The 138982-nt window shown below is 55.6% G+C and overlaps 3 protein-coding genes across 7 annotated transcripts; 1 reads left to right on the forward strand and 2 right to left on the reverse strand.

Moving 5' to 3' along the window:
* Window positions 1-11736: 11736 nt before the first annotated feature.
* Window positions 11737-75583, reverse strand: CLIP2 (CAP-Gly domain containing linker protein 2). 2 transcript variants are annotated; one of them, XM_039255208.1, is made up of 18 exons: window positions 75346-75583; window positions 65053-65152; window positions 57713-57909; window positions 42128-42681; window positions 36299-36423; window positions 35044-35257; window positions 33893-34090; window positions 32985-33088; window positions 31307-31367; window positions 25219-25323; window positions 22592-23536; window positions 20500-20557; window positions 19147-19230; window positions 18178-18334; window positions 16507-16666; window positions 14890-15072; window positions 14552-14614; window positions 11737-13679 (listed from the first exon to the last, which is right to left on the reverse strand). In XM_039255208.1, exons 3-18 carry the CDS (start codon window positions 57840-57842, stop codon window positions 13668-13670), a joined length of 3153 nt encoding a protein of 1050 aa, XP_039111139.1. In that variant the 5' UTR covers window positions 57843-57909; window positions 65053-65152; window positions 75346-75583; the 3' UTR covers window positions 11737-13667. The 2 variants fall into 2 exon arrangements, with proteins under 2 accessions (XP_039111139.1, XP_039111140.1); XM_039255209.1 differs by lacking the exon at window positions 25219-25323 and having other exon boundaries at window positions 75346-75582.
* A 22586-nt stretch (window positions 75584-98169) lies between these two features.
* Window positions 98170-116711, forward strand: RFC2 (replication factor C subunit 2). The gene is made up of 11 exons (XM_039255229.1): window positions 98170-98619; window positions 102133-102202; window positions 105193-105234; window positions 105507-105613; window positions 109261-109362; window positions 110072-110172; window positions 111463-111620; window positions 111821-111886; window positions 113087-113167; window positions 114601-114714; window positions 116263-116711. Exons 1-11 carry the CDS (start codon window positions 98465-98467, stop codon window positions 116371-116373), a joined length of 1107 nt encoding a protein of 368 aa, XP_039111160.1. The 5' UTR covers window positions 98170-98464; the 3' UTR covers window positions 116374-116711.
* A 2365-nt stretch (window positions 116712-119076) lies between these two features.
* LAT2 (linker for activation of T cells family member 2) lies at window positions 119077-133857 on the reverse strand. 4 transcript variants are annotated; one of them, XM_039255221.1, is made up of 13 exons: window positions 133635-133855; window positions 129821-129943; window positions 129368-129407; window positions 127070-127113; window positions 126843-126903; window positions 126575-126612; window positions 126210-126248; window positions 126096-126126; window positions 125561-125616; window positions 124405-124467; window positions 123972-124067; window positions 123471-123579; window positions 119077-119915 (listed from the first exon to the last, which is right to left on the reverse strand). In XM_039255221.1, the coding sequence occupies exons 1-12, from the start codon at window positions 133777-133779 to the stop codon at window positions 123485-123487; spliced, it is 831 nt and encodes a 276-aa protein (XP_039111152.1). In that variant the 5' UTR covers window positions 133780-133855; the 3' UTR covers window positions 119077-119915; window positions 123471-123484. The 4 variants fall into 4 exon arrangements, with proteins under 4 accessions (XP_039111152.1, XP_039111153.1, XP_039111155.1 ...); XM_039255222.1 differs by having other exon boundaries at window positions 123972-124043; window positions 133635-133852; XM_039255224.1 differs by lacking the exon at window positions 123972-124067 and having other exon boundaries at window positions 133635-133857.
* Between the last annotated feature and the right edge of the window lie 5125 nt (window positions 133858-138982).

Consider the following 138982-nt stretch of genomic DNA (forward strand, 5'->3'; position numbering starts at 1 on the left):
GGAGGGCACTTGGGGGGTTCGGTCGGTTTGCTTCTTCTCTGCAAAAGGGGTGTGGTGGGGTGTGGCCATGAGCCTGATCTCTGGCCAATGAAATGGGAATGAAAATGTTCTGTGGGACTCATGGGACATTTCTCTTCCTCACCTTCCTCATTCCTCATTCTGCCATCCAGAAGCTAAATGGGGGGCACCCGGCTGGTTCGGAACATGAGACTCGATCTCAGGGTCTTGAGTTCAAGCCCCACATTGAGTGTGGAGCCTACTTAATTAAAAAAAAAAATATATATATATATATATATATAGTTTCAGAAGGCAAATGTAATGGCTGGGGCTCCAGCAGTCATCTTGGATATTGAGGTAATCTCAATATGGAAGCACCATGCTGAGGATGGCAGGGCATACAGTCAGTTATTTTTTTAACGTTCATTTATTTATTTTGAAAGAGAGCAAAAATCAGGGGCAGAGAAAAAAGGAGAGAGAGAAGCCCAGGCAGGCTCTGTGCTGTGAGTGCAGAGCTAGATGCAGGGCTCAAACCCACGTGGGGCACCTGGTTGGCTCAGTTGGTTAAGTATCCAACTTTGGCTCAGGTCACGATCTCAGAGTTCGTGGGCTCGAACCCCGCATCAGGCTCTGGGCTGACAGCTCAGAGCCTGGAGCCTGCTTCAGATTCTGTGTCTCCCTCTCTCTCTGTCCCTTCCCCAACCGTCTCAAAAATAAGCATTAAAAAAAAAAAAATCAAACCCACAAAGCATGAGATCATGACCTGAGCTGAAACCAAGAGTCGGATGCTTAACCGACTGAGCCACCCAGGTGCTCTGGGCATACAATTTGAAACCTAATTCTTGATATCACTCAACAGCATTTCTGGTTTTATTTTAGTTTGTTTTGTTGCTTACCTCTAACATGATTGTACCTAGAATGATCATAAAGGAGAGAGTTTGCTGAAGCCACTATTGCTTTGGGTTTTTCCAGTCGAATACACTTCCCTATCCTACATTTTCTTTTGAAAGTTTACAAGTTTGCTTTTTGCACGTACTTCTTTAATCCATCTGGAGTCACTTGAAGCAACTGGGCCACTGAGTCAGTTGCTTACGTGGGAGGTGGCAATCTAATTTTATTCTTTTCCGTATGGACAGCTAATTGTCCTCGCATCATTTATTAAACAGTCCAAAACAAAACATCAGGTGCAAGTGCCTCCAAACCTTTATAGACAACATTGTAACATTAATGCCGCGATATAAAATTTAAAAGCATGTCGATAAATGGAAAGATATACCATGCTCTTGGAGGGGAAGATAATTCCCTCCTGAATTCATCTGTAAAGCCAAAGCCATCCAAATCAACAAATCGTGATGTGGGTTTTGCAAGTTATATAGGCAAAGATGAAGTAAAACAAAAACGAGTTAGGAAATGAAGGGATATAAGGCAGGAAAATAAAATCAGGCCAGAGGGCTCATGAATTTGTTAGACGCGGCCACACATTTCCCTTGGAAATTTTTGGCAGCCAATACACAGGGAAACACAATCCATTTTTATCTTAAGGATTAAAAAAAAAAAAAAAACACATCATTACCAGGTAAACACTACTGTTCCTGGGAGCAGTGGGAAGGCAGGGGAGGTGACAGCTAAGGGGCCCAGGGCTACTTTCTGTGATAATAAAATGTCCCCAAACATAGTAAGGATGGTAGCACAACTCTGAATCTCCAGAAAACCATCGAATCACGCACTTTAAGTGGGTGAGTTGTACAGGATGTGAATTATAGCTCAAGAAAGCTTTTTTAAAAAAGTGAAAGAGGAGCACCTGGGTGGCTCAATCAGTTGAGCGTCCGACTTTGGCTCAGGGCAGGATCTCATGGGTTGTGGGTTCGAGCCCTGCGTCGGGCTCTGTGCTGACAGCTCAGAGCCTGGAGCCTCCTTCTGGTTCTGTCTCTCTCTCTCTCTCTCTCTCTCTCTCTTTCTCTTTCTTTCTCTGACCTTCTCCCACTCTCATGATCTCTCTCTCAAAAAAAAAAAATAATAAAACATAAAAAAAAAGTAAAAGAGGAACAAGGAAAGACACATAGTAAGTCATCATAGATGTGTGGGTGTGAGCCATGTGGCCCCCTGGCAAGCCCCCCTGGGGTCAACTAGCTCTAAATCAGGCCCCAGGAACTGGAGGGTGGGAGGAGGTTTGCTGAAATGAGTTCTTACCTAAAGGTCTGTAAAAGCTTGGAGCATTTCCAAGAGTTGTGACCCAGGATGGGGTGGAGGGGGGCAGGCTGATGGAGATAATTAATGGGCAGGTCAGATCTGGTTCAGGCTCCGAGAAAGCCACATCCTTTGCCTGGAGGAGAAGACTTCCTTTTTTGTTTAAAAACATTTTTTTTTTTTAATTGAGGTACTGCAACAGGAAAGTGTATAAATCATACGTGGACAGCATGTTGGATTTCATAAACAGAACGCTTCCACCTGAGCAACACCCAGGTGCGTAAATAGAAGATGCCAGACCCCCCTGGAGTCTCCTGCTTCCTGCTGGTCATTACCCTAGAGGAAAACCACCCTGACTTCCACCAGCATCCATTACCCTTGCCTGTTTTATTCTTCCTCCCAAGCAGCCCCCCAGCATGTACTGTTTTGTCTGGCAGCTTTCATTTCAACGATCTACAGTACTTAACAAACAAACAAATAAACAAACAAACAAACAACTGAGCGCCTGGGCGGCTCAGTCGCTTAAGCGTCTGACTCTTGATTTCGGCTCAGGTCATGATCTCACGGTCCGTGGGTTCAAGCCCCACGATGCACTCTGCGCTGACAGCACAGAGCCTGTTTGGGATTCTGTCTCCCTCTCTCTCTGCCCCTGCTCCGGCTGGCTCTCTGTGTCTGTCTCCCAAAATAAATAAATAAACATTAAAAAAAAAAACCTATTACTTTCTGTCCTTTGTAGCTGAGGGGGAGGGGTGGGGAAGGAGGTGAGAATACCCAGAGGATGGACATTCTACGGGAGCCTGGTGACCAGCGTCGGTCATGGCAGAAAGTGCTGGGTTGGGGTAGCTAACTGGCCCGCCTGAGTCGAGCCCACATGTGAACCAATGTAGGTGACCTCAGAGGAGATCACCTCTACAGGTGTCCCGTGCTCCTTGACCCTCAGCCCTTTAGGACCATCCCTGCAAGGTATCTCTGCACGTTGCTATGGGAATAGCGCCCCCTGGAGTCGTGCGGCATGGTGGCCCAAGTGTCACACTGCCTTCTGGAGAAGGGGACTGGATTGTCCAGGAAATCGGTGTCAGGGCAGCCGGGCCGAAAGCTGGCCCAGGGCCCCGTGTAGACCCTTTCCTATCCTCCGTCATGCCAGCTGTGAGGGCGCCAGCATCAGGTCCCATTGGGTCCCGCCAGAGGGTGGGGACACGGGCGGAATGTCCTGCCGAGCATCCCCTCCAGGTTGGTGGCATGTTAAGTGACCCCGAAGGCGTAGGTGTCAGAGACCACAGACCTGAGACATGCAGGTCCTTAGACAAGCCCGGGGGTGTGAGATTCTAGGCCACCATGTGCTTTGGAAAATCAAGGGTGCCATTTGCACAGAGGGGCTAAGGAGCCTCTCAAATCTCCTGGAATGAGGTTTCTCAGGAAAAACGGTTGTGAAAGGCCAGGAGGTCCACGGGGCAGCCTGAGGGGCCCCTGCATAGACAACCAGGGGGACCCGGACCCCTGGAGGACCCTGTGGGCGCCTGGGGAGGAGTAGGGGGCGGGGCCTGGACCAGCCACGCCCCACCGCCGCTCAGGAGCAAATGCTTCCCCTTCTTGGCCCTCATTTGCTCAGCTGTTAAAAGGGATTGAGGATAGTGCTAGAAGCCGGGTTGCACCCGGGGTGTGAGAACCGAATGCCTGGGCGATTAAGGAGAAGGAATCACAGAGAAGAGTGAGGATTTTAAACCGAGAAAATCGGGGACGCCTGGGTGGCTCAGTCGGTTAAGTGTCCCAACTCTTGATTTTGACTCAGGTCCTGATCCCAGACTTGTGGGATCGAATCTTGTGTCACATTCTGCCCTGAGCGTGGAGCCTGCTTAAGATTCTGTCCGCCTCTGCCCCTCTTCCTCACTCATGTGCACGCTCTCTCTCTCTCTCTCAAAAAAATTAAAAATATAAATAAATAAGCTGAAAAAATCAAAAGCCATCATCAAAGTTAAAATCCACAAGCACAAACTTAAAAGTTTAAAACTGGGAAGTCGGGCTGAAAAGTCACCCGGAGGAAGAGACAGAAGTTAAGAGGTTTAAAATAACGGTAAAATAAAGTGACGAAATGAAAGTGATTTAAGGTAGAAGATCAAAGCCTGGAGTCTGAGATTAAAAGATTAAACATGTGAATCTTAAGATGTAAAGACTTAAGAAGATCCAGACGGCCACCCACGAGACAGATTTCCCAGAGGACAGATCATGGACGAACTAACATGGAGAACAAAGACACGGGTCATCTTCTGAACATGAAGATGTTCGTCTAATTTTATTATATATATTTTTTTATTTTTTAAAGTTTATTAATTTTGAAAGAGAGAGAGAGAACAAGCAGGGAAGGGGCAGAGAAAGAGGGGGACAGAGGATCTGAAGCAGACTCTGGGGTTGGCTATACATGTGTGCACATATTGTTTTATACTGCCTCTTATTATTATTTTTTATTATTAAAAAAGTTAATGTTTATTTAATTTTGAGAGACAGAGACAGAGGACAGAGGTGGAGCAGAGAGAGAGGGAGACACAGAATCCAAAGCAGGCTCCAGGCTCTGAGCTGTCAGCACAGAGCCCAACATGAGGCTTGAACCCACGAACCATGAGATTAAGACCTGAGCTGAAGTCGGACACTTAACCGACTGAGCCACCCAGGTGCCCTTTTATTATTTTTTTAAAGTTTTTTTATTCTGAGAGAGAGAGTGGGTGAGTGAGCACGAGCTGGAGGAGGGGCAGATAGAGAGGGAGAGAGAGAATCCCAAGCAGGTTCCGCATTGTCAGCACAGAGCCTGCCCGACGTGGGGCTCGAACCCACGAACCCTGAGATCATGACCTGAGCTGAAATCAAGAGTCAGATGCTCAACTGAATGTGCCACCTAGGTGCCCCCAAATTTTTTAAATGGATGCTGAGCCTGCCAATATTTGGAGCTCGGGGGAGTCAGAAAAGAGGAGGGCATCACTGAAGATTTAGGGGTGGGGGGGGGAGTTGATCCATCAGACAACTATTTATTGAGGACCTACGATGTTCCAGGCACTGGGCTAGAAGTTAGGGATATGAGGGCGCCCACCGCAGGGCCTGCCCCTGGAGAGACACAGGTGTTAAACAGGTTCCCGACAAGGATGCCCCTGCAGACAGAGAGGAGTGCCATGAGGGGGCGGGGGAAGGCAGAGGAGGAGAGGGTGTGGATGTGCGGTCGCTGAAGTCTTCTCTGAGGGTGTGGGGTCTGAGCCGGGATCTTAGGGGGGGCAGCGCCTGGAGTCAGGAGGGCAAATCAGCCAGAAATCCTGCAGCGTCGGGGCGGGAGTGGGGGCAGGGGGACCTCTGTGATGGGAGCGGGGAGATTTCAAGTCTGGCCTCTTGGGATCCTGGTGATAGAAGGAACATCCACCCCCTACTGTCCCAGATGGACACTCACAGAGGCCAAAATCACATCTGGAAGGCCACATCTGCCTCGAGGCAGAGAACTCTAGGGCCAGGAGCTGAGACTTCTGGGTCCCCAGTCGATCTGGCTCATGAACTTGGCCCTGTGTCTTCTGCGCTCTGGGCTTCAGTCGCCCCTCCCATCCACGGATGGGGATTGAGAGAGCCGAGGGCGACACCTGGTGGTAATCTGGGAGCATTACAGGGAAGAGGGCCGGATGCGTCCCCGTGGAGCCAGGGGTCGCAAAGAGGCGAAGTGGAGAGAGGCCACCCCCTAGCATGTGACAGGCCCTAGGCTGGGAGGAAGGGATGTGGCACTTGATTGTCCTAACAACCCCGTGCAATGTATTTCTTTGTCCTGATTTTACCGGAGATGGGAAAGCAGGGGCTCAGGGAGTTTAGGGGCTCTGGCAAAGGTCCTAAACCAGGTAAGCGGTTGAGCTGGAATTCAAACCCAGGTGGCCTCATTTTGTAAAAATCTTTATTTTTGAGAGAGAAAGAGAGAGAGAGCGAGTGGGGAAGGAACGAGAGAGAGAGAGAGAGAGAGAGAGAGAGGAAGACACAGCATGCAAAGTAGGCTCCAGTTTCCTAGCTGTCAGCATAGAGTCCGATGCAGGGCTGGAACTCACGAAACGTGAGACAGGACCAGAGCCAAAGTCAGACACTTACCAAATGAGCCACCCAGGTGCCCCCAGACCATCTCATTCTTAATCCTTTTCAGGTTCCTTTCCTGTCTCAGGGGGCCAATGCTGTGAGCATCGGATGGAGGTGGAGGGGGGACCCCTGGCCCCCACTGCCATCCACAGTGGCTCAACCCCAGCACCTGAACACTGCTGCTACAAGTTCTACTGAATCTTCCCAAAGTGTGACCTAGGGCCTCACCTTATCCCATCCCAGGAGGAGTGATCCAGGGAAGGATGACCACCACCCCCCCCCCCGCACCCCTGCCTAACTCAAAATTGCTGACATTTCCCTCTGCGATCCCCCACGCCTGGGGATTACACTCCCCACTTTACAGATGAGGAAGCTGAGGCTGGGGGCTGCTCAAGGTCACAGGCAGGTTAGTGCCCAAGTCAGGGTCTCAGCCACAATAGGGTGCTGCCTCTTGGTGACAAATGCAGAGTTCTGTGAGCTCTAAGGCACTGATAGGCAATTCATGCCCATCAGGAACATCAAAGTGAACCCTAATCTGGGTGATAAGAAAGTCAGGAGGATTGCTATGAATAATTCTTTGGGAGGGGGCGCTGTCCGGAAGGGAATTTTCAAAATGTCTATTTTTGAGAGAGAGTGAGAGAGAGAGAGAGAAAGAGACAGAACGCAAGCAGGGAAGGGGCAGAGAGAGAGGGAGACACAGAATCTGAAGCAGGCTCCAGCCTCTGAGCTGTCAGCACAGAGCCCCACGCAGGGCTTGAACTCACGAATCGTGAGATCATGACCCGAGCCAAAGTCGGACACTTCACCGACTGAGCCACCCAGGCGCCCTCCCCCCACCCCCCACCCCCCACCGCCTCCCGAAGGTGATTTAGTAGCAACGCTGGCCTCTACCAGTAGCACCATCTCCCACATGATGAACATTTTTGTGACCACCAAAAATGTCTTGAAACATTGCTAAATGTCCCCTTAGGGGAAAACTTACACTAGGTTGAGAACCACTGTGTTGAACAAATCAGGTTGCTGTTAGGATCATATCCAAGTCCTGCTTGGCTCTTTGTCTCCGGCATTCTGCAAATTCAATATAATGGGCCTCGGTGTGGATTTCTTTTTATTTATACTACTTGGGATTCTTTGAATTTCACATCCATATCTTTCACCAGGCCCAGAAATTTCTCAGCTGTGTCTTTTAAAAATAATGCCCCTCCACAGGGTGCCTGGCTGGCTCAGTTGGGAGAGCATGCAACTCTTGGTCTGGGAGTCCTGAGTTCGAGCCTCATGTTGGGTGTAGAGATCACTAAAAAAATTAAATAAATAATGCCTCTCCCCAATTCAATTTTCTTTTGGAATCCAGTTAGATATGTATTCACCTTTCCTTTTATTTCTGTTGTCTCTTATTTATTTAGCAAATATTAACTGAGAACAATGGCGTGCTTTGTGGCATTTGGCATATTTAAACTCCCCGTGGTCTTTTATTTTGGGGGAGGATGCCTGGGTGTTTCTGTCGGTTAAGCGGCCGACTTCAGCTCAGGTCATAATCCCGTGGTTTGTGAGTTTGAGCCCCATGTTGGGCTCTGTGCTGACAGCTCAGAGTCTGGAGCCTGCTTTGGATTCTGTGTCCCCCTCTCTCTCTGCTGCTCCCCTGCTTGTGCTCTCTCTCTCAAAAATAAGCATTAAAAAAGTTAAAAAATATATTTTTGGGTGCCTAGCTGGCTCAGTCAGTGAAGTGTGTGATTCTTGATCTCTGGGTTATAGGTTTGAGTCCCACATTGGGTGGGACTTCCTTCCTTCCTTTGTCCTTCCTTCCTTCCCTCCTCTCTTCCTCCCTTCTTCCCTTCCTCCTTTCCTTCCTTCCTCCCTCCCTTCTTTTTTTAAGTTTACTTATTTATTTTGAGAGGGGAGTGAGGGACACACAGAGAGGGAGAGAGAGAATCCCAAGCTGTGAGCATGAAGCCCGATACAGGGCTTGATCTCATGCACAGTGAGATCATGACCGGAGCCAAAATCAGTAGTCAGGCACTTGACTGACTGAGCCACCCAGGTGCCCCTAGTCCTTATCTCTAAGGAAGTTGTAGCTTGGTCATTTTTGACTTTTGGCAGGCATCTTGGTTCCAATTTTCCACCTTGCAAAGCTTTGTCCGCTGAGCCCCACGTGGCCATAAAATCCCAAGCGGCTGGGTTTCCGGCACTGGCAAATGTCCTGGGGCAGCTGCAGCTTACAAGGGGCTCACCACTCTCGGTTCCAGATATCTGTTTTGGGCCCTAGAGGATTTCCCGTACTTTCCTGCTAGCTCAGCTATATGCTCAGAAGCATGTGGGTTTTATTTCATCCGGCACATTCCATCAGGAGAAATTATATCAAGAGGATTAAAAAACAAAACAAAACAAAACAAAAAAAACAAAAAAACCTTTAGCCGACTATTCGGCCCAAAACAGAACTCACCATGTCTTCAGGCACACGTTTGTGATTCTTCTGGATTCTGTGAGCAGATTGTGTTCAGAGGTTTGTTGTTCTGCTCTGACTCTCCCCAGCAGCTGCTCCCTTGCCTTTGCTCTATGCTGGTGAGTTTTTCTCTTTCTCTTTCCTGCCTCACCAGTCTGGTAAGTGCACGCAGACAGAAGGAGGGCTCTGTGTGCGCACTGGTGTGGTCCAGGCTGAGATTCCCAGCTGGAGTGTGGGTGGGGGGCCTCATCCTCTGTGGGACCCTCAGCGTGTGCTTCTGCTCCGCCTCCTGGGGAGGTGTCTGTCAGCACAGAGCCCACCGAGGGGCTGGAACTCACGAGCCAGGAGATCATGACCTCAGCCGAAGTCGGACGCTGACCCAACTGAGTCACCCAGGCGCCCTTACTCTTGGGCTTTTGAAAGCAAACACAGACGCTCACATTCTAGTCTAGACTCACTGAATCAGAGCCTCCTGGGATAGGTCCCGGGCTATAAAGACTGGGTGTGTTTGCCATCTGGATGCATTTCATCAAAGCTTTTTTTTTTTCATCAAAGCTTTTTTTTTTTTGCACTGGGTTTTCCCTCATCTGAAAAAACACCCAGAAAGATTGTGAGAATCCGTAACTTAATGTTTTAAGATATTTTGCAGGTCTCTGTCCTTCAAGTTCTGTGATATCTTCACTGCTAAACCCTTAAATCTTGTCAAAAAATCGTGTTACTAAATAGGGATTCTTTGCATGAATCGTGGGCATAGAACTGTCTCTCATTTTTGGAATGGGGAGAATCATGGTAACCCACCTTTGGGAGGTGAGATCATAGACTCAAGGCAGTGAGCACAGATCAGCCACGGCGTGAAGCCGGCAGTAGAGTATTACAGGTTTTGATTTCCCTCCGTTCTGAATACTGTTCGGTTGAAGTCACCGAGTATCTCGCACCCGTGGATCAGGATGGTTCCTGCCGCCCTAGGTTACAGCTGTAAAAGCCCCAACTGCACATGAAGAAAGTCGGTTCGCCTCCCAGGACTCCTGCCGTTCTGTTGCTTCTGTTGCATTCTGTTCCCTCCTTCGTTTCAGAGCCCTCCCGGGGACAGTCATGATGTGAACAGTGCAGACGGCTGTTGGGAGGATTCAGCGTGGCTCGCTCCCCACAGTGCCTGGCACACGGCACGTGTTGAAGACAGGTGGTTATTACCAGCGCTGTCCCAGTACTGTCATTGTCAGTGTCGTGACCATCATCGCGGACTTGTGCTGTCGCTCCTACCGCCCTCAGTTAGAAGTCTCCTGATGGGACATTCTGGGTTTATGCTGACGCATTCCACTGGATTCGGCAGGTGTTTTCCAGCACTTCCTGTGATCGCTGACTCTTGCCACTACCCATCTCCCCTTTGTCTCCCCCAGCCTGCCATGCCCACGAAGGCAGTTCCCTCTGTTATTTACCCCTGTCACCCTCTCCCCAGAGCCTCCCTGTGTCTCCTGGGAAATTCCTACTCCTTAATTAGCCTCTTCTCTTTCCTCAGCCTCTCCTGAGCCATTTCTTCCCTCTTTGCTTTGACCCTGGTCCTTGCCTGGGGATAGCCTTCCTTGACGGCCTCTCTGATGGAGCCTCTGTTTTCTCATACCCTGCCTGTTTCAGGATCGTGTCCTTGTTCTTTACCCCCCATTTCTTAGACATCCATGGTCCCCAGGTGTAGAACCGTCTCCTCATTACTGTCTTCCACTCCTGGCTATTCACCTAATTCGTGGACGACTTGGGTGCCTGGCGCACAGCCCTCCTGTCTGTTTCGATTCTTGCCATCAGCCTGGCTGGCTTCGTGATGCGTGTGGAGGACCCCGGCTGCACACAGGACACTCATTTTCTGGAGCGCGTCGTCTGGAGGGATCACCCGTCCTCATCTGCGTCCGTCACCGTTGCTGCGTCCATCACTGTCACCGCGGTGGCCCCCTGCGTTTCCGCCCTGGGGCCGCGCCCCCTCCCGCGTGAGCAGCGCAGCTGACCCGAGCTCTGCTCTCCACCTTGCTTGCCGGTTACTTCCGCTGTGCCCTCGGCATGTTTTTGCTTAGGACCTGAGGTTTTTCCTCTGAAACTTCCTGTGATTTTCTCAGAAATCACAGAGGTGTTTGAGCAGCCTGGAGAGGAGAGAATCCTGTTTGCAGGAGCTCTTCCAATCTCCAAACGCTGGGCTGGTAAGGTTGGTTCTGCGCGCCCAGGCGCTGGCCTCTCGCCCTCCGACAGGCTGCCTTGCCCGGGCTCCAGGTTGGGCTCATTACCACCAGCTCCTGCCCGCCTGGATCGCACCGCTTCGGGTGGGGGCCCCTCCATGGCTGCAGTTTTGGGCTCCATTTGCAGCTTCTTTGCTCCGCCCCTTTGGGGGTAGCGATGGTCCCCTGTGGGTTCCCTGAGCCCTGGCCACACCTGTGCACACAGCCCCCTTCCAACTCTTCCCCTGAGGACTTCCTCCCTCTGTGCTGATGCAGCGCCCAGGACCACACGAATCTTCCAGACTCAACTGTTAACCTCGAGGGCCTCATTTGGTCTCCCAGGGAGGCACCATCTCCCGCGAAGCCTGTAAAATGACCACAGAGCTTGCAAAACCTTGACTATTCCTTTGATCCCTAGAAAGCAGGCTGCAGGAGGTAGAATTTGTTCACTGAGGTTACGTGTTCTCACCAAACTCACGGAACTCACATTTCGTCATTTTGGACATCAAGGATTTTTCAGTTTTTTCCTTCTGGGCCCAGTCACCCTTCCAGCAGATTCAAATTCAACCCCCCTCCCGCCGCCCGGCCTTCCTGCAGCCTTGCTAGACCACCCTTCCCGCTGGCCTCTTGCTGGTGCTCAGCCCGTCCCTGCTGGGCTCCTGCTCTTTGGACAAGGCCAGGTCCAGTCTCCCGGACTTCTTAATGCCAGGCCCTCTGAGGCCCTCATCAGCCATTCACAACTGAGTAGGAATTAGTTGGCAGCTAACAGATCTGGTATCAACTCCTGGCACACGCTGGGGCGCCCACAGAGAGAAGCAGACAACGAAGGCCCTTAGACCTCAGTCACAAGCTTTATTGTCTCGAGCACAGACTCGCCACACTTCAACAATTCCACTTTGGGGAGGGCAGGGGTGCGGGAGGGTGTGGGGATGGGGCACGGCTGAGCCCACACTGGATAGGCGGAGATGCTTGCACGCAAATGGCCTGTGTGCCACCTGCCAGCCGCCTTGGGGGCTCAGCCCCCGCTGGTGTGGGCTTTTGGCTGTTAGTAGACTAGTCAGTGCCTCCTGTAGGCGGGGGGAGCTGCCAGATTTTGCTCCAAAGAGTAGTATTCGACTCTGGGTTAGGTCACTAAAGCATCGCTTCTAGACTGCTGTTAATGAAACCGCATGCGAGAGCTACTGGAAGCCAGTGGGGGATGGATGGGGGGCAGATGGGACGAACCGGCTGCCCCCCCTCCCCCAGGATGGGCTGCATCTGGGCAAGGATGGGAACCACACGCATCTGGGCCTGGGAGCACCCAGGGGCCACTGAGGTGGTCCCCAGGCCACAGTCTGCATACCCATCCTGGTGCATTTCGGGGCATCAGGCTGACCCCGTGAGCCTCCTGCAGGGGAGGACCCTGAATGAAAACTCCCCCCGAGCTGGGGGAGGTGGAGGCAGGTGCAAGGCAGTAGCCTGAGGGCCCTCCAGACGTAGAGGCTTTCTAGACTGGCTTTTCCCGCTACACAGGGGTCCGGAGTAGCTCCGCCGGACTCGAGGGGCACAGGCGAGAGGCGGTTAGATTTTTTTTCTCGTCGTCAACATCCCTCGGGCTCTTTCCTTGGCTACAGGAGACAGGCTTACAAAGCTCTGGGCAGGTGCCTGGTTAAGAAAGGGGGCTGTCGGTGCATGTGCGTGGCACACGCGCCCCTGCACGCTCCCCCACACGTGCCCGGGTGTGTATGTGCACGGCCAAGTTGCAGGAACGTCTGCGGCGCACGTGGGAGCGGGGCTGCCGGGCATGGGGCTCAGTCCTAGGAGTGTGAATGCGCATGCGTACGCGCCGTCCCTCTGTGCGTGTGCCAAGGGTCGGTGGCTGTATGAGCCTGCAGGGCACAGGCCCCGCTCTGGAATATCTCGTCAGCCCAGGAGACACGTTACTGACCAGTCAAAACGTGGAGCCCTGGCTCTGGGTACCCCTGCAGCCACCCTGCCCCCGCTCCAAGCCAGGTCCGTGGTGGGGAGGGGGAGGAGGCTTCCAAACTTTCCTAATACTGTGGCTCCTGGCCTTGGTGGCTACCCTCTGGCCAGCAGCTTGGAGCTGTGTATGTGAGATGGTGTTGGGGGGTCGGGGGAGAAGGACCTTGCCCCCCAACACCTTGAACCCGGGCCTCACCGGGCAGACCAGCTGATGGGCGGGTCTTGTACCACTGTTTGAAGGAGGCTCAGCATGTGGGGACAAGAAGCCGGGGGACTGGCTAGGCCTGGAAGTAGCTGAAAAAAAGGGGGTCCCCACCCAGCTCCTGAGGCCTGGCCTGCCTTCCTTGGTGCCCAGCTGGGCCCCCTCTGACCTTTTCCCGGGACAATGGCTCTCTGGGGTCTCAGGGGAACCCGGGAGAAGGAGGAGAAGAAAGGGAGGAGGGGTCACGCTCGGGGTGCCAAGACGGTCCTCGGGGCAGCTTGAGAGGGGCCTGGCTGGATTGCCTCGGCCTCCCCAAACTCCAGAAACTGCCGGGGCGTCCCAGGAGTCCAGGCTGAAGGTCCTAGGGTCCAGGCCAGGACTGTACCGTTGCTATGGAAGGTGGTGCTTGAGGAAGCCTCCAGGTCCGGCAGGGGGTCGGGGTGGGGGACTGTCTGCTGCAGTGGGTACGTTACTGTTACAAACACTGTTCTTGTCTCTGAAGTGACAGTCCTGGCCCCTGCCTGGAGGGGGCGCTCCTGGGGCAGGCCGGAGGGGCTCTGCTGTGGACTCGGCTGCTCCACGGTGTCCCTCAGGGTCAGTGCTTCTCCTGGGGAGAGCAAGGCCTCAATCAGCAAGTGTCTCTCGGAACGCAGAGGGAGTGGCATGGGCTGTTAGAGAGCCCACTTGTGCCAAGTAGTGGGGACAGCACGTGCAAAGGCCCGGGGGCAGGAAAAGCCACTCTGCAGTGCCTAGGGTGTGATGAGACGGGAGGTAGGATGGGAGCAGCTTAGGGGAAGGGTGAGAGCAGAGGCGTTTCACAAAGAGCACTGGGTGCCTGTGTGCACAGAAATGCAACCAACATGGCACAAAATAGACTGTGGAAAGGACACTTGTAGACTTCTGAGAGCGGGAACAGGGCGGCAGAGCGTCGCCCTGCTGGACCTCGGCTGGGAATGTGCACGTCAGGTGACTCGACTTTTTCTCCACTCTGCACACGTCCATCAGTCACCACCTATGTGCCCTGAGTATTAATTCTGGGGTCACAAATTTAATCGAGGAGATATAGGTTTGCAAATAAGGAATCTGTGAATAACAAGAACTGACAGGGCATGTACGTGTGCACACACACACACACAGGAATGTTCAAGAAAGATATCACTGGTCATTTCTGGGTAGGAGGGTTACTCCAAAGTTTCCCAACAGACATGTATGTAACCTTTATTATAAAAGTTAAAAAAAAAAACAACAAAAAAAAAAGAAACAAAACCAGAGATACGAGGTGGAAAAGGCAGATGATGGCCAAGCCAAGTATGATGGCAGTGGCCGCAGCCTGTGAGCCACCCGACTGTGTAGCCTCTGCCACGAATGCACCTTTGTGATTCTGGTGGCTTTTCGGGGGGTTTTGTCCAGAGAAGTCGGCCACGAAAGAAGGGCCGGGGCTGTGGCAGGAGGTCTCCCCCGGGCCAGGGCGCCCCTTACCTCTTGCTTGTGAGCCTTGTCTTGCTGGTGGATGCCGTTTGCAGATCCGGAATTGAGGCCCGCCTGTTAAGAGTCGACCGCATGTACTGAGGCGCACCAGGCAGCAGTTCCTGGTTTGGCCACTAGGTGGCGAGGTCTTCCCCATAGGGCCCTCAGAGGCTCTCCAGAACAAGGGGATTCCAGGACACCAAGGAGGACCAAGGCTCTCGGGCAAGGCTGCATCCCCAGCTTGGTCTGAGCTCCCCAAGATCAAGCCATGTACCTTTGGGGCTGGGGCTCCCAGAGGACAGGGCCATGCTTCCCGAGGACAGAGCCCCATGGCTGGCCCCATGGCTCACCTGGGACTTGTCGGGGCCCCTCATGGCCTCCATGAGCTTCTCCACCTGCTGAGCCTGGTCCAGCGCGTCCCGCAGCGCGTCTTCTGTGCTCATGAGCTGGTGCTGCAGCCTCAGGAGCTCAGGAGCCGAGGACGGGTCAATGAGCGAGTAGCGCCTCTGGTCCGACAGGGACTTCTCTTTGTCCTGGTAGCAGCAGGGGCGGAGGGAGAGTGCGCGCGTGGCCGTGTGGGTGTGCGCATGCGCACACACGTGCTGGGGAGGGTGGCCCCTCCTCCAGGCTGGAAACTCTCCTGGCCCGCTGGACCTCTGGGTCAGGGCTTTGAGGGTCCCCAGTGAACTATGCTTTGTCCCCTGCCCTGAACTCCCAGGCTGTCGGACGCGTCACATTCACCAAGACCTGAATTGCAGAGCCCCCTCCCTTCTAGTGGCCCCCACTTCCCCCACCACGTCCACTGTCTTCATGTGTGGGTCCCTTCCCTTTACCCCCAGACCCACAGCATCATCACCTCTTACCCTCCTCCCCTCCCCCAACAGGACATTTGTCATGTTCACCTCCCAAGTCTTTCACAACCGACACCTGCCCACCTCCTTGCTCCCACACAAACTGCCCCTGGGCCGCGTGCTTCCAGATCCTTCTGCTCCACTCTGATTCTCCGCCTAGAACTCCCTCACTCTGGGGGTCTTCTGGCCACGGAGCCCTTCCCTAGTTCTCCTGTGGCACGGGCGACAGCTCAGGGAGACACAGGAGAGGCTGCCCCGAGGGAAGGGGAACTTCCCACATCCATGTGAACTCGACCCACCTGTTCCCCACGGAGAGGAGCCAGAACAGCACTGCCCCCTCCTGGAGGCTCAGGGAAAGTCTCAGAGAATCACAACTTTGAAGTCTGTGCCCCAGGGCCTTGTCTGGTCCGGAGTTATGCCCAGACTCACACAGCCACAAGGCCCGCAAGGGCCCTGAAATCCTGCCTGCTGGCTAGACCCGCCAGGATTGGACGGGGGAGTGTGAGTGACCTTACCCCTTGGCCCTACGGGCCCCCACAGCTGTGGGCGGGTCCTGTTCCTCCCTCCTGCCCTTGAGGCCTTCCTTCCTCTGTCTCCTCCAATGGCCAAACCCACGCGCGGCTGAGTGGGAGGGCAGTGAGGGGCTTCCGGGCAACTTCCCATGACAGCAGCCTGTCTTCCCAGACAGGATCCTGTCCACACCCTGGAACTGACTGGGCCCAGCAACTAGGGTTAGAAGGTGCTTCGATGTACTCACCTATCTCCCTCCTTAGACCAATGCGTGAATCCCCACTGCAGAACCCTGAGCAAGGAGCTAGTTTCTGGCTTAATTCCTTCCCTGGACAGGGAGCTCACTCTGCATCGTCCATCGTAGTTCTGGACAAGCTCAAGTTCTCCAGAAGTCTTCCCGTGCCCTGAGTCACCCAGACGACCACACGGCCGCCCACGATGTCTGCAAACGGGTCGCCCCTGGCCCTTCCACCAGCTACGTCGCTGACCTTGTCTGCGATTCTAGGGCATTTCGAACCCTCCCTGAGACTTGGCCCAAGGAGGCTGCCAGTCGCCACGGCCCCCCCTGCCATGCCCCTACCCCCGGGCCATCCCGTGGTCACACACCAGCCCGGTCAGCTTCTCTCGCAGGCCCCGGATGTCATCCTTGAGTTTCTGCTCCTTGATCCGCCACTCAGCCTTGTGCACCTCGCGGCTCAGGTCCCTCTCGGGCCCCGGCGAGTGGCGGTTGGCCTCCAGCAGCAGCACTCGAAGTTCGTTCAGGCTCCTGGTGGGGGCCGGTGGGGGGCACAGAAAAGCTAGTGAGGCCTGGCCCTCTGTCCCCACGATTGGAAGATTTGCCAGGTGTGCCCACCGGCACCCTGACAGGGACACCCTGATGGGCCACCCTGACAGGGACAGGGCACCCACCTGTGCTAGGAGGCACCACAGTGGAAACATGAAGCATGAAACCAAGGGGCCAGATTTGGGGATGGGATGGTCAAGAGCACTGGGACTTTTCTAGAACGTTTTTCAAGTTTAAAAAAAGTGAGAACAGGGACGCCTGGGTGGCTCACTTGCTTAAGCGTCTGACTCTTGATTTTGACTCAGGTCATGATCTCATGGTTTGTGGGCTCGAGCCCCACATCTGGCTCTGTGCTGACAGCGCGGAGCCTGCTTGGGATTCTCTCTCCCTCTCACTCTGCCCCTTTCCTGCTCATATACACACATGTACTCTCTCTCTAAATAAATATATAAACTTAAGATAAAGAGAGAACAGAATGTTTAATTAAAAAATAAAACAAGGGATGCCTGTGTGGCTCAATTGGTTAAGTGCCCGACTTCGGCTCAGGTCATGATCTCACGGTTCATGGGTTAGAGCCCCGCGTTGGGCTGTGTGCTGACAGCTCAGAGCCTGGTGCCTGCTACAGATCCTGTGTCTCCCTCTCAAACATAAATAAAACATTAAAAAAAAATTAAAAAACAAACAAAACATTCATTGAAGAGAGCTCACGTAAGACATTCTATTTGTTTTTTACTTTTTAAGATTTTATATCTTTTAATTATTATTTTTAATTTTTTAATCTTTATTTTTGAGACAGAGAAAGATAGAGAGAGACAGAGCATGAGTTGGGGGAAAGGCAGAGAGAGAGGGAGACACAGAATCTAAAGCAGGCTCCAGGCTCTGAGCTGTCAGCACAGAGCCCGATGTGGGACTTGAACTCACAAACTGTGAGATCATGCGCCAAAGTTGGATGCTTAACCGACTGAGCCACCCAGGTGCCCCCTGCTTGTGACAATTTTTTAAGTTTATTTATTTTAAGAGACACAGAGACAGCACAAGTGGGGGAAGGGCAGAGAGAGAATGGGAGAGAGAGAGAGAATCCCAAGCAGGCTCCATGCTGCCAGCGTAGAGATTGCCGTGGGGCTCGAGCTCACGACCGTGAGATCATGACCTGAGCCGAAACCAAGAGTCAGATGTTTAATCTCCCCAGGAGCCCCAGCTTGTGATAATTTTTAAACAGATTAAGAAATGCTTCCAAGTTTCTGTTTTCACTGCTAATATGGCAAATATAAACTAAATTAGCAGACGCTGTTTAGGAACTCTCTTCACTGTTAAGTGTTTAAAGGGGTCCCGGAGGCCAAGGAGTTTGGGAACCACTAATCTTTCCTACAGGCTCTGCCCGGAGATCCGTGTTGAGGATTCTGAGGCTTCAGCTGAGCTTAGTGGAGGACTAGGCAGCCACTGCCCCACCCGCCCCACCCCTGCCCTGCCTCTCTGTCGGTGGGATGCCTCACCGCTCCTTCCTGAGCAGCTCCTGGCTGATGAGGACCAGCTGGCCTGAGGCGTCGTGGGTCTTGCGGGACACAGCGTCCAGCTCGGCCTCCAGGCGCCGCTTCTCCTTCTGGAGGGTGTCCACCTTCTTCTCTCCAGCCTTGCACTTGGCCTCCAGTGCTGAGGGTCAGCCGGCAGGGAGAGCAGAGAGAGGGGCAGGGTGGCCGTGGGAACGTGTCCCGCCTGGGGTCGTGTGGGGGAGGGGGGTGACAGCCCGGGCGGGGAGCCGGCTCTGCCCAGCCGGCCGGGCGGGTCTCCCTCGTCCCGCACAGCCAGGCAGCGAGGGTCACACAGAGCAGGCCGCAGCCCCAAGCACAGCGGCGCAGGCACCTGGGGGGCTGGGGCAGCGGTCCCCCTTCCTGGGCATTTACACCGCGTCCCAGACGCAGGAGTGCAAAGCTGTCACCTAAGCCTCGGAGGGCTCTGAGGTCAACTGACCTTTGCCAGGACCAGTTGGGCCACGTGAGCATGCTGGGACCTGGACAGAAGTGGGGGTGGGAACCATTTCCCCGGAGGGGGGACAGTTCACGGAATGACAAATCCCAGACCCCGGCCCCGCCACTGGCTCCCCCTCGGTCCTCGTGTCGTCTGTGTGCGGCCGGCATCCTTTCCCCCAGAATCTGAGATGCTGGCATTTCATCTAGAAAGGCCCTGGGGGGCGGCGGCTACATTGTAGCTTTGGGACCAGCCTATGAAAAGGCCCTCAAGGCCGGAGAGAAACCTGGGGAGATACAGACAGCGACTCTCGGGAAGAAGGGGGCCGGGTCCTTGCTTATCTTACGGACAATGTGGGGCTACACCCGCCCACTCACCACTGCTCAGGTGCAAGTGTGGGGGGACCGGGCCACGGTGCCTCCTCGCCCGGTCCGTGGCCGACCGGCTGAAGCCCCGGTGAGAGCCCCCCGTGTCTGCCCTGCGGGAAGGAGACTTACCACTTACTTGGGCCCTGAGCATCTCGGTCTGCGACAGCAAGGCTGCTACCTCTTTGTCCCTCTTGTTCAGCTTGTCCTGAAGGCCTGGGGAGAAGGGAGAGACAAGGGGCCAACAGTGCGCCAGGTGCAGTGGGTGACGGGGAGGCCTTCCTGCACGAACCGTAGAACAAGGCCACATTCACCCTGCAGGGCCCGGGTGCTTCCCCACAGCGGCCCTCTCTCCGGGTGACCCGCTCTGATAAGAGACTCCCACACTGTGCGGTCTCGGGCCGCTTAACTCTCGGAGCCTTAGTTTCCTTGAGTGGAAAACTGGGATACTGGTACCCAAGGCACTCAGCCATGTGCGTTCAAATACGGGATAGCCTCAGAGTGGTGCTAAAAATCACTCTATGGAAAATGCAAGAAACATTACATTTCTGTACGTTACTTTATAAATGAAACGTAACACCAATAAAAATACCAATCTGGTTTTAGTTCTTATGGAACTAAATTAGCCAATTCTATACACACACACACACACACACACACATATATATATATATATATATTTTTTTTTTTTCCCTAGGAGAGAGAGAGAGACAGTGTGAGCAGGGGAGGGTCAGAGAGAGAGGGAGACACAGAATCTGAAACAGGCTCCAGGCTCCGAGCTGGCAGTCAGCACAGAGCGCGACGCGGGGCTCGAACCCACGAACCGCGAGATCATGACCTAAGCGAAAGTCAGACACTTAACCGACTAAGCCACCCAGGCGCCCCTAGCCGATTCTATTTTTAAGTTTATTCATTTTGAGAGTTAGCAAGAGAGAGCACACACAGGTGCTCACACACACGAGCGGGGAAGGGGCAGAATGAGGAGACAAGAGAATCCCAAGCAGGCTCCGCGCGGTCAGCACAGAGCTTGGCGTGGGGCTTTATGTCACGAACCATGAGATCGTGACCTGAGCTGAAACCAAGACTCAGACGCTTAACCGACCGAGCCTTCCAGGCGCCGCTCCAAGATGCATCATTAAATGGAAAGGAGAAAGGGCCGAACAGTGGGGAGGTTCCATCTGCTGCCTACAGGTTTGGATGTGCATAAACGTGTCTGCAAAGTAAACCTAAGCCGGCCAACGCGGTGCCTTCAGGGGGAGAACTCAGGCAACGGGGGGATCCTTTGCGGGACACTACCCTTTGGGCCATTTGAGGCTTACACCGATTTCAGAAATAAAGTGAAAACTCAAGGAGTCACAAGGCGGCTTTAGCACAATGCCTGGCACTTAATAACCTGACTCATCGCCTCTCACCTGGCGAGCAGCAGGTGCGCAGCCCGTGGGAAACCAAAAGCCCAGGGTCCCACCCAGCCCAGCGGCCACTCACCCTCCACAGTCTCCTTCATCCTGACCTTCTCCTCTGAAATGTCGTTGGACTCGATCATCTGAAAGAAGAGCCTGGTAAGGGGGACGCACGGCCCCTGCCCCTGCTGGCCCGCCTCACCCCTGTACAGGGTGGCTCTCAGGGACTTGGTACAGTGGCAAGAAGCAGAGATGTTCTCGATCCTGCCTCCCTGACCACCCAGAACCCCCGCCTGCCCCCAGCGCCCCTGAAGGCTGTTTGTGTAGCTTCCATGGGAATGCCTCCCACCCCTTCCTTTGTTGAAAACATCTATTATATCAAACAGATGTCTCCCTCCCTGGGATGCCCACTGAGATTAGTCCCAGAAAATCTGTTTCCATCATCATCCAGAGGCAAAATCCCAGCCTTGGTTTCCATCCATAAGAGAAGCATCAGGTGCCCCGGGGCAGCTTCAATAAATTCTACTACTTTTTAATAATAAGCCCAAAAGGCAAAGAAGAAATGATCAATTGAGAAAAAAAGAAAAAAAAATCTGAATGGGCAACATTAACAGACTCCCCACGGCTTCTTGGGAAAAAGTTTTCAGCCTCCTGCCTGAGTGGGCCATCCTCTGGGCCTGTGGTTTGCCAGTCTAAAGCTGCGGATTGGGGCAGCCCCGAGCTGAGCAGGCAGTCACCTCCACCAACCTGCCGCTCATACTTCTGCTCATACATCCCGAGCCCCCTTTTTTAAGCCTCAGCTGGTTGTCTCTACACTGAAATCCCTGCATCTGGGAGTCACGTGGGTCCCAGCCAAGGCCCCACGTGTGTAGAATCGAGAGACGGGGGCTTCCTGAGGTCACCGCCCACTCCTCGGCCTAAGATCTGTGACTGGAGGTACAGGGGGGCTGTCCTCTGGAACCACAGCAATCCAAAACCTCCTCTGCTAAGGGAGTCCAGGTCCTGGGGTCCCAGGCCTGGCTGCCCCTGCTCTGAGAAGACACTGAGGCCATTTGCACACAGGCTACTCTGACTCTGCCCAGGGTCCTGGGGCAGCACTTGCTAAAAAAATCGTCCCTCCCCGAGAGAAAGGGGGCAGAAAGGCTGCTACCCTGGGAGGGCAAGCCATGATGCAGGCAGCGCTCCCTTTAGAAAAAGGTATCTTGTTCCTTGAAACTTTCAAACACTTCCTTAATGCTGGGATGCGAACTTAATGCCCAAGGGGAATCAGGAGCTCACGAAGGCCCAGGGCCCGTATAAAGGAAATGCTCATGCTGCTAGCGGTCCTTCAACGTAGGGTTTGACTTCTGTCATCCCAGCAGTGGGGCTGGACTTGACCTCTGCCTCTGGTGGGCAGGAAACCCCGGGAGAGCTTCTGTCTCAGCCTCGGTTTGCTCATCTGTGAAACAGAGCCGACACTGACCTTGCAAGAGCTAAGGTGAGACTGGGCAATGTCAGTCCCGATTTGGTGCCCAGAGCCACTCAAAAGGCCCTTCCTGGCTGGAGTGGACACAGCCTGCGCTACCCCGGCCCTCGGCCTCCCCAGCATGCTGAGCTGAAGACGTGCTAGGCGTCTCAAGGCCTTGGAGGTCTGGAGCAGAAGTGATGCCAGTAGCGGCAGCCTCTCTGAGGCTACGCCCCTCTACCTTGCAGCGCCCACTCTGGAACCCCCCCGCTGTGGCTGCTGGACAGCCTGCTCAGGCTCATGAGGGCTGGTGAGAGGGTCGGTGCTCGGGGTGGAGATGGGACACCCTTTGGGGACTGGCAGAGCTCGCCCTACACGCCGCACGAGCCCCACAGACCTCCTGCTGGTGCCTGGGGGAGGCCCGGGAGCCTGCATTGGAGGACGCACCTGGGAGAACCAGGGGCCTGCCTGGGGATCGGGAGGGGCCCTGTGCTCTGTGCCCAGGTACACAGCCCTCCTCAGGCCTGGGCTGTGGGGACCCAGCCAGGCCAGCTCTGGCCACCTCGGTTCCCCACGGCCACCCTGCGCTACGGACGGAGCCATGAAGGGGTGCCCTCTGTTCTCGCCTGGACCTGGCTGGGAAGAAGGGGTCGGCCAACAGCGGGGGGGGGCACCCCATGCCCGTGGGCCCCATCCCTGCCCCCGAAGCCCGGCAGTAGAGGCGGCCGCCTACATTGCTATGCTGGGATGAACGCAAGGCCTCGACAGCCTGCAGTCTGTTTTCGGCGACCAGAAGCCTCTCCCGCAGCCTCTCGGCCTCCTGCTTGCTCTGGGCTTCCGACCGCTGGAGCAGCTCGTGGTCCAGCATCTTCTTCTCAGCCAGGGAGATCTGCTCCTTGAGGAACTCGATGGCCTGCGCTTGGCCCCGGTACTCCACGTCCAGCTTCTCCAGCTCGTGCAGCCGCAGCTCGGCGTCCCGGCGCTGGTCCTGGGCCTCCTGCAGCTGCAGCCGGTGCTGGCTGGCCTGCACCTCCAGCTGGGCCCGCCAGTGCTGCCGCAGCCCCGCCAGCTCCTCCTGGGCCTCCCACAGCTTCTGCCGCAGCCCCTCCTTCTCCTTGACGTGCATGGCGGTCTCGATGTCGTGCTTGGCTCGCAGGTTGCCCAGCTCCAGCTGATGCTCCAGCTGGTGCTCCAGCTGGCCTTCCATCACGGCCTTCAGCTCCCCGAGCTCCTTCTGCTGGGCCCCCGGGGCCGAGTTCAGCGTGGCCTTGAGGTCCTCCAGGGACTTCTGGTGGTCCGAGGCCAGCGAGTCCAGCTTGGACTTCCAGTTGTCCATGAGCCCCATGTTCTCGCTGGTGGCCTGCTGCACCTTGGCCTTGAGGTCCACCACCTCCTGCGCGTACTTCTCATTGGCTGCCCGGAGCTTCTCCACCTCCGCCTGGTAGGCCCGCAGGGCCTTCTCGTATTTGTCCCGCAACATGCTGCTCTCCCTCGGGTGCTCCTTGCTGGCCGACAGCAGCCGCTCCCGCAGCCGCAGGGTCTCGGCGGCCTCGGGGTGGTCGGCGGGCGGCGGGCCCGAGTGCAGCAGGCAGTGCTGTAGCTCCTCGATCTCGCCGCGCCGAAGGCTCAGCTCCTCCTCCAGCTGCAGCACGCGCGACTTCTCAGCCACTGTGGTCAGCTACCCGGGAGAGAGGGAGACAGAGGTCAGCGGGCTGGCGGGCGGGGCGGACCCCAGCCCCGTGGGGGACGTTCGTGGACGGGAAGGGCACCCACCCCCGCCTGGGTGCCCCCCAGCCTCCAGGAAGACTCCCTGGGCTTGCGGTCCAGGGATTCGGGGACTGGACTGTCCCTGCCGCCCTCGGTGGCTTGGGACAAATCAGTGGTTAAAAGAAACCACTCATTTGAGGTTCTGGCTTTCTTCAAGAGGGAATTTTGCATTATGTGGCTCTAGGAGGGTCCCCCAACCAGATAGGGTCGATTCACAGAGGGGCTGGCCAGAGACGGGTCTGGTTTAATGCCTGAGGCAGGACAAAATTAACGCTCCCAGACCCACCTCCTGATGGAAACCTGAGATCAGAGGCTCCAATGCCACGTGGATCATGACAATGGTCGTGGACTTGGAAACGATACATTGGCATGTTTTAAACCTTTTGCTAACTGAAAAAAAGTTGCTTCTGAGGGCGACCTTTAGTTCAATAAAATCTGTTTTTATTTTTAGGACCAGGTTGAACCCTAGATCAAGGTGCTGCAGCATGGAGGACTCCAGCCTGCCCACCACGGCTGGGTGGGGGTTTCTGCAAGCAGCCTCTCAGCACACACGTGTGCCTGCACGTACGGACGCCCAACAACGGCCAGGGTGCACAAAGGGACCCCGTGTGTCCTCAGACCCCCTCCCCCAACACACACACACTCGTGTGCTGAGGCCGACCTGCAGAAACTGACCATGGCTCACCCCGCGGCCCACCCTGCTCAGATGCTTTGAGCGGATCACTGCTAGCTGGCTGTTTAGTTCTTCTGCCAGAACCACGCTGGGCTGGGCTGGGCCCAGAACCCGGACCTGGGACTTGGCAGGCCCTCCCCCCACCCCAGCAAAGATTTCCCTGGTTCACTGTATCTCAACAGCCCCTCCGTGGGTCTGATGCAGAACCTCAGGCCCTAGGGACACTCCCACTCCCCAAGAGCCCCAGGTCCTTCTGGCTGGCCCCTCCTGCCACCACAATTAAGATCCCCTAGGGGGCGCCTGGGTGGCTCTGTTGGTTAAGCAGTTAAGCATCCAATGCCTCAGGTGATGATCAAGGTTCCTGAGTTTGAGCCCTGCGTGGGGTTCACTGCTGTCAGTACAGAGCCTGCTTCGGATCCTCTCTCTCCCTCTCAAAAATAAATAAATGTTAAAAAAAAAAAAAAAAAAAGACCCCCTAGGCTTGAGAAACTTGGATCTGCAGCCCCCTGACCTCCTGCCTTCCTCCCCAGCTCGGGGAGAAGGGAGGCATGGATAGATTCTCACCGTACCTGTCCGTATAAGGGGCAGGACGCTCCCAAGATGCACCCCATTTCTGAACATGACAAAGCCTTGTGGTGGCAGTGCCTGGGGAGGGAGGGGTCTCACAGGACAGTTGCAGCCTGTGGGACCCTGAGCTGGGGCACAAAGTCCCGGAGAGTCAAGGGCCCCCTCCTTCCCAGCAGGCGTCACGTGGCAATGGGGTGGAAGCGTCCCTAAGCCTCGGCTTCCCTCCTAGAAGGGGTTCAAAAGGCAAAACAACAACGAGGAAAGCAGCCAAAGACAGAGGAAAAACCAAAACAGAGAAGCCGAAGGAGGTATGACGGGGCGGAGGCGCTGGCGGGGCCGGCGGGCGGCGTTACCCTGTTGTCGGCCAATTCCCGGAGCAGCCGCTCGGCCTGCGCCTTCTCCAGTAGCAGGCTCTGCTCCAGCTCCCCAATGCGCGCGTGCTCCAGCTGCGTCTGGGTCTGGTCCACCCCGGGCAGGCGGGGAGGTGGGGAGGCAGGCCAGGGGAGAGGAGTACAGGGCAGAGGAAGCCGGAGGAAGAGGGAGAGACAGAGAGAGAGAGAGAGAGAGAGAGAGAGGCGGCGTCATCTTCCGTGAACAAGACAGGAGAGCAAGTCACGGAGAGGAGGTGGCTGGGGACAGAGGAGGTCTGGGGTGGGTGGGGGACAGGGCTGGGCTGGTTTAATGGCAGAGGAGGGGCTGCCACAACCTCGCCTGAGCCACCCCGCCCTGGAGAGGGTGGGCGAGAGGGCATCCGGCCCCTGCTAGCCTCCCCAGGTGGTCAGTCCTTCCCCCTGCGGCTCTGGGGACAGGCCCCAGCCTCCTCGTGCTCCCCTTGGGGCTCTTGCTCATTTTAGGCACAGGATCCTACACACAGGAGGCCCTGGTAAGGACAGACGGGTCAGCAAGTGAACCCAGGACTCCTGGTCCCCAGGGCCTAAACTGAAATTGCAAGAACTAATCTAACGGGAAGGTTTTAAAACCCCCCACCCCCACCCCGCTGTGAGGTTCTGCTTCCAGTTGCCCTGACCGAGCGCAGAGGGTCAATGCCCACCCCCGGGGCCCCCTGCAGAGGAGGCCTGGTCTCCCAAAAGCACAAGAATGCTTTTGTCCTAGCTTCACGCACCAAGAAAGCCCAATGTGCTCAGGGCACCCAGCCTGGCATTTGGGTTTCCTGTCACAGATTGGCGGGGGTGGCCAGGGACCAGGGGTGCCGGCTCCAGGGCCCCCAGGACGACGTGGAGACCAAGTTCATCACAGGGAGGAGCCAGAGAGTCCTCCTCTGCCTCTAGCATCCAGGAGAAGCAGTTTAAGGCAAATCTGCGTGGCCGTTCTGACGAGGGGGGGCTTAGGCACACGGCACGTCCGTGTAGAAACGAGGACACATACCTGTCACTAGCAAGGGTGACACGGACAGTGTAAACTCATCTGAGAAACACTCCTGCAATTCATACTGAGCTAGGGAGAGGTTTATGCCCTCTGGCCTGTGATCTTATCTCTACGACAGAGTAAAGAGGTTCTCTGTCTCTCAAAGAGGGCAGCATCCCACAGCACTAACAAGCAACCACGCTCAGTCTCTGACAGAAAATTACAGGCTGGTAACGGTGTCTGCGGGGCCTCATCCTCACCCTCCCCTCCCACAGAGGGTGGGCACCGCGGCTCTGCCCAGGACCCACACTAGGTGGCGCACGACTGGTGACTCTAAGGGAGAGAAAGAGCCCCCAGCTCAATTTCAAGGCAGCTTTATTTGGTGCTCCCAAAAGGACTCCCCATCCCCCACCCACCCCGTCAACCACTTTCCCAACTTCTAGACTCCTGGCCTGTGGGTTGGGGTCTCCATGGGCACACAAAGGAATCCAGTGTAATTGCTTCAGATGCTTGTTCGAGATAAATGCAACCACGGGACCGGTGGGGGGGAAGAGGGGGGTGGAAAAAAGCCTTGCCTCCGCCCTGTAACTGCAGTTCTCAGACCCTGTGTCCCCACCTTTGCAAGGCATGGAGCCACCGCTCTGGGATTCCCCTCAGGTAACTGAGGGCTGGAAACATTCTTTAATGGGGGGAACGGATTCCCCACCTGTCCTGAAGGTCAAGGCACACGTCACTGCTCTTAACCTTCTCTGAGGTCTCACACAGCACAAATCAACACCGAAAGGATTCTGAGTTCATAAGCCCGGCCCTCCGTGTCACTGTGCGCATTCTCATGCAAGTGAAAAGTAACCCCGAGGCGCTATTTAATTAGCAAAATCATAACACGAACCCCCCGGATGATTAAACCACCACCACCGCACCCCAAGAAGGTCAAGTCTAAGGCAGCTACCTGATGTCCCCACTCGGGAGGCAGCAGGGAGTGGCACATACACTTCGCTGGTGGCAAAGATCCATTCCAGGGCCATAAAACATGTCCCCCGACTGGGGCCTGGGGTTCCCACCCTGGGAGAATCACTTACCCCCACACTCCTGACCTGTTCTGGCCGCGGGGACATAAAGGGGAATGAGATAGACGGGGTCCCGGCCCCCACAGGGCGTACATCACAGAGAGAGACGCCAACAATGTATCAGTACTGAAGAGGACTCTGAGTTGGGCTTGGACCTGGGAGCGGAGCACCGGGCGGGGGGCGGGGGGTGCAGGAGATGGAAGTGAGAGCAAAGAGGCAGAGGTGGCCTCTCTGAGAAATACAGTTAAAGGTGAGGCCTGAAGAAGCAGGAATCAGTGCACAGAGGCGCTCAGAGGCAGAGCGAGCTTGGGGCATCCTGGAACAGAGAAGTTCCGAGTGCCCGGGGCACAGGTGTGCAGGGTGGCTCCAAGGTCTTCTCTGGGCCACCTTGAAAGAGCTCAGATGTGTGACCAGGGAAGGGGCAGGCTCTGGTTTACCTTTTTAAGAGATTTGGACACATGATGTGGTTTGCTTTAAAATAACACGAGAGATGACTGTGCATGGGCGGGGAGAGCAGCTAGCATAAGACTGGCCATGAGTTGATAATCACTGAAGCCTGCTGATGGGCAATGTGGGTACATTATGAATTCTTCCCTACGTACGTATGTGTTAGGTCCAAACTTCCCAACTGTTAAAAATTACAAGGCCGTAGGGGCGCCTGGGCGGCTCGGCTGGCTGAGCGTCAGGCTCTCAATTTTGGCAGGTCATGATCTCACAGTTTGTGGGTTGGAGCCCCACGCTGGGCTCTGTGCTGACAGTGCGGAGCCTCCTTGGGGTTCTCTGTCTCCCTCTCTCTGCCCCTCCCCACTCATGCTCTCTCTCAAAATAAATAAACGAACATTAAAAAGTTTTAAACAGCTAGGGCTATCCGGCTTCAGTGTGAAGAATGGATGGTGGGAGAGCAGGGGAGGAAACAGAGGCACCAAGTCGGGGCTGGTGCAGTTGTCAAAGGCAAGGTGCTGGGGCCTGGCCCAAGAAGGTGGCCTTGGGGAAGATAATTTTGGAGTCAGGTCAAGAGGATTTCTGATGGAGAGATGAGGGAGAGAGAAGACTCAAGGCGAATCAGCTGTGGCATCGAGGAGCCACCTGCGTGGCTAGGGCGCCAACTTCTGAGATGGGTATCGGAGGGGTGGGGCAGGCACAAACGGAGAGGTCTGTTTTGCACACGGTGCATCTGGGATGCTGTGCTGGGCTGAGCGGTGTCCCCCCACATCTCACATTCAGGAACCTCAGGTAGGACTTTTGTTTGCAAGATGGTCTTCCCACAGGTGCTTAGTGAAGGTGAGGATGAAGTCACAGTGGATTAAGGCGGGCCCCAAACCCAGTGACTGGCATCCTTATAAGGGTCATGCCAGAGACACAGGAACAGGCAGGGATGAGGGCCACATGGCAACAGAGGCAGCGATGCAGTCATGGCCGAGGGATGTCGAGGGTTCCCAGCGACCCAGACCTGGGAGCGAGGCACGGAGCGGATTCTCCCTCAGAGCCTCAGCGAGAGAGTAAGTTTGTGTTGTTTTCAGCCACCAAACAGTGGTCATAGGTTACGACGGCCCCAGGAAAATGCTGCAGGTGGCTGTCACCCCCTGGCCCTGGCGGAGATGTCCAGTAGGCACGCTGGCATGGAGCTCGGGGAGCGGGGGGGGGAGGACTCATGGAGGACACAGAGTGATATGGACTGGAAGGTCTCAGGGACAGTGCAGACCGAGGGGCGAATGGGCCCCTGAGGACAGGCCACCACTTAGAGATCAGGAAAGAGGCTGAGAGGCTGGAACTGGGGAGTGAAACCAGGAGGGGGACAGGCAGAGAAGTGGGGTGACAGCTGGAGGGAGACCAGGAGTTCACAGGAATGTTCTGGGTTTTATTTTTGACTCTTAAGATGGGTGGGGAGGAGCGGAACTTTGGGACCATTTGTGTCATGGTCGTCAGAACAGAAGCAAGGGGCCTCCAGTGCCCTTGACTGACTGTCGCCGTCTATCACGGTCTCTCCCTCCATCTCCAGTTGGAGCTGGAGGATCGGCTGTGGGGTGGGGGGCCAGGAGGGAGGCAAGTGTGCCGAGAGAGACACACGATGAGAGAGAGACATACAGACGTGCAGCCTGAGCACGAGTCAAGAGAAGATGCAAGCTCCTGAACAGAGAAGGAATGGGCTTGGCTCCTGAGACTATTCTTGCTCTGCATCCTTGAACTGCGGGGGACACTTCCCTGTAGCCTTTGAAGGGATCAGGAGGGGTCGCGGTCCCTCGCAAGCACAGCTGCTCTTCCCAGAAGCCCACCCCAACGCCTGCAAGGGGGCAGCCGCCGGCAGGAAAGCCAGCCACGCGCAACCCCGTGACCTGTCTCCTTCGCTAAGATGGAAACATACAATGACTGTCCTAACACCGGGCTGGGGCTCCTACATCTGGGTTGTACCCCGACATCCATCCGGTCAAAAGGCTCAGGCAGCAAAATCTGCTCCCAGTGATCCTATACAGATCACACACGTCCCTCCGTCAGTCAGGGCCCTCCAGGGACACACGTGCACTTCTGCTGGGCCATGGAAGCCACGGGCTCTCAAGGCAGCTCTTCTGCAAAACCAGAAACCATGATTTCCCATCTGAGCTCAGCACAAGGGCACCGGGTGCCGGCTCAGTCGGTGGACCACCCGACTCTTGATCTCTGGGTGGTGAGTCTGAGTCACCCATGCAGGGTGCAGAGCTTACTTAAAAATAAAATCTAAAAAAAAAAAAAAAAAAAAAAAAAAAAAAAGATCGGGGCGCCTGGGTGGCTCAGTCAGTTCAGCGTCCAACTTTAGCTCAGGTCATGATCTCATAGTCCATGGGTTCGAGCCCCGCGTCGGGCTCTGTGCTGAAAGCCAGCTCAGAGCCTGGAGCCTGCTTCAGATTCTGTGTCTCCCTCTCTCCCTGCCCCTCCCCTGCTCATGCTGTCTCTCAGAAATAAATGAAACATTAAAAAAACAAAAACAAAAAACAAGAAATGATCTCGTGCAGGGATCCCCACAGTATGACGGTTCCTAGACCAGCATCACCTGGAAAGCTGCTAGAAATGCACATTCTCAGGCCCCACACAGTCCTCCTGATCAGCTGCTCCGAGGCAGGCCCAGCAACACTCTGAACACGCCCTCCAGGGTCAGAGAAGCACTGACCCGGTTCAACCTCTTCGTTCTGCGGATGAGCAAACTGACGCCGGGAAAGGGAAGTGGCTGTCCAGGGCCACTTAGGGCCAGGCCAGTGTGGGGGGGACTGAACTCGCAGTCCCCCGCGCCATCCGACAGCTGCAGGGTCCTGGACCCCTGTCACCTCCCAGGGAGCAGGGGGCACCGCAGCAGCAGGCCATTCCTGCCTGCCCAGCCGTGGCCTCGTGAGCCCCGGGAGGGGTGGGGGTGTGTGTGAACGGGCTGATGTGCCTCAGCGCAGGAGGGGTGCGGCGGGGCAGGCAGTGAAAGGTCCCCCTTTGCCCAGACCAGCCGTCCAGCTGCTGTAACTGAGGTGCCCTAACTGGTCATCCTCGTGACTGACACAGCCTCCGGGAGTCCTGGGACCTGGTCCCAGGGGCCGCCGCCTTGCCCCTTGCCTGGGCAACTCCCTTGGCCTTTCTGAGGCTGTCTGGTCTTCTAGAAGTTCTGAAACCCAACAACGAGCTACCTCCGGCCAAAGTTCCACCTGGAATCCAAGAACCCAAGGGCTATCTTTCAGGGCTGCTGTCCAGCAATGAAGGGACAGGGGCGTCCAGCAACTGTGGCCTCAGGCCTCATCCTGTGGGTACTTGGTTCATCCCACCCAGGTGCAAACAAAAGGACCCATGGCCCATCCCCACCTCCGACACCCAGCTCCCGAATGACCTGCCCCCTCCCCATTCTCCCAGGGGACCCGCCTGGATTTACCCCCCCAAATTCTCCAGCCCCCTCCCAGGGGACCAGAGTTGCTGCCCGGACCTCAGGACCATTTGCCCTGCACGGGCAGGGCTGGGGTAGTGAAGCGTGATGGGGGCGCAGCAGTCCTCGGGCCATTACCTCCAGGTCTCCCTTGGTGATGGATTCCTCCTCCACTCGGAACTGCAGATCCTCCACCTTCCTGCAGGGGGAGACAGGGCTGAGTGGGCTTCGCCCAAATCAGGAAGGTGGGGGGGGCTTGCCCAGTCAGTGCTGGCAGAGATGGGCAAGGCCACCGGGGGCTCAGACCTCGCAGAAGGCACTGTCCCAGCGTCATGGCTGGTGGGGGCAGGCCCTCCGGGAAAGCTATGGGCTCCCCTCCCAATTTCCACCCTGTGTTCCACTCAGGGGCCACCAGCATCTCTAAAATGGGGGTGTGGAGGCAAGATCCTTCCTCCCTGGGGTGTCTGAGGGACTGGAGCGGCAAAACAGGCTGTAAATCCTGTGGAACAGAACGGTCTGCGGAGAGGGAGCGAAGAGGGTGGGTGACATCCCACTGGCTGACATCATTCTCATCCCTTCCCCTCAAAATCAGCCTGGGCTGCTCCCTGACGAGGGCCTGGTGCCCCTGCGGCAGGACTGGAGGGTGCCCTTGGGGAGACCCGGTCACCCACCCAGGCAGCACGACCACACAGGAGGACACAGCCACGTTCCAGCTCCCGACATCCCTGGCACCTGGGCGAGGAGCCGGGGGGGGGGGGGGGGCCAGAATGGGCACGAGACCTGCCCAAGGTCACCCAGCAAGTCCAGGGGCCGCTGCACGCGGGCCCTTGCTGAACACGGGCCCCAGGATATTTTCAAGTTTTTGTTTGTCAGTAGTGGGCGTGTCGCCATGGGAACCAGATGTGTGGGCCTGAGAATGCTCTCAGGCAGATATAAATACACTCCTGCCTCTCCCAGTCAGACCATCACAGCAGCCTGTGCCTCACAGGCCTCAGCTGAAAGACCAAAACCAGACCCAGGGCGGGGGCTGGGGCTGGGGTCTGCCTGCAGTGGGGGGGAAGGGGAGGGGAGGGAGCCACGGAAATCTGTGTACCAGCCAGGAGACAAAGAGAGGCCCCCCTCCCCGGGCCAAGAGAAGCCCTGTCCCCCATCAGCCCTGTCCCACCAGGTGACCCAGGGTAAGTCAGGCCAGAGGCCCCTCACCAGGGGAACCACAGACCCCGCTTGTCACAGAGGCAGGAGGGAAATGGCACCATCACCAATAGGCTGGTGGCCTCGGGCAAATCACTCATCTGCTCTGAGCTTCAGTGTTTTCATCTGTGGCATGGGAGCAACACCTGCCTCCTGGGCTCATGGCGGGACTGAGAGAGACCTGGGAGCAGGGAAAGCACTCAGCGTGGGGCTGACACCTTGAAGCAAGGGGTCTAGAGGGGCCTTTCATTGCTGCTTCTCTGAGCCACGGTCTCCAGGCACAGACGAGCTGGGGACAGCACACAGCCCGGAGGGGCACTCAGCAGGTGTGAGCAGGTCCAGGGCATGGGAGAACCCCCAGTCCAGCAAGCCCCCCACCCCCAGTAGGGATGGAGAGCAGCGGACGGCTGTGGGGACTCCCACACAGGGCGTTTCCCTCAAGCCTGCAGAGATGGGGACCATCGTCCCACTCTGCGGGTGAGGGGCGGGCCTCAAGGCTCATGACACTGGTCTGGGGGATGCAGCCGGGGTGTGGCAGAGGTCCCGGGCCCGGGCTCTGCCTGGCCCTCGCTAACAAGGCCCAGAAGGAGCACCCCGCCGGGGCCCAGGTGCGGGCGGCACACACCTTCTTTCCTCCTCCAGCTGGTGGGACAGGTCTGCCTTCTCCTTCCGCACACTGTCCACAAGCAGCCGGGCCCGTTGCAGCTTCTCCTCTGCTTCTGCAACATACTGGGCCCCACGCAAGGGCCAGGACAGGGTCAGCCTCCTCCCGGGGCCAGGCTTCAGGTGGCAGAGGCCACTCCCGCCCCCGCCATCCCCCCCACCAGCTGGCTGGGCTGAGCTGTGAGGGAGGAGGGCCCGGCTGAGTACCAGGCATGGCTTGGGTCCACCTGTCCCCAATACCCTCTATGTCCCTCAATGCTTAAGGGCCTAAGGCCCTGCTGTCTGGTAAAGGCCTCTGTCACAGCCCGCAGGTGCCTGGCCTTAATGACCCCAGCCCTTAAGGGCAGGGTGATCCATCCGAACGGGGGTGGGGACCCAGGAAGGAGCTCTCCCACAGGAGACAAACATCTACATCCGGGAAGAGGAGACACTGGGCAGCCGCGGACTCAAGGTTACGGGCAAGGGCTCCCCTCCCTGAACCCAGCACCCGAAGCTACTGGAAAGCATAATCTGGAACGTGGACAGTTGTAGACAAAAAACATGTAGACGAGTATATTTAGACAAAGTGAGTAATTGGAAATAACCTGGACGACCACAGGGGACTGGCTGTGTCGGTGAGGACACGGCCCATGATGGATGGCAGCGCGGCCATTCACACAGGGAAGAATTTTCCATGACCCAGAAAACACTGCCGCTAGAGTAAGAAGGAGCACGCTATAGCCAGGCTCCCGATCCGTCAGGAGGAGGAAGGGTCTTCGTATTCGCTGCACACCCTACTTCTCCCCGCTGCATGAGAGTGACTCACAAAACTGGCCTGGGAAGGCTGCTGGCGCCCTCCAGGTGCCCCCACCGCCCCACGGGCCCAGCTACCTGCTCATGCTGGGCCTTGAGCAGGGCGATCTCCTTCTCCACTTCGCAGATGTGGCTCGTGGCCTTGGCCACCTCGGCCCGCTCCAGATCCCGCTCGGCCAGCAGCTGCTCGATGTGCTGCTGCTTCTCCTTCAGCGCCTCTTGCAAGGCAGTCGTGCCCGATATCTTGCGGGCATAACGTGAAGAGGTCTCCGTGAGCTGCAGGAAAGCATGGACTCAGGGATCTGAGCACCCCGCAGACCACAGCTTGAGCACCTCGGCTCCTGCACCCTGATCCTCCCTCCATCAGTGCCCAGATACTCTAAGCAGGGGGATCATGATGTTTGGGATCCAGGGAATGCCCTCTGCTCTCAGGAGAGTCACCGCCTCTGACAGTCATAGCACCTGAGCTCTGCCTCAAGGTGCCTCCCTCACCTGGACCACTTTCTCTGGAGACAGCCTAGACTCCCTACCTAGATCAGGCTTGCACAGAAGACCCTCTGCCCTGCCTCACCCAGGGTGACTCCCTGCTCTGCAGCTGTATTACCTACTCTCCACCCATATCACCTGCCCTGTATCTGTATGAGCCTCCTTAATTCCCAGGAAAGGGGTTAGGCTACTGACAAATCGGTAACACAAAAATAACAACAAATGTAAATGGATCAATCTTCCCTACTAAAAGATATGGACTTTCATCTTTTTTTTTTTTTCTTTTTCTACGCCCAACGTGGGACTTGAACTCATGACCCTGAGATCAACAGTCACATGCTCTAGTGACCGAGACAGTCAGGTACCCCTAAGCCTTCATCTTTGTTGAAAAACCCCACAGACGGATGGGGTGCCTGGGTGGCTCAGTCGGTTAAGTGTCTAACTCTTCATTTTGGCTCAGGTCATGATCTCACGGTTTGTGACTTCAAGCCCTGCATCAGGCTCTGTGTTGACAGTGCAGAACCTACTTAGGATCATCTGTTTCAATCTCTCTCTTCCCCTCCCCAGCTTGTGTTCTAGCTCTCTCTCCCTCTCTCTCTGAAAAACAAATAAACATTAAAAAAAAAAAACCCACAGAGGAATACTTGGAACCAGAGCAAGTCAGGGGACATGGCCACCTGGCTCCTTCTGTCCCTACCCCCCCACATACACACCAGGTTACCCCTTCCCCGCTCCACCCTCACCAGTCCACTGCGGCTGGGCCGGCCCCCCACGGAGGAGGCCACCGAGCTGACGGAGCTGATGGAAGAGCTGCTGGGGCTGTGGGCCAGGGCTGAGACACCCATGGCCATGCGCTTGGTCTTCTTGGCCTTGGCTGGGCTGGTGGATGGGAAGCCGATGCGGATTACCTTGTGGATGGGGGCGAAGAGACCAAACTTGGGCGGGCACTGGAAGTACCTGGGGAGGCAGGACAGACACACACCGCCGTCATGGTCCCCCGCAGCCTCCCCCAGCAGAGAGGCTTGGCCTTGGGTCCCAGCACCCTCACCCCACGACCAACGGATGGGACTCCCAGAGAGGGAATAGCAGTGAGCAGGGCCTGAGACTCTCTGGGGCCATCAGTAGTCAGGGGGCATATCTGAGAGGGCAGGGGAATTACTGAGCACCCACTCTGTAATCCCCAACCACTCTACTGTTATCCCCATTTCACAGATGAGGAGGTTTAGGCTCAGAGAGGCGAAGTAAGTTGGCTACAGTCACCCAGCTGGTTACGAGGCAAAGCCAGGGCAGGACCCCCATCTTCTGGGCTTGGCTCCCTCCCACCATTCAGTGCCCACCCCCTACCCCAGCCATTATCTGCAGCCCCACTCTCACAACTGCCCCTGGGCACCCCCCAGACCCAAGGAACCCCACTGGCCCTCTGCCCATGATGCTTGCAGCACAAAGCAACAATGGCCCCAGATTCTGAGAGCAAGAGCGGGAGGAGAGAAACAGACATCTTGAACACAGGAAGGCCAAGGGTGGCCATGGAGACACTGGGCTATCTTCTCTCAAAGCCTCTCTGAGCACAGATCCCACGTGGGACCAGGAAGCTGGCTTCTGACTCTCCTAAAAAGTGCCACCCCGTCCTGCCTCTTCCTGCACGTAGGTCTTTGCTAGGACTGTCTCCTCCACCCCTCATCTCATAAAGCAGACCTTCCTCAAGGCTGTTCCAGAAGCAAAACCCTACTTTCCTTCAAGGCCTGGTTCAAGCACGGCCCCTCCCCTAGCAGCTTGGTCTGCACCACCCCGACCTCTCTGACCTCTGTTCTCTCATCTGTAAAATGGGGGTGTTTCCCCACCACCTGCTTCAGGCAGAAGGAAGCTGGCAGCATCTATACTGTGGTGAGTGGCCTAGACCCTCAATGCCAGCTTCTCAGATGCCCCAGCCCTTGCACCCACCCAGGGGTGAAGAGGCACCCCGCCCCCCACAGACTCCCCGGGGGAAGCCCACCCTACCTGGTGCCTGCGACTGCCCCGTCGTTCTTCCCAAGGGGCTCATCAAGCTCCACGCCACACCACTCGCCCTTGGCAAAGTCTGTCTCCCCCACATACCGCACCACACCGGTCTTCGTCCCGCCGACCTATTGGTGCACAGAGAGACTCAGGTCCAGAAGAGAGAGTAGGCACAGGCAGAGATGACCAGGCTCACCCCATCTCTCCCTTCCCATGTGCAGGGGAGAGGGAAGATGGGGTTGAGAAGGACAGGCTCAAGGACGGCGGGGAGGGAGGGATGCAGGTATAACCAGGGCTTCCAGGGCTGTCCCATGCAAGGGCTCTGGAGACATACAGATGTGCACTGAAACACTGCCACTTATAAGCTGTGTGAGCTTGGGCAAGTTACCTAACCTCTCTGAGTTTCAGCATCTTCATCCGTAAAAAGTTTTTTTTTTTCTCCCCTTCCTGAGGATAAAGTACTGAATGTGCGGTATCTGGCAATAATATCATCAATAAATAATGTCTCAATAAATGTTATTGTTAAAAAATCGTTCAATGTGGTTGGCTGCCAGGGGCTGGGGGGAGAGGGAAACGCGGAGCTGTTGATTGGGAATCGACTTTCAGTTTTACAAGATGAAAAAGACCCGTGGACCATGTGAACGTTACTTACCACCAAGTAAACATACTTAACACCTGTGAACTGTACACTTAAGAATGGGTAGGAAGGTCAATTTTGTGTGTACTTTTCCATGATTTAAAAATAAAGTCACAGAACAGGCCAGTAAGTATGAATATTACTCTAGAGGTGCCTGGGTGGCTCAGTCTATTAAGCATCCGACTCCTGATTTCTGCTCAGGTCATGATCTCACGCTTTGTGAGTTCGAGTCCTGCGTAGGGCTCTGTGCTGACAGTGAAGAGTCTGCTGAGGATTCTCCGCTCCCCGCCAAATTAAATAAATATTTAAAAAATATTACTCTACAGAAGTTTACATTTTTAAAAATTAAAGTTATATACAATACGGGTTTGAACTGTGTAGGCCCACTGACGAGATTTTTTGATAAATACTGTACGTTACGGTAAAAATGTATTTTCTTATAACATTCTTAACGATCTTTTCTTTCCTCTACCTTATTTGATTGTGAGAATATCATGTATTGTATGTAACACATGTAACATACCAAACATGTGTTCACGGACTGCTTATGCTATTGGTAAGGCTTCCAGTCGACAGTATGCTATTAGAAGTGAAGTTTTTGGGAAGGGGCGCCTGGCGGCTCAGTCAGTTAAGCATCTGACTTCAGCTCAGGGCATGATCTCACAGTTCATGGTTTCGAGCCCCGCGTCAGGCTCTGTGCTGATGACTCAGAGCCTACAGCCTGGAGCCTGCTTTCGATTCTGTGTCTCCCTCTCTCTTTGCCCCTCCCCCACTGGTGTTCTCTCGCTCTCTCTCAAAATAAATAAATAAATAAACTCTCCCTTCCCTGTCATTCTAGGGCAGGTTCAGAAAGAGTGGGAGCAAACATGCGTGTTTATCTACCAGGTTTGTGGAAACCTAAACATAACCTCTGACACCCCCAAGTGTGCCTTAAGTGTTGTGCCCGAGAGGGACCAGCTCGCTAATCAAAACCCAGTCCTCTCCCAATGTCTCTCCCAGTGACTGCGTGCCTGGCACATTGAAGACACAGATTCTAGACTTCCCAATGCAATGCAGTGGGCGGAAGTACTCCACTCCTAGATGAAGAGACTGAAGTTCAGAGTACTCAGGGAGCGGAAGAACCTCCCGGGCTTCACTCTGCTTGCTTCTTCAGTCTTCACTGGGCACAACCAACAGGCTCCCCTTGGGCGGGGGTCTGAGACTCAAGTGCACTGCCGACCCCTCCCTGGCCCAGGGGGCGCTCCCTCACCCTCGGTCCTAGGCTGCCTCTGGGAGTCCTTCCCTTGTCCCTCCCTCCTCCGTCAGCACGAGGGAGCCAGGCGGGCACCCTTCCAGAGTCGGGAGCAAGGCAGAAACAGTGGACAGGTTTCCAGAGGGGATGCATGTGACACTGACCGCCCCGCCCAGGTCAGCACTACCTTGGGACACTGATCTCTCCCGGAGATTCTGCTCACGGAGACCTCAGCCTGGGTGTGGCAGTCCTCACCCTCCAGACGGAGGACATCAGCCTCTTCTCTCTCTTTTTTTACTTAAAAATGTTACTAGATTTTTGGGGGCAATTTTAGATTCCTAGAAAATGTGATTAGGAGCGCCTGGGTGACTCAGTTGGTTTAGCGTCCGACTCTTGATTTTGGCTCAGGTCATGATCCCAGGGTTGTGGGATCGCACTCCGTGCGGAGTCTGTTCAAGACTCTCTCTCTTTAGGGGCACCTGGGTGGTTAAGCGTCCAACTCTTGATTTCAGCTCAGGTCATGATGTCTCCATTCATGGGTTTGAGTCCCACATCAGGCTCAACTTTGGGGAGGCTGCTTGGGATTTTCTCTCTGTCCCTCACCCACTCTCTCTCTCAAAATGAATAAACTTAAAAAAAAGAGAGAGAACACCTCCCTCACATCCACCTCCACCACGTGCCAGGCCCCAGCCTCTCCTTTCGGCCACCTACAGGTTATCTGGGCTCAGGGTCCCTCCTGGCAGGGGCCAAGCACCAACTGCATCCCGGGTCTCACACAGCAAAGCTGGTGGGAAGGCTGGGTTCATCTGTCTCTTGGGGACTTTCCTCTGAGGAAGTCAAAACTGGTGACTCACTTAAAATGCACGCCTCTGCCGCAGATCAGGGTAGCGCCACACGGTGTGAGAACAGGGCCCCAGAGCCGTCCAGCTCGGCTCTGCCATCGGGTGGGGGGAGGTGGTGGTGGCGGGGGGCAAGCCGGCCTGCGACACAGGGCTGCTGAGGGTACGTAAGGCCAGGGGCTCAGGTCTGAGGCTGGGTCGGCACTGCGGGGCACTGTGGAGGGGTGGGGGTGCTGGCTGGGCAGAAGGGTGGCCAGGAAGATGAGGGGACAGACACAGGTGGCCCCTCGGTGGACCTCCCTGACTGCGTCCACAGCCGCTGACCTGACCAACCGCCAGCGAGGGGAATCTGGGGCTCAACTAGCCTGTGCAGCCCCAACATGAGGCCAGCGGTCCCCCCCGTCTAGGGACCACCCCACGGGGCCCTGAGGGGTTCATTCAGCAGGTACGTCTGGGCGCCTTCCTGGCACCAGGCTCTGTCGTAGGCACCAGGGGCACAGCCACGGTCATGGCGCTCTCGGCCGTGGCCGGAAACAGGCGCTGGAGGAGGAGGAGGTGAGTGCATGCTGCTGACCCAGGTGGCTGGCAGGGGGTGGGCAGACAGGGATCTGCGAGGAGAGCCCAAGTCGCAGAGGCCTGGCGGAAGTGGGGCATCGAGCCGTGGGAAGCCCTGGGGGCCAGTGTCCCCAACGTGGGGACCAGCCTGGGACACTGGAGAAAGGACAGAAGGCGGGTGCGGCCGGCCGGGCCAGGGAGGGAGGGACGTCGGGTTGTCCAAGGGTGGGCAAGCAGTTCGCAAGGGTCTGGGGGCCATGGGAAGGCAGGGGCCTCATCTCCGGGGAGACGGGAGCCTGGGGGGTGCCGGGACCTGGGCGGCTCCACCATCCAAGAGAGAGGAGCCTCCAGGGTAGGAGGTGGGATGGGGACGGAGTCCGTGTGCTTTCGAGACTGCACCAGGGACTCCCGGATGGTCGCGTGGTCGGGGAGGAGGGAAACAGGGCACAGGGCTGAGTCCCAGGTCCCTGGGCTGGCCTGCTGGAGGCACAGGTGTGCGTTCACAGGATGGGGAAGACGGGAAGGGCAGGTCAGGGAGTGGGGAGGGAGCTAAACACACGGGTTCTGTTTGGGGCATGTGTGACAGGTGGACTTGTGTCCCCTAAGAAAGATAGGTTCAAGTCCTGACTCCCCCCACCCCTCGCCGTACCTGTGAATGTGACCTTATTTATTTCACTTCTTAAAATTTTGTTTTAATGTTTATTTTTGAGAGAGCGAGCGAGCAAGTAGCAGTGTGTGTAGCAAGGGTGGGGCAGAGAGAGAGGGAGACACAGAATCCAAAGCAGGCTCCAGGCTCTGAGCTATCAGCACAGAGCCCAACATGGGGCTCAAATCCACAAACCGCGAGTTCATGACCTAAGCCAAAGTCGGACGCTTAACTGACTGACCCACCGAGATGCCTCTATTTTATTTTATTTTTTAATGTTTATTTTTGAGAGAGGGAGAGAGCAATCAGGGGAAGGGGCAGAGAGAGGGGGACAGAGGATCTGAAGCAGGCTCTGCGCTGACAGCAGCCAGCCTGATGTGGGGCTCGAACTCACAGGCCATGACCTGAGCCAAAGTCAGACACTCAACCCACTGAACTACCCAAGCGCCCCACCTCACTTATTTAAAGTGTATTTATTTTATTTACTTATATTGAGAGAGAGAGAAAGAGAGAGAGCGTGTGCAAGCATGAGCAGGGGAAGGGCAGAGAGAGAAGGAAAGAGAATCCCCAGCGGGCTCTGCATTGCCAGTGTGGAGCCTGACATGGGGCTCGAACTCACAAACCATGAGATCATGACCTGAGCCAAAATCAAGAGTCAATCAAAACTGACCGAGCCCCTCAGGCGCCTCTGAATGTGAGCTTATTTAAAGCTAAGGTCCTTCAGGTGGGATTAAGTGAAGGGGAAGTCATTAGCGTGGGCCCTAGTGGGACAGGAGAGGAGAGACACGGACACACGGAGGGAAGAGACCGTGTGAAGGCACCGGCGGGGGCTGGGGTGAGAGGCTGCCGGCCCAGGAAGGCCACAGGACGCCGGCAGCCTCCAGGACAGAAGAGAAAGGCATGGAACGGGTCCCCCTCTTGATCTCAGAGAGCGAATGGCCCTGCCAGCACCTTCGACTTGAGGTTTCTAACCCCAAGAACGGAGAGAAAACCCCTTTCCGCAAAGGACTAGCTGGTGGCACCTGTTAAAGCAGCCGCGGGAAAGAAACACACGCTAAGCAGGGATACCACGTAAGAGCTTGACGTAGGACACCTGTGGTCCCCACAGCCCCGCAGGAAGATTGATGAACACAGGCACCTCTCCCCCCTGCTGACTACCCCCACTGGCTTCCGACCCCCAAGCCCACCAGACACCCTTCAAGGACTGCCTCCACGCTAGCCCTGGGCTTGGTACAGCAGCAACGTGAGCCTGTCCTGCCATGACTTGCCACCCCCCAGCCCAGGCCCGGCCCACTGCAAGTGCCAGGGAAATGTGGCTTCATTCAGACTTGAGGACAGACCCACACTCTAAAGGACAAGGGGGCCACTGCCCCCTTCCAACGTGGCTCCGATGACAGGGACCACCAGAGAAGAGGGGCCCCTGGCAGAAAGACTTTGCTGATGGTCCCTTTGGCTCCAAAGAGTGACCCAGCTCTCTCCCCCACAACAATAGTGACCACTGCGTCACAGCTGATTAAGTGTCTGAACCGCCTGACCCTACCTGTGGTCATCGGCTTTTCCAGGTTAGGCCTGGCACATCCATGCTGGCCAGTGGATGATACCAATGGGCTAGATCAGTGGATAAAACCAACAAGAGCTAATGTGCAGGGGGCAGTTCCTAAGTATCTGGCGCTGTCTAGAGGCATCACACATATTCATGCATTCCAACCCGTTTTTTAAATGGAGACACTGAGGCCCAGAAAGGTTAAGACACTTACCCAGGGCCACACAGCAACAGTATCCAGAGCCCACTTGACCGATGTCCCCGGTCACTCTGTGTGGTTTGGATGAGGACCGGGAGCCCCAGCCTGGAGCCCACCCAAGCGGCCAGGAGTCCCCTCCCCTGGCCCCACCTGTGAAGGTGGGGCGGCGGGGCAGCACTCACCAGCACACGATCTCCCAGGCGTAGGTCCTTGTCGCCGCGCTTCACAGAGCCGCTGTCCGAGAGGTTGGAGCCCGACTCATTGCCAGTCTTGACCGAGCTGTTGAGGACGCTCTCGCGCAGGGGGATGACCCGGCTGCTGAGCGGGGGTGTGGCTGTGCCCGAGTGCAGTGACAGGTTTTGTGCAGTCAGCGACTCCACCGAGTGCGCGTCGCTGCCCGAGCCCTCGGCCGTGGGCTGCCGGGTCAGCTTGGAGGGCCGCGTGAAGATGCCCTGCAGGGCCGGGCACTCGAAGTAGCGCACGCCGCCCACCGCGCCGTCATTCTTGCCCACCGGGTCGTCCAGCACCACGCCGGCCCACTGGCCCGGCGCGAACTGCGTCTCGCCCAGGTACTGCACGACGCCTGGCTTCACACCGTTCACCCACACCCGCTCGCCCACCGCGAAGTCCCCCAGGAAGTCATCGCCCACCTCGGCCACCTTGGGGCCCGGCTTCTCCGCGGCGGGGGCGGCGGGGGCAGCGGCCGGGCAGGAGGCCTGCTTGTGTAGAGGGGAGCCTGTGGGGCGGGAGAGAGGCAGCGGTTAGGGCCCGGGGGTGCAGAGCTGGGGACAGGAGGTGCCCGCGTGGCTAACAGATGGGGAAACTGAGGCAGGCGTGGCTGGCGGTGTGGTCTCGAGCGTCCAGAGGTCTCTCTCCTATCTCCCAACCCCTCTGGAAGGTTCCAAGGATTAAAAGCTCAGGGGGCACCTGGGTGGCACAGTTGGTTAAACGTCTGACCCTAGATTTTGGCTCAGGTCATGATCTCGTGGTTTTGTGAGATCGAGTCCCCAAGTAGGGCTCTGTGCGCTCACCTGCCTAGGAATCCTCCCTCTCGCCTTCTCTCTGCCCCTCCCCCACTTGTGCTCACTAAGTCTCTCTCAAAAATAAATAAATAAACTTAAAAAAAAGCTCAGGAAAGTACCTCCTCAGAGCTATAGCTTTCACAGTTCAAGGTCACTCAGGATGGGGGGCCAGGAATGAACCCATGCTCGAGTGTTACAAGCTCCCCCCTCCCCCTCCCAGTGGGCTCAGGCTCCTGGCTGTTAACCTGAAACCACTCACAGCCGACCAACAAGGGCAAGTGGTCTGTGTGTCCCCCACCCTACACCCCAGCCAGCTCGGGGCACCACAAACGGCTCCCAGCCCATTCCTTGACAGCTGGGGACAGGCACAGACAACTCCGGGCAAGGAAGGAGCCAGAAAGGCCTCTTGTTCCACTGCTGAGTCTCCCCCTCCCTGAGCTGCAGCCCCAAGCACCAGGACTGCAAAGACCAGGATATGTGGGGGGCACGGGAGGAGGGGAGGGGCATGGGAGGCAAGCCCTTCACTTCTGACATCCTGGGGCTCACCTCTGGGCTCTCTGTGTCCTGACCCAGTCCCTCTTTAGAAGAAGAATGACCCTGAAGCTCAGAGAGGCCAGGGCCTTGCCCAAAGTCACAGAGCAGAGATGGGACCCCCAACCCAGGGAAGGGGTGTGCCTCCTGGGCCCAGGCTCTGACGTGCTATAGACGAGGTCTCGTAAAGCAAGGGAAGCAATACGCCCAAGGTCACTCACGAAAAGACAAAGCAGGGCTTGAACTCATGTGCCTTGTGTGTATCTGGGCCCTGAGCAAGGCCTCCTGTGCTACGGGGCTCAGGGAACTTCCCCATTTGCACCGCGAGGCCTGGAGGCTGCCCCCCCGCTTCCTGCCAGGCTCAGTATCCGGCAGAGAAGGGTTCATCCTTCTCCACTCCAGAGGCTGAGGCATTTGTGAAATAGTGACGGGGGCAGGAGGCAAGCAGATGCTGCCACACCCACGTTACCTGTGTTTCTAGTCCTTTCCAGGGGCAGCCAGTGGGGGGCCACGGGGAAGCAGCCCCCACTAGCATCTTCCTTTCAGCCAAGAAACCCTGGGCCCCAGGCCTGGCGGGAAGCTCAGGTCTGAAGCCAGCACTTGCCGGGGCTGGGGAGCCACGTAACGTCAAGGCAGAGCCTGATGTACAAGACCATGCATGTGGGTTCTCTCTCTGAGGCACTGGCAGCAGGAATGGGGAAGCTCGTGGGACTGAGGGCCTGGGCAGACAGTATTGGGGGGAGGGGATCCTGACAAAAGGGACCTCTCAACTGTGAACTGGGTTCTTGGGAGATCAACGGGCTTCACTGCTGAGCCTGACAGCCACAGTAATCAACCCCTTACCTGATGGTCTGTGCTAAGAGGCTGACATACAGTAGCTCATCTGGCCTTCACGGTCAATCCTGTTAAGTCAATGTTATCCCAAATTTACAGATGAGGAAAACTGAGGCTCGGAGAGATCAGACGGTTTTTACCAAGGCTGCCAGATAATAAGCAGCGGAGCCCGCTGGCTAGGGCCCTCTGGCTCTTGGTGTAGAGCACCTACGTGTATTAACCCAAAAATAGAGCACTAAGCACCTGCCATGCCAAGCCTCAAAGTACAGTCACCCCAAATCTTGGACTACCTTGAATGGACCCGTTTTGCAGAATCTGGCCAAACCCTACAGCTCCTTATAGGCAGAGAGCAATCTTGTCCTTTACTCCATCCCATGTGGAAATGGCCCCTTCGCTTCCTGTTTAGAGAAGACCTCTATGTGGGGCCCTGGAAGGGGGGCCCCCCAAGGCTCTCTTCCACCACTGAGACCCCATGAGGCAGGGGCCACACAGTGGCCTCGGGGGCAGCCCCGAGACCCGCAGCTCCTAGCCAGCCATACCTGGGTCCCCTGCTCACCTGCATCTTAGTTTCTGGACTGTCCTCAGAGCCTGGCCCATGCAAGGGCACAGGGAGGGCTGTTCTGTTATTTTGATAAGAACGATTTACGTAAAGATGAAAGAATTATAAAGAAAAATTAAGGGGCACCCGGGTGACTGTCTGTTGAGCACTGGCTCTCGGTTTCAGCTCAGGTCATGATCTCATGGATCGTGGGTTTGAGCCCCGCATCAGACTCTGTGCTGGCAGCGCGGAGCCTGCTTGCGTTTCTCAATATCTCCTCTCTCTGCCCCTGCTCACACTCTCTCTCAGAATAAACTTTTTAAAATATTTTTAAAAAAATTAAAAACCACATAGGGTCCCGGGAGAGAGAAGGGTTCCAGGTAGACCCTGGTGACCTGGGAGTACATGGCCCCACCCCTGAGTAAGACGAGGCTGGTGGCGGAGTCCTCCGCAGTTGGCGCACAACATGGAGTAACTAACATCACCTCACAGACTGTGTCCTGCTCGTTCCCTGGGCCAGGGCAGAGCTCCTGGGGGGCCTCGGTCCTGATCAAGGACAATCCTACACAGTAAGGAGTGTCTGCAGGGGTCTGGGGACCCCATCCACCCCCCACAGTGGCTCTCCCACTCCTCCGATGAGGCAGGCACCTCTGGAAGGAAGGGCTGCTCTGAAAAGCAACCGGAGGCGGAGGAAGCCTCAAACTGGAACACGGCCCAGGACCCTGTCCGAACACCACCAAAGGAGCCGTGGGGTCCATGAACGAGGAGTCGTTATTGAAATGGCAGCTACCAGTCCACCAGTTAGGAGGTGCCGATGGAGCGTCCCCTCAATGGGCTGGATGGTAGAGAATCCCAAGCAGGCTCCGTGCTGCAGTGCAGAGCCCGACGCGGGGCTTGAACTCATGGAACCGCAAAAGTCGGAGGCCTACACGGCTGAGCCACCCAGGCGCCCTCTATGTTACGTTTCCATCCAAAGTCACCCAGGCAGGAGTCAGGCCCAGCTGGTCTGGCTCAGAGCCCTCCTCTGGACGGCTGCCCCATAAAACTCGTGTGTGTGGCACATGCCCTTCCCATATCCATTTCTAGAACGGAGCCCTGTGCCCAGCGGCTCCATGAGGTCTACTCACTGACCCCAGCGGCTGTGACGCAGGTGGGCACCTGTGCCCACCTGGCCTCTTCGCTTAGAATGCAGAGGAGGGTCCCAGGTCAAGGGGAACCCAGCGTGGCCCTTCTCGGGCAGAAGCTGCCCCCAACAGCTGCCTCCCCAGCTGTCGAGGCCCCGGCAGGCCCTCAGGTAATCTTTCTTCCCCATCCCGCCCCTTCTAGGGTCATAGGCGCAGAGACCAGCTGTTCTCGCAGCTGCTAAAATCCAGGTCCCAAGCCTGTGGCCGCCGCGAGTGGGGGTTCCGCTTCATTTTTCCTCTTTGGTGCCTTCAGCTGCCCCAGCCTCACGGGGACAGACCCTCCTCAAAGTCCCCCCTCACACCGGGAAGCCTCCAGTCCCAGAGCCATCAGACCTGGCTGGGTCCCCCCCAACCCCCCCCGACCATGGTTTCCGAAGGGCCCCCCTCCCTTGAAGCCTCTCCACAGAGCAGCCCGGCCCAGCAAGCCCCCCGAAAGCAAAGGACTTAAACTTCATTTGAGCATCAGTCCTTGCCCCAGACTCCAGACACCAGGGAATTTATGGCCGGTTTCAAGTTCAAAGGAGGACTTTGAAGAATAGGGCTCAGGGGCCTGGGGTGGGGTGGCGGCAGCTGGCAGCCTGCTGCAGGGGAGGTGGGGGCTGCAGGGGGGGTGCCTGGGTGAGAGCTCGCCCGCCCCTCCTCCCGCAGGGACCTGGGGCCCACTCTGCCTCGGGAAGGGGGGACAGGCCCCTCCCATACAAGCTGAATCTCAGTTCCCAGGGACCCTGTTCTCAGCGCCAAGGGTCAGATGCTAGGGACCAGGCACGGCCAATGGGGGCCCACAGAGGGGTGTCGTACAAAGAGTAAGAGAACCGCAGCTACAGCTCAGCGGGCCACCTCCCTGACTGGAAGGAACTGGATCCCTGGGGGCCTGGGGCTGGGAGAGAGGTTCACTGTGAATGGCGGTGTGGGGGGTGGGGTGGGCAGGAAGCACCTCCCAGAAGCTCTGCCCTGACAATCACACAGATCGCTCCCCACCTCCTCAGAGAAGCCTTCCCTGACTGCCTCTCCTAAAAGCCAGTCCCCCTACATCGCCCTCTAGCCCCCTTCTCCTTCCAGAGATTCAGCCCGTATTTCACCGTGTATACCTGCCTCCTGGACTTAAACGGAAGCTCAGGAGGGCTACGTTTCTACTCGAGGACCCAGGCCGGCAGGCCCTCGGTGCAAGCTTTGGTCTCCCCAGGGACCGGCCTCCCCACCATCTCTCTCCTCTCCCCCTCATCACTGCCTCTCCGTGTGCACCATGAACACCCCCTAACCCACAAAATAACAGCTTCCTCCGCTCAACCTCCCTCCTGCGGTCACCCACTGTCCTTCCCAGCAGACAAGCCCTTCTCCTTCTATGTAAGTGTTTGTATGACACAGATCATTCACACCCGCTGCAGAAAATTAGAAAGCAGGGTTACCGATTTTTTTTTTTAAACTTGAAAGCACCTTACAAACATAATTACACCTAACATCTTGGGGCACGTTCTTCCAGACTTTCTCCTGTGCACGTACGTGCGCACAGAGACTGCGTAATAGGACACCAAGCACAAGCAGGACCGTATTTAGACGCTGCCTGGTCCTCTGCTCTTCCTGCAGTGGGTATTTTTCCATCCAGCTGTGTCTAGAAGGAAGCGGCTCCATCCCGGTCCCTCTGACTCTCAGCTCCTGACCGCTCCCCGCGGTGGAAACTGCTCGTGGAGGTCTCTGTGGCCTCCTTGCTGCAACTGCATCGGGCTCTTCCGAGTTCTTGAGGTGCCCCACTGGGCTGCCTCTCATGGTCCCACTGCCCCTGTGACAGCACTCCTTTCTGCTGCCTCTGCCCACCCCTGTGGTCCTCTGTCCACCTGTGTTCCAGCCGTGGGGGTGCTGGTAAAGGCTGAAGAAACAGCTCTCCACGGGGCACCCAGGGGGCTCAGTCGGTTAAGCATCCGACTGGCTCAGGTCATGATCTCAGGGTTTGCGGGTGCGAGCCCCGGGTCGGGCTCTGTGCTGACAGTTTGGAGCCTGGAGACTGCTTCGGATTCTTTGTCTCCCTCTCTCTCTGCCCTTCCCTTGCCCGTGCTCTATCATTCTCTCTCCCAAAAATAACATTAAAAGAAATTTTTTTAACAGAAAACAAAACCAAAAATAATTAGCTGTTCAGGAGAACAGTAATCCCCATTTGTAGTGATTGCCAATTTCAGTAAGGTAAATTCTGCCGCCGTGGTCAATTTCAAGCTACCAGCATGTTGTCATTGAACACAGAGTTGGAAAAAGATTATATGGTGTTTCTGCCATAGAGCAATAACCTTAAAAACGCAGATACTGGGGCGTCTGGGTGGCTCAGTCGGTTAAGCGTCTGACTTCAGCTCAGGTCATGATCTCACGATCTGTAGGTTCGAGCCCGACGTCAGGCTCTGTGCTGACGGCTCAGAGCCTGGAGCCTGTTTCAGATTCTATGTCTCCCTCTCTCTCTCTGCCCCTCCCCAGCTCATGCTCTGTCTCTCTCTGTCTCAAAAATAAATAAACATTAAAAAATTTTTAAAACAAAAATGCAGATACTGTAAAATTGTACTAGTAGTAAAACAGTAATATTTTACCAGTAATAAAAGGGTGATATAAACACTACAGCAAGTACTAGTAGAAATCATGAGATTTGAGTATTTATTACCTATGTTTTTGGTAGAATTTTTTAAGTTGTAAGTTCACACAATTTAATTTATTTATTTCCTTACTTTTTAATTAAAAAAAAAAATTTTTTTTTTTTGAGAGAGAGAGAGACACAGAGCACCAGCAGGGGAGGGGCAGAGAGAAAGGGAGACACAGAATTCAAAGCAGCTCCAGGCTCTGAACTATCAGCACAGAGCCTGACGCAGGGCTCTAACCCACAGACTGTGAGATCGACCTGAGCTGAAGTTGGACGCTCAGCTGATTGAGTCCCCCAGGCACCCCCACAATCTAATTTTCTAAAGCAAAAGCTGTGTTTAACAGCTGACTTGTAAAATTCCTGACGACGTCACCACTGGTTCTTGTGACCCAGTGTGAGGCGGTCCCAGCCTGCACCCTGTACAGGTGGCCAGTTTAAAAAACCCCATCAAAATGATCTATAGACGCCCTGAATGACACGCAGGACAGAAGGCAGACAAGCACCACGTCTCTGACCCATCTCCAGTGCAGGGAGGAGGAGGGGAGGGGCAAGACACAGGAGGAATGTCCCCCTTCGTGGTCAGTACCCAGGGAGCCCTGATCTACACTGAGTCCCCCCCACAATCTAACCCACGCCTGCACCTTTAGCTACTGCTTACATGCTGCCACGTCCCTGCCTTTTTTTAAAGACAAGAAAACATTCTCCTTGTAAAAGATCCAAAAACACAGGAAGACACAGCAGAAATTGGGCCCCAATTGCTCTCTCCAGTTCAGATCCCTTCCCTGGCTGACAGACTGCCCTTCAAGCAGCTGCCTCCTCCCCGAACGTTCTGAGCCATAGTGCTCCTCTCTCCAAGAGCTCCTCCTCTGTACCCCTCATCTCTGGAGTACACTCCCCCTACGCTCATTTCCTCAGACCACAGATCTTCATTGCTCTTTCCCCTACTGTTGCCCCCAATCCAATGATTCACCAGATCTAGCCATTCCACAGAAGAAATAACACCTCCCTCTAGGGTCTCAGAAGCCCCTCCTGAGATCAGGCCTGTGAGACTCCACACAACTTGCCACAGATACTTCCAGAAGGGTCTCTCCCAGCCTCCGGCACCCCCTGCCCTGCTTCACCCCCTCCAAAGCCACGCAGGAGCCCCCCCTAAACATAAGGCCATTCACGTCCTCGCCTCTCACCCGGGTCACTTCTACTCTAGGCAGAGAATACCTTCCAGGTGAACCTTGGACTTGCATAATGAGCCTGTGTTAATTCGGTTAAAACATCATAAAAATTAAATACAATACTTTTCATGAGAATAAATTAAATAGGGGGTGCCTGGGTGGCTCAGTCGGTTGAGTGTCCAACTTTGGCTCAGCTCATAATCTCACGGTTCGTGGGTTCGAGCCCTGCATCGGGCTCTGTGCTGACAGCTCTGAGCCTGGAGCATGCCTCGGATTCTGTGTCTCCCTATTTTTCTGCCCCCTGATCACACTATCTCTCTCTCGCAAAAATAAATAAACGTTAAAAAAAAAATTAAATAGGGAATGTAATCTTTGGTCCATTTCCCAAAGAAATAATTTAAAAGAAGAAACTGACATGCTGACTTGTCATCCACAAAACAAACAATAACAAAAAAATCCCAGGGGGCGCCCGGCTGGCTCGGTCGGTAGAGTGTGTGACTCTTGATCTTGGGGTTTTGAGTTCAAGCCCCACGCTGGATGTAGAGATTACTTAAAAATAAAAAAGTCTTAAACGACAACAACAACAAGACCCTGAATCCAAATGCCCCCAAATAGGAAATCGGTTATATAAATTATGGTCAAGTCTTTCAGATTCTTTTTAAAAACTATTTTGTTTAATGTTTATTTATTTTTGAAAGACAAAAAGACAGAGTGTGACTGGGGTAGGGGCAGAGAGAGGGGGAGACACAGAATCCGAAGCAGGCTCTAGGCTCTGAGCTGTCAGCCCAGAGCCTGATGCAGGGCTCGAACTATGAACTGTGAGATCATGACCTGAGCCGGTCAGACGCTCAACCAAGTGAGCCACCCAGGCCCCCCAAATCTTTCAGATTCTTAAGCAACTTTAAAAATACTTCTTCAGGGTTATACAGGAAGGTGTTTCTGATGTGATACTTAGTCAGAAAGGAGGGCTCAAGAGTGTCTATCCTCACATACAGCCCCTAGACACGGGTGACTGGATATGGGCGGGTGGGAGGAAGGAACGCGGTAAAAAGGTATCAATTTTATAAAAACACAAGAGGGGACATGCAGGGCCTCACAGAGATGGTCTGTCATGAACTGAGGTGTGTAATGAAGTCTGCCCTCTGTCCCTGAGGGCCAGAGGGAAAAAAGCATGCCTATGTAGACCCAGCCCCTCAAGGAAGCAAGCAGCAACCTAAATGTTCTACAGAACATGGTTCCACAAGGGATAATACGTGTTATGAACATAAACACTGACCCTACAGATTCAAAGAAGTTGACAAATTACAGCTTAAATAAAGTTAAGGTTACTTTGCCGCAGGACTTGTCAGAGACTTTAACGTGCTAACGAGCACCAGGACTGCTTAGGAGGGGCTATAAAAAATGTAACGTGATTTGTCATCCACAACCAGGCACCTTGAAGAGAAAGGAGGTGCTATTAATATAGTGTCGTGCCATGACCACAGACATGACCTAGGGCTGCCCCAGACAGAATGGTCATGCCGGCGTTCGCCTCTCGTCACCTAAAGAAACCCTGCCTGTCCATCACAGCAGCTTGAACACTCCTCGCTGGCAAGGCCACTGTACAGGAGGCCATTTTCCTGGTTTGCACCAGGCCGCCCCCCAGACTACTAGGGCATGCATCTCAGTCCCACATCTCCATCCTCAGAGCCTGGGGACCAGCCTGAAAAGCAGACTGGCCACAACCCTGCCCTCCCCTCCCCAGTGGCCCCAAAGCAACTAACATAAATGCACCACTACACCCAAAGCAGCCTTGTGCCCTAATGAGCCCTCTCCTGTCCCCAGCAGATGCTCGAGGCAGCGGTTAAGAAGGAAGGGACAGGGTCCCCATCACATTGCTCAAGAGTACGGGCTTTCCCATAGCGCAGCCCCCACCCAGTCCACTCCCCAGTCAGTCCTTCTGACAGCACCAGCTGATACGACCTCCACGGAGGACGGACTCCCCCCGCCCCTGCCCCAGCCCACCCCCTGCGGCCACAACAGGCTCAGCATGCACCTGCAACCCTGCCTCCCGCCATCTACTCCTGAAGAAGGAGCCCCCCATCAGCCCACTCCAGGGCGTGCCCCATCCCTGACTGCTCACTGTCCTTCCTGAGCCAGACTGAACTCCGAGTTCCCCTTCTGTCCCCCCTACTCCCGAACCCAGGACAAAGCCCTCGCCCAGCAGACTAAGGCGGGGACCCAGGGGGAGAGAAACGTGGGAGGCTTACCATGGAAAGAGCAGAGCCAGCTCCCCATGGAGAACGGCAGACAGGCACGGGCAGATGGCCCCTGCGCCCCCACCCCCCACTCCCGGATCAATATTGGGCGACGTCAGGAGCATTAGGAGGCTGCCCCGCCCCCCACCTGCTCTGCAGCCCAGCCACAGAAGAGCTCGCTTGGCTTTCCCCATCCTGATGCCATCAAAAAGTTTAGGATGTGGTTAGGGGAGGAGGGCTGGAGAAGTTGACCTTGAAGGGAGCTGAGTGTTGCCTGGGGCAGGATCAAAGGCTGGGGTGGTGAGGTCTGTCCTGGTTCTGCCCGGGTTTGCAAGGCATCTGGGCCAAGTCACTGAAAACGGGCGGGCCGGCACCAAGGTGAAAGACAGCCCTCCGGGTGGGGTAGGGCGGGGCCTCAGGCATGTGGGGCCAGCTCCACTGTCTGCAGCGCCTGGGGATGGAAGGCATCGGGCCCAAGCTCCATAAGCCAGAGAGCTCTGGGACCAGTCCTGTGTGGGCCCTTTCAGGGCATCAAAATACAGGAGGCAGACCCTCTGGGCCCCACGTGGCCTGCACCCTGCGGGGGGGTGGGGGGGAGGAGGGATGGGGGCTCCCATGCATGCTCATCCTTGACTGGAAAGGCCATAGGCACAGTGGGGGACAGTTGTGACCAACCCAATGAGAACAGATCACCCCTCCCACTTGCCACCTGCCCAGGACAGGAGCCGGGCATGTGGAGCTGGGACTGAACGGAGGGCCCCGGCCACGCCTTCCCTGCAGCGGGGCGGCAGGTACCGGCAGCCTGAGCCAGCTTCAGTCCCAGCCCTGAGTCTCCGTCCCAGCACCACCACTCGCTGGCCCTGTTATTCTGGGCAACTCAGAGGACAGCTGTGGCCTCAGCTTTCCCTATCTTTAAAATGAGAAGAAGAGTTATCCCACTGGGTTGTCAATAAGAAACATGGTCAGACGCCTGCCTGTGGAGTAGAAGTTGTCCAAGGCCGAGCCTCCTAAAATGAGATGCCCCTGGGGCCAGACCGCAGTGCAGGGGATGGGAGAGGCCCCTGGGGGACCTGCAGGGGAGAGGCAGGGCCAGAGGGGTGTGGCAGTGATCTACGACCCCGGTCCCTTGGCCCAGCAGTCCTGAGTCCTCCCCATGTCACCGAGGCCAATCTTGCTGGCCTGGCCTGCCCACACCTGCGTCCCAGAAACAGACCCCAGTAAGGGGCCGAGGGCTCCAGTCTGTCTCTGTCTCCCACTGCTGCGGGGCCTGGACCCCCTTCTCCTCCCTCAGGCCCAGGATAGACTGCACAGCCCCAGGCGGCCCTGGCCCCAGCTCCCAGCTCTGCCCCAACCCACTCCCAATATGCCCCCCCTCACCCACTCAAGGGGCTCTCCAGTCCCCCGGGGCATCTGAAGACTCAGGGCCTTTGCAGACGCTATTCCCTCTGCCTGGATGCTCTTCCTGTAACCTCAGCTGGGCTGGTTCCTGCTTGTGGCTCAGATCTTCGTACCAATGTCGCCTGCTGAGCAAGACCCTTGGGGCATCCTGACCCAGAGCAGCCTCCAGGCGGCTCCGTCCTGCTTCTGCCCGCTGGGGGGCCCAGCCCAGACCGCCTTCCCCACACCTGCTGCTCTGACCCCCTCTGGGCCACCCCCTGGGAAGACAGGCCCCCTCCAATGGGCCCCTTGTTCCTGCCACTTCCTGTGTGTCACAGCTCTGGGGGCTGACACAGCTTCCCCCTCCCCAATCCCCACGGGGGGGGGGTGGGGGGTAGGGGCATCAGTCCAGGCCCGGCCCTGGGCCAGACCCTCTGCCCAGAGGCTGAGCTCATGCTTTGGGAGGCAGCCATTGCCCCGATTCCCAGAGCAGAGCCCAGTCCCCCCTCAGCCGCCACCCCCCCCAGGCTCCACCTCCACCAGCCTCACCTCAGAGGCCCCAGTGCCCCTCACACAGGGTCCCAGCCTCCTGCGGGGTGGGCAGGTGGCCAGTGCCACGTGGGAGGTGAGGGAGCCTGCAGAGCCGGCGGGGGGAGGAGGGGGGACACTGTCCTCCTCCTGGTGCTTCCACCTGCCCCTCCCCCCTCTGGGCCAACTGCTCCCTCCTCGAGCCTGGACATGTTGCTCCAACCTGCAAAGGCAGCAAAGGCAGCAGGTGCCAGGGACAGAGGGACGGGAACACCAAGCCCAGCTGTAGATCAGTGCCGGGCATGGCGGGGGGGCGGGGGGGCAGCTCTGTAATCAATCAGGCATTCACTGAGCGGCTCCTCCTCTCCCCGGAACAGCCCTGCGGGGTGGGGGGCCAGGCAGAGTAAGGCCTCCCAGGCCCTACCCTCGGCTTCCCAGACCACCCTGCAGGGTGACCAGGAAGCAGGCCGGTATTCCCATGTCCCCTGGGGGACTACACAGCCATTCGAGATAACAGCACAGAGGCCGCATGGCCCAGGGAAGGCAGAAGGTATGGAAAAGGAGACGCGGATTGGGGCGCAGCCCATGATTTCACCACTTAAAACAGCACGTGCACTAGGAAAAAAGACTGGAAGGAAATCTGCGACGGTGGTGGCTGTGATTACATTGACTAGAAGGGAGACGGGTGCTGGTCGCTTCCAAATTTTTCGGTGATGAGACCGTGGATGGGGAAAGGGAAAGAAAGGAGTATTTAATGAGTTTCATAGCTTGCAGGCACTTCACGCTCACTAACTCTTTGGGTCCCACCAGAGAGATGTTATTCTCCCATGTGGGGCTCAGAAAGGTTAAGTAACTCTTCCAGGGTCACACAGCAGGGGCAGTTAGAAGGGGCATGAAGCTGGATCAGAACGGGAATTCAGGCACCTGTTGGTGAGGGAGGGAGGAATGAGGGAAAAAAACCCAGAAGGTGCTACGGGGCTCTCTCCAGTAGACGAGAAAGCAAGGCCTGGCCGCCGACCTTCTCCAGAAAGGGGACTAGCTACACAACCCCACTCCCTCACGCCCCTACTGCCCAAGCTCAGCCCACATAGTGCCTTCTTTGCCCCTTCTGTTCCTCCACTGACAGCTGGTCTTCCTCCTCCTCTTCTCCAAGTTTCCATTCCCCCCATCCTGAAGGCTGAGCTCATTCCACCTCCTCCAGGAAGTCTTCCCTGATGACCCACTCTTGGTGGTCAGCCCCTGACCTCCCCCAGCCCTGGCAGCAAGCACAGGCATCCTCTCCCGGGCGGCCACATATGCCTCCCTCACTGGTCTCCACGCCCGGCTCAGAACCCAGCTGAGGGATGTGAGTTGCCGGCCATTCCTCTGCTACATCCCTCAATGGCTCTTGTCACTCTGAAACAAATCCAACCTCCTGCCCCCACCTCCCAATCTGCCTCTGCCACCCTCCCTGACTTCATGTCACACTCCTCTCCACCCAGGCCTGGCTTCCTTCCTTCTCTAACAAATCAACTCCATGCCCGCCTCAGGGCCTTTGCATTACTCTGTCTACCTGGCACATCCTTTCCCCTTCATTTTCTCTCTCTGGCCTCTTCGCCTTTGCTCAGGAATGCCTCCCATGAGTAAAGGAGGCTTCACCACATTGGGCCTCCAACGGGCTGCTCTGGCCAAGCCTTGCCAGCAGAGGTCTGCTCATGGGGCCATGCCATGCAACTTCCTTACCCTCCTGCCCTGGCGGTTGGTCTCTGCCAGGGCCCTGGCTCTGCCAGCTCAAACCTTCCCTGAGCCTGCCCAGGGCCCAGATCGCCTAGTCTGCTCCCTGGCTATTTTGTGTCTCTCCAAACTTATATACCAATTGGACGGGATGGGCAGCGTCTAGCCCTGCTGGTGGGAGTGTAGGCCCAGCAAGGATCTGTGCCCAGAGATGTTCATCACAACGTCATCTGCCAAAGTGAAAAACAGGGGCGCCTGGGGGGCTCAGAAGGTTAAACATCCGACTTCGGCCCAGTTCATGATCTCACGGTTCGTGGGTTCGAGCCCCGCGTCAGGCTCTGTGCTGACAGCTCAGAACCCAGAGCCTGCTTTGGATTCTGTGTCTCCCTCTCTCTCTGACCCTCCCCTGCTCATGTTGTCTCTCTCAAAAATAAATAAAAACATTAAAAAAATCAAATTAAAAAATAAGGGGGCGCCTGGGTGGCTCAGTCACTTGAGCGTCTGACTCTTATCTAGGCTCAGGTCATGATCTCATGGTTCGTGGGTTTGAGCCCCATGTTGGGCTTTGTTGACAGCTAGCTCAGAGCCTGGAGCCTCCTTCAGATTCTGTATCTCCTTCTCTCTCTGACCCTCCCCTACTCACGCTGTCTCTCTCTCTCTCTCTCTCTCTCTCTCTCTCTCACAAATAACTTTAAAAAAAAATTGTGCCATTTCTACAGATTAAATGGAATAATTTTTTTTAAGTGAAAAATGAGAAACAATTATCCCCAGCCGCAGAGACTGGGATAAGAACATGTTTCCAATCATTTTTTATCCCATTCTTTTCGATTTAAAACTTTCCAAAGGCATCCCATTGTTATTACAACAGAAGTGAAATGACTTGGACCCCAAGCTGTCCCCACCCTGGCCCACGCTCTCCCACCAGCACACTGTCACTGGCCATGTGCCAGCCACACTCTCTTTTTTTCCCTCCCTTATACTTGCCATGCTTTCTTCTGCCACTGGGCCTTTGCACGAGCTGTTCCCCCTGCCTGAAATACCCTCCCCTCATCACCTAGTAAACTGTCACCCTCCGGACCTCAGCTCACATGTCCCCCTCCTCGGGGCTGACCTCCGGGAGCTGGGCAGGCCCCAGTTCTAGGATTTCATGATCCTCAGCCTCCCCCTGCCAGACCGGCAGCCCCGAGGGCTGGGCCCACATCCGGGTTTGCCCAGAATGAGCGCTCTGATGGTTAAGACCGTGTCAACAAAGCAGGCCTTTGATTTATATCTGTTGAATGGACAGCATACTCTACAGCCGTTAAACATGACATTGGAAAAATCCACTTAAAAAAAAAAAAGCAGATTTTCAAACTGCATGTGCAGCAAGACTGAAGACAGGTAAGAAAAGGAGGCCGTAAACCGAGGCACCAGTTGCCTGTAGCGGGTGAGATTACCAGCAATTTAAACTCTGCAGCAAACTTCCTAAACATTCCACCGTGGCCCCCCTCACTTTCACCTTCACAAGCAGAGAGCTCCTCTGCCCATCGGAGCCGGTGCCCCCAGCCTCCAGCCTCCAGGCCTCCAGACCCAGCCCTCACACCTGCCCACCGGCAGGAAGACAAGGGGTCAGGCACGGAAAGGTCGAAGGGCATGGTTCTGGGTGGCAGACGAGAAGGCTGGCGGAAGATGGGGCCGGCTCACCAGGACAATCTCCGGCCCCGGAAGAGAATCGGTGGGGGCGGGGAAGGCCAGCAGAAGCTGAGTGACCTTGGGCGTGGTGCTACTTGGACCTCAGTTTTCTCATCTCCAAGCAGAGCCACCAGGAGTCCCCGCCTCCCCAGTGTGGGGAGCTCAAGAAGGAACAAGGCATGTAAAGCACACAGGGGTGCCTGGTGCTACTTAATCATGAAAAGGATTGCAGTCAGACAGAAAGAAGGACTTCCGAGAACGGCTCGCCCCTGGCTGGTCGCTGGGCAGCTCTTCCGGAAGAAGCACTGCCCACCCCCAGGCCCTCACCCACCAGCCCCGCCCTGCGCACCTTCCTTGGAGCCGGTGGCCGCCGTCGCCGCTGCGGCTGACACGGAGGCCGCCCCGGTGGACGTGCGGCCCACGGGGCTCGAGTGCTTCCCGCCGCGGCCGGGGGGCTTCAGGCCGCTGGGCTTCTGCATGGTGGGGCCGCTTGGCGTGTGGACGGGGGTTCGTGCGGGTCACGTCCTCTCAGTCATCATCATTCACCTGCAGGCAGACAAGAGGGCTCAAATCACGATGTCGCCACTTGTCAGGGCATGTAGACGGTGACGAGGCAGGATTCCCACACCCCCACCCCAGGGGCAGGGACTGCCACGCCCCTTTCTCCTGCACTGGGAAACATGAGACCCTGAGCAGCGGCAGGCCCTGGGCCCAACAGGCGACGCTGTCGCCTGACGTGTGTCCTGGCCCGCTGGACTCCGAGGTCGGGCGTGCTCTCTGCTCACCGCCTGGGCCCAGGAGGCAAAAGTCAGGTTTGGCCGGGGAGGGTCTGCAGCAATAGCCGTATCAGCCCCTGCAGCTTTCCACCAGGACCACGCAGGCCGGCACAGCCACCAAATGAGTGTGGCCCTCACAGAGCACAGGCTGGGACGGACTCTGGCACACACGACCAATCGGGGGGTGGGGGGTCACTCTCCAATGGCCCCCAGACCCTCCAGGACCAGCCAACGATTCGCATCCCTCCTGATGCTGGCTGGACAGGGTGAGGCCTCATTCAGTCACTGTTCCCCCCTCCAATCACCGGGCAGCCCCCGAGCCCATGCCCACGCTCCCAGCCCCTGCCCACTCCATGCCAGAGGCGGGGTCTCAGGCACACGATGCCTACACCTGCCCCGGCCCCCCACCTGGACGGACTTACCAGCCCCTCTGCCCGCCCTCCACCACCGCAGCCCCTGCCTTTCCAAGTAAGCAGGGGGGGAGGCACGCAGGGGCTGTAGTGTTGGACAAAGGTGCCTCCTGACACAGGAAAGCCTCATCTCCAAGGCCATCAGATGCCCGCAAGATGGGGCTGGCTGGCTGCGGGGGACTGGAGGGAAGCGGACAAGACAGGCCCGCCGTCCCCTGGCCTCCACCTCCCCCTTACTGTGCACGCGCCCTCTCCTGTCCCAGGTGCTCTCCTGCACCAGGGGCCAGGCCCTGTCCTGCCCCAGAGCTGCAGGCCCCCATCTGCAGAGCACATTGTCCCCTAGGGAGACACAACACGGAGCACTGCCAGATGGCTCAAGGACTCTGGGCAAAAGCATCACCCCTGGGGACCCTGGGAAAAGGGACATGAGTGTCCCCTGGCTGCTTAGCTCTGATGCAGTAGGAGATGCCGCCAGTGCAGCCAGACCCTTACCCTACCCCTGGTCCCAGAATGTCACTCCCTTTCAGAGAACCCTTTCCTCCACTCTTGACCCCTAAGACTTCCAGAGGCTGTCCCGCCGCACACCCGGGAAGCTGACACATGTCCCAGGCCTGGCCAGAGCCCCCCCGTTAGTTAAGGAAAGAACATATGACTTAGAGAGCACCAGAGCCTGGACCCTGGCTGCTGGTACCTTTAGAAGAGGTTCTTTCCTTTCTCTGGGGCTGCCTGGGTGTGGGGGGACGCCAGGAACAGCAGGGCCACCCCAGTTACCGCAAGGGGGGAGCCCGCCAGGGAATGACGCCAACACGGAGAAAGCAGAGCCGAGCGGCTGGGTTGGGAGGGCCTGGATCCAGCGGAGCCTGAAGCCGGTCACCTGAGCTCTGCCCTCATACCAGCCAACAAACCCTCAGGCGCGTGCATCCTTTTCTCCGTTCGCCTAAACCTACTTGAGGGACGTTGTTGCTTGCAACCAAGAGAAGTTTTGACTGATAAGGAAGCCCCCATGGGGCTCACTCACCGTAGGAGTCTGCCAAGCCTCCTCAGAACCGCTCTCAGGTCGGCAAAGCTGACCTGGGTCAGCACAGCCGTGGGAAAGCAGGGCTGCCAGCCCTCACGCTCACAGCAGAGACAAAGATGCTCCCCTCCCCCAGGCACACGGTGGTGACGCCCACCTACACGCCCAGGTGAGCCAACAGGAGACAACGGCCGCCAGCATCCGCCTGGTCCCGGGGCCGCCAAACCAAACAGGCCAGTCCTCCGATGGGAGACTCTGACACCCCAGGAGTCCCGGGGCCCAGGAGGCACTGGGTCAGCTAGAGCATGAGGCTCCTCCTCTCTCCCTGAACCTGACCCTCTAAAAAGCGTGCTCCCCTGGAGAATGGCCTGCAGATGTCACTCTCCGCTAGGCTAGGTTAGGCTGTGTGTACCACCACCCCCCCCTCCCCCGCACCGCCCCCAGCAACCCACGGAGCAGCAGGGGCCAGTGAGCATGCTCTCTATTACCCAGCCCCCCTCCGCCACCCTGTGGGTGTCTAACTGGCCTCAGGTTCTAGCAGTCTAGCAGGGGATCCTCTGACCCAGGAAATCCTGACACAGGGCCCCGTAGTGAGGCAGCGGAGCCCGCTTGCTGGGATGAAAACAAGATGGAAGGAGCCCCCTCTGCATGCACGCGGTCCCCTTCTCTAAAACTCTCCCAGAGAGAATGTTACAAATTATACATCTATTAAGACACTTACATCTGTTTCCTTTTTTTTTTTTTTGTTTATCCATTTTGAGAGAGAGAGAGAGACAGAGAGAGGGAAAATGAACAGGGGAAGGACAGAAAGAGAGGGGGACAGAGGATCTGAAGCTGGCTCTGTGCTGACAGCAGAGAGCCCGAAGCAGGGATCGAACTCACGAACCCGGAGATCATGACCTGAGCCCGAAGTTAGATGCTCAACTGACTGAGCCAGCCAGGCGTCCCCGACTTAGGTTAAAAAAAAACAACAACAACTTATATTCAGAACACGTGAAGAACCCCTGTCACATGCTCATCAAAAGACAAAAACCTCGTGGAAAATGAACAAAAGATTTCAACACCCAGAGAGCCCGGCTGGCACAGTCAGTAGAGTGTGCATCTCTTGATCCGGGGATTATGGGTTCAAGCCCCATGTTGGGTATAGAGATTACTTAAAAATTAAGTAAACTTAAAAAAAAAAAGTTAAATTTGTATCTACCACATGACCTGACTGCCCAAGAGAAATAAAAACACATATTCATATAAAAATTTGTAAAACAAAAACAAAAACAACCATGTTTAGGGGCGCCTGGGTGGCTCAGTCGGTTAAGCATCTGACTTCGGCTCAGGTCATGATCTCACAGTTCGTGGGTTCGAGCCCCGCATCGGGGTCTGTGCTGACAGCTAGCTCAGAGCCTGGAGCCCATTTCAGATTCTGTGTCTCCCCCTCTCTCTGACCCTCCCTTGCTCATGCTGTCTCTCTCTCTCTTCTCTCTCTCAAAACTAAATAAAACACTTTTTAAAAATCTGTCATCAAATCATACATTTAAAACGACTTTTATGGTATGTAAGTTAAAGTGTACGGTATGCAAGTTAAATCTTAACTTCTAAAAGTTATATAAAAATTAACATCCTTGAAAGAGCTCCAGTAGAAGTTAGTGCCCTCCTCATCTCTTCCCTCCAGCACTATGGTCCTCCCTCACTCACTTCACGTTGGCCACTCCTGGATCACCCCAAGCACACTGCAGCCTCAGGGCCTTTGCACATGTGATCTCCTCTGCCTCAACTATCCAGGTTCGTAGCTCAAGTCCTTCGAGCATCTGCTCCATTGTCACCGTCTGAGATTACAATCCCTACCCAGTCCTCCCCATCTCCAGCCCCCTTTGTTTTTCACTACTGCTCAAGGAACGGGGTAGCGTCTGTTCTGTTTACCGTGGTATCCTTAGCCCCTGACAAGGGTGCCTGGTGAATACAGGTGCTCAACAGATCAGTGTTGAGCGAATGAGTAACAATGGCTCATGGGGGTGACAGGCCTAGGAGGCCCCCTCCCCCACCTCCTCAGCACGTAGGACCGAGTGGCTTGTCTGATGCTGTGGTTTTTGCCCGTCTGACCTGCCCACTGGCCAGTATGCACTTTGAGGCAAAGCCCAGGCATGAAGATGGTGTCCCTGGCACCTGTCACTGATGACCCTGCATTCCTTCACCACCCACCTGACACCTTCCCACCTCCCAAACCCCACTCTGACTTCTCCCAGCTGCCTCGCTTCCCCTGCACCTAGCCCAACGCCGCCTCCTCCATGAAGCCTCCCGGAACGCTTGGCTCATGGAGACCTCAGGCCGGCACGCTGAGCCCAGGAGAGACGGTACTGTCCTATCTTTGTCTTGCCTCCCGGGAGCCCACGAGCACCCTCAGGCAGGGCCGCACCTTCTCTGAGAACCTAGGCCTGGCACCAGGCCTGGCCTGGAGCCCGCGATCCAGAAGCTCCATGTGCACACACACCTGCCAGTGCCCAGAGGACCAAGGCCTCCGAGGGCACAACCCCCCAGGCCAGTCCTCCCGGGTGCATAAATGTGCACGCCAGGCCCTGTAGGAATGTGGCCTCGTTCATCCCCCCGCAAGCCCTGAGGAGCCAGGAGCCATCTCACAGGAGCAGCTCAGAGAAGTGCAGGCACTCACCCAAAGTCACTCACTGCTCAGCGGCGCTGCCGGCACCAGAGCCAGGGCTGGCCCTCCTCGGCCTCCCAAGGCCTGGACTAACGTTTGTGAGACCCCCGGCCTCACTGCCTCGCTGACCAAGGAGACCAGAGGAGGAGCTATCTGCATTCACTCGGTCCCCCACAGCCGACCGGGGAGGACAGGCCGGCAGCCACCCCCACCCCAGGGTCTCCAGAGCCGGTGAAGGGGAGAGGGGAGGAGAGAAGACACAGTGAACAGGAAGAAGGGGAGGAGCCTGGGGCCAATCACCCCTTTGTGACTCAGCCCTCCTCATGGGATAGAGGAAGGAAGGGCTTTCTTGGGAAAAGCTGGGACCTGGTGATAAATTGGCCTCCGGCCACACTGTGGGGGGTGGGGCAGGCCTAGGAGACAGGAGGGAACAGACTTAAGGCAATATGGGTCCAAATCCCAACCCACCACACATGGCGGTGGGTCCTTGGCCTGGCGGGAGGCTGTGGCATCACCCATAAGAGGGGGTAAAGGTACTGCTGCTGCCCCATGGGGAGCACAGAGGAGCGAGTCCAAACACGCACCCTACAGGGGTCACTCGGTGCCTGGCACAGAGGAGCCGCCGGAAGAGGGCAGCTGCCACCACGACCGCTCTCTATTGCGACCTCGGGAGGCCCAGGGTGCACCCGTCGCCTCCCCCAGGGACTCAGCGCCCAGACAAGACGGGCACGGGAGGGGCGGGGGAGGCCAGGCGGCATTCAGACCAACAGGCCCCCTTTGTGCCGCCCTCAGTTGCCATTTACCGGAGACAAACCCGGGCTGCGTTTCAGGGTTTCCATTTCAGCTGCCCGGGGGCGGCGGGCGGCAGTCTCAGTGGGAACGAGGCCCGAGAACTTTCCGCCAATCAGAGGCCCAGGGTGTGGCCCCGACGGAACGGGGCAAGGTGCCAAATAGGGCAGTGGAAAGCCCGTGCCCAGGGCGCTGGCATCGCCCAGAGGGTGCGAGAGGCCGGCACCGGGAATCCGGCCCCGGAGACCCGGCCGCCACTCACACCCGGGACCTACCCGCCGAGACAGGGCTGCAGGCTTCAGGCCCGGGCCGCCCGCCCCCGCTCTCCATGCCTCCTTCTCCTCCCGCCTCAGCCGTCAGCAGCCTGGGTGCCCACGCTCCCGTCTCCTCCCCTGACCCTGTGACCCAAGTGCCGGGCAAGGTGGCACCCACAGATGAACCTCGTGTGGCCCCTCCCCACTCACCACAAGCCCCAAGGCGGAGGCCGCAGCAGCACCCCAGGGGAGGAGAGGGAGCACAGCAGAGCGTCCAGGCAAGGAACCCTCAAGGCCATGTTCTGCAGCCCAGACCAAACAGCTGAATTTACCGGCCAAAATGTGTGTTTGTGTGGTGGGGGGGAGAGTGGGCTAGTCCAGAGACGGGGAGGGACACGGCGGGGGGTGTCTCCCAGCCACTCACAGGCACGAGCCTGAGCAGATGAGGGTCCGCAGAGGATGTCAAGAAGTGTGACACAGCAGATGTGCACGGGGCAAAACCGCTGGGGAGCGTCTGAGGGGGCCGCCGTGAGGAATGAGGGAGGGGCCAGGGCCCTGGGGGCTTCGGGGATAGACAAGGGACAGGACAACGATGCAGCCTGAGGCGCACAGAGGCGGGGGCTGGAGGGGATGGAGAGGGGAGAGGTGCTCAGCGGTATTTGGTGGCAAACAATGTGGGTGCAGGGGGAGCACCAGCAGGGGGGGAACCTCTCAACACTGGGAGGGACCTGGGAGGAGGTGGGGGCTGGTGTGAGGTCCCCGAGGGACACCGGGCGGAGGCGGCAAGAGGCAGTGATGGGGCCCATGGGAGAGTCTGTGGGGACGGCCAAGGCCGGGGAGAATCACGGGCTGGGAGCATCACCCACAGTACGCGGCACGAAGGAGGAGGATCTCTCCCGCTTTCGAGGAGTGAAGCCACCGGATGGCCGCTGGGCCTCCCAGCCAGCAGGGAACTGCAAGTCCAAGCCACAAGGAGATCCCGTTTCCCGCCCCATCAGATGGGCAAAAAATCAAAAAGCCAGGTGATACCGAGAGCTGGCGAGGCCGTGCAGCAGGGGCCGGCGGGCACGGAGCCCAAACCTGGATACAAGTGCTCCTCACGGTGCTCCACGCAGCGGCGGTGGCGGGGGGGGGGGGGGGGGGGGGGGGGGGGGGGGGGGGGGGGGGTTTTGGGTGGGAAGAGGGCCGGGCGGGGGTAACTGGGGGCTTTATTTCTGTTTATAAGATTTGTTTCTTGAGTCCTGCAGACTGTACGTGGGCGTCTGTCATATTCTGTCTGGTCTTTTTTTTTTTTTTTGAGTGCCTAAAATATTTCAGTCATTTTTTAAATAAAAGGATTTTTTTCAAGATAGACATGGGGAGGGGGAAAGCAAAGAGTTCCTTCCCCTCCGCATATGCACCCGCCCTGAAGAACAGGGAGGCAAGCTCCAGACACAGACGACCCCACAGCTGGGGAAGGGACCCGCCCGAGCCTCACCGCAGAGCTGGGGCTGCAGCCCAGGCTCCACCAGCCCACGTGGCTCCAGGAGAGGCAGGCTGAAGCTGGGATGATGGCAGGGAGGCAGAGGGAGGGGCAGGGGACAGCCCCCAGGGGCCCCAGGTGACCCCAGGCGCCAGGCTGGGAGACAAGAGGGGCAAGTGAGCCCAGAAGACGGCGTTTCCGGACTCACCATCCTCACCTGACAGCCTCTAAGCTTAGGGCTGTAGATCCCGGGTTGTGAAGGCAGCACCTTCCCCATCCTGCCCACGGCCCGGGGTGGCTGCAGAGCCCTGGGAAGGACTAGCCTGTCAGACCTACCTGAGCTGGACACACTGGAGCGTGGCCATCTTCCCTCAGGCTTGGAGGCGGTCCAGACGGTATCCTCAGCAGAGCAGAGGGGATCAGGGCTGTGTCAGGTCTGGGAAGGGGAAGGGACATCAGGGTCAATATACTTCCTGGCCTTACACACACACACACACACACACACACACACACACACACACACACACACACACACAACCAGGGACGACCATGGCCCCAGAGCCCGCTCCTGGCCATGGCCACACACAGCCGCTGGGCCAGGATGCTGGGCAAGCATCAGCCTGTCTCTTGCCGTCCCTGACCCACCTTTATTCCCATTTCACAGAATGAGAAACTAAGGCCCAGACTGATGGTCACAGAGCAAGTGAACAGGACGTTGAGACTCAAGTGTCCGAGTGACAGAAAATTTGTGCTGGGCAGAGGGGTCCCTGAGCCCAGGACTCAGAGGCCGAGGGAGGGCAGGGGCCTGCTGAGGTCAGCAGAAGGGGGAGGAAACCACGCGAGCGTCCTGCCCCACTCTCTTTTCGCTGCAACTACATCCAACACACGTAGGCCAGGAAACACCCCGACACCCAGGCTCTGCTCCCTAACCCAGCCAGCCAGGCCTCCCCCACAGGGTCAGAATCTGCACAAGAACTAAAAAAATAACCCCTGAGCCAAGGAGGGTCTTTACAAGGGGTGCTGGGTCCCCTTAACCACGTGGGGAAAAACAAATCATGATCCCACCTGCGGTGCCTACAATGCCCTCCCCCCCGCCCCCCATTCTCATGTCCCACCCGGAACGTGTTAACGATGTGAGCTCACACGGGGCAAAGGGGAACTGAGGTTGTGGACGGAATGAAGGATGCTGGTCAGCTGACCTCCAGATGGGAAGATCATTCTGGATTATCCAGGCGGGCCCAATGTGATCACAAGCATCCTTGCTATTGCAAGAGGGAAGCAGGAGGGACAGAATTACAGGGATGGCAGGGTGCCAACGACTCAGGGTGACACTGGTGGCTTTGAAGACAGAGGAAGGGCCACCAGCGAAGACTGTGGGCAGCCTCTAGGAGCTGGAGAAGGGCGAGTCACAGATCCTTCCCCGAGGCTCTAGAAGGAGCACGGCCCTGCGGGCACCCTGATTTTAGCCTGGAGAGATTCACTTCAGACGTCCGGCCTCCAGAAATGTAGAATACTACATCTCTGTGCTGTTTGAGGGCCGCTGTGCTCATGCTCATTCGGCAGGGCAGCAAAAGGAAACGAATACGTTTACTTCATACATAAAAATCAATCAAAGATGGACAGCAGATCTAACTGTGAAAAGCAAAACAATGGTTTTTAAGAGACATGAATCTTACGACAGTGAGGTATCCAAAGATTTAAGCAGGACGCAAGAAGTGCCAGAAAACAGGGAAAGGATGGATAAACTGGGCCAGATTAAGAGCTTTTGGGGGCACCTGGGTGGCTCAGTCAGTCAAGTGTCCAACTCTTGATTTCAGCTCAGGTCACGATCTCATGGTCCGTGTGATCAAGCCCCATGTCAGGCTCTGTGCTGACAGCTCGGAGCCTGGAGCCTGCTTCAGATTCTGTGTATCCCTCTCTCTCTGACCCTTCCATGCTCATGCTCTGTCTCTATCTCTCTCTCTCAAAAATAAATAAACATTAAAAAATTGTTTTTAAATAAAAGGCCAGCAAACAAATGGAAAGGCATTCGCCCTTGGTGCTCATCTGGCTAATGCCGTATTCACCAGAACAGTGAAGCAGACACACCAGGTGTGGGTGAGGCTGAGGAACATCTACACACTCCACACTGCTGAGATAAGTGTCCACTCATAAGCGATTTGGAAACCAGTTTGGCCTCACCTACTAAACCTGAACGTGACCCAGACCCTGAGCCATGCCCCCAACAGGAATGGGGACAGACCTGCCCCAGAGACAGACTGTGCCTGATGCTCCTAAACTGAAAGGAAGCCAAATATCCAACCCCCGTCAGAATGAGTTGGGCTTTCCTCATGCAATGGAAGAAAATACAGCAATGAAAATGAACGAACTACAGGGGCACCTGGGTGGCTTAGTCGGTTAAGCATCCAACTTCGGCTCAGGTCATAATCTCACGGTTCGTGGGTCCGAGCCCCATATCGGGCTCTGTGCTGACAGCTCAGAGCCTGGAGCCTGCTTCAGATTCTGTGTCTCCCTCTCTCTCTGACCCTCCCCTGCTCATGCTCTCTCTCAGAAATAAATTTTAAGAAATTAAAAAAATTAAAATAAAATAAAATAAAATAAAATGAAGTTCAGGGGCACCTGGGTGGCTCTGTCAGTTGGGCGTCTGACTCTTGACTTTGGCTCAGGTCATGATCAGGGTTGTGGAATTGAGCCGCACAGCAGGTTTATGCTGAAAATGGAGCCCACTGGAATTGTCTCTCTCCTCAACCTCTCTCTGCCACTCCCTGATTGTGTGCATGCCCACACACTCTCTCAAGATAAACTTTAAAAATTTTTCTTTAATGTTTATTTATTTTTGAGAGAGACAGAGAAACAGGGCATGAATGGGGGAAGAGCAGAGAGAAAGGGAGATAGAAAATCTGAAACAGGCTCCAGGCTCTGAGCTGGCTGTCAGCACAGAACCTGACACAGGGCTCGAACCCACGAACTGTGAGATCACGACCTGAGCCAAAGTTAGATACTTAACTGACTAAGCCACCCGGGCACCCCAAAATAAATAAACTTTAAAAAAATATACATAAACAAACAAATAAATAAAAATGAAGTTAGTAGACAACCATTATTGATAGTATCAAAAATCAGGGGGCGCTCTTGGGTGGCTCAGCTAAGCATCTGGTTCTTGATTTCAGTTCAGGTCACGATCTCACTCGGTCGTGAGATCGAGCCCCACATCGGGCTCTGCGCTGACAGAGTGAAGCCTGCTTGGGATTCTCTCTCTCCCTCTCTCTCTCTCTCTGCCCCTCCCCCACTAGCACTCTCTCTCAAAAATAAATAAACATTAAAAAAAAAAGAACCCAGGGAAGGGGTCCCCCTTGGGTCAGGGGCACTGACTGGAAGGACAGCAGGAGGGGTCTGAGAAGCCAGCAGGCTGTTGTCCTGATCTGCACTGTTATGCAGGGATTTCTGTTTCAGAAAATTCAACAAGTCTGCTTACGTCACGCACACTTTTCTGTATCAACACTGTGTTTCAATAAAAAGGCTTAAAAAATTGTTTTAATTACCTGGGCTGGGGGTGGGTGGCCTCAGGGGTGGTCCCAGCCCCTCTGGGTCCTTCCCCCCTATCAGATAGCCCCAGGTGGGGGTGCCTAACCACGGGGACCTACCCGAGCGTCCGTCTCCCCATGGCTCTGTGAGGCTCCTGCGGGCAGGCCCAAGGCCCATGAACTTCAAGCACCCAGTGCTGAGTTCAGGTTCAGTGCTGTGGTCACTGAATAACCTTCCCAAACAACAACCTTCTTCCCTAAACAAATCAGCACCCCGGCATCCTCTCTGGAGCCGTTCCCTGCAGGCAAGGGGCAGGGAGGAGGCTGAGCCCACTGAGGTCTTGGCCTGTGAGGACCAGATGCAAACTAGGGCCCACGTGGTAGCCTGGAGAAGACATGAACCAGCCTTCCGACCATGCGCACTATCTAAGCCTCTGAAGGGCAAAGGGCAACCCGGGGCTGCTGGTGGGTGACGGGATGGGATGGGTGGAGGAGGGGCAGAGCCTGGTGGCCCCAGAGGTGAGGTCAGTCAGTAAGAAGCCCTCACAGTCAGTATCTTAGTGCTTCCAGAAAGGCAACCACTACCCCCAGCCACCAAATGCTGCCTGAATGCCACCGATGCCCACCCACACCCACACCCACTCTACCACATCCCCGGGCCTTTGCAAACGCTGTTCCCTCTGCCTAGAATGCTCTTCCTCTCATCAGCTGGCAAGCTCCCTCACCTCTGGCTGACAGCAGCTTTAAAAGGGCAGACTCTTCGCAGCGCTTGTTCCTCGCTGAGCGCTCGGTACCTAGGACAGCGCCCAGCGCGTGCAGCAGCTCCAAATGTTTAATGAGCACACAAACGAATGGCAATGCCCTCCTCTGCCACCTTCCTCGAACCCACATCCAGTCGGAGGTCCATGATGCCTTGTTCACACACCATGGCCGCACTCACTAGCTGGCTCGAAGAGATCTCTGGAAGGGCATCTGGCACAGAGTGGATGCTAACCACACGTGGGTCCAATGAACAAAGAGGCGGGCGGTGAGCCCCCCATGACTGGAGGAGATCAAGCAGAGACCAAGGCCTGTTCTCAGGGCAGGTTTTGCTCTAGCTGGCACAGCTGCCCTGAGAGGCTCTCACGAACGCACAGGGCTACTATTACTGTCAATAACAACACTAACCAACTGTGCTGGACAGCGCCCCCCCCCCCGGGGCCGGACGGGTGACCCCACATCCACAACACTCTCTGTCACAGAAAGAGCTTGCTTCTCCACTGCACTGGCCTCAGAGCCTGCGTGGTTGTACTCGGTGGAGGGGGCTCAGGTGGGATGAGCCCCCATCTTCTGCTGAGCTGTTCTAGCCTCAGGAGCCACAGACCTACAATCTGTTCTGCTCCAGACACCAGCCCAAGTGCTTTATAAACACCAGCTCACTTAACCTTTGCAACAGCCCTGTTATGAACTCCATCCACTTTACTAGTGGGGAAACTGAGGCTTGGAGTGGTCAATCATTTGCCTAGGGTGACACAACTGACCAACAGTACACGTGGAATTCAAACTTGGGCCTCCTGGCCATGGAGCTGGAGCTTTTTTTTTTTTTTTTTTTTTTGGTAACATTTATTCATTTTTTTGAGAGACAGAGACAGAGCATGAGCGGGGAAGGGGCAGAGAGAGGGAGACACAGAATCCGAAGCAGGTTCCAGGCTCTGAGCTGTCAGCACAGAGCCCGACACGGGGCTCAAACCCACGAACCGTGAGATCATGACCTGAGCCGAAGTTGGATGCTCAACCGAATGAGCCACCCAGGCACCCCCCAGAGCCCAAGTTCTTAGCCCCTCTTCTTGACTTCCTTTCCTGACTTCCTCAGAGCCAAGACCAACTCTCCTCCTGATGCCCAGGTTGGGGGGACTGGGCGGAGGTTTAAACAAGAGGACAGGAGGGCCTGGATGCCAAGGCCATGGTCTGCAGCCTCTCTGCCCGCCAGCCCAGGCCTTGCCAGCCCCCAGCCTCGTTTCTTGGGACCCCTGCCCACCAGCACCTTTGTTCCAGCTTCCTTGTCTGCGCTGGCAGCTCAGAGCCTGAAGCCTGCTTCAGATTCTGCATCTCCCTCTCTCTCTCTGCCCTTCTCCCTACCCCCTGTCAAAAATAAATAAACATTTTTTTAAAAATTAAAAAAGAAAGGAAGAAAGATCAGAAGGCAGCCACTCTCACCCTCTACCTTCTGGACAAGGGACCACGCCCAGGACCACACTACACTGGCCGCCACTCTCATGGCATTGCAGTAGGACCTTTGGGCATTAGTGGTATATACAGCAGGGCTCAGAGAGGCCAGGTGACTCCAAACCGATCAGGCTGCTCAAAGTTCAGAGTCAAATTACCTGCCACAGAAGGTGCACCAGCCCCCTCCAGCTTCCTTTGAGTCTTGCTACCCTGGCTTTGCTCTTGCTCAACTTTCTCAGGTCATTTTCATCTTGTTAAGGTGCATTCACCTTTGAAAATCACCTGCAGCCCTTTCTGGAATCAGACAAAGGACATGCAAGTCTCTCTTGCTTGCTCTCTCTCTCTCTCTCTCTCTCTCTCTCTCCCCCCTCCTCTGCTCGGAGCTCCTGCTACCGGGCACAACAGAAACTGAAGTGTGAGCTGCGTTGGCGAACCAACAAATCTGTGCAAGGAACAGTCCACAGCAGTAAAGGGAACAGCCTGAGCAGAATCAGGATACAAGGCAGAGAAACATCCACAGGTACCAAATGTCGGCCCCTCCCTCATGGTAGGGTCTGGCTTCCCATGAGACTTGGAAGAGAGGTGGCTCTAGGCTGAGAATTCCAGGCTGGAAAAACACGGGCTGCTTGTGAGCCTGAAATTCCACCCTCTCGTGGCTAAGAGGCCACAGGTGCAGAGCGGGAGTGCTCTTGGGCAGACAGTGTCAAAGGCAAGATACCAGATGCACCGAGAGCCGCCCAAGGAAGACGGAAGCATTAAGGTTTCAGGCCCCAAATTTATGTCTTGTTGATAAAAACCACCTGATGTGCTCTGCTTTCTATTCATTTTTTTAAATGTTTATTGTTTTAAGAGAGAGAGACAGAGCACAAGCAGGGGAAGGGCAGAGAGAGAGGGAGACACAGAATCCAAAACAGGCTCCAGGCTCTGAGCTGTCAGCACACAGCCCAACCAGGGGCTTGAACCCACAGACCGTGAGATTGTAACCTGAGCCAAAGTCAGATGCTTAACCAAGTAAGCCACCCAGGCACCCTATCAGCTTTCTATTCAAAAGGGACACATCTCATTGTCATTTTCACGCACGTCCTCTGAAAACGTGAGTTTTGTATTAGTGTTTCTGTGTGGGGACCCTGGCAGCCCCGGGGTGGGGGGGGGAGGGTGGGACAGGGTGGGCAGTGCAGTGGCCCAGGTCTCCAGGTTCTGAAGGGAGGAGCCTCATCTGCTCCTGAGCTGGGCTGAGGGGGCATAGTTCATGGTCCCGGCCATCCCCCACCCTCATTCCCCACGCCGCCCAGACTGGGGCAGTCCAGCTACTCCCAAGAAATGCCGCTGCCTAGTGGTGGAGATGGCAGGTAAATGGCTCTGGGTCTGCCTCTCCCATCGGATCCGGAGCTTTCTGGAGCTAGCAATGCCTCACTCGCCCGTCCACCCCCAGCACACACCACGTGCGCATCACCCACCGGCTGACGCTGTAGCCGATGCCCGGCACTGTTTCCCAGCCCCTAGGCCCCAGGGATCACATGGCCCACCGCCCACCCGAGCCGGGCCAGTCGGTCTCTCGAGCACCCCAAGACTGAGGGGAGCGCCCTCAGGAGGTCCTGCCGCCTCAAGCTGAAGCCACCATTCAGGGCAGCCACACAGGCAACCCAGAGAAAGACAGCCTCCAAAGGGAGGAGGAGGGACAGGTGCACCAAGGGAGGCGGAGAAAATGAGCCCGCTAAGTCCAGGGCGAGGGGGGGGGGGGGGGGGGGGGGGCCCTCTGCCAGCAGCCCAGGTCCTGGGGGAGACGGGCGGCCTGCAACTGTTTGCTACAGAAGTTTCCTTTCCCTCCTAACTCTCCTTTCACTTAACCTAATTGACCTAATTGGAAAAGCTTCCTGTCCCCTGTAAGAAAATAATCGCAAAGGCGCGGGTCGGGGGCCTCCCCACCTTCCTGCTCACCAAGCTGTGCCCACCACTCACAGCTTATGAAGGCTGGGACGTGTCTGGGAAAGGCCAGCGTGGGCGGGTGGGGAGAGCCTCACAGAGAAGCCAAGGCTTGGCCAGCTGGGTGGGGTGGGCCCCAGGAGTCAGACTGTGCCTGGACTTTGTACTTGGGCGACTGGGGTGGGGTCTGAGGAGGGCACGGCCCAAACCAGGCTTTAGTGAAACGCACATGGGAGTGTGTCTCCCGGGCACCCGGTAGGTGCTTAATGCACAGAAGGACAACACGGAAACCTCTCTGCGCCCTGATGGCCGCGTCTGCAAAACGCAGGCAGCGTCGCGAAGATACCCACAACGAACACGTGCATTTAGAGAGCTCACAGACAGTGCCTGCACAGAGTAAGCAATTGGCATGTGCCGTTTTCTTAAAACCTACACAAAAGATGATGTCCCTCTGGCCAAGAACCACCAAGCAGGTGGTATGGTCTGAACGTCTGTGTCTTCCCCTCCCAAATTCATATGTTGAAACCTAAGCCCCAATGCGAGGGTGTCTGAAGGCCAGGCCTGGGAGGTGACAGGGTCAGGTGGGAGGAGCCTCCAGAACGAGACCAGTGCCCTCATTAAAGGCAACCCAGACAGCTTCCTAGCCCCAAGTCTGCAACCCGGAAGAGGGCCTCCTCCGGAACAAGCTGGCACCCTGATCTTGGACTTCCAGGCTCCAGAGCCGTGAGAAATTGATTTCTGCTGGGTATAAGCCACCCTGTCTGTGGTATTTTGTTACAGCCACTCAGACGAGGCCGGCAAGGAATGAGCACGGTGAGGAACGCCGCTCCCTCCTGAGCACAGAAGCAGAGGTGAGCAGAAAGGGCATCGGGAGGGCAGGGTCAACCTGCAGGGTGGCAGGGCCAGGGAGGGGACGCCAGAAGGGAACTGTCCCCCAGGTCAAAGACCAGAACAGAGGGGGCGGTGCTGGGAGAAGGCTGCAGTGAGAGGCTAACGGGCACAGTGCCCCAGGGTGGACACACAGCTGGGGGAGGGTATGAGCCACATGAGTGTGGACAGAGGCTGTACTGGGCCCAGCAGCAATGACAACTGGTCACCCGCCCTGTCCCAGTGCACACGCTTCACACACATCCAACCATCTGATTCTCACAACAACCCTAAAAGGTAGACCCCGTAAGCGCCCTCGTTTTATAGATAGGGAAACTGAGGCAGAGAGGTGTAGCAACTTGTCTGTGGTCACATGGCTAGGAAGGAACAGGGCTGGAATCTACATTCAGGCTGTCAAGTGCCAGCATCCAGCCTCTTAACCACCAAATCAGACAGCAGATCCTGTAGGGAGATTGGTACCTCTGTGGGCAGATCTCCCCACTTGGGAGTTTGAGCTCTGGGTGCAGAATTCCAGAGAGCACCCTGCCAGCCTGCCGGGTGCTCCTAGAAGCTGAGGCTCTTCCCAGGCTCCCTCTGCAAGGTCGCCTGCCTTTGAAGCTCCACTCCATCCCTGGGTCAGGCACTGCAAATGCTCACAGCCCCTGGAGGAAGGTGCCTGGGCCCCCTGCCCCTCTGTGCAAAAGTCGGAGGGACAGAACAATCCCTTCCCTCAATCACCTATATCCTTTGCTGCTCCTCCTTCCCAACAGCCACTGGACCTCCTTTTTGGACTCCAAGCACTTACCCCCACTACTTCCCCTGCCTGAAGCCCCCGTGTGGCATTCTGGCAGCAAACTTATGCCAGGTGCCCCATCAAGCTTCCTGCTCCACCCCATCCTCCAGGAGTCCCTCCAATGTTGCAGCCACCCCACCAAGGCGCTCATCAAGCAAGCCACCAAGTGTTGCAAGGCTGTGCTCCCTGGGGGCAGCGAGGTGCCCCTTCTGTGTACCTGCCAGCCCCTGGCAGTGCTGGACCAGGTGACAACAGCCGGATGAATGAAGGGCTCATTGTTTACGTTACAACTGGTGGGGAGTCTTGCCACACATGGTGTTCCCGGCACTCTCCTCCTTCTCTGCCAGCAGCCCTAGGCCGGTGCTACCGCCACTAACCTCCCGGTGGCATCTTACAGGGGTGAGGACATCGCCCCCCCCCCCCCTGCAGAAGCAGGGTATCAAAGGTTCAGAATGCGCTACTGGATGTGTGACTCCCCCCACCCCAAGATGCCTCCTCTGTCCATCCTTCCCAGGGTGGGGCCAGGGCCTGCGTGGCAGTGCCCAGTGGGCACCCGCCCCGCCCAGGCCCCGCCTGAAGGGCCCAAGCGGGCGCGCCCTGGAGGCCCAGCAAAGCAGCTCGGTGGCGATGGCCCCTCCCTGTGGGGAGAGCAGAAAATCTGCTGCCTCACCAGCTACCAGCGCCAGCCTGGGGGGGCACCCCTGCGGGAAGCCGCCCTGCCCCAGTCTCCCTCTTATCCCCTCCACCATGCACTTCAACCAAGTTTTGCAAAGGGAAACGGCCGAGCGACCCCAGCCGGCGGGGCGAGGGCTCCGTGTTCTCCTAGACCCCGCAGTCTGGAGAAGGGAGCTGTATGGCCGCGCCCACCAGGCTGTGCCCCCCTTCCCCCCCCACCCACCGCCTGGGAGCTCAGAGAGCCCTGCGGCGCGTGCAACCGCCCAGCGCTGCCCTTGAGAGCCCGTACGGGCGCCCCCCCCCAACACACCCCAGCAGATGTGCCGAACCCCCGTCTGCGGATGCGCGAGCCTACGGTGCCGGAGATGCCTTCACCGAGGGGACTCGCCGCCCGGGAAGCCCCCAGCTACGCCAGCAGCGCCCCCTCGCCTGCGGGCGACGGGAAGTTGGGGGTGCGCGGGGAGCAGGTCCCGCTCACGCCCACCCACCCGCCCCCGGCCCGCCGGCCTCTCCCACGCCGCGACAATGCCTGCGGGCGGCCGCCCCGCCGCAGCCCAGGCCGGGCCCCGCCGCCTCCCGCATCCCTCTCTCCTTTGTTGCCCGGCGAGCCCCCTCCGCCGAGGGCCCTCCGGCTGCTCCTACCTGCGCCCCTCCGGCTGCGGGCTGCGCGGCGGGCGTCCCGGAGCCCGGTCTCCTCCGCTCCCGGCCCGGGCGCCGCGGGGGGAGAGATGCAGCGGCCCCTCCCCGCGCGCCGCTGCCCACCGGCCGCAGCCCCTCCCGGCGCCGGGGCTCCGAGATCGCGCTCCGGGCCCGGGCCACGCTCCGCGGCCGCAGCCGCGTCCGGGCGGCGGCGGCGGCGGGAAGGCGGGCGGCGCGCACCGAGCAGCCCCGGCCGCCGCCTGCGCGCCCCGCGGCCGAGCCGAGCCGAGCCGAGCCGAGCGGGAGCGGAGCGAGCGGCCCGGCTCCGGGAGGGAACAAAAGGGGCCGGCGCTGGGGCGGGCGCGGGAGGGCGGGGCCTGGCGCGGCGGGGGTCGGGCGCGCGTTCACGTGGTCTCGCGTTTCTCTGGCCGCCGCGCCGCGCCGCAAGCGGGCGGGCGGGCGGAAAACGCTGCAGCGTACCTTGTCCTCTGCCCGCGGCAGTCAGTCAGTCGTGGGGCATCTGGGGTGCCCCCGCTCCCGCCTCGGTGGTGGTCACCTATTGGCGCTGAAATCGTGTTAATGAAAGAGCACCCTTCAGCCTTGCTCTGCTCACAAGGATGTCCCAGACCACTGGGAGAGATGCAAACTCGAGATGGGGGGGGGGGGGAATGGGGAGTTTCCCCGAAGGCTTCACAGAGGAGGTGACATTTGGACTGGACAGGAACTGATGAGGAGGAGATGGTGTCGCCGGTAGAGCCCAGCTGGGAACTCCAGGTCTTACTGAGCTGTCCTGAGGCCGAGGCAGGTGGGGGGAACCAGCGCCAGTGTCTCAGTGACACACTCCCAACATGTGATGGGAAAAAGTGGTACCCAAGACCCAGATGAATATTGCACCCTCCTCCCAGGAGTAAGGCCTGTCTCCTGGGGTATTAGAGGAGTTGACACAGCTTCCAGCACCCCACCCCACCCTGGGGTGGGGAGGGAGAGGTTACATGCCAGACCAGGAGCAAGAAATAACAGAATCCCAACACCCATAGGTGCCTGTACTGTGACTCTCTACGCCACCTTCCCCGGCCTTGATAAGCTAACCTCTGAGCAATTGCCCTTAGTTCTACGAGTAGTGCCTTTGTCCCCTTCTCTACTGGACAAATCATCCCTCCGTTTCAAAGCCCAGCTCAAATTCACCTCCATTTCCCTTGAGCATGAGAATGTGGGTGTGTTGAGGAAGGCTGTGGTCTGCACAGAGACACTGACTCCAAGGACAGGCAGGCACCGGACATTCTCATTCATACCCCCTAGGGCACCCTGTGCCTGGCTGAGGGTAGACACTCAGTGATACTCGAATGAATGAACTGGCTTAGTTACCACCACCAACCCTCCCTGCTTTGGTATCCATCATCTTTGAGAAATGAGTTAACCTCTTAAGAGCCTTTTTTTAAAAATAATGTTTATTTATTTATTTTGAGAAAGACAGAGTGCACATTTGGGAGCAGAGAAGAGACAGAGACAGAGGGAGAGAGAGAATCTCAAGCAGGCTCCACGCTGTCGGCACAGAGCCCAGTGTGGGACTTGAACTCACAAACTACGAATCCATGACCTGAGCCGAAATCAAGAGTCTGATACTCAAGCCACTGAGCCACCCGGGCGCCCCAAGACCAGAAGTTCTTAAGCTTTTAAGGGCACACATGCCTTTGAAACTTTGAACCCTGTAGAGGATCTCCCAGAAACGTGAAATATGCTCATGCACGTACACGTGTGCACGCACGCAAACATATTCTTGCACACACATGTACGCACAGAGTTTTGCAGACAGTTCAGGCAATTCACAGACCCCCTTGAATCCCCACCTGGTCTGTACACCCAGGTTCTAGGGTAGAGAACTCCGAAAAGACGGAGGTAAGCACATCAGGGGGGGACAGGGTGTAAAGAGTATGATTTACTCAAATGGGTGGGTTTCTGACCCAGATCAAATGGCACCTGGGTCCTGGGGGCACTTCTCCCTTCTTTGACGCATAAAGCTTCTGGAAACGGGAAAATGGCCAAAGTTCCCAGGACATCAGCCCTCCAGAAATAGACTAAGAAGTTTTTCTGTTGGAAACGAAACCATTGTTTAGTCCGATCCCTCCTTCCACAGGTGGATAAACTGAGGTCTAAAGAGAGGCAGGAATAATAATAATAATAATAATAATAATAATAATAATAAAATAAAGAGAGGCAGGGATTTGTCCAGGTCACAAGGTCCTGCCGTGATGCACCTGAGCTCCCCTGTGCCTGGGGGGGTTTCAGCCACACCCTCCTGCCTCCCACCCACCCCTGACCCCCCCACCAGCCTCTCCCTCACTGACAGCCCCCTGTGCTATTCAGACCAACAGTGCACACAGTACTAGCTTCCCCTTCCCTGGACCCCGAGGGCAGAGCTGCAAAGGAACAACTCACCTGCTGCCTCCTCGCTTGTTCTAGGTGAGAAAAGATACTTTCTATCTCGGGGAAGCTTGCATTGCGGCTTTCTGCTTCCTGCAGCCAAGTGCACGCAGTAGATGAAAAGGGTGGAGCTGGGCATGATGCCCCGGGGCATCGGGCCTCTGGGAGGTTTAGGTGTGGCGGGTGAGGACCAGGGGCGGAGAGCCCTCCCAGCTGACCTCTCGCCCAGGGCTTTTGTCTCCATGGGAAGTGCTGATTTGGCCATTTTCTTGCTGACACTGGCCCTGACTGGCAGCCCACAGGACTGAAAAGGGGACTGGGGGGGGAGGGGGGCTTTCATGGGAAGAGCACTTTGGGAATGACAGGGGGGCCAGGGCAAGGCTTGTGTGGCCAGCAGGTTGCTGCCTTTCTGCTGTACTTTTTACTGTTTTATTTTTTAGGATCGACAGGATTTGGGATGTGATGAAATATCTTACAGCCTCTGAATTGCTTTTTACTAGGAACTTGTAACAAAAGTCCTATATTTAGGTCAGTTGAAAACTGCACATCACATGCCCCTGAAACTGACATGATACTGTGAGGTTAATTCTACTTCAGTTTTTCTTAAATGAACGTTTTTAAAACTGTGAGTACGGTAGACTTTCAACCTTGTCACCTACATTGGTGGGGGGGAGGGCGACTGGTAACCCTGGTGGGCTTTGGGGGCGCGGGGAGGGATCTTCGAGATATTTCTCTCCCCTTTTCTGTATTTTTCTACAATCAACATGTGTTACTTAACAAACAAAAGAAATTTAAACCCAAACCCGTTTCTGTTAAGATGATTGTTGGGATGTTGTGTTTCTGTTAAAAACACAAAAAAATGATTGTTTGGATGCTGTTGCTGCGGCCTCGGGCTGGGAGTGACATCACCATGGAGATATCAGCTGAGGCCATCCCTCGGAAGGCCACACCCTGTCTTGCAAACACGTGGACTTTCTCTGCCTTCCCTCCCGGAGAATCACAGTACCTCCCTCCGGGTTGATACAGCCCAACGTGTGAGGAGCCCAGCAGCGACTGGAAATAGGGGTGCTTCTCCCTGCTGGGGGGTTTTCCAAGTTCCTGGGGGTTTTGTCCAGGTGGCTTCCCTGATTTCCTGAGGACAGATGGTAAACCAAGGCTAACGGAGTGAACAAAAACCTGGTACCGCTGAGTGTTGATTACAGGGTAGATTTCAAGCTCAGAACTGTGTATGGGCTGCAGAAATAACAAGGACCCCTTGGAGAGGAACGAGCAGAGGGAAGTTTCTCCAGAGCTTGCTGTATAGTGAAGGAGGCAGCCCCATCGTCTGCAAAGACTCCAGGCTGGCCAGGGAGTGGGATAGCCTCAGAGGGGGCAAGAGGGACAATACCATTGTGTCTGGATCAGAGGACGCTGGCACCGAGAGGCTGGGGGCAGGATAACTTGAATTGGGATGTGTGTCACCTCTGTGATTGGTGAGGGGGACCCACTTGGCTTTCTCTGGCTGGTCCTGAGTTGGCAGTGGGGGCAAAAATGCAGGAGGCCAGCAGTTTCTGATGGAGTCCAGGCCATCCGGGGCCGAGCGCTATGGGGATTGATCATTTTGCCCTTCCCGGACCTCAGGCTGCAGACTGTGGGTTGGTTCGTTTTCATATGTGGTCTGGCTATTGTATCTTAGAGAGGACGAAACCAAGTCATGGAGAGGTTAAGGGACACGGCCAAGGTCACACAGCTCCTGAGTGGAGGGTAAGGTTGGCCAGGCCTCCGGGCTTCAGAGCTGGGCATAGAGCGGAGCAGAGAGATGCCACCTTGAACTCCAATGTGAGCTCTGCCACCTTCCAGCCTCGTGACCCGCAGTGACCCGCAGCAGGCAGCCTAGGAAACCGTCCCCTCCACAGGGCGACCGCCAGAGCCACACTGAGGGGACTCTGCCTGATATGTGCCATATCCATGCGTACCTGCTGAGGCCCTACTGTGCGCTGCACCTATTGCTTCCTGTATGTCATATGGTTCGAAGCCGCTGAGAGCCTGTAAACTCGTGTCGTCCTCGGGATGCCCTGGGAGCAGGGTCTGCTTCGGGCCACGTTTACAGGCGAGGGTCTGACACAGGCTCTCAGGGCAGGTAGGGAGCGGCGCTGCATGGAGCCCAGGGCCCCCGGGACCAGACCCCATGTGTTAGCGCCGCACACCCTGCCCCTCGGACAAAATAGAGACTGAAGGACAGCAGGAGCACCTGATGAGGTGGAGACGAGGCCCAGGTACCTCTGGCCTCCACTCCTCATCCTGGAGTTACTTCCTCCTTGGGTCCCGCGCTGGGCCAGCCACCTGTTCTCCCCTTGCCGAGGGAAGTTTCTAGAAGGTGCTGGCTGCAGGACCCCTTGGCAGCCCCTTGGTTTCCAGCCTCCACTGCTGCTATTCCTCATTCCTCTCTCCTCCTCCAAGCCCCCAGGTTTGCACATCTGGGCCCCGCGTCACACCCTGGAGGCGTGTTTATTCTGTGTTTCTGCCAGCCTCTTGCCTGGGGACACTGCCAGCGTCTTTCTCCCTGGGACATTGCCCACTGGCCTTTCCTCCCCCCTCCTTGCCCAGGACTTGCCCACCCCCTCACAAGTGGCCCGGGTCCAAGCAGACATCTCCTTTGGGTCCTTTAGTGTCCCTCGAAGAAGTCACACGGATCACCCGTCACCCGCGCCAAAGCCACGAAACCGGAGCCTGGCAGGAATGTTACCAGTTTTTTACTTCACACGAGAAGCCCCTGGCAAGACAAGTGTGCTGTCACCATGTCCTTCAAGAAAGGGTGTTCCGGCACCAGGAAAGGGTGAGAGCATCCTTTGGGAATAAAAGACAGCCCTTGAAGTACCTCTGGCTTTCTGGAAAGCTCTTGTTTTGTTCCCTTTGCTGCCGCTGGAGGGATGCGAGGTCGAAGCTGGCGGCTGTTCCTGGAACGTGTGGGACCCGTGTCCTGTGGAGGGTCCCACTCCGGATCCGAGGGCCCAGGGCGCCGACCTTCCCGGTCCCACCCCGATCCTGCTGGTCTCGGCCATTTTGCTTTCCTAACAGAATTACGCTGCCCAGTCTGGCTTTTCTTAGATTGGCTCACACATCTATCCGTTTCCCCCTTCCCTTCCGGGGCCCCTCTGAGCCTTGGATGTCATTATGCACGCCTCCCCCCCACCCCAGTGTCTGCGAACCAGAAGCGAGGAGGTCATCTGTCCAAGCCCTGATGTTTGGGAACAGCAGAGACAAGGTACCATTAGGCGAAGCACCACCAGGAACGCTACCAGCCCTCTAAAATCCGCAGCCCCTCTCTCTACCGCTCACCCGTGGCCCCTTCATCCCACAGACGGGGGTCATGTGTGCGTAATATGCAGAAGCTAGCACTGGGACACAACCTGCAGTTGCCCAGCAACAAAACCCTTTTTAGCTTGAAATCCCATAGCCCCTCCTCTGCCCAGTGTGTGGCTTCAAAATTGCTTTGCAAAGGTATGCACAGGTGTACATCGTATAAGTTTTTTTGAACCTCATTTTTGAGAGACGGAGAAACAGAGTCCGTCTGAGTGGAGGAGGGGCAGAGAGAGAGAGACACACACACACACAGAATCTGAAACAGGCTCCAGGCTCTGAGATGTCAGCATAGAGCCCAACGTGGGGCTCGAACCCACGAACTGTGAGATCATGACCTGAGAGGAAGGCAGACGCTGAACCGACTGAGCTCCCCAGGCGGCCCCAGGTGTACACAGTATAAAGTAATCGGAGCTCTGAGGGAGTTATGAGCAGGATGCTTAGGGCTGCGTTTAATTCTCAAGAGAAAGGCAGCTTCCTGGAGGAGGTGACAGCCTGGATGTGTCTCGAAGGATAAGTGTGTGGCAGGCAGCGGGGGCAGCCTGAAGGTGACGTTGGGAAGAATCTTGAGGAGCTCCGGAGGCAAGGACACAAGGAAACCAGGGCTCAGATGGGGACCAAGGGGCGGCCAGCCTGGTCAGCGAGGGCCTCATGTGGCTGGGCTGCGAGGTGGGCTTTTCGGTAAGGGCAACAGGGAGCCCTGAAGGGTTCGAAGCAGGGAAGGGACATGAATTAGACCTAGAGCCTGGCTCCCTAGGGCTCCAAGGAGGCATAACAGGGCGGTCAAGGACAAGGGGCTGGGGCAGAGACTCTGGACAGAGAGGCACGGCCGCTCAGCTCCCCGGGGCCCCAACTCCTAGCAGGGACCGGGCTGAGAAGGAGAACATCATGGAGGATGGGACCCCCCCCCCCATGCTCTGGGCTCCCAGCTCCTCCCAGCGGGAGGAGGCCCCCCAGCCCGGAGGCCTGTAAGCAGGGGAGGGTCTTGCTCCCCGCGATTGGCGAGAAGGGTGGGCTCCAGCTGCCTACCTCAGAAAGCTCCCAGGGGTCCGGGGTCCAGGCAGCAATCGGCCCAGCCTGGCAGGCAGGGCAAGGACACCCGTGTTTTCCCAAGGCAGCTGCCCTTGCCGCGACAATCGGCGTTCTCCCCAGCTCCTGAAGGGATGTGGTGTTAGAATCCCGCGCTCTGGGCACAGAGCTCCCTGTGGCTGTCAGAAACGGGGGGGGGGGGGGTGGCACTGGACTCAGAGAAAGTGGCTTCCCAAACAGGAATGCCTCAGGGGGTCCAGATTGGGGGTGGGGAGCACCCCACTGGGGTATCCCTCTGGCGCTGTAGTAATGATGTATGATGCCAATACGCCTTTCACCTTGAGAAGCGCCCTGGGGCGGGGATGGGGAGGGTGGGGGTGGGGGGATGGATGTGGGGCAGGAAAGAGGTGCAGCCCTGGGAAGCTGTGACCCGGATCGAGGGACTTATGGCCCAGCCTCGGTCTTCTCATCTGCAAAATGAGAATGACTGGCTTCTGTCTTTTCACATCGGTGGGGCTAGGAGGGGCAGAGGCAGAGATGGTGGTCCGGAGTGGTCAGCACGCGTCAAGGACGCGGCAAAGGACAGGCGAAGCAGCCGAAATGAACTTTCTGTCTTTGGCAGGAGGGAGGGTGTCTGTGAATGTCATCGGCAAGTTGGTTCCCCTCCTCCCCCAACCTGGAGGGCAGGAAGCAGCCTCTGCATAAAGCTTCCTTGAGGCTCTATGCAAGACATGGAAGGCCCCTGCCTCAGTTTCCCCATCACGACACTGCGGCTCCTTTTCTCTTTTAGCCAAACTCCACAGGGTCCCAGGGCTGGTGCCCCGCATGGCTGAGGGGGCTCCAGCCACGTGCGGGGGTGGGGGGGGGTGCTGCTGTGGAGCCAGGGACCCACACCTCCTGTGCGTGCCACTCTTTGTCATCTCAGACTTCTCCTCTGGCCAACCAACACCGAAAGGAAGTTTCCGGAGCCCCCCCCACCCCCCGCAACAAGGCAGCGGGGGCTGTTACAAATCCGGAGGGTAGGGGCGCCTGGGTGGCTCAGTTGGTTAAGCGTCTGACTTCGGCTCAGGTCAAGATCTTGCGGTTTGTGAGTTCAAGCCCCGCATCGGGCTCTGTGCTGACAGCCAGCTCGGAGCTGGAGCCTGTTTCAGATTCCGTGTCTCCCTCTCTCTCTGACCCTCCCCTGCTCACACTGTCTCTCTCTCTCTCTCTCAGAAATAAATAAAACATTTAAAAAAAAATCTGGAGAGTATTATCCACCGAGGCCACCCAGCCTTATCTAGCAAAGGACCGCACCTATTGAATTATGGGGTGCTGCCCGCCCACCGCCCACCCCCCCGTCTGCAGCTGAGGTCTGCCCTGATTTCTTGTCCACAAGGATTTCTACCTGAGACCCAGAGAAGAAAGCCAGGCGGCCTCTCCCCATGGTTGTGCCTGACAACTCGCCAGAAGCAAGGGACGGTTCACCAGCTGTGGGCTGACTGGCCTTCTGGCTTCTTCGCCCTGGCTTTGGGGTTGGCACATTGACCCGGGTCTCCTCACTGTCACCTCCTGGAAACACCAAGACCAGAGTCATGGCAGGGCTTCTTGATCAGCATGGGGGTGCAGTGGGGAGCCTGAGGGGGGTCTCTAGGTCAGGGTCAGGCTGGAGGTGGCATTCTGGGCTCTGCCCCCACTCCCTGTGTGATTTTGGGTGGGTTTCTTCCCCGACCATCGAGGTCCTTGGTTCATAAGTGTGTGTGGGGTAAACTATTTTCAGTTTTTATTACGAAATATCGTGCATGGAGACCCCTGGGTGGCTCCATTGGTCGAGCGTCCGACTCTTGATCTCAGCTCAGGTCACGATCGCACAGTTCGTGGGTTCAAGCTCCACACTGGGCTCTGCGCTGACAGCTCAGAGCCTGCCTGGGATTCTCTGTCTTTCTCCCTCCTCTCCCACTGTCTCTCTCTCTCTCTCTCTTTCTCAAAATAATAAATAAACTTAAAAAAATATGCACACAGGGTCGCCTGGGTGGCTTAGTCGGTTAAGCGTCCGACTTTCGCTTAGGTCATGGTCTTGCGGTTTGTGGGTTCGAGCCACGCGTCGGGCTCTGTGCTGACTGCCAGCTCAGAGCCTGGAGCCTGTTTCGGTCTGTGACTTCCTCTCTCTCTGACCCTCCCCTGCTCACGCTGTCTCTCTCTCTCTCTCCTAGAAATAAATAAAACATTAAAAAAATATATATGCACACAAAGCACATTTAGAGGCATGACTGAAAGATAACAGCATGAGCGCCTGTGTGGGGAACACTTGACTTAAGAAGTAAAATGTTCCCATTGCCTTCGAATCTTTCGCCAGGAACCTCTCCATCCCATCCCTGCCCCAGAAGCAGGCTTTCTTGAACTTGGTTTCCCTCCCTTGGCTTGGCCTTGCCCCTCAACAATGCCATTAGTTCTGTGGGCTTTCAGCAAAAAGCCCATGAGTAAATACTGCAGGCATCCTTCTGCGAGCTCCCTGTGTTGCTTGATATGATTTGGGGGGGATCTGTCCCCACAGATGGAGGGGGGCCACAGAGCGTCCCATCGTGTGCCGTACCTCAAGTCCTCGCCTGTTCTCCTCCTGACGGACTTTTCGTTTGCTTCCAGTTTGGGGTCTTGTTTAGGTTTGTTCTGATTTTTTTTTTTAAGTTTATTGATTTTGGGCGTAGAACCCCACATGGGGCTCAAAATCATGAACCATGAGATCATGACCTGAGCAGAAATTTAGAGTCAGGAGGGCATCTGGGTGGCTCAGTCAGTTAAGCATCAGACTTCAGCTCATAACCCGATCTCGCAGTTCGTGAGTTCGAGCCCAATGCTGGGCTCACTGCTGTCAGTGTGGAAACACTCGGATCCTCTGTCCCTTTGGATCCTCTGTACCCCTCTCTCTCTGCTCCTTCCCTGTTTGCGTTCTCTCTCTCTAAAATAAATAAACATTGAGCAGCCTGGGCTGCTCGGTTGGTTAAGCAACCAACTTCAGCTCAAGGCATGATCTCGCGGTTCGTGGGTTCGAGCCCCGCGTCGGGCTCTGTGCTGACAGCTCAGAGCCTGGAGCCTGCTTCAGATTCTGTGTCTCCCTCTCTCTCTGACCCTCCCCTACTCACGCTCTGTTTCTCTCTGTCTCAATAATAAAATAAAACATTTTAAAATTTTTTAATAAATAAAATAAAATACATAAACATTTTTAAAAAATCAAGAGTCAGACATCTAACAGACTGAGCCACCCAGTGCTCCTAGGTTTGTTCTGTTTATGATGTTCTGTCCCTGTCCCACATCACTCATCACACAGGGGGCCCCGGAGGAAGGGGAGGGGGGCACATCTAGGTGGAAAATTCCAGAATCTTGAGGAACGTGCGCCTTCCCCTTCACACAATAATGTCAAATTGTTTTCCAAAGTGCTTGTAGTAATTTACCTTCTCACAGCAACATCTAGGTTCCTGTCGTCGTCCACTGTCCATGAGAACAGGGTATATTGTTAGGTCATTTCACTGTGGCTGGCCCAGCTGTTGTAAAAAGAGAAAACAAGCCAACACAACCTGATTACAGGTGGGGTGGGGTTAGGCAGCTCTTAAAAGTTGGCGTGCTGAGTGAGTCTCCTATTTTGTGAAATAGTTATCCACGTTTGTCCATTATCTTTTATTTTTTTTTAAATTTTTTATGTTTTATTTATTTTTGAGAGAGAGAGAGACAGCGTGAGCAGGAGGGGGTCAGAGAGAGAGGGAGACACAGAATATGAAGCAGGCTCCAGGCTCTGGGCTGTCAGCACAGAGCCCGATGCGGGGCTCAAACCCACAAACTACGAGATCACGACCTGAGCCAAAGCCAGACGCTTAAGCGACTGAGCCCCCCAGGTTGTTTGTCTTTTTCCTCAATGATTTGTAGGATTTTTTTAAACATCCTGGACACTATTCCTCTGTCGGTTGGGAGAATTGCCAGCACCTCTCCTGTTTTGTGGCTCATCATTTAACATTGTTGATCGTGTCCTTGAACTGACAGAAGTTTGGTTTTTTGTTTTATTTTGTTTTGTTTTAATTTTTTATGTTTATTTATTTTGAGAGAGAGTACAGGCACACACACAAGCAGAGGAGGAACAGAGAGAGAGAGAGAGTGAATCTGAAGCAGGCTCCGCATTGTCAGCGCAGAGCCCTACACAGGGCTTGAACCCGCAAACCATGAGATCACGAGGCAAGCTGAGATCAAGAGTCGGGCACTCAACTGACTGAGCCGCTCAGGCACCCCTGTTTTTTTTTTTAATGTTTATTTATTTATTTTGAGAGAGAGAGAGAGCAAGTAGGGGAGGGGCAGAGAGAGAGGGAGAGAGAATCCCAAGCAGGGGCTCGAACTCCTGAACCGTGAGATCATGACCTGAGCCGAAATCAAGAGTCAGATGCTTACACTGACTGAGCCCCCAGACACCCAATGGACAGAAGGTTTTATGTAGTCACATTAATCCTCATGTCCTTCACGTTAACTCAGAGATGTTCAGTTAACTCTTCAGCGACATGGCTTTTTATTTACAGGAAGCCACGTGTGTACCCCTCACAGAATGCCCACCCCCACTTCTGGGCCAATTCGTTCCTAAAAAATACGAGTTGCCAACCAGATGGAGGCCCCGGACATTTGAGAACCCTCATCCCCCTTCCTCCACGTTTGCTTTGGGTAGGCCAGGAGACGACCCCTCAGTCCCAGGTCCCGGGGGACTTCCTGGGAAAGCAGACACCCACGAGGTCTAGGGTCTCCTTCCAAAGACAGAGGCTGTCGGGTGGGATCGCACGGCCTCCGGGCACCATCAGCCTCCTTTAGAATCCGAGTGCTACCACTTAAGGTCTGCACCACCTTGGACAACGACTTTCACTGCATTGTGCCTCAGTTTCTCTCTCTAGGAGAGCAAAAGAAGATCGCATTTTCTCTAGCTTTCCCACGGCACCTGGGATGCTGTGAATACTCCGCAGGGACACAACCGTGTTCTCTCAGAGCAGGGATGTCAGAGATTTACACCAGAGGCCGGGAACCAAGGCACTGGGCTCCCTGAGACAGAACATTCCAGAGTATTGCCAGAGCCTCCCAGCCCCAGCCAGGCAAATGCCCTGAGGTCAGCCCCCACTTGGAGCACTGCTTCCCCATCTGCAGGGGGGAGGGGGGTACACCTTCTTGCTCTTCTCTCTCCCGTGCCCTGAGCTCCAGCCCGGGTGTCACACTCCCCACCCCCCAAACCTGACTTCCAGCCCTTGGGAGGGCAGATGAGCCCAGGCCCCTTTGCAGCCTTGAGCCCTCCCCCTCTCTCCTCTGAGCCCAAGCTGAAGTGAACTGCCAGGCCCAAGGCTGATCCTAGTAGATTCCCAGATGGTCCATTTAAGCCGGGAATGCTCAACTTCCTGTTTGGTTTTAAGGTCAGCAGTTTATCAACCAGAACTTTCTTTCCCATAAAAAGTATTTCTTCAGGTTACTGACACTGTTACGCCACTGCGAAGGCCAGGGAAATGTGGGACATTTTTTTTGTATTTGGATCAAAATGAAAATTAACTCCTGCCCAAGAAAGAAGTGGAGGTTTACAGCCCTAGTCCAGCCTGGTGACCTGGGTTCAAATCCCCCCACCCCCACCCCCACCCCAGAGGCACTTGCTGGCCACCTGGCTTTAGGCAAACAGTTCATGGCCTCACTGTGGTTCTCGAATGTATTAAACATAGGAATAAGGATTTCTTCACTAATGACTTATAGAGATTGAATAAAATGTCACAGGAAATGGCTGCTAATACACGCCTGGCATAGGAAAAACACTCAGTGTCCAAAGAAACAAAATTTCTCCCTAATCACCTAGGTGGCTCAGTCGATTGAGCGTCCGACTTTGGCTCACATCATGATCTTGCGGTTGGTGAGTTTGAGCCCCGCATCGGGTTCCGTGCTGAAAATGTGCTCTGTGCAGAAAATGAACTCTAAAAGAATTGGGGGTGGAGAAGGAGAGATCACTATTTAATCCTTCATATAAGCCAGGCACTTAACATATAGGTTTTCATATACTATATTTTACAAATAAGAATACCTGTGAGGGACACCTGGGTGGCTCAGTCGGTTGAGCGTCTGACTTCCGCTCAGGTCGTGATCTTGCGGTCAGTGAGTTCAAGCCCCGTGTCGGGCTCTGTGCTGACAGCTCAGAGCCCAGAACCTGCTTCAGACTCTGTGTCTCCCTCTCTCTCTGCCCCTCCCCCCGCTCGCACTCTGTGTCTCAAAAATAAATAAACATTAAAAATTTTTACAAAAGAGAGAGAGTACAAAGATTAGTGGGACTGAGTCGAGAGGAGGAGGTAGGATGGATGACTAGGTGGAGACAAGTGATTTTTAAGGAGGTGAAATTACTCTGTATGATCCTGAAATGGTAGATACATGACGTGCGTTTGTCCAAACCCATAAAACTGTTTGACCATAAAAGGGGAACCTTAATGCAGACTGTAGACTTGAATTGATACTAATGTATTGATATAGGCTCATTAATTGTAATACATGTACCACATGCATGTAAGATGTTAGGAATGGGGGAAATGTGCGCTAAGGAAGGAAGGGGATACATGGGAACTCTCCAGACTATCTGCTTAATTTTCTGAAAATCTAAAACCCCTCTGAAATCTACCATCTATGACTTTCAACATTTTGTACTTGCAGGAAGTGTGATGTGGGGGAGAGAATATTGGACCAGGTGGCAGGGAACCCTAACAGAGTATCACTGATTAGCCTAAATGGCCCAGGGCAAGCTCCTTGCTCTCTGAACCTCGGTTTTCTCTTCTTTCAAAGGAGCACAATGGGGGCTGGCTTATCTCTAAAAGTCCCCCTCTGCCTCTGAAAACCTCTGACTTTAGGATAACAACATTTAGGAAGGATGAACAAGTGAAAGTTTGAGTGTCTCAAGGAATAGCCCTAGGAATAAAGTTTCAGGAACATGCACTGCAACTGGTTTAGTTCCTAGCATCCCCCAGAAGGTATAGAAAATGCCCAAATCTCCCTCCCTGGGTCACCTTGATCTGCCAATTCAAATTTCTTCCAAATACCACTCGGGAGGCGACAGCAACCGAAACACTAAACTTCCTCCGGTCCCTACCAGCTGGCGGGGGTTTCTTCCCTCCTCGGCTGGGCCTAAAAACTCATATTTTATTCATGAAAATTTGAAGCCCTGGGAGGCCTCGGCATAAACAGGATGTAAATATTTGCGGGTGGTGGGGAAGAGGTGGTATTTGAGCCGGGCCGTCCTAAAAGGAGACACCCGGGACAATGCTCACTTGGGACCCGCCCACCTCTATCGCCTCTATAGATTGGGGGGGGGGGGGGATCTGCAGTCTGTACTCCTGATTGGAGACCCCGTTTGGGACTCTAGAGCCCTCCAAGAGAGCTGGGATGTTGCTTAACCTTCTGGTCCCCACCCCCCCGCCCCCTTCTCCTTGATCATCAGGGCTCCTTCATCCCGCCTTCCTCTGCCTGCGAGCGTGGGACTGGCTTTCTGGGACTTGCAGATGTGCCTGGCCACCCCTTCAGCCCCTCACCTGCCCTTCCTGCACCAGGACACCCTTTGTCTCAGCCATGTGGAGTTCCGGCCATCCTCCCCCAAATGCGGACATCACTTCCTCCAAGAAAAGGAGCTAAACCTTTTCCTCTTCTGTATCCCACACTCTGATAGGGTCCCAACTTTGGTCCCGTTCGCTAAATAAATACTTGTTGAATAGGGGCGCCTGGGTGGCTTAGTCGGTTAAGCGTCCGACTTTCGCTTAGGTCATGATCTCGCGGTTCGTGGGTTCGAGCCCCGCGTCGGGCTCTGTGCTGACTGCCAGCTCAGAGCCTGGAGCCTGTTTCGGAGTCTGTGTCTCCCTCTCTCTCTGACCCTCCCCTGCTCATGCTGTCTCTCTCTCTCTCTCTCCTACAAATAAATAAAAATATTAAAAAAAAATACTTGTTGAATAAATGAATGGATAGATGGATGGATGAAGATGTAGCTGTATTACCACCTGAGTCTGTGGCCATCTGTGACTCCTACTACCCCCAGATCTTCACCCCCACGCACCTGCACTGTGGATGGCCGGCCCCACTCTGTGGTGCCTTGGGTACACTGCATCCGTTTGTTTCTCGCGTGTGTCTTCCCCACCCCGTCCCACAGCCTATGTTCTCCATCTCACACCTCACACCTAGGACACTGCCTGGGGCATAATGCAGCTGTCGTTTGGCGCCATCTCCCAGGGCATCGAGGACTCCCAAAGTTATACCCCACGCCCGACACCCTCCAATATGAGGCAAACATTTCTCCCTGTGAGATGCACCTTCCTGGACTGGATATCCTGGGGGCTTTCCTGGAGAATGTTGTGTGTGCACAAGTCTGAGCAGGCATGCTCCGACCAGGTAAGCCTGCTTCAGATAACAAGCCCCGTGCTTGGCTGCTTCTGGGGTTGCGGAAAACAAAATACACCCCCATATTGGAGCACCAGCAGGTCAGACTGGACCCGAGAGAAGCACCCCGTGTGCGGTGGCTAGAGGTGCTCTCTGAAACGGTGGACATGACCTCACGCTGCAAAGAATGTTCTGGGAGATTGCCTTAGAAAGGAATGTTGACCTCCCTGGGTGAGGTTTTCAAAATGTGGTTAGTCAACCCTTAACTGGTCCTGTGTGGACATGTAGTTTTTTTTCAGGACAGAGCTTCTTAGCTTCAAGTAGGCTTCCTGGTCCAGCTGCCCAAATGTTCCATGCCACAGAGAACCCAGTAGGAAGCAGGAGGAAGGAAGGAAGGAAGGAAGGAAGGAAGGAAGGAAGGAAGGAAGGAAGGAAGGAAGGAAGGAAGGAAAAACAGAATATCACAGAGCAGCCTAAAAAGGGCCTGACCTGGCACTCACTTTTCTGGAGGAAGAGTCCCCACACCCCCACTCACACTGCGGTCCTTGAGTTTATCACGTTTACCGTTTATCGAGGCCTTAGATCGGAGGTTCATTCCCGCTGCATGCCCGGGGCCCCCAGACCTACTGCATCAGAACCTCTGTGGTCCCCCGCCCCAGCCTCGGAATTTGTGTCAAAGCCTCTGTGCAGCCGGGCTTGAGAACCCTTGACTGACACTTCTCGAGGCTGCATTTGTGACCTGCTCCCAGCTGATATGGATGTCACTGTACAACACCTGATGGGACTGATGGGGCAAGACTTTAGGCAGAATATTTTTTTACTTGAGGGGCACCTGGCTGGCTCAGTTGGTGAGGCATGTGACTCTTGATCTCGGGGTCATGAATTTGAGCCCCATGATGGGTAGAGAGATTATTTAAAAATAAGATCTTTAAGGGGCGCCTGGGTGGCTTAGTCAGTTAAGCGTCCGACTTTCGCTTAGGTCGTGATCTCGCGGTTCATGGGTTCGAGCCCCGCATCGGGCTCTGTGCTGCCAGCTCAGAGCCTGAAGCCTATTTCAGAGTCTGTCTACCTCTCTCTCTGACCCTCCCCTGCTCATGCTGTCTCTCTCTCTCTCCCCTAGAAATAAATAAAAATATTTAAAAAAAAAATAAGATCTTTAAAAAAAGAATATTTTTTACTTGAAATAATTTTTTAAATTTTTTAATCTTTTAAAGTTTATTTATTTGAGAGAGAGAGAGTGCGCGCACGAGTGAGCTTGTACACAGAAACAGGGAAGAGCAGAAAGAGCAGGAGACACAGAATCTGAAGCAGGCTCCAGGCTCCAAGCTAGCAGCGAAGAGCCTGACATGGGGCTTCAACTCATGAATTGTGAGATCATGACCTGAGCTGAAGTCGGACTCTTAACCGACTGAGCCACCCAGGTGCCCCACCCAATTTTTTTTTTTAATTTGAGAGAGAGAGAGAGAGTGTGTGTGAGCAGGGGAGAGGGGTGGAGGGAGAGAAAGAATCCCAAGCAGGCTCCACACTCAGCATGGAGCCAGATGCGGGGCTCAATCCCATGACCCTGGGATCATGACCTGAGCTGAAATCCAAGAGTCCATCGCTCAACTGACCGAGCCACCCAGGCACCCTTGAAATAAACATTTTAGGATGTCAGTGGTTCACAAATAATTCGTTTCAGAAGATTAAAACAGAAATTCACGGACTGAACCTTTTCCCCTTTGCCAGATCCCCAGGGGGAAACATAACTGATGTTTGTTCTTTCTGGAGATAAAGTTTCTTTCTTAAATCCATTGGATTATGGGGGCGCCTGACTGTCTCAGTTGGTGGAATGAGTGACCCTTGATCTCGGGGTCGTGAGTTCGAGCCCCACGTTGGGTGTAGAGATTACTTACAAATAATAAAAAATCTGTAAAAAGAAAAGAAATATGCACTTCTATCTGGCATCGGTCATTGACGAAGGGTTAACTGGACAGAATGGGAATGAGCTCGGTGCTCTGGTACCCCATCCCTCAGCAGACTGAGAAGCAGCCCCAGGAAGGCCAGGGCAGACAGGCTGACTGAGGACAGGAAGAAGGCAGAGCGTGGATGAATAAACAAATGGAACAAAATTAGAAGTGAAGAATCCAAACAGCCTAACGATCCAGGGCCTAAAGCGTGGGGCAAAGAGTCCCCCATGTGCCCTACGTAGCCCTGGGGTTAAGCTCCCATCACAGCACCCAAATCCCATGGCCACCATACCGATGACCCTAAAGCATTTGGAAAAATTCTGTACCCCCCTTTTTTTCGAATAAAAGGTGAGGAAATGTGTAAAGCAGGTTTTCAAAGTTTCCCAATTGTAAAAAACAAACAACTTTGCAGGCAGAGAACACTTAGCTGGAACTCGTATTTACATAGAACAGCATATTCTCTGGGAGGGTAATTAAAACACTACCACTCAGAATTTGCTTAAAGCAGGACAGACTCTCCTTGAAATCACCAGCCTTACCCATCCTAAAATACCGCCTTGTGAGGAAAAGCACAGGACTTTTAAAAGATGTATCTCGGGGCACCTGGGGGGCTCATTTGGTTAAGCGTCGACTTTGGCTCAGGTCATGATCTCACAGTTCGCGAGTCCGAGTCCCACGTAGGGTTCTGTGCTGACAGCTCAGAGCCTGGGGCCTGCTTCAGATTCTGTGTCTCCCTCTCTCTCTGCCCCTCCCCTGCTAGTGCTCTGTCTCTGTCTTTCAAAAATAAATAAACATTAAAAAAATTTTTTTTACAGAGGCAAAATTTTAACATCTGCCTTGGTGGGTGAGTATATGAACACTGATATTATTTTCACTATGTTTCAAATGTTTTATCATTTTAAATTTAGAGAGTCATAGATCACAAAACAAACACTTTGACACAGTTTTTTTTTTCCTTTTTTTTTTTAAAGTTTATTTATTTTGAGAGACAGAGAGTGCAAGAGGGGAAGGGTCAGAGAAAGTGGGAGAGACAGAATCCATGCCATCTGCGCAGAGCCCGACACGGGGCTCGAACTCATAAACTGTGAGATCAGGACCTGAGCTGAGATGGAGAGCAGTTGCTTAACCGATTGAGCCACCCAAGTGCTCCCCCAACTTTTCTTTTAATTTTTAATTCCAATATAGTTAACATACAGTATTAGAGTATCTTCGGGTGTACAGTATGGTGATTCAACAGTTCTATACATTGCTCAGTGCTCATCATGGTAAGCAAGCAACACACAATTGTCTGCACAAGCACCCTTGCCTCCTTTCATACCACTTACCACATGGCAACCAGGGACCTAAAATCTAAGCTGGACCCTGTGCCTTCTACCTAACTTCTCTTGTCCTGCACAGCCTGGCCCCTCTAGGCCTCCTTCTTCCCCAACCCTGATTCGCATCCACCGCGGATCCTCCGGCCACTGTGTGCTCATTAATTACCCCATCAGGCCACGGAGATGCAATGGTGACCAGGAGAGAGAGAACTCCTGTTCTCAAAAAGGAGAACTGACCCCCATTCTGGGGGGGGGGGAGAACCAACAATATACAAGGCAATGAATCCAGGTAACTGTGAGTACAATACAGAAAGAAACAGGATCATGGGATAGAGAGCAAATGAAGACGGTGAGGGTGTTAGGGGCGCCTTCCAGGCAGAGCCGACAGACGCTCAGCTCTCACATTCAGGGTTCAGATCTTGGGCGCCGGACTCTCAGATTCAGGGTTCAGATCTCAGGCGCTCAGCTCTGATTCTGGATTCAGATCTCGGGTAAAATGCCCCCTCCCCAGCAAAGCCCTTCTTGACCTCTAGGTATAAGGACCAATCAGTGCCTTTTCTACCACTTAACCATCATTACAATTAAGTAAGCAGAGGACCCTGCTTGGTGTCTCTACAACAGGGCGCCTTCCCTTGGGGGCAGAAGCTTGCCCCGCTCTCACATCCCGTGCTTTAGAGTGGCTGTAGGCACTCAATCAATATTTGTTAAAGACAGAAACGAGGAGTCAGGCTGAATGATGTCCACCGGTTTCCAAACTCCGCCAATGTAATCAGAGCAGTTCCGGAGGACTGTTACCCAGCCAGCACGTCCTTATGCCATAGATGTTTAGGATATGTGCTTTTTCACTACATAATGAGCCTTTTAATGTTGAAAATGCTAATGAGAGGGGCGCCTGGGTGGCTTAGTCGGTTAAGAGTCCAACTTTCGACTTTCGCTTGGGTCATGATCTCGCGGTTCGTGGGTTCGAGCCCCGTGTCGGGCTCTGTGCTGACTGCCAGCTTGGAGCCTGGAGCCTGTTTCGGAGTCTGTGACACCCTCTCTCTCTGACCCTCCCCTGCTCACGCTGTCTCTCTCTCTCTCCCCTAGAAATAAATTAAAAAAAAAAAACATTAAAAAAAAAAGAAAATGCTAATGAGAATGTTAGAAAATTTCTAAGGGTGGTGGAACACAGCAGTGTCTGAGAGCGAAAAGTTATTTTGGGGATGGTATCACCCCTTCAAAAAAAAAAAAAAAAGACCCAGCTGCAATTGATAAAGAAAGCCACTGGGAAACACAACAAATGAATTTTTAAAAAGCTCAGCAAGGCAAGGCAAGCAGCATCAAGTAGGCCAACATTCCGGGCCAGCGGTGGAAAGCAGTGCTATGTGTGGCACAGTGTCTGGCAGTCCCAGGAAGCCACCGGATTTTCAATCCTGTGTCCCGCAATGTCACTTAGGAAATGGGTGACACCCTAGTGGTAAAAGTCAAGGTGGTATTTTAACCAAGATTTGTTGCCTGTCCCATATGATAATTTGACGGCAGGGCTCTGGCTTTTGGTAAAGGATTTTGTTTTCAGTTTGCTCTCCTTTTCCGTGTCCTTCCTCTTTTGTGTAACTAATTGCCCTCGCGAGGGAAGAGTCTGGGAGGGAAGAGTTGGGAAGCTCAGCCTCCGTGTGGATTCAGTTCCCAGGGATTTTGGCAGATTTTTTAGAGCAGAGGAGGAATTCACTTTGGTTTTCCTTGCCCTTTCCTTTGGTTTCTTCCTAGACCTGTGGTTTCCCCCAACACACGCTGGCCCCTCCTGCGTGGCTGTGGTGTGGCTCTATGGGACTCAGAGTTTTTAAGCTCTGAGCTCTGTCTAGATCCAAGTACAAGTCACAGAAGCTCAGTCTAAAAAGAAAAAAAAGAAAAAGCCCTGATATGCAATTCTGCCCCAAAAGTCACCTCCTTCCCTAATCCTCTAGGCATTCAAAGCTCACTGGTGAATCCAGAGACCTCGAAGTGCCAATAGGCTTCGTGTAGAGTGGCATTTTTGGAGAACCATGAAAGGGGAAAGAATTATACACTGTCTCCTGCATTGACTGAAAACGCTTCATTTTTAAAAAAAATTTTAGATGTTTTTATTTATTTCTGAGAGAGAGAGAGAGACAGCGTGAGCAGAGGAGGGTCAGAGAGAGAGGGAGACACAGAATCCGAAACAGGCTCCAGACTCTGAGCTAGCTGTCAGCACAGAGCCCGACACAGGGCTCGAACCCACAAACTGTAAGATCATGACCTGAACTGAAGTTGGATGCTCAACCGACTGAGCCACCCAGACACCCCTTCCTTTTTTTTAATTTTTAAATTTTTAAAGATTTATTTTGAGGCACTTGGGTGGCTCAGTGGGTAAGTGTCCGCCTTCAGCTCAGGTCACGATCTTGTGGATCATGAGTTCGAGCCCCACGTCGGGCTCTGTGCTGACAGCTCAGAGCCTGGAGCCTGCTTCGGATTCTGTGTCTCTCTCTCTCTCTCTGCTTCTCTCTCTCAAAAATAAATAAACATTAAAAAAATTTTTTTTAATTTATTTTGAGAGAGACACACAGTATGAGTAGGGGAGGGACAAAGAGAGAGGGGGAGAGAGAGAATCCCAAGCAGGCTCCAGACAGTCAGCGCAGAGCCAGACATGGAGCTTGAACCCACAAACCATGAGACCATGACCCGAGCTAAAATCAAGAGTCAGATGCTCAACCGACAGGGCCACCCCGGCACCCCAGAAATGTTTTGTTTTTAAGCTGTGTATGTCTGTGGTAGAAGGAGGGTGTGTATATGATAATATTAATATTACCACATGGGAACAATCCTAAGGGAAAACGATGAAAGAGACATTTCAAGAAAAGTTTATATTTCAGGAAAATGTGTATCTTCTCCAGAGAAATAAAGGATCTGTGAATAGTGATCTTGAAAACACACAAGATGGCTCTCTTGGTTTAAGGGAGAATGGAAGAGCCAACTTCAAGCTTCCCCCCTCCCCTCCCCCCCACCAAATCATATAAAAGGGAAAAAGAAAAACACAAGAAAAGTCCTGAACCTGGAGACTTTGTAATTATCATCATGCTTCAGAATCGGGAATCATTTGAGGTTCCTGCCCAACTGGCAATAACTTAAACAGAATGAGAAATCACGTGTTCTCATCCACCTTGTAGGACACGATTGTAGATTGTCCCCACTGCTTTGACCTTGCTAGCCTGCCTGCAGAATTCGAGTGAACAATTAGCGGACATGAACTCCATGTCTACTGGGTGCAAGGGAAGGCACCAGGAATCAGGGAGCAGGCACCTGTCCTCCAGGAGCTGACCACTCAGGTTAGAAAGATCAAGCACAGAATTTACACATGAAAAATGAACACAACACCAACACTGTCTTCCCCAATAAACTTCTGCAATTGGGGAAAGAAAACTGAGAGATAAGGATAAAAATAGAACACAATCCCATGCGATATAGATTTGGGAGCCCCGTGTTTATTTGAATGACGAATCCATCACCTGGAAAACAAGGTCTTCTACCTATAATATACAGAGATTTTAGTTCGGGATGGAAGGGAAAGAGCCATAGGGTTTTGATCCATTCTCCGGTGAAAGCAACCTCACAGCTGACCAAACTGTTCTGGAAACATGGATCCCCACAGTTCATTAAACACACACTCAAATTGAACATTCACAGGGCGCCTGGGCTTGTGCTGGGTGCTAGGGAGAGAGAAATGGGTCCCAATTCTTACCTTCAATGCGGACATGGAAGCCAATTTTCCTCCCCAAATTAGGATGCAGTAGTATGCTAAGTGCAATACAATCGAATGTTATATGAATTGTTTTGGCAGCACAGCGGGGAATGAATCTTGGCTCCACCACTTACAACCTCAATGATATCGGACAAATGTTTCTATCACTCTCAAGGCCTGTTTCTGTGGATAATTAGGAGTATCCACCTCGGGTCTAGTGTCTAGTAAGAGCATCGTAAATGACAGTCATTGTGCATTATTTTTATTTATTATGCGCCCTTATTATGACATTTGGGCTATGCGAGGAAAGAGTAGTTAGTTCAGTAGGCAGAAAACGAGCCCAAAACAATGCTCAAAGTACTCATGAATATGGAGTACTAGTTTTCCGGAATGAAACTGAGCCACATCCTACAGAGGGACAGTTCCTTCCTCTGTTCCACCGTGCAACACTGGATCGCAAGCGCCAAGTTCCAGGGCGCAGGAGCGCACCCTATGGGAGCTGCCGTTTCCACTGGGACACCTGAGCGATCAGGACAGCTGGGCACAGTCAGGTGCCAGATGACACCGCCCAGACGTTCAGTCCCTGTGCGTGTCCGCCGTCAAACCCACGTCTGAGCGGAGGCGGGATGTTCCCACCCCCCAGGCCTGCCCAAGCCGCGGCTCCAGACCAGCCGCGCTGTCAGGGCCTCCCAGACCAATCACACAAAGACAAAAACCGCCGAACGTCCCTTCCTGGAGCGACCTGCCTTCTCGGAAGTCGATGCGGTCGGGTCTCGCCTTCCTCTCACTAGCAGGCTGGAAGCCAGGCCTCCCCTAGCAACCGCGGCCTCTAGCAACCGACGCCCACGCTAACCTCGGCCACGCTGGTGCTCTCTGCGCAGGCGCGAAAGGGGCTGGCCCAAGGCTTCCGCGGGCGACCGGCGTCCTCACGGCGTGCTACGGGCGGGGCTTGCGTGATGGCGTCACGGGGCGGGGCCTCGGGCGCGGGAAGAGGCGGCGGGAGAATGGAGGTGCAGGACAGCTGCAGTGGCGCCGGGGAGCTGGGGGTCCAGGACCCTGCCCCCGCCTCCGTGAAGACCGCAGGCAGCTCCAGCCACTACGAGCTGCCGTGGTGAGGGTCCGGGCCATACAAGATGGGTGCTCTGGACGTGTGGGTGGGCGAGTGGGCGGGCCGCGCCCCGGGCGGGGGTCCAGGGGCTGGAGATGGTTCCAGGGGCTTCTTAGCGGCGCAGGAGGCCCCGGGGCAGCGTCGAGTACATTAGTATTTGGAGAGAGCGAGGGATGCGCTTCGTTGACCCCACCTGGCTTAAGAGCAGCCTGTCTGAAGTCTGGAAGGGGGGGTCTCGGTCCTCTGTGATAATAGCCGCCCCCGTGACCACCTACTCAGCGCCGGGCGCTGTGCCTGGGGCTACTCTGATGTCGGTGGCAGGTTCGGGACTTGGGGTTGCGTGCACAAGGTGCATCCTGAGTAGCTAAGAGGAGCTAGTGACAGAGGAAGCCACCTCTCGGGCACAGGTGTGGTATGGACGATCCGCTCCGGCCCGACTCCCTGTGCTTGTGGCAATGGTTTAGTCTCCTTCCTCTGTGTGTGCCCATCCTTCCAGCGCCCCACCCCCCAATCTTGACCAGAGCAAGAGTGCAGTACAGCCCACCGGACTGTCCACAGCTGTCCTGCCAATCCCCCAGCCACTAGCCATTTGAGTCTATTGGGAGCCCTGGAAGTGAGGCTGGTCCGAATTGATATGGGCTGTAAATGTACAAAATACACTGGATTTCCAGAACTTAGTATTTTTTTATTTTTTAATGTTTATTTATTTTTGAGAGAAAGAGCAACAGAGCATGAGCAGGGGAAGAAGAGAGACAGAGGGAGACACAGAATCCAAAGCAGGCTCCAGGCTCTGAGCTGTCAGCACAGAGCCTGACGCGGGGCTTGAACTCACGAATCATGAGATTATGGCCTGGGCTGAAGTCAGACGCTCAACCAACTGAGCCACCTAGGTGCCCCCAGGACTTAGTATTTTATTTTATTTTATTTTATTTAATGTTTTATTTATTTCTGAGAGAGAGAGAAGCAACGTGAGCAGGGGAGGGTCAGAGAGAGAGGGAGAAACAGAATCTGAAGCAGGCTCCAGGTTCTGAGCTGGCAGTCAGCACAGAGCCCGACGCGGAGCTCGAACCCATGAACCGCGAGATCATGACCTAAGTGAAAGTCGGACGCTTAACCAACTAAGCCACCCAGGCGCCCAATGGACTTAGTATTTTAAAACTCAATAATTGTCACATCGACTATATGTAATAATAATCTTTCGAATATATTAAGTTCAATAAATTATTATTTTTTAATTTTTTATTGTTCATTTTTGAGAGAGAGAGCGCATAGGTGGGTAAGGGGAAGACAGAGAGGTAGACACAGAATCCGAAGCAGGCTCCAGGCTCTCAGCTGTCAGCACAGAGCCCAACATGGGGCTCGAACCCATGAAATGTGGGATCATGACCTGAACCAAAGTCCGATGCTTAACCGCCTGAGCCACCCAGGCACCCCCTAGGTTCAATAAATTATTAGTAAAATTAATTTTGCCCGTTTTCTTTTTACCTTAATTTTTTTTTTTTTAATTAAGAGAGAGAGAGTGTAGTGGAGAGGGGCAGAGAGAAAGAGAGAAGGAATCTCAAGCAGGCTCCTCTCTTAGTACAGTGCCCAATGCAGGGCTCCACATAGGGCTCCATCCCATGACCCTAGGACCATGACCTGAGCTGAAATGGGAGTCACATGTCCAACCAACTGAGCCACCCGGGCGCCCCTTTTTACCTTTTTTAAGGTGGCTGCTAGAAAGTGTAAAATTACATATGTGGCTTGAGTTACATTTTTTATGCACAACACTGGATGCTTAGGATATTTCATTGTACAAATTACACTCTACTGTCATGAGCTCCCATCGGATAAGGAAAGAGTAAAGAATAGACAAGTAGGCATGGGGTATATTTGCTGGTGACACGTGGCATGGGGTAAGTGGGTCTGGTGGTCAGGGAAGGCCTTTGAAGAGATGATATTTCAGCAAAGACTGGAATTCAGGGAGTGAGCCGTATGGCAATGTAGAGAAAGCTTTTTAATGTTTTATTTCTTTTTGAGAGAGCGCAAGTGGGCAAAGGGCAGAGAGAGGGGGACAGAGGATCTGAAGAGGGCTGTGTGCTGACAGCAGTGAGCCTGATGCAGGGCTTGAACTCACGAACCTTGAGATCATGACCTGAACCAAAGTCAGACGCTCAACTGACTGAGCCACCCAAGTACCCCAGCCCTTGCTTTATAAAACCAGTTTAGCACTGTAGTGGGATCCGCTAAGCTGTATATACTTGCTGATAAGAAAGGCCTTTAGAGCAAGGACAACGTCTTGCTTGTTTCTGTACCTTCCATTTTTCTCCCCTTAAGATCTTAAACTCCTGGGACACCTGGGTGGCTCAGTCGTGAGATCAATCCTCGAGCTGGGCTCTGCACTGACAGCATGGAGCCTGCTTGGGATTCCCTCTCTCTGCCCCCCACACCACACACACTGCTTTCTCGCTCTCAAAATAAACTTAAAGAACCTAAAGCTCTTGAACTCCTTACACAGTGCTTGGCACCTGGAAAGGGCTGAGTATGAACAAGAAATGAGGAGGAACAAGTGCACCCCATCTGCTAGTCTTGGAGGAGAGCGCTTTATTGACTGTACCTTGTGACAAACTGCTTCTTGGCATGAAGCTGCTCCTGGAGATGATGCAGGCCGAGGGCCAATCAGAGAGGATAATGAAGGGCCGAGGAAGGGCTGATGGGCACATCATTGCAGATCTCCTACCATGTCTGTTCTCAGAGCTCGAGAGAGTCCTCGTAACATCACTTATTAATTTAAAAGGAGAGAAGTAGTGGGGCGCCTGGGGGGCTCCATCGGTTGAGCGTCCGACTGTGGCTCAGGTCATGATCTCGTGGTCCATGGGTTCAAGCCCCACCTTGGGCTCTGTGCTGACAGCTCGGAGCCTGGAGCCTGCTTTGGATTCTGTGTCTCCCTCTCTCTCTCTGCCCCTCCCCTGCCCATGCTCTGTCTCAAAAAATAAACAAAAACATTAAAAAAAAAAAAAAAAGAGAGAGAGAAGTAGGGGTCTGAGTGAGCCATCAGCCTGTCCACGTCACACAAGATCACAGGACCGGCCTGCGGTTTCTGTCTAGCCAGCCCTGCTGTGCACCTGCCGCAAGGCTGCAGAAACTGGCAGGTGAGGGATGAGAAGGGGGCTTGGCTGCACCCGCGTCTGTCAGATCAGATGTCGGCGCCTCATTCTTTGTGACTCCGTTGTGATGGCCGACTGTGCCGCTGCACTGCCGCATCATTCCAGATGGCCCGCGCTGGCCCTTGTCCAGCAACAACAGGTGTTTCTCTGCCGCAGCGGGTCTGAAGCCTTCAGTGTACAATCCTTGTGCACTTAACCTTTCAAATGGCTCTTAGATGCCTCTTGAAATTTAAAGCCTGCAACATTTCGTATATGTAAGCTGAATGTTTATAACCTTCAGACGGAGCTCTCAGGATAGCCCTCTAATTCTTTCTTTGGGGCGTTGGGAAAATAGTCCTCTCAAGATCTCTATGTGTTTTCTTAAAAACAGGGTTGAAAAATACAGGCCAGTAAAGCTGAATGAAATTGTCGGGAATGAAGACACCGTGAGCAGGCTGGAGGTGAGTGATTTTTTTTTTTTTTTTGAGATGATCTTCTGTCACATTATCGTGGCTCAAGGCATCTGGAGGAAGATGGCCAAGATAGTGAGGGGCGGGACAAGCCAGGAGTCCAGAAGAATTAAGGGATGGAGAGATGGTCTGGAGAAGACTAGAAGCCATGGTGGATAAGTTCACATGGTTAAAGGGCTGGCTTATTGGAGAGGATTTCTCTGACTTGTTCTGTATTGTTCTAGCACAGGGATGGCCAACTTTTTCTGTAAAAGCTATGAAAGATAAAAGGTAGATATCTTAGTCTTTGCAATCCACATAAGGTCTTTGTCTAGTATCTTAATTTTTAATTTTTTGTTATTAAAATTTAAAAAAATATTTTAATGTTTATTTTCGAGAGAGAGAATGTACTGTGCACAAGCAGAGGAGGGGCAGAAAGACAGAGACACAAAATCCGAGGCAGGTTCCAGGCTCTGAGCTGTCAGCACAGAGCCCAACTTGGAGCTTGAACTCATGAGCCATGAGATCATGACCTGAGCCAAAGTCAGACACTTAACCAACTGAGTCACCCAAGAACCCCTAAAATTAAAAAAAATTTTTTTTTTTACATTTATTTATTATTGAGAGACAGAGCATGAACAGGGGAGGGGCAGAGAGAGGGAGACACAGAATCCGAAACAGGCTCCAGGCTCTGAGCTGTCAGCACAGAGCCCGACGTGGGTCCCGAACCCGTGAACTGCAGGATCATGACCTGAGCTGAAGTCGGTCGCTCAACTGAGCCACCCAGGCGCCCCCCCCTAAAATTTTTTTAATGTTTATTCATTTTGAGAGAGAGAGAGAGAGAGAGATAGCACAAGTGGAGGAGGGGCAGAGAGAATCGCAAGCAAACTCCTTGCTGTCAGCGCAGAGCCCAACCTGGGGCTTGATCTCATGAACCATGAGATCATGGCCTGAGCTGAGATCAAGAGTCAAATGCATAACTGACTGAGCCACTCAGGTGCCTCAATATTCTTAATTTTTTAAAACAATCCGTTAAGGGCACCTGGGTGGCTCAATTGGTTGAGCCTCCACCTTCAGCTCAGGTCATGATTTTACCATTCATGGGTTCAAGCCCCACGTCCGGCTCTGTGCTGACAGCTCAGAGCCTGGAGCCTGCTTCACATTCTGTGTCTCCCTCTCTCTCCCTCCCCCACTCATGCTCGGTCTCTGTCCCTCTCAAAAATGAATAAACATTTTAAGAAAAGCTTGTTAAAACAATCCTTTAAACACATAGAAACTGTTCTTAGCTAGGGGGCTTATAAAAATAGGCTTCAGGCCAGATGACCCCCTCCTCCCCCAGCACCCCTTTACTGTAGTTTGCCAACCCCTGCCTGGGGGGACTAAGTGACAGGACAGCTGGCTTCAGGACGAGAGGAGCAGGAACAAGCAGAATTGTTCACCATGGAGCACACTTTAAAATCCTCACTCTAGAGGTCTTCGGGAAGAATCTAGAAGCCCAGCTATTTGAGACCTGACAGACGGAGTCCTGGCAGTAATTGGGACTTTGACTTTACCAGCCACCGAGATATGTATTTATTTTACACATTTACTCATCCTACAAACATTTGAGTATCTCTTGTGCGCCAGATGTGGTCCAGAGTTAGGAGCTGTTGATACGATGGTCGAAAGGATAGACACGACCCTTGCCTGGGTGGGATTTATTCTCACGGGGGCTAAAGTCAACTGGTAATGTGACGAGCGCCCTGCCAGAGGAGGGACAGGGTGCTGTGGAAACACCTCGGGGGGCACGCCTGCTCACAGTAGCTTGATTCTCAAATGGAACGAGGGACGGCAAAGCTACGTAAGTGAGAGTTAGCGAGACGTGGGGAGCGGGGGGCGGAGGTAGGGAGAGTGGCAGCAATGGCACGTGCAAAGGCCCAGAGGTGAGAGGGCCTAGCTTGTTCGGGGGTAGGGGGGATGCCACCTGATTGGAACACAGAGAGAGTAGTGCCTTCCAGACATCACTGGGTGCAGGAATTGCCTGGGAATCTTGTTAGAAATGCAGATCATGAGCCAGGAGGTCTGGAGTGGGGCCAGGGAATCTGCATTTCTAACAGGCTCCCGGGAGGGGATGCTGATGCTGCTGGCCCATGGAGCCCACAGAGTGACCAGGCCGGACGTAGAGTGTGTGTACTGTGGCGGGGGGGGGGGGGGAGGATGAGAAATGAGCCGGTGGGGGGGGTGGGGCCTCATGAGCCCTGCTGAAGAGTTTGGGCTTCACGGTGAGAGCAATGAGGGGCCCTCCGATGGCTCCAGTCATGTGCAAAGGTTTTAATAGATGTGTGTTCTAGAAAATTGGGAAATTGGTTGTGGCTGCAGTAGGGAAAGATGCATGGGGAGTGGGGACCAGTTAAAAGCGATCTGGGAGAGAGGTGGTGATGGGCAAAGGGTGTGGCAGCGTGGCTGAAGAGAAGGAAATGGACCTGATATAAAGGAGAGAGGGGCGCCTGGGTGGCTTAGTCGGTTAAGCGTCCGACTTTCGCTTGGGTCATGATCTCGCGGTTCGTGGGTTTGAGCCCCACGTCGGGCTCTGTGCTGGCTGCCAGTTCAGAGCCTGGAGCCTGTTTCAGTCTGTGACTCCCTCTCTCTCTGACCCTCCCCTGCTCACGCTGTCTCTCTCTCTCTCCCAGAAATAAATAAAACATTTAAAAAAAAAAAGGAGAGAGAACGGCCAGGCCTCTAACTGAGGCAGTTGTGAGGCAGGGGCCCCACGGCCTCCAGCTTCCTCGCATGGGCAATAGGATTGGCGACGCTGACCGTCCACACAAGGGGAAGCCCGAGTAGGGTCTCAGGTGTAGCGGGGAGTGAGGAGTTTGGTTCGGACTCTGTAGAGGTGAGAGCTCTGTGGGGCATCTGCCTGGAGAAATTGGTGGCCGCGCTACTCCACCCGCCTGTGTGGCCGGGGACGCCTGGTGCCTTGAGTCTGCAGGTCAGTCCATTCTGATGCACCTCTCTTTCTGCAGGTCTTCGCAAAAGAAGGGAATGTGCCCAATATCATCATTGCTGTAAGTACTCGGGCCTGGGCCTGTCATATGTCTTAGAGTCTCCCTCTCCCTCCAAGAGCTGAAGTGCACAGAGCTTCCGGTCAGAGAGGCTGCCAGAGCCCTAGCCGTCCCCCTTGGCAGGGAAGTGTCCGCTCCAGGCGTCCAGGTTGGTGGCTGTGTTGATTTGGGGTGGAGGTTTGAGCGGGGAGGCGAGCGCAACGGCAGGAGACAGTAACTCGAGAGCTAAGGCGAGTTCATTCTGTCAGCTTGAAGCCCTCTCCATCTCCTCCTAGGGCCCCCCAGGAACGGGCAAAACAACGAGCATCCTGTGTTTGGCACGAGCCCTGCTGGGCCCGGCGTTCAAGGACGCAGTCTTGGAGCTCAACGCCTCAAATGACAGGTACGCCTGGGAGTTAGGACCGCCTGAAGGGGGGCAAGTGTTTGAGGTTTTGCGTTGCCGTAGAAACCGCCTGTCTGCAGGTCTATGTTGTACCTAGAGTTTGTCTTGCCAGCTTTGTGTTTTTCTTTGATCCTCAGGTGAACAAGGCGAGGGTCTCTTGTCTGTAGACATGGCATCATAAGCACTTGAACTGCTTGTCATTTTTTCTCTTTTGTAATGTTTTTATTTTTGAGAAAGAGAGAGGTTATGAGCAGGGTTGGGCAGAGAGAAGGGGACAGAGGATCCAAAGCAGGCTCTGCACTGACAGCAGAGAGCCGGATGCAGGGCTCGAGCTCATCAGACCATGACCTGAGCTGATGTAGGACATTCGACATTCAACTGACTGAGCCACCCAGGGACTGCTACTTGGTGGGTTTTTTTTTTTTTTTTTTGGACATTTAATTATTATTGAGAGACAGAGAAAGACAGAGCATGAGCAGGGGAGAGGCAGACGGAGGGGGAGACACAGAATCGGAAACAGGCTCCGGGCTCTGAGCTGTCAGCACAGAGCCTGATGTGGGGCTCGAGCCCACAGACCCTGAGATCATGACCTGAGCTGAAGTCGGACACTTTACCGACCTGGGTCGGTTCACCCCTCCTTAGGCAACCTGGTGGCCCCCTGCTCCTGGGAGGTTACCATGTTGATGCTGAACTTAGTGCGGACACCCGATCGGCATAGTGCACTACAGCCCAGAACTCCTGGGCTTGAGCGATCCTCCTGCCTCAGCCTCCCGAGTAGCTGGGACTACAGGCTCACACCACCGCGCCCGGCAAATCGGACGCTTAACCAGCTAAGCCACCCAGGTGCTCCATTTGTGTCTTTTTTCTAATGAAACTTTTTCTTTTAATGTTTATATATTTTTGAAAGAGAGAGCACAAAGAGAGAGGAGTAGAAAGAGAGAAGGAGACACAGAATCAGAAGCAGGCTCCAGGCTCTGCTCTGAGCTGTCAGCACAGAGCCCAACACGGCTTGAACACGCAAGCCCTGAGGTCATGACCTGAGCCGAAGTCGGACGCTGAACCAACTGAGACACCCAGGCGCCCCAAAATTATTTTTTAAATTATATTTATTTTTTAATGTTTTTAAATGTTTTATTTATATATTTTTTATAGTTTATTTATTTTTGAGAGGACAGAGACAGCATGAGCAGGGGAGGGGCAGAGAGAGGGAGACACAGAATTTGAAAAAGGCTCCAGGCTCTGAGCTGCCAGCATAGAACCCGATGCGGGGCTCAAACCCACAAACTGCGAGATCGTGACCTGAGCCGAAGTTAGATGCTTAACTGACTGAGCCACCCAGGTGCCCGTTTTATTTATTTCTGAGGGAGAGAGAGAGAGAGAGACAGCGTGAGCAGGGGAGGGTCAGAGAGAGAGGGAGACCCAGAATCTGAAGCAGGCTCCAGGCTCCGAGCTGTCAGTACAGAGCCTGACATGGGGCTTGAACTCAGGAACCACGAGATCATAACCTGAGCCAAAGTCAGATACCTCACCAACTGAGCCTTCCAGGCGCCCCTAATGTTTATTTTTGAGAGCCAGTGAGCCAGGGAAGGGCAGCGGGGGAGGACAACAGATCCAAAATGGGCTCTTCAAGATTTTATTTTATTTTTCTAAGTAGTCTCCACACCCAACATGGGGCTTGAAATTACAAGTCGCATGCTCTACCCGCTGAGCCAGCTGGATTCCTCCCATCCTCAGAAGTTTCTAGAACACCGTTCAGCGGTGTCAAGTGCACTCATGCTGTTACGCAGCCATCCCCCCAAACTCATTTCCGTGTGGAACTGAAACTGGTTGTCCATTCGACAGTGACTGTCAACGTCCTTCTCCCCCCTGGCACCGGGTAGCCATCATTCTGCATTCTGTCCCTGTGAATTTGACTCCTCTAGGGACCTCTTGTAAGTGGAAACCTCTAGTATTTGTCTCTTTGTAACTGGCCTGTGTCGCTCAGCAGAACGCCCTCACGCATCGTCCCTGTCGGGATGGGTGACAGAAAGCCCTTCCCTTTGAGGAGCCAACAGTGCCCCCTCCCACCCCCCACCGTGGGTGGGAAGACCCGCCGTGTTTTGCTTGTGTTGCTTTGCCGTGAACATGGGTGGGCAGACAGCTCACTGAGACCGGTTTCAGCTATTTTGGATCTGTGCTCAGAAATGGGATCACAGGGTTATTTTTGGTCACTCTGTGTAGTTTTTTGAGGACCCGCCACACCGTGTGTCCATGGCAGCTGCGCCACTTTGCAGTCACATCATCAGTGGCGCCCAGTTCCCCGACATCTTCACCAGTGGTCATTATCTTCTGTTTTTGGTGGTGGTGGTGGCAGCGGGCAGTCGTCATGATGGGCATGAGGTGCTGTTTACTCTTTTTTTTTTATGTTTACTTATATTTGAGACAGAGAGAGAGCAGGAGCGGGAGAGGGGCAGAGAGAGAGGAAGATACAGAATCCGAAGCAGGCTTCAGGCCCTGAGCTGTCAGCACAGAGCCTTACGCAGGGCTCAAACCCATGAACTGCGAGATATGACCCGAGCCGAGGTCAGAAGCTTAACTGACTGAGCCACCCAGGAGCCCCCATGGTGTTTACTCTTTAAATAAAAATACTAGAGGATTACGAAATTAGGAACTGTTGAATAAAATGTCTATAGAGGCTGCCTTTGCCTCAACCATTCCTTGAGGACATGGTTCTGACCTTTTTAATATTTTCCTGGGTTTTTTTTTTTAATGTTTATTTAGAGAGAGAGAGTGAGCAAGCATGAGCATGACTGAGGGCGGGGCAGAGAGAGAGGGAGACGGGATCTGAAGCAGCTTCTGCGCTGTCAGCACAGAGCCCAGTGCAGGGCTCTAACTCATAAACTGTGAGATCTTGGCCTGAGCTGAAGTTGGACGCTTAACCGACTGAGCCACCCAGGCGCCCCTATACTTTGCTGATTCTGAAGATCCGTATATCCTCGAAACCGGCAACGCTCTTCAAATACGACTCACCACTGATCTCTTGTCACAAATGAGCTGAGATTGATCCATTTTATAAATTCGGAGTCCAGGTGTCAAATACAAGTAGGTCCTAGCCTATCGTTACTTGTTCTACTCACACTTGATTCATCAGACTCACTACTTTTGAAAACTCTGGTGGCTTATAATTTTGAGAAAATGGTCCATAATTATGAAATAGTTCCAACTTTAGATTTATTAACCCCCTGGGGTGCCTGGGTGGCTCAGTCGGTTGAACGTCTGACTTTGGCTCAGGTCAGGATCTCATGGTTCGTGGGTTCGAGCCCCGCGTTGGGCTCTGTGCTAACAGCTAGCTCAGAGCCTGGAGCCTGTTTTGGATTCTGTATCTCCCTCTCTCTCTGACCCTCCCCTGCTCATGCTGTTTTGCTCTCTCTCAGAAATAAATAAAAACAAAAAAAAAAAAAGAAGAAGTAAGTAAATTTGTCTTTTGGGAGACCTCCAGGAAAGAATGAAATTAATGATCTGTTGATCCTTATAAAAAGTTAGAATTGCCCCCAAAACCTAGAAACTAAAATTGTTTCCTTGGTGGCGTTCTGGCGGTTGGAAGTCCCCATGAAGGTACCCGGATTTGTCTCTGAGGGTGACAATACCGTTCTGCCATGTTGTTTCAGGGGCATTGATGTCGTGAGGAACAAAATCAAGATGTTTGCCCAGCAGAAAGTCACCCTTCCCAAGGGGCGGCACAAAATCATCATCCTCGATGAGGCAGACAGGTAGAATGCTTTGCTGAGTGCACATGACCTTGATTTCTCTGTCTCCTGTCGGGCTTAATTTATTCGGGAGGGAAAGCTCTCACCTTTGCACTTCTGGGGCTGACTGGCTTATCACATCTTCAGAAAACAGTTTTATAGTGGCTTGAGCTTTAAACCTTACCTTTATTTTATTTTATTTTATTTTATTATTTTATTTTATTTTATTTTTAATGTTTATTTATTTTTGAGAGAGAGAGAGAGAGACAGAGTGAGCAGGGGAGGGACAGAGAGAGAGGGAGACACAGAATCTGAAACAGGCTCCGGGCTCTGAGCTGGCTGGCAGCACAGAGCCTGATGCGGGGCTCGAACCCACAAACCGCGAGATCATGATCTGAGCCCAAGTCGGACGCTTAACCGACTGAGCCACCCAGGCGCCCCTGTGCTGTACCTTTAATGCCTGTGACTTAACTCATTCTGTAATGGGAAGGCGGTGTTTCCCACTCTCCTTCACCTTCACGCATTGTGCCCTTCCCCGCCCTGGCTCAGGTAGTTTGCCTCAGACCCCACTGCGGTGAGTGCCCCCTGCCTGTGTGAGACCCACAAGGGGTCCCGGAGAAAAGCTGAGTATGCTCAGTGTGAAGTCCAGGGCTCCCAGGGGCTCCGGGGAGGAACTTATGTCCCGTGGGCCCTGGGTCCCAGTTGTAAGCTGCCCATGTGTTTTTCTCCTCAGTATGACCGATGGAGCCCAGCAAGCCTTGAGGAGAACCATGGAAATCTACTCCAAAACGACTCGCTTTGCTCTTGCTTGTAATGCTTCGGATAAAATCATAGGTGAGGCTCAGCTCTGTATGGCTTGGGTCCCACGTGTGGTGCTTGGGTTGGCCCTTCATCAACAGAGCAGCAGGGGCTTTCTGACCACCTACCATGGGCCGGGCTTTTTTTATTTAAAGCTTGATGAATGAGCTTTTTTATTTAATGAAAAAAGAATGAGCTTTTTTATTTAATCGTCTACAATTCTATGTGAAGGTAGTATTAGCTCTGTATTAGAAGTGAGAAAACTGGAGCTCAGAGAGGTTGGATGGTTTGCCCAAAGTCACAAGGCAGCAGAAGAGCTGGGACTGGAACCCCAGGCCCATCTGACTCTTGCACCATTGCAGGCACACGTGACATCTCAAGCTGCACACAGCGCCATGGTCACTGCCTTGCTGCGGGCATGCTCCTGCACTTCCTGCGCACTCTGAGCACTTGGCACGCGCTCAGGCTGCACACGGGGCTTTGCGGTCACCAGGAACCGCCCCCTCTGGGGAAGCGTGCCCATCAGCTTGCTCTGCCCGGGCCCTGGCTGCCCCTCCCCAAGATCGGTCTGCCTCCTCACGCGGAAATCAAGAGTCCACACTCAGCCCCACCAAACCACCCAGGCGCCCCTACTAGTTGCTTTTAAGTATGAACTGATCTGCACTAATTGCTCCTCTTATCTGTGCTGATAAACCAAATACGTAATCAGGGTTACGTTGTGGAGCTTCCTGCTTCCAGACAGGTTGAAATGGACTGGCTCTTAGGACTCCCAGCTTTTTTTTGATGCACGTATCAGCTCACAGGAGCGTGTGTGAGCACAGAGTGTAGACGGCAGAGGAACCGGATTGGGGCTGGGGGTCGTAGAGAAGCCGCTGTCATCGTCCAAATCTCATGTCAGGGAAGCTTCCAGAGTTCTGCCTCTGTCTCTGTGGTGGTTCTCTGCCCCGGCTATGGTCAGAATCACCTGTGGAGCCCGTACAGAAGCCACACAGATGTCCTGTGCTCACCGGCTGGGCGGTGACACCCAGCACACATGGTGACCCAGCGCCCAGCCCTGACTCGGCAGCACGCTGTGGCACGTGGAGGTCTCTATGCTGGAGGGTCCTTTTCCCTTCTAGAGGCCGCCGGGGACCGTGCTGGGGAGAGCCTCTCTTGTTGCCACTGCTTGCTTGATCCTTTGAAACTTGGCCCTCTTCCCAGAGCGGAGAAAGCACAGGCTGGGGTGGGCGTTGGGGGGGGAGTGTGGTGGCCACGTGGCTGACGCGCGCGCACTCAGTGCCACCGCGCCGCCATCAGCAGAGAGCCTCACCCTCCTGTCCCGTGCAGAGCCCATCCAGTCCCGCTGTGCGGTCCTGCGCTACACGAAGCTGAGCGATGCCCAGATCCTGGCCCGGCTGATGACCGTGCTCGAGCAGGAGAAGGTGCCCTACACAGATGACGGCCTGGAAGCCATAATCTTCACCGCCCAGGGAGACATGAGGCAGGTGTGTGCCACCGCCGCCACCCCCTGGGCTCCTTGCCCCTCATTCTGGGGGCGGACGCAGGGAGTGGCCGCTGCGCAGACAGGATGTGGACCCCACACACCACTGGGGCCTGGGGCTGAAGGAGGGAAGATCCTTGAAGTGGGGGGGGCAGGGGGGAGGCAGGACTGCAAATCTCCGCCCACGTCGTCGCTCTTCCGCAGGCGCTGAACAACTTGCAGTCGACTTTCTCAGGATTCGGCTTCATCAACAGTGAGAACGTGTTCAAGGTACAGGAGCCCCCAGGGGGTTCTGCAGAGCAGTGTCGCCCATGGCGGTGGTGCCTGTGCTGGGGACCCCCTGCTCTGCGCAGAGTCTGGGAGTGTCGGACGCGGTCGCTCACCCACCCCCAGGGTCACCCTGAGGGTCCTCGTGTGGCCCTGCACACAGAGGTTCTCCGCACCTGATGGCCGAGGACACAGGCTTCCGCCGTGCGCCCCCAGATCAGACGGCTCCGCTAGTGCAGGAGGACGGAGGGCAAGCGCTGAGCCCACACCCTCCGCACCCCCCAGCCCAGGGCCAGACACTGCCACTCTCCTACGTCCACAGAGGGATACTTTTGAAAGCTGGCTACTCCATCTTGACAGCCTGGGGTCTGCATGCCACTTTGGAGGCCGGTTTTCCCCCAAATAAGAGAGGGGAGAGCTCTCGGTGTATTTGGACCTTATCAAGTCTGCGGGTTAAGAAAGCCATGTTGAAAGCCTGTTGAGCCCCCTGTGGTGAATGCGTTTTTCAAGGACACTCTGGGAACTTGCCCAGTCTCCTCTAGATAGTTTAGGCCCCGGCTCCTCTGGGAGCAGACGTTTGAGGGCTCTGGAAAGCTCGATTTCTGAGGGAAGTGACCTGAGCTGGGCAGACACACCCTGGGGTGGCGCAGGACCATCCCAGAGGCAGAAGGCTGTCATTAGAAGCTGTTAGTGTGGGTCCTGAGTGGGAGGGTGGAGTGGGGCCTCCGGGCCAGTGGAGGCAGGGGCGGGGGGCGGCCCCAGAGTCAGGGACACCCGCACCCCACCCCCACCCCCCAGAGGCTCCTCTTCACTCCCACACTCTGAAGCGAGGGGCCCTCTCCTGGGAAAGCCTGTTCCTACTCCGGGTGGCAGGTTGGCCCACGAGGCCTCCCGGCTCTTCGGTGGATTCTGAGTGGTTCTGGGCAGACCCATGTGACCTGAGGTGTGTGGCTGATGGCTTCCAGTGAGACAGAAGATTCTTGTCAGCCCCTGTCCGCTCAGCTTCTGCCTGGGAAGTCTGTACGCGGTGTCAGAAGCCCTTCCTCACTGACGTTCCCAAACCTGGCTGTGTTTGCCAGAGAATTCGAGGAGGAAAGGCAGCTGGGGGGTTGGTCACGCTGGTGGCCCTGCAGTTGGTCTGTCGGGGCTCCTCCCCAGCTGGGCCCCCTCAGCCCCACGGGCCTTCATTTCCGGTTTGCCCAGGTCTGCGACGAGCCCCACCCCTTGCTGGTGAAGGAGATGATCCAGCACTGCGTGAACGCCAACATCGATGAAGCCTACAAGGTTGGCCTCATGCCCTCTTCCCAACTGGGGGTGGGGGGGCCACTCTGCGCTAGGGACTTCACATGTGTTGTTCCACCGTTTTTGTTTTTGTTTTGAGAGAGAGGGTGTGAATGAGGGGTAGAGAGAGAGAAAAGTGGGGCTCATGCTCACCCAACGCAGGGCTCAAACTCATGAACCGTGTGATCATGACCTGAGCCGAAGTCAGATGCTTAACTGACTGAGCCACCCGGGCACACCCTCCACTTAATTCTTAGAATGAGGCTAGGAGTTGGGTACATGTCAGAGAAGAAAACTCGTTCTGGGAGACTCAGTTCCTTGCTCTAAATCACACTGTTGCCAAGCACTCAACCCGTGACTCAGAATCCCACCTTTGTACAATAATTATATCCCCCACAAGGGGACTCTGTCCACCCGAGACCTGAGGAAAGACCAGCCCAACTCCTTACGTTTCAGTGAAGCCGTCTGTATGCAGGAGGGAGACTTCATCCTCCCGCCCTGCCTGAGGAGGGTGGGAATGGCTTCCTGGGACCCAGCGGACCCTGGTCATCCGGGAGAGGCAGGACCGGGGGCTTCTAGGCTCATGATGGAGCCCAGTCCCATGTACAGATTCCAGGGACATCTTAAGGGTGCCGGTGACCCTCAGGCCATAGGCCCGATCCTGGGAGGTCCCCCACACTCCACTGCCAGCAAACTAGGCCAGAGGTGGACTGGGTTTAGGGCGGGGCCAGACATACCGTGAACCCGGAGGGTAAGGGGGAATACCTGGGCGGATACCCCAACACATGGCCTGAAGGCAGCCTTCAGATTTATGAACACAGAGCTTCCCTACCCCCTGCGTCCACCCCAGGATGCCACCAAAGTAAAACAAGTGACCCCAGACCCCGTGGCCTGGGCGGGCTTGGAACTGGGGCCTTGAGAGGGCAGGAGGCTAGGAGGGCTCTGCCTCAGTGGAGGTTTGGTGGGGCCAGGCCTGCAGGGGGCGCACCCTGTGCCTGGCAGCTCCTGAGCACAAGGCAGACATGGTTCTGCCTCCTTCCCCAGGAGCCGCTGCGAAGATTAACCAGCCTTCAGGAGCCTTGGGTAAAGATGGTACCAGGCCCTTGTAGTAGATCATGCAGAGCATTTTCAAACGTTTGTGATATTGGGGCGCCTGCCTGGCTCTGTCGATAGAGCACGCAGCTCTTCATCTTAGGTGCCTAGTGCAGGCCCCACATCGAGCTCGGAGCCTAATGTGAATAAATAAGCAAGAAAACATTTGTGCCATCCTCTCTACCTGCTGGGAAACTACTGACCCCTGGGCAAACCAGAGGGCATAGCCCACCTGCCTCCCCTGAGTCGCTGCCAGAGACTGGTGTCGCTTCAGCCTCTCATCTCCCTCCCCCCGACCCCCCCGGCCCCGGTACCCTTGTCCCCACCTTGTCTCCTCTGCCCAGATCCTTGCTCACCTGTGGCATCTCGGCTATTCACCGGAGGACATCATTGGCAACATTTTCCGAGTGTGTAAAACCTTCCAGATGGCAGAGTACTTGAAGCTGGAGTTCATCAAGGTCAGTGAGAGGACTCTCCCGGGGACATGGGCCAAGCCCTGGTCTCTTCGTCTCATTCATGGGCCTGGCCCTGGAAGGTGCGCAGCGAAGGTCTCAACCACGGCAGAGGCAGGGGTCCAGGAGATGGTTGAAGCCTGTCCCGCCAGCCAGCGACCTAAGGTTCCTTAGGGTGGCTCTTCATTCAAGAATGATTTGTTTCCATTTATCCTTAAGGTCAGGGTAACTGAGGTATAATTTACATAGAGCACAGTGAGCCTCCTGGGTGCCTTCTCTTGACAAAAGTGTTCATCCCACAGCTCTGGGATTCCCTGCCTCCCAAATGCATGTGCCCCTTTGTAGTCAGCTCCTCCTCCAGCATCCAGAAACCATTGATCTATTTTCTGTGTTTCCTCTTTGCAGGGACAGAATCTTCCAGAATGCCCTATACATGGAATCAAGTAGAAGGGAGTCTTTTTTTTTTTTTGAGAGAGAGACTGTGAGCGGAAAGGGAGCAGATGGGGGGGAGAGAGAGAATCCCAAGCAGGCTCCACACTCATTGCAGAGCCTGATGCAGGGCTCAATCCCAGGACCCTGGGATCATGACTGAGCCACCTAAGTGCCCCTACCCCCTTTATCTACCTACCTATTTATTTATAGGGAGCCTTTGAGTCTGGCTGCTTCTACTTTGCTTAATGCATTTAGGATTTGTTCACGCTTTTGAGTCTGTTGGTGGGTCATTCCTTTCATTGCTGAGCAGTGCTCCACGGTACGGACGCACTGCATTTGCATGTTCCCCCGTTGAAGGATATTTGGGTGTCTGGGTTTTGGGGACTCCAAATAAGGCCACTGTAAACATTTGTGTGCATGAATTAGTGGGAAGGTGAATGTAAATTTTTATTTTTGTGAGGTAACTTCCCAGGAGCTGAGATCTCTTGTTGTCATGGTAAGGGCATGTTTAACTTTTCAAGAAACTGCCCAGATGACCTCCAAAGTGACTGGGGTATTTTGCATTTCTACCAGCAGCGTGAGTGTTCTAGATTATCCACCGCCTGGCCGCCATTCAGGATGTTCGGTTGATATTTTCTAAAGCCGTTCTAATAGGTGTGTAGTAGCATCTGGTTGGAGCTTTAATGTGTATTTCCCAGTAACTGGTGATGTCCAGTCCTTTTGCGTGTTTTGATCTGCCTTCCATCATCTTCAAGGAAGCATCTGTTCAAGTCTACCACTTTTTTAATTGGGTCGTTTTCTTGTTCTTGAGTTTTGAGAGTTATTTACATATTCTAGCTACAAGTCCTTTATCAGATGCTTGTTCTATAAATATTTTAATATTTTCTCCAAGCCTGGCTTTTTTTTCCCCCCTTAATAGTATCTTACAAGGAAATATCTCAGTATCCTCTTAGAAACAAATAAACCGAGCTTTAAATATAACCCATTATGACTGAGAGTTTATTTCCCAGCGGGAGTGTGAGTTCATTGCATCAAGTTTAAGTAAACTATTAGTTCAAGTTTAAGAAAAACAGAAAGCGCTCCTCACGTATTAACCAGATTTACATTTGCTTTGCTTTTCAGGAAATTGGATACACTCACATGAAAATAGCAGAAGGCGTGAACTCGCTTCTGCAGATGACAGGGCTCCTGGCCAGGCTGTGTCAGAAGACAATGGCCCCGGTGGCCAGTTAGGGCGGAGTACTCATCGGATCTGATGACACGGTAATTAGCGCCTTCGGATTTGGAAAAAAAATGCTGCCTTAGACCAGCATGGGGACGTGCCTTCTTTTCACACAGCCGTGGCCTTCACCTTCACGCGACTTCCATAAGTGTTTGCGCTCAGCCTCAGACTTATGGGTGTGGTGACAGATGGAAAGGCCCCAGAGAACCCCCAAAGGCCATGGCACCCGGTCTGGGCCTGTGTGGCATTTCAGCTCCTAAAAAAGCTGTACCGGGCACCTGGGGGACTCAGTGGGTTGAGCATCAGACTCTTGATCTCGGCTCAGGTCATGATCTCGTGGTTCATGAGATCGAGCCCTAAATGGGGCTCTGTGCTGATGGCGTGGAGCCTGCTTGGGATTCTCTCCCCGCCGCCCCCACTCTCTCTGTCCCACCCTCGCTCATGTGCTCTGTCTCTCTCCAAATAAATAGACATTAAAAAAAAAAAAAAAAACATACAGTTTTATCAGCAGTAAGGTGGTAACACGAGGCCACCAGGAAAACCGGCTTCCTGTCTCTGCCCCTAGCATCCTTCAAGTAGGAAAGGTGATGTAGGTGACAGACTGATCAAGCTAATCTCAGTCCTCAGTTCATGGGGTCGGGGCAGGGTTTGCATAATTTACTATTTCGATAGACATCTCAGAAGAGCCTGGGTCAGGGAGCCCTTCAGCAGGACGGGCAGCAATCACGGGACGGTGTTCCAGGCCGTGCATGCTGCTTAGAACTCCCCAGGGAGTTTTATAATCATTTGGGTGACTGCTCCCTGCCCCCCCGCCCCGTGAGGTAGTTTTTTTCTTCATTTTTAAAAAATTATTTAAAAATCTCAATTGTACATAAAAAGGAGAAAGGACGATACAATGAGCATCCCATCTCCACCACCCATCTTAACCCATGGCCGTTCTGCTGTCCTCTGCGTTGCCACCACCCTCCCCCATTCCGGTTGTTCTGAAGCAAATCCCTGATGTTGTGTTACAGGGGTGGGGGACCCCAGCTCCGGTGACCGGTGGGCTCATGTGAAAGCTTTCATTGAAAACAGTTGTGGGTGGGGGTGCCTGTGTGGCTCGGTCAATTTAAACGTCCGACTTTGGCTCAGGTCATGATCTCACGGTTCCTGAGTTCAACGCGGGCTCTGTGCCGACAGCTCAGAGCCTGGAGCTTACTTCAGATTCTGGGTCTCCCTCTCTTTGCCCTTCCCTCACTCAGTTCTCTCTCAAAGAGAGAGAGAGAGAGAGGCAGAGCGTGAGCAGGGGAGGGGCAGAGAGAAAGGGAGACCCAGAATCCGAAGCAGGCTCCAGGCTCTGAGCTGTCAGCACAGAGCCCGACGTGGGCCTCAAACTCATGAACTGTGAGATCATAACTTGAGCTGAAGTTGGATGTAAATTTCTTTCTTTTTTTTTTTTTTAAAGAAAAAGAAAACTGTGGGGCGCCCGGGTGGCTCAGTCGGTTAAGCATCCAACTTTGGCTCAGGTCATGATCTCATGGTTCGAGCCCTGCATCGGGCTCTGTGCTGACAGCTCAGAGCCCGGAGCCTATTTGATTCTGTGTCTCCCTCTCTCTCTGACCCTCCCCTGCTCATGCTGTCTCTCTCTCTCTCTCTCTCTCTCTCTCTCTCTCTCTCAGAAATTAAAAAAAAAAAAAATTAAAAGATTTTTAAAAGAAAACTGCTGTGTGCCATGCTGGCTCCTGCCCCGTGGGCTCGTGGACAGAGGGTCCCAGAAGCTCGCCTTGTGTCCCTGCTGCCGCAGATAACGCAGATGGCACTGGAACAGCCAGGGAAGCCCATGCGCCTTTCCTTAAATCCTCTCCCAACCCAGGTTTAGCCCCAGCAGCTCTAGAGCCCCCTTCCACTCTGCCATCCCTCCCAGGCAGGCCTGGTCACCTGCCCAGGCCACATTGTTGGGTGGGGACACTAAACCAACACAGGAAGGGCTCCCAGATAACTGGCTCTTGGGGTCAGGGCTTCAATTAGAGTTAAGGTCCTCGAGACAGACTGGGTGGCTCGGTCAGTTAAGCGTCTGACTTCGGCTCAGGTCATGATCTCACGGTTCGTGGGTTCAAGCCCCACGTCGGGCTCTGTGCTGACAGCTCAGAGCCTGGAGCCTGCTTTGGATTCTGTGTCTCCCTCTCTCTCTGCCCCTTCCTCACTTGTACTCTCTCTTCTCTCAAAAATAAACAAACATTTAAAATTTAAAAAAATAATAAGAGTTAAGGTCCTCAACCTGCAAGGTGAGGTTTTATAGAAGCATAGTTTCCTCATCGTGTTTTTCACCTGGAGCGTCTGTGGTCCTGGAGAGGTTTGCAGGGGGGACCCAGGGCCCAGAGGCATCTGTCCCCCACCCGCAGCCTGGAGCCCCACCGCAGCCCTGCCGCTCCCCACTCCATCTGTGCCTGTGGGATCAGGACTCCTCGGTGGGAAGTAACAAGTGGCCAACAATTGTGTCATTTCCCCTCCTTATCTCCCGACCTGTGGCATTAACTTACGGAAAGAGGACTGGGCCCTGGGACCAGGTTCCTGTCCCCAGCACGCCTCCCCCCCCCCCCCCCCCCCCCCCCCCCCCCCCCCCCCCCGCCCCGCCTTCAGCCTTGGGGAAGGTCCCTTTCCATTAAGCAAGAGGCTTGACTTTCACGCCCTTAGAAGGTTTTGCATGAAGCAGAGAGAGCAGACATGAGAATTGCTACTTTTAAATGAAAATGCTCTATTGAGATGTTTCAGTTGAAGGAAGCATCTTGTTTCTCTGGCTGTGGCTTTTCTGACTCAGAAGGTCCCTTTGGGCCCCTGCCATTCCCAGGAGACGGCTGTGTTTCTGCTCAGTGAGCTCAGCCGAGGCCGGTCCCGGAGCAGGGAGGACTTCCGGGCAACCGAGGGACACCCCTCGGCCGCTGCGCGCCGCCCCTTCTCCACAGTCATGATGCACTTTGTCCACGGCAGACGTTCCCACTGGCGGGCACGAAGTTGCCTGTAGCCTCATGTCTTCCTGGTGGACTGAGGCCCAGAGAAAGGGGTGCTGGGGCTCACCCTAACTCTGCTGACATTACGTGTAATGCTTCTAGGGGGCGGGATAGACCCGAATCTCTACCCAGAGATGTAGATTATTAAATATGGCTCCGCCTATATAAATTAACTGTACAAGCTTCTGGACCATGAGAAAGATCCCAGCACCCGACATCAGTCAGTAATTTGGGACCTGAATCCAAAGCAGAAAAGCACAGGGGTACCAGCGAGGCACGGTGTTTTAGACGTGGGGATGCAACTTGCCCTGAATCTTGGATGTCCGATGGCAGCAGGAGCTCTGGGCTCCTGCAGAAGCTGGGTGGGCAGGGGTGCGGGGAGGGGGTGGTAATTACACCTGTAACTGTCCTTTCCCCACTGTCCCCCGTGACCCGGCCGATGGTCCTCAGACATCAGCGATTCTCCTGGGAGTAACCTTGGGGAGTCCAGCGGTTGGGCAAGTCAAGAGAAGTGACCTCTGGGGACACAGTAAAGAGTCCTCTGAGCTTGGTGGCTCCCTCGGCTCCTTGAACGAAGATGAAAAGGTTTGTTAAAAGGAAAAGGGTTGCCTCGACAGCACTCTGTTCCCTGCGCACCAGGATGGCTGGGTCAGGGTCAGGGTCAGGGTCAGGAGGTGTGGCGATGGTCAGTGGCCAGCCACCTTCCTACAGCGAGGCTGAGAAGTGGGCCTGCCCATCAAGCTGCCTTCCTTCCCTTTGAAATCCTGCCTGTGCTCATTGACCCCGGCTGGGCTGGGGCTAATCTGTACCAGGGATGCCCTCTGCCGCGACCCACGCTCACCTTCAAGGCCGCGTCCTCTCCCGTCCCACCCAGAACGACCTGCCAGGGGCGCCTGCTCTAACTCAGCCCTGCTTCTGCCTTGCCTGGCAGCCCTTCTACTTATTCAAATCCAGAGATCGCGTCACTCCAGCCTCCATCAGGCCACTGTGGCCGCTGGCCGCGGAGTGTGGCCCCCTGTGTGGACAGGAGGCAGGACACAAAGGCCCTGATCGGCCGTAGCCAGACCCCAAGCTTGAGTCTGCTCTGTCATTTCTGCCACCCTATGTCCCACGGTCATTTCTTTCAGCTCAGAAACCTGCACAGCCACTCTGGCTCCTGCCCCATGTCTCTGCTTCTCGGCTCCCACCTCTCAAGTGGAACTTCTAGAACATTCTCCACTCCCTATCTTGAGACTCCCGTGTTCTGAATTCAAGAACCGCACCTAATCTCCCACCACCAGTGCCCATCAGTGCTTGGTGAGTCTCCGCTTGTCTTGTGCCTTCTCACACCCTCCCGAAGTGCTTTCTGGGGCCCAGGACACTGGCCTCCGCTGCTCCCATCTCCCAGCCTGGGGCCAGGGGGCAGAGCTCAGGGCCGGCTCCCCTCTCAGCCTCGCTATCCCTGGTGACAGTTGTGCTGTCAATGACGATACCCCACATCTGTCTCCAGCCTGGCCTCTCCCTGACCCAGGCTCAGCTCTGTACCTGCCCACACTGCCCGCATGGGCACCTCCAGCCTAACAGGACTGGAAATAAGCCGGTCTTGCCCACAAGACTTGCTCTGCCTGCAGCCTCCCCACACCTCAGCTGAGAACAGTGACAGCCTCTTGTTGCTCAGGGGAACACCTGCCGCCCCCCGCTCCTCTTTACCCGGCGCCCCCACACCCAATGCATCAATGAGTCATGTCGGCTCCGCCTTCAAAACCTGCTCTCGTTTTAGATGTAACAAATACAGAACATTCCATTCAAAACCAACAGAATACACATCCTTTTCGAGTGCATGTGGGACATCCTTCAGCACAAACCACATGCTAGGCCACCTGAGATCATACCGCGTGCCTTTCCAGCCACAACGGTGTGAGGCCGGAAACCAAGCACAGGAAAAACCAGGGAAAACAAGCATGTGGAAGCAACATAGGATGCTAACCAGTGGGGTCAACAAAGCCATCCAAGAGATTTTGCAAATTCATGAAGACTGGGGCACCAGGGTGGCTCCATCAGTTGAGCATCTAACTCTTGATTTTGACTCAGGTCACCATCTCACGGTCGTGAGTTCGAGCCCCAAGTCAGGCTCTGCACTAACCTGATTTGGATTCTTTCTCTCTCCCTCTCTGTCCCTCCCCTGCTCACACTCTCTCAAAATAAATTAAAAAGATAAAAATAAAAATGCATGGAGACAGGGGCGCCTAGCTGACTCGGAAGAGCGAGCGACTCTGGATCTTGGGATCCTGAGTTGGAACCCCACGTTGGGTGCAGAGCTTAGTTAAAAATGAATAAACTTGGGGCGCCTGGGTGGCTCAGTCGGTTGAGCGACCGACTTCTGCTCAGGTCATGATCTTGCAGTTCTTAGGTTCGAGCCCCACGTGGGGGCTCTGTGCTGACAGCTCAGAGCCTGGAGCCTGTTTCGGATTCTGTGTCTCCCTCTCACTCTGCCCCTCCCCTGCTTGTACTCTCTCTCAAAAATAAATAAGCATATAAGTTTTTTTTTTAAAAATTAATAAACTTAAAAAAATCTAAAACAAAACCAAACCCTATTCATGTTTGCCTTCACCCTGGGCCAGGACGTCACCTTTTGCCTGGATTCTCCCTGGCTTCCGAGCACCCACACACACACCTCACTGCCACCTGAATTCCATTCGCTCCTCAGCATCCAGGGATCCTGTTCATCCCCCAGGCCACACCATCTTCCATCTCAGAGAACCAGGTGCCGGCCTCGCTCTGTGCCTCCCACTGTGGTCAGACCCTCTGGGGCGCTGCTGCCCCCCTGCAAATCTTTCCGCCAGGCCAGTGGGGCGAGGAAGGAGCCCACGGCCGCCTTGCCCCTCCCCTCCCCAGTCGCAGGACCACAGGGCTTATCAGCCCCTAACATGCCACCTCCTATCCTCTCGGCCTGCAACCATCTGTGAAATCTCTCCCACTAGTGTAAGTCCTGAACGGTCAGGGATTTGGGTGGACTTTTATTCCCTAAAGGTTTTATTTTTAAGTAGGGGCGCCTGGGTGGCTCAGTCAGTTAAGCGTCCAACTCTTGATCTCGGCTCAGGTCATGATCTCACACTTTCTGAGTTTCAGCCCCATGTCAGGCTCAGCACTGACAGTGTGGAACCCGCTTGGGATTCTCTCTCTCTCTCTCTCTCTCTGCCTCTCCTCTGCTCATGCCCTCTCTCTGAAGAATAAAGAAATTAATTTTTTAAAACTTTTAAAAATTTATTTTTAAGTAATCTCTACACCCCACATAGGGCTCGAACTCACAACCCCGAGATCAAGAGTTGCACACTCCACCAATTGAGCCAACCGTGTACCCATGAGTGGATTTTGTTTATGACTATCCCCCAGCAGTTAAGGCTGACTTGTCCGCGGCAGGTGCCAGAAGATACGGTTGGGGGAGGGGCAGTGAGTGAGCGGTGGGCTCAGCTCGTGGGCTCAGCTTCTACGGCCCAGCCTGTTGTGGGTGCTCTAACAGCCCAGGAGCCCCCCGCTGACAGCCACCAGCCCCTGGGTGAAGACTGAGGGCACTCTGGGGTCTGTCCTGCCTCCCACGCAGTGGCAGGGCCACTCCAAGTGGGACCCGGGGCAGTGACCGAGCTCTCTGTGCCTTCGGGGCACCACGAGAGGGCGTGCATGAGCATTCGGCCCCACGTGGGCTGACGAAGCGGGCTCTCTGCACGGTCCAGCCACGACTGTCATGGGCACTGTCATCTGTCTCCAGGTCCCACCCCTGTCCCTCTGTCCTTCACACGCTGCGTTCCATTTGCACCGTTTTGCCAGTGAGGAAGTAGTCCCAAAAGGTTAAGTCACTCGCTCAGGGTTTCAGAGACCCATCGTCAGTCCACCCCTTCACCCCACAACTCTCCAGCCTCCTGGGCCTGACCCCCCACAATGGCCTGAGATCCTTGTGCCTGACGTGGGAGCCGGGCGCGGGGTGGGCACGGGCTGCTCAGAGGCCCGGCACTCAGAGCACTGTCCCAATGCGCGACAGAGCCCCCCACTTCAGTGCCCATGGGTGCCGCCCCTCGACCCCATCCGGGACCCCCATGTGGCTCCCCCAGGCCTGTGAGGCATCGGGGAGAAGGGGCCACACCTACCTTCCAGGTCCTCACTAGGCTTCTGTGGCCGCCACGCTCTCATTCACGTAATCAGGCTCCTCGTCTGGGCTTCCTGCCAGCGACAGGGGCGCGTCCCTCTGGCCTTGCTCTGCGGACCAGCGGGCAGAGGGCTGGCGGTGGTCAGATGGCTCCCGCGGCTATCCCCCCACCCCCCAGCCAGAGGCTTGGGCCCAGACCCCCGGCAGCTGCAAAACAGCCTCCGGGAAACGCCACATTGAACAGTGGGTGTCGGTCTCACATCGGGGGTTGGGGGGCGGCTGACAGGGTTCAAGGCAACTGCGGCCACCGATGGGCCAGAGGCTTCCCCGTGCAGTCAGCGACGGGGCCCTCCCCGCCTGGCCCTCCCGGGTCAGACCCCCAACTCTCCCTCCCTCTCCCCGACCCCCACCCCGCACCGTCCCCCCGACCCTCCCAGGCCAGGCCCCCCGCCCCAGGCCTGCTGAAGCCGACCCTTGGGGCCCCCGCCCTCCGGCCACGTACCCAGCACCCTCCTGGACTCCCGCCACTGCCAGATGGATGCTGAGTTCTGATAGTCCTCGGAGCCTTCGTCCCCTGCAGGGAGACACCGAGACAGGGCTGGCCCGGTGGGGCAGCCACCGCGGCCAGTAGGCAGGGCAGCAAGCTGCCCTGGCTCCTCGGGGGAGGCATCCCGGGCCCTGTGCGGGGCAGTCCCTCAGGGAAGGAAGGGGTCCTCTCCCTCCATCTCGCTAAGGCGGGACCCCCACGCTCTCCTCCAGGCCTCGAGCAACACTTTATCCAAACACAGGGGAGCTGACAGTGAACCTTCCGGCTTCGAGGCAGCGGGTGCCTTGGAGCAAGGGGCCTCGGCTCTCTGCTGAGGGGGTGAGCCTCCCTGCCCGGCTCCGGGGACCCACGGGCCTCCCTGCCCAGCAATGGGGACCCGCAATCTCACCTGACTCGGTGTCCTTCTGCTTGCAGATGAGCACGTTCTCATACGAATTGGTGTCATCATCGTCTGTGGGTGGGGGGCGGGGGGGGGTTGTGCGAGGGGACAGGGCTCTGGTTGCTGGTGGCCCTACTCCGCCAGCCTGGCTCTTCCTCCCTCCCTCCCTCCCTCCATCCTGCCTTCCCTCCCTAGGTAGGGACCTGTCCTGCCAAACCCTCAGCCCTCTGGGCGCCTCTGGGGCCTCTGAACATTCTGGACCAGCGTCTTAACTGACACTGGGCTGCCTTCAGCATCTGCCAACCTGGGCTCCTTCATTGTCTTCCGAGGTCACCCCCAAAAGCACTGGGGAGGGGAGAGTAGGGCCCAGGCTGCAATCAGGCAGTTGGCTAGTTGGCAGGGGGAGGCCACGGAGGGGCAGGGTCCAGGCCTAGGCTGGTCCTGAAGCAGTACCTCGGGGCGGGGCAGGGCAACCTCAGCCTATCGGAGCCTGGCTCAGGGCCCCAGTCAAGGGGGAGCTGAACTCTAACTGCTGCCTCACCCCTGCATCCATCTGTGTCAAAGGGGCTCCAAGAGAGGAGGGCCCCTCCCTTACTCAGAATGGGGGGCATAGGGGGGTGAAGACCCTCCTTTCTGCCCACCACGCGCCCCACCCCCCAGCCTAGCACGGCGAGGCAAGAGCCAGGCTCAAGCCCCAGACCTGGGCACCTGTCAGCAGGCACTGCCCACCCTCAGGCCTCAGTTTCTTCTCCTGCAAACCCAAGGTGGTAAGGGCCCAAGAATCGGGCATCCTCAGAGGCTGCAGGGCTCAGGACGCCCCCCCCCCACCCAGGGCTTTCCTCTGGGGTCCCATGTGTGGCCATCAGTTGCTGCCCGGTCCTGAGGGGGCCTGCATGACGGGGCTCAGTTGCCCCCGCTACCCCTGCCCCCAGCGACCCCCTCTGGTTCCCTCAGCTCCGTGGCCTGCCACCCTCTCCCCTCTCTGCCTCCCACACATCCCTTCCCTACTCCACTCCTGGGCTCTCGCCCCCCAAGCTCCCCACTCTGCCACCTGGCCGGACCCAGGCCCAGCCTCCGCCTCTGCATCCTTCCCACCCTGCCTCTGGCCCCGGGAATGTGGCTTCCAAGGTGTTCCCCCTCCCCCTTTCCCCCTCTTCCGCCTCACCTTCCGAGGGCTTCTGGAACTGGCCCCAGTTGTAATAGTCCGAAGTGAGGGGGTCTCTGGCAAGGAAACACAGACCCGGGCCGGTTGCTGGGTAGGCCAGTGGTTGGGGCAGGGGCGTCGTGGGGGACAGAGAGGCCAGGGCTGCTCCAGTGTACTGTCCCCACAGGGGCTCCTCCCTGGTCCCTCCGGCCCTGGGCCACCCAGCCTGGCTCCAGCCATCTCGACTTGTCCGTCTTCCCTGGGCCGCAGTTTGCCCATCTGTGAGAGGAAGAGGCGGCCCTGCGGGCACTCCCTCTCCGGGGTTTGCGGACTTGTCTCTAAGTGATGCGGGTTGAGTCCCCCAGACTAACCCTCCCTAGAGCAGGGCCCTGTCCCCATCCCCACAAGGCCGTGGCCACCTGAGGGGCAGTGGTGCTGTGAGAGCCTGCCTGGGCCAGTGCTTTCCCGGGCAGGAAGCCTTCCTTAAGGGGGGAGCTCAAAGCAGGGGTGGGTGGGGGCGGGGATGAGGGCCCAGAGCCCGCAGAAGACCACTCACATGTAGGCCCCATGGGATTCCCGTCTGCTGCCTGCAGGAGGAGGTGACAGTTAGGCCTGGGCCCCGGGGGCTGTGGGCCCCACCGCAGCCCCCGCCTCCCAGGATCCCACCCACCTTTGCTGAAGTCCTCCAGGTACCTAGAGGACGCGGAATCTGGAAGAAAGGCCAGGCCGGGCTCATGGCTTCCTCCCGCCCCCAAGGACGTGTTCCAGATCTAGGTGTTTCCTACCTTCGTAGCTTTGCACCTGCTCTCCGTCCCCTCCCCCCAGGCCTCCCGGCCCAGCACCTGGGGGGGGGGCCCTCACCACTTGCGTCTCAGTCCCCCTCCCCCATCTCAGCCCCCCTCCCCCACCCCATGTCTCAGTCCCCCTCCCCCCACCCCATGTCTCAGTCCCCCTCCCCCCCACTCAGTCCCCCTCTCCCCCAAGTCTCAGCCCCCTCTTCACCCCTGCCCCCACCCGTGTCTAAGAGCCACTCACCCTCGACGCTGGGGGAGAACCGCAGAAGCTTGTCCTTCCTGCAGGAAAGGGGGAAGGGAGGGGCTGAGGAGGACTTGGGGTTTGTGAACCACAGGCCCATGGCCCCTCTCGCAGGGCCCTCAGAAGCCGCCTCCGGGGCTCTGAGGTTCGAGGAGGGAGCGAGGTCTTGGCCTGAGCTCAGCCAGGTGGGGACCCCAGGACCCTCCTTCCCGTCGCCTCCTATGGGGATGTGACCCCTCGAGGCCTGGGGAAGGGGGCTTATGCCTACCTTGTCGGCGCCACGTCGGAGGCTGTGTCCAGCAGGGGCCCGGGCCACGGCTGCCTGACCACTGCAAAGGGCAAGGAGGCGTTGGCTGGACCCCCAGACCAGCCGGCCAGCACTGGCCCCTCGCTCCGCCAGGTCAGGCCTGGCCACCACCTCAGCACGATGGGGACAGGTATGGCCCCCCCAACCCCGAGCCCAGTCCCCCCCGGGCCTCCGGTTTGGGGACTCACAGGAATACGTCCGGGCCACCGAAAAGTTCTGTGGGTTCTCTTCCCTGGAAACACACGGAGCTGTGCTGAGCCAGCGCATGGCCTCCCACAGCCCAAGGGACAGAGGGACGGGAAAGACGGACGGACTGGGGCGAGGAACGGAGAGGGGCGGGACAGACCAGGGTGCGAGTGATCCACGACTCCCCGATGCCCGCATTCTCTGGACTGCTCCGCAGCCCTGCCCACCGGCTGTCCGCCCCTCTTGCACAGCCCCGGGCTAGAGCCAGGGGCCTCCCCGGCCTCCCCAGGAAGCCCGGAGACGGGCAGGAGGGTCTGTGGACAGGGCCGGGGAGGCGGCCCTGAGATTCTGAGGCGAGGGTCAGGCGGCTCTTCAGGGATCTCAACCAGCAGTAACTTCAGCCCATTTTGAGATGTTCAAACATTACATTTGCTCCCAAATACCCGGTGAGGTAACTTCGAAGCTAGACAAGCAGGTGCAGGTCCGGCTATCACCCATGTCCCCTTCTCTCTTTGAAATGGATCCCTGATTTTTATGGAGGCCCATCTAAAAGACCGTATTTCCCAGCCTCTCTCGTCCCTAAGTGTGGCCCTGTGATCCAGCCCTAGTCGATGAAATGCAAGCCAAGGTTGGTGGGACTTCCAGGAAAACAGCTTTAAAGGAGGCACTGCCAACAGGGCTGCACCCTTTTTATCCTGCTCCTTCCTTCTTATTACTGCCTGGAACACAGCGATGAGGGCTGGAGCTCCAGCTGCCGTTTTGGGTCATGAAGTTCCCTGGAGAGTGGAAGCCACCACTAAGGATGGGAGGGCAGATTAGCTGAACATTCAGCCTTTTGGGTTCCTCCTCTGGACTGGAATGGGTACCTGGCCCAGCCTTCCAGGAGCTCCTGGACAGCCAAGGGGTCAGGGTGACCTGATTTAGGAGGGATGTCCTAAATCCACAGGACTTCCATATGGCTTCCCACGGGAGCTGGGCCTGGGCAGGAAGGAACCCAACTGAAGTGGGTTCACCTCCTCCCGTCCAGGCCCAGTTTCCCATTTCCCACAGCGACGAAGAAGTTTCACTTCTGACTCTAACTCAGTCAGGGGCCCTGAGTGGGCAGGCACTGAGAGAGGAAGGGAGAGGCAGAGGCGGAGGCAGCCTGCCTCAGGGCAGGGGTGTGGGAGGCACCAGGGGGAGCCCAGGCCCTCCACCCCAACCCCCTGTGGAGCTTGTGGGCTGGAGATGCAGAGGAACAAGTGGTCAAAAAAAGGCTGGAAAAGTCTAGCCCTGGCCCCCGGGGGGGCGGGGGTGGGTGGGAGGGGAGAGCATGGATGGGGAAACTTTGTTTTCAAATTTCATTGCGGTTTTTCAGTTGCAAAAGGAAATGAGAAAGGGTGTGTGTGTTCGGACGGGAGTTCCTTCCCCCTGGCGCGCACACAGGGCCGCATGTGCAAGAAGCACATGCATGAGCAAGAATGTGGGGAGCACGTAGGCGTGAATGGGCACGCCAGCCCGTGCACGTGTGTGCACGCAGGTCTCAGAGCCCCTCAGACCTGTCTGTCACTTTCCCGCTTGGTTAAGGACACCAGTGGCCCCTGCCCTCCTGACCGGGGTTGTCCTTGGGCCACACCCACTGGGCCTGGGGCCAGTGACCCGGTTGCGCACTCCCTCCCCTCCCCACGCCCCTTCCCCCCCCATCCCCCTCCCTGCTTCCAGCTCCTCTGTGGCTCCCCTGGGTCCTCAGGACAAAGGCAGCTCCTCTCGTCTCTCAAGCCATGCCTGTACCTGCCACCTCATCCCCAGAAGACTGTGTCCACCCCAGTCCTCTGTCGGCAACTGGCCGCACTGTTCTGTCTCTGGAATGTCCCCTTTTGCCTTCTTTCTTCAAATCCTCCCCACCTCCCCCGCCAGGCCTCTCGATCCCCTCAGGCCACGCCAACATCCTCCAGGAGCTTGGAGCTCTGTTGGCATTTTGGTTTTTTTTTCCAGGGGAGACTCGCACCTGCACCCGGCTGGTGCTTTGTGCCCAGTCTCTGTTCCCCATGTGGCCCAGCACCAGCACAGCGGGCTCCCTAGGGCTGGGGGCCAGGGGAGGAGCTCTGGGGATGCAGGCTCTCCCTCCTCTCAAGGACCCCAGGGCAGGGCGACAGCCCCTGGGCGCCCCTCCCTCTCTCCCTGGACAGCTCAGGACCCGCTGGAGGAAGTAGACAGGAAGGGATGAGGGAAGTGGGGGTGGACACCCGAGGGGACGCCCATGTGGATGCCCACAGCCAGGGTACTCCAAGTCACTGGGCCGGGGACACCTAAGTACTCACAGGCTCCTCTGCTCGTAGATTTTCTCCGACTTCTTCACAGCTGCAAGAACAAGACCAGATTAGCAGGTGCCCCAATGCCAAGGTGGGCACTGAGCTCCGAGGTCCCCCTCCTGTCTCCCCTGTGCCCTGGGCAGGCCCCAGATGGGACATGGGGGCCAGCCTGCCAGTCACTGTGGGCCACCTGTCACTGACTCGGTGTCTGCTCACGATCTGTTTAGGAGAGCAGAGCGTGGAGATGGACGCTGCTGGCAGCATGGCACACCCCCCACCCTTTTCCCAGAGCATCCCCTGCCCCAGACCCCTTGACCCAGCACAACCAAAGCCCCACAGTGAGCCAGCCTCGTCATCTTCGGGGATGGTTTAGGGTTTCATCCCTGCCTCGTGCAACCTGTCTTTCAGTCCACCCACTGCAGCCAGGTGTGGGTCCGCCCCTGTCCCCCACCGCGCCGTTACCTGGCCGGGAGCAGCGCACGCACAGGCCGGCCACCGTCCCCAGCAGCAGCAGCAGGGCCGCCCCCGGCCACAGCAGCTCGGCGTCCACGTTCATGTCCGCTCCTAGCCACGTGTCCTGCAGGGCTGCAACATGGGTCATCCTGTGACCGCCCCTCCGGGGTCCCGCCCAGCCCCACACCCTCGGGTTTCCAGCCTCCCTGTCCCCCAACAGCCCCACAGCTGAGCCCTGGCCCTGGGAGCACCGGCTCCCCTCCCTGCTCTGGGAACTGGTCAGGCTGGAAGGAGCCCTCCTCCCTCATCTGATCCTGATCCCGCACCTCTGGCCCTGAGGGCCATCACCAACACTTGATAACTGCTGGAAGGTTCTGGGGACCAGACAGCACCATGTGCATGTGCCCAATACACGCCTTGACTTAATCCACACAGCTGCCCTCCCAACATTTACAAATACAGAAACTGAGGCTGGAGGCGCGCCTGGGTTGAGTGTCCGACTTTGGCTCAGGTCATGATCTCATGTTGAGCCAGACTTTGGGATCTGTGCTGACAGCTCGGAGCCTGGAGCCTGTTTTCGATTCTCTGTCTCCCTCTCTCTCTGCCCCTTCCTCACTCCTGCTCTGTCTTTCTCAGAAATGAATAAACATAGAAAGGAAGGAAGGAAGGAAGGAAGGAAGGAAGGAAGGAAGGAAGGAAGGAAGGAAGGAAGGGAAAGAAAGGGAGAAAGAGAAAGAAGAAAAGGAAGGAAGAAAAAGAAGAAGAAAAAAAGGAGGGAAGGCAAGAAAAAAAAGAAAAGAAAGAAAGGAAAGGAAGGAAGAAAGAAAAGATAAAAGAAAAAAACTGAGGCTGGAGATTCCAGCTGCAAAGTAAAAAGACAGGATTCAAACTACAGCCTCGGGGCCCTGACTCTGGCTGTGCTCACACCATGCTGTTGCCTCTTGCAACCCCAGCTTTGCTGGTCAGTGGCCCCCACCCACCCCAGGGCGTTTATCCGCCTCTATCAGGAGTGGGATCTCCTTTCCACAAGCACCGAGGGGGGCCTGGGAGCATAAGGGGTAGAAGGGTGCTCTGGGCAGAGAGGCCTGGCGGCGTGGATCCCGCCTGGGTGGCCCAAGGCCACTGCTTGGTGAGTGGCGGGTCCGCAGAGCCACGCTGGGATTGCCAGTCCCCCGGGAAGCCACAGGCAGCCACACACCAGGGCCGGAAGTGCAGGTCCAGCCCCGCTGGGGGGTCTTGGAGAAGAATCCTTGCGAGTGTAGAGACAGTCTCCCGGCAGTGGCCAGGGACACAGCCGAGGGCGACAGGGGACCCCCGGGGGGCCCTGCCCCAGGGCAGGCACGTGGGGCCCACACCCCTCAGGGCCCACCCAACGCACACCTGTTTTTCCTGCCTGGGCCACCGGGGAGGAGGGCTTCTCCCCACTTTACAGCTGGGGAAGGCGAGGCTGGGGAGGAAGCGGAGCTCCGTACTGCCCAGCTCCTGCCGTGGGCTCCCCGAGGCCTGTGCTGCCCCTGCAGCCTGTGGGCCCCTTCACCTCCCTGAGTCCTTGTGGCAAAAATGACAAGGAACCTCCACGCAGCCCTGAGCCTTTGTCGGGGTCTCACGGAGAAGCCACGTCTCCTTCCCCAAACGCGGAGGGAGTCAGTGGGAACACGAGCGCTGCCAAACCTCATGACGGGATGGCCCCTGTCCCCTCCGGAATGCTGTCTGCATTGAGCTCCGTCCTCCCTCCGGGCCAGCACATCCTCCTCCTTCCCTCCCCCGCTCCCCGGGGCCGCCCCAGGGCACTTCAGGCTGTGCGGCTGGGAGCTCCTGGTGGTGGAGGGAGGACTCCAGCTTGGGCCTCGGAGTCTCCTGGCCTCTATGGGGATCAACCCCAGTGCCTTCCTCAAAGAACTTCTGGCAGATGAGAAACGGCCCGGCTCAGTGGCGGGGCTCCCGGAAGAGAACGTGCTCAGGATCTTATTTCTGGCTGGCTGGTTTCACGGCCCAGCGGCAGTGGAGACCCCAGGGCCTGGCCTGCTGGCCTCTGGGGCCGTCCAGGGGACAGGGATCCTCCATCACGAGACAGCCCTCTTGCTTCTTGGACCCAGTTCTCCTGGGACAAGCAATGGGGGGGCGGCAGGGGTGGGGGACCTGCTCCCGGTCCACCCGCCACGGGGAGGGGGAAGGGAGGGGAGCCCGAGAACACAGTGTCTGCGTCTGCTGACACCAGGCAGCCCCTCTACAACAAGGGAAATAATGACACATCCTTCGGGTTTGTCTGGTGAGGCCCAGCACCGAGAGGGTGCGCGGAGGTGCTAGTGTGGAGCCTGGCGGACACGGCTGGCTGACAACATGACCCGCCATCATCAGGGTCCCCGTGGAATGGGGAGGGGCAGCCCCAGCCTTTTGGGTGCAGGGGTGTAGCAGTGAATAGTGCAGGCTAACCCCACCAGAACCGTCCCGCCCGGTCCCCCAGACTCACAGGCCCGAGCCTCCCTCCACCGCCCCACGCAGGCCACCCCAGCCCCTCGGGTGCCGCAGATACGCCAGGTGTCACGTGGGAGATGCCAGCCCCCTTCATCCAAGGGAGGAGAGGGAGGCCCGGAGAGGCGGGCACTTTGTCCAGTCTCCCCCAGCTAGCCCGTCACAGAGCCAGGGTCCCAGCTCAGGCCCAGGGGACTCAAGGCCTCGCTCCTTTACCCCTTTCTTATAAATCCATTTTTAAGAATCAGATGTTTTTTTCAAAGAGAGGCCAGTGTGAGACGAACGTTAGTGGCGGCCGCCAGACTGAGATCTGCCCTCCGGCTGGGCTTTCCCACCCTGCTGATGAGGGCTGGGGGAGGAGGCTGAGCCCCCAGGAGAGGCAGGCCCAGGGGCCCCAGGAGGGCCCCAAGGGGCAGGCAGCGCCGGGCGGGGTGGGGTGGCGAGGCGGCCCGTGGCCGCAGGCTGCAGGCCAAAATAGCACAAGGGGAAGTGCGCAGTTTTCAGATGAACAAGGTTTGCAACAGCCCTCGGTGGGAAAACCCTCGGGGCTGGGCCCGCCAAGCCCGGGGTCCGAGCCTCAGGAGGTCTCCCAGCCCACCTCCTGCCGGAGATGGGGAAACTGAGGCCTACTGGGGCCGCAGGGCAGGCTAGGGGGGCAGGAGTGGATCGAGAGATTCGGATCTGGGTCCTGGGAAGGCCTTATCCGCTAGGCTGTGCTCTGATGTCTGTTCCCTTTTCCCATGTAATCTCGGCCTTCAGACAAGGCCGACTCGGGGGGCCTCTAACCTAACTGAGGCTTGTGATGCTCAGGCGGCCGGTGTGGGAGTCCAGGTGGCCCTTGTCCGGGGGCAGAGGTGGGGGATGGCGATGGCCAAGGTCAAGACAGAGGGGGATCGTGATAGAGCCGGTGTGCCAGGCTGGGGGCTGGATGGGGGCAGCGGTGGGAGGGCGGCTTCCATCTAGCCTGAGGCAGACCCCGGACACCCTTCCCTGTGGAGTGTCACCCGTCCTCCCAGAGCCCGGTGGCAGGGATGCCACAGTCCCATTTTACAGATGAAGAAACCGGGGCTCGCGGGCCTGGCCCCTCACCGGTCTCTGGAGTGGGCTGTGGAAGGCGAGGCCAGGAAGGTGGCCAGAACAGGCTGCCCCTGGGTGCCACAGGGTTCCCGACAGAGCACTTCTGAGACAGGGGCGCCAGGGCAGGACCAGGGCCCTGTGTCCCGGCTTCTTCCCACCCCAGCCGGTGGTCAACCCTCCCAGCACTCCCGCTGGGCCATCCGCCCCCATGGGGAGTCAGCCTCGAGACCCCTGACCCTGGGCCAGGCTCCGGGTGCTCCTGGGAAAGACTCACCTGAGAGCTGGGGGCTCCTCAGTGCGGCCACCTCATCCTGAGCCCACACACCTGCCCGAGCTGACGCTAACGGCACAGCCACCGGAGGGCAGCAGGCAAGGCAGCGAGCGGGCTTCCTGTCAGCCCCTGAATCACCCTCACACATCCGCTGCTCTGCCGGACAGGCTCTGTTGTCACCAGACAGAGACACAGAGACACCCGCAGAGACAGGGAGAGAGACAGGCGCCAACAGACACCCAGAGAGTGCGCACATACGCGCACACACACGCAAGCACACTAAATACACCCATGTAAACCCAAGTCACAGAGAGGAAGAGACATACACCGAGGGACTAGGAGAAAGAGAAGGAAGTGGGGTGCCCACCCCACAGGCAACCAGAGAGTAGGAAGATATGGAAAGCCACACACTAAAAACCCACATAAACACACACACACACACACACACACACACACACACCCCTCGAGAGGGAGCAGCACACAAAAAAGGCAGGCAGAGAAAGAATGAGAAAGACACACGCATGCGTACAGTGTCCTTTCTCCTCTGGAGATGGGCTGAGCCTGAGCCTGAGATGGACCGACAGACACAGACACACAAGACAGAGACCTGCAGACTCTCAGAGATGGACAGAGGGAGTGAGAGCGAGAGAGAGAGAGACACGCAGGGAGCAAGAGTCGCAGGGAATGAGACAGGCACTCACATGCTCACAGCTATGCATGCTCGCACGGAACATGGGACAGAGGGACGCACAGTAGGTGCGCGCCGGGCAGACTGAACGGCACTTCAGCCAGCCCCCCGCAGGCGTCAGAGGGAGCAGGACAGGGAGGCGAGCTGAAGGACAGAGAGGGAGACGATCCAGGAGCCAGGGCTCACTGTCCCCCACCCCCACCCGGGTTCCCGGGGACCCCTCCCGTGGCTGCTGCTCCTTTGCCTACACCCCATCCACGTCAGGGACTCCGCACTGGCTCCTGGGGGACCCATAAATGTGTGGATCGCTTGGGTGCCCCCTGTTACTGGGCATTAAGCAACTTGGCTAAGGCCATGGAACTCGAAGTGGTACCCCACTCCCAGGAGACCCCAGGGAAACCCACCAGGGTCCCCAGCCTGTTAGTCTATAATGTCAGAGCCCCAGTCTCTGGTCCCAGGGGCCCCTTTTGGCAGGAGACTGGGTTTCTTTTTCGGGGTGGCCAGGGCTCAGGCAGGAGGCCCAGCCACAAAGGCAAGAGCAGGCCGGGGTCTGCCCGCGGCTGCCACCCTGTGGAGGAGATGGGTAGTGCATCGACCAAGCCTTGATGTGGGAGATCCTGGGAGGGGGGTCTCAGAGAGCTTGTCCCCCATCCCGGGGCACGGTGGCGTTGGACAAATGCCAAGTCCGTCTGACTCCCAGAACCGTGCCTGTGGAGGCACTACCATACTCTCTTATTCCCCGCCGGGCAATGCTGCATGTCCCTTTTCTTACACAGGTCAGAAGACTGGAGGCCCATGGAAGGTATGGTGGATTTGAACCCAGACCCCAGTCTCCAGTCTGTTGTCTTCCCAGCACCCACAAGTGCAGGGAGGTAGGCGGTGTGCGCCAGCAGCCCTCTGTGCTGGGCCCACCTGCCTAAGCCCCACTCAGATGACAAGGGACAAGCTGGTGTTGGTATGCATGGATCCTGGACTGTGCACCTGCCCAGGGTCTCTGGCTGGCAGAGGGGGACAGAACCTCATACGTCCAATGGGAAGGAGCTGTCAGCCTACATGCCCGGCTTCTGTCTCAGGCCTTAGCAATAGCAGAAGTGACCTCCAACTGCTGGTAAGGTGTCAAGGTCAATCTGCAGTGGGACCTAGACCTCAGACCCCCTGTGAGCCCATTTTTTCTTTCTTTTCTAAAGTTTATTTATTTTTTGAGAGAGAGAGAGAGAGACAGTGTGAGCAGGAGAGGGACAGAGGGAGACACAGAATCTGAAGCAGGCTCCAGGCTCTGAGCTGTCAGCACAGACAGACACAGACACAGATTCTGATGTAGGGTTTGAACCCACGGACCGTGACATCATGACCTGAGCCAAAGTCAGATGCTTAACCGACTGAGCCACCCAGGCGCCCCTCTAAAGTTTATTTTGTGAGAGGGAGAGAGCACAAGCAGGGAAGGGGGAGAGAGAGAGAGAAGGAGGGAGAGAGAATCCCAAGCAGACTGAACCACCAACGCAGAGTATGATAGAAGGCTCAAACTCTCAAACCGTCAAGATCATGACCTAAGCCAAAGTTGGAGGCTTAACGGACTGAGCCACCCAGGCGCTCTTGATGCATTTTCCATCAATGACAGGGGACAGTCACTGCAAAGACCCCTCCTGCACATGAGTGGAAAAAGGATGCTGTCCCTTTTCTAGGGAGTTCCCAAATGCCTCCGAGTTCTATTTTATTTACAAACCACTGAATTGTGAAATCAAAAAATAAGCTTTGAAAAACTAGACAGTTCATGTCCGGTTGTGTAAGTTCTAATAAGGTTTTTAATTTTTTTTTGTAATTCCGTGGTTTTTTTTGTATATTACCCTAAAAAACTGACCATTTAAACCACTTGTAAGTGTGTGACTCAGCATTACACTCACAATGTCGTAAATTTCCGTCACTCCAGACATGTGGCTTTTCAGTCCCCGGAGCCCAGACTACGTGCTGTGTGTTTGCTACACAATCAAGATAACCAGGTAGTAACGTAGCAACTCAAAACCCTTGACAGTTCCATGCTGAGAAGCTTCTGGGGTCATACATATCTTTTTAAACATTTTAAATGAGAGAGAGGAGACCGTGCCACTGTCACTGTCAGAGAGAGGGGGAGACGCAGAACGTGAAGCAGGCTCCAGGCTCTGAGCTGTCAGCACAGAGCCCGATGTGGGGCTCGAACCCCAGAACCGTGAGATTATGACCTGAGTTGAAGTTGGACGCTTAACCGACTGAGCCCCCCAGGTGCCCCTGGGGTCATGCAGATCTTAACCGCTGATGGGAAGCTATGGATTTTCCACAGAAAAAACACCCTGAGAAGTGTGTATGACATTTCAGAAACCCCTGGGGCTGGCATGTCCACCACCCCCAAGCCTTAAGGTGCAAATGAGCCTCCCTTCCACTCCTCCTCCCCAGACTTCTACTCCTGGCTGTGAACTCACTCCGCAAAGGCACCGACTCTCATTCTTCTGCCTCCCCCAACCGGCTTTGCTCTGCCACCCACAAGCACTTCTGAAGGGTCTCGTATCTGACAAAGTCCCACTGCGGTCTGTCCACACCCGGGCCTAGTTTCCGTCTATCATGTCGTGACCCCCACTACACATTGTGTGTGCATACAGTTCATTCTGTTGCACATACCTGGGAGGGGAAAAGTCATGTAACACGCAAGTTAGTTCCCTGAGCGGCTGCCCGCTCATCCGGAAGACACGAGAGGCCACGCTCTCTAGCAACTGGCTTATCAGTTCGTGACGTGCATCACATGAATGGGGCGCATGACAGTATTTCTCCTTTGCCAGGAGTCCTGATTCACGATGCCAGGACTGCTGGTGGGGCCAAGCCCCATTTTTTGGCCTTATTTCCTCTTTTATGAAATACCTGTTAACACCTTCCTTCTCTATTGGTGTTTTCTCTTGACAGTTTGCAGGAATTCTTTAAATATATATATTAAGGGGTGCCTGGGTGGCTCAGTCGGTTAAGTGTCCGACTGGCTCAGGTCATGATCTCACGGTTCGTGGGTTCAGGCCCCATGTTGGGATCTGTGCTGACAGCTCAGAGCCTGGAGACTGTTTCGGATTCTGTGTCTCCCTCTCTCTGACCCTCCCCTGCTCGTGCTCTCTGTCTCTCAGAAATAAATAAAACATTAAAAAATGTATATATTAAAATTTTAAAAATTTATTTACTGATAGAATGAGCGAGTGAGGACGTGCAAGCCAGAGAGGGGCCGAGAGGGAATCCCAAGCAGGCCCCATACTGGCAGCGCAGAGTCTAACGCGGGGCTCGAACTTACAAACCGTGAGATCATGACCTGACCTGAAACCTGAGTCTGACACTTCACTGACTGAAACCCCCAGGCGCCCCTGCCGGCATTCTTTACATACCCCTCATCTTTTCTGTTTGTTTTTAACCTTTTTCCATTTTATTTACATTTTGATAGAATACTTTTAAAAAATCTGGTGAGCACAGTCTTCACGTCGAGTATAACGCATGTGAGAAAGGCCTCTACGAATTCTAAGGCATGTTGGTGCTATTTACAGAGTCTCTGGCTATCTGAAAAGCTTCTCTGATTTCCCTCCCTCGCAATCCCGTTCAGAGAGAAGCTGCTAGGCCACTAATAATTTTATGAACGTTGACCTGGTCTCTGACAGTGAACAAAAGAATGGGAACAGGAAACAATCCTCTCTAGTGCCCAAACGGAATGCAAAAGAGGCCGCCATGGCGAAACAGTTTTTGCTTTTATTGGCGTGTCTGGGATCGTACACTGAGGCTGGTTACAGAGGGGGGGAGAGACTAGGAGAAGGTTCTGATTAAGTTCACAGTCTTCAGCATTTCGGTTCACGTTCATGACAACAAACTGCAAAGGAAGCCTCTCCGATGGATGCGTTACAAGCCCGTTAGCTTCATGTGAGTATCAAACATCTCCCCATTGTCAGATCGCCCAAGGAAGCACAAAGGACAGACCGAAGCTCTTCACCAAAACGATGGACAGATGCAGGGAGGCCCAGGCTGGACGGTCCCAAGGAAGCACGTGGCGCCCAGCCCCGGCACCCGGCCACCCGCGGTTTCCCTGCAGCGCTGTGGTTTCCCGGCTGTTTGCCCGCCTGGCGAACCGGGTGTGGGGAGCGTAGGGCAGATAAGTGACGGCCACCTGTGAGTATCGTGAACTGCTGTCCTGTACGGGGGATCCTTTAGACAGGCCAGGATGAGACACCCTGCCCGCCTCCCCTCTTGACTTCCCGGAGAGAGACCTGGAGAGAGAAGTCCACTGGGCAAGACCCAGCCAGTTCCCAGCCAGACCGAGGGGCCGCACGCATGGCCCCGGGCCCTGGCAGGTCCTGCTGCGGTTAGCATTCAAAGAACCAAGCTTGCACAGGCTAGCAGCCCCCCACGACCTCAGGAGCCATGAGGAATCCAAGAAGGGGGCGGAGGGAAACAACCGAGTATTGTAGGTACTACTCGTGAAAAGAACTGATTATAGGGCAGGCTTTAAAAGAAACAGGGGTGTCTGGCTGGCTCAGTTGGTAGAATATGTGACTCTTGATCCCAGGGTTGTAAGTTCAAGCCCCACACTGGGCACTGTTTCTCTTCTTCTTCTTTTTTTAAGTAAACTCCCAGGCGTGAGCCTCGGTTGGGGCCGGAGCACTGCCTCACCACC

The sequence above is a fragment of the Hyaena hyaena genome, unplaced genomic scaffold (assembly GCF_003009895.1).
Source record: "Hyaena hyaena isolate Hyena2069 unplaced genomic scaffold, ASM300989v1 scaffold_514, whole genome shotgun sequence".
Lineage (NCBI taxonomy): Eukaryota > Metazoa > Chordata > Mammalia > Carnivora > Hyaenidae > Hyaena > Hyaena hyaena.

Excerpts from the sequence above, each read along its gene's own strand:
- LAT2 (XM_039255221.1), bottom strand. The coding sequence starts at position 133,779 with ATGTGTGAGGGTGATTCAGGGGCTGACAGGAAGCCCGCTCGCTGCCTT. Across the intron at positions 126,613-126,842 it reads TCCGACGTGGCGCCGACAAG|GAAGGACAAGCTTCTGCGGT; the intron begins GTAGGCATAAGC and ends CCTTTCCTGCAG. Across the intron at positions 124,468-125,560 it reads GTTCCAGAAGCCCTCGGAAG|ACGATGATGACACCAATTCG; the intron begins GTGAGGCGGAAG and ends CCCCACCCACAG.
- RFC2 (XM_039255229.1), top strand. The coding sequence starts at position 98,465 with ATGGCGTCACGGGGCGGGGCCTCGGGCGCGGGAAGAGGCGGCGGGAGA. Across the intron at positions 105,235-105,506 it reads TGCCCAATATCATCATTGCT|GGCCCCCCAGGAACGGGCAA; the intron begins GTAAGTACTCGG and ends ATCTCCTCCTAG. Across the intron at positions 111,621-111,820 it reads CCCAGGGAGACATGAGGCAG|GCGCTGAACAACTTGCAGTC; the intron begins GTGTGTGCCACC and ends GCTCTTCCGCAG.
- CLIP2 (XM_039255208.1), bottom strand. The coding sequence starts at position 57,842 with ATGCAGAAGCCCAGCGGCCTGAAGCCCCCCGGCCGCGGCGGGAAGCAC. Across the intron at positions 23,537-25,218 it reads GGGAATTGGCCGACAACAGG|CTGACCACAGTGGCTGAGAA; the intron begins GTAACGCCGCCC and ends TCTCCCGGGTAG. Across the intron at positions 14,615-14,889 it reads GGGGCCCCGACAAGTCCCAG|GCGGGCCTCAATTCCGGATC; the intron begins GTGAGCCATGGG and ends GACTCTTAACAG.